Raw genomic sequence first — 129,125 nt, forward strand, 5'->3', positions numbered from 1 at the left:
CTTCCTTATGTCAGGATCCTGAACTTGACCATCGCATGGTCACTGTCTCCCAGGTTCCCATCCACTTTTGCTTCCTCTACTAATTCTTCTCTGTGAGCAGCAGGTCAAGAAGAGCTCTCCAAGACTTTCTCCAATTTGTCCACATCTTTCCTGAAATGTGGCACCCAGAACTGGACAGGATGCTCCAGTTGAGGCCTAATCAGCATAGAGTATAGTGGAAGAATTACTTCTTGTGTCTTGCTCATAACACTGCTGCTAATACATCCCAGAATATTTGCTTTTTTTGCAACAGTGTTACACTGTTAACTCATATTTTACTTGTGATCCACTAGGACCCCCAGATCCCTTTCCACAGTACTCCTTCCTATGCAGTCATTTCCCATTTTGTATGTGTGCAACTGATTGTTCCTTCCTAAGTGGAGTACTTTGCATTTGTCCCTATTGAATTTTATCCTATTTCCTTCAGACCATTTCTCCAGTTTGTCCAGATCATTTTGACTTTTAATCCTATCCTCCGAAGCACTTGCAACCCCTCCCAGCTTGCTACCATCCACAAACTTTATAAGTATACTCTCTATGCCATTATCTAAATCATTGATGAAGATATTGAACAGAACCAGACTGAAGACCAATCCCCGTGGGACCTCACTCCATATGCCTTTGCAGCTTGACTGTGAACCACTGATAACTACTCTCTGGGAACAATTTTCCAACCAGTTATGCACCCACCTTATAGTAGTTCCATGTAGGTTGTATTTTCCTAGTTTGTTTATGAGAAGGTCATGTGATTTAATAATAAAAGCCTTACTAAAGTCGAGATATACCACATCTACCCCATCCCCCCTACCACAGGGCTTGTTACCCTGTTAAAGAAAGCTATTACGTTGGTTTGATATGCTTTGTTCTTGACAAATCCATGCTGATTATTACTTATCTCCTTATTATCTTCTCAGTGATTGCAAATTGATTCCTTAATTATTTGCTCCATTATCTTTTCAGGTACTGAAGTTAAAATAGGAGACATTGGGGTTACACTTTTCTCTGAGCAAGGCTTGTACTCCACCATGTCTTCCAGAGAAGTTTGCAGCTTCATCAAATGCACAAGCAGCCATCTGTTTGGTGTCCAATTTACAAGCAATTAACTCTTCTAAGATGTGGGTGGTCACAGATGCAGCCAATGTGTCTTGTATAACCTAAACATCTAGAAATGCATCTACTCGCCTAGCTCTGACATCATGATAATGTACGCAATGACTTAATGCTTGATTCCCATTTACATGGGTGCATTTCTTCAGCCATGTATGCAAATTTTTTTAAAGTGGTGAGAGAGTTTTTCACTTTTTCAACTGTTGAGTGTTTCACAGTTGAAACCCATTCTTCTAACGAGTCAGTTGAGTTTCTTGCAGAAAGCTAGTGAGCATTTGCCAGTCTTGTTTGGAGCCAGAGTCCAACCAGGGTTAACCAGTGACAATGCACTTAACACTGGCCTCTAGTTCGTAGTGTGTGGCATCTCTTGCTTAAACAGAAAGTACACCTCTACCCCAATAAAACATGGTCCTTGGGAGACAAAAAATCTCACCGTGTTATAGGTGAGACTGCGTTATATCGAACTTGCTTTGGCCCACCCTGTTCCTTGTTCCCTGACTGTCCCCTCCAGAGACCCCCCATCCCTAATCACCCCCAGGACTCCACCCCCTAGCCAACCCCCCTGCTCCCTGTCCCCTGATTGCCCTGACCCTGATCCACACCCCCCACCCTCTGACAGGTACTCACCGGCAGCAGCGGGAAGCAGAGCAATGCGGTCCCAGCCCTCTCCACTCTGCCACCTCCCAGCCGTGGCACTCCACTTCCCGCCGCTGGTGAGTGTGGGGAGGTTCAGGAAAGGACGCCCCGCGCACTCACCTGCAGCGGGAAGCAGAGCTACGCGGCCCCACCCCACTCTGCTTTCCTTGCCCCGGCCCCAGCTGTGTCGCTGGGGGTGTGTGTTGGGGAAAGGTCCCGCACTCACCCGCAGCAGGAAGTGGAGTGCCACGGCTGGGAGCTGGAGGAGTGAGCAGGCTGGGGCCAGGCTGCTCCGCTTCCACCCTGCTGGTGAGTGCAGGAGGGAATCCCTTCCCCCAAGTCCCCTCCCATGAGGGACATGCTGGGGCCAGGGCGAGGGAAGCAGAGTGGGCTGCTCCAGGCCCCCTGCTAACCCCCCGGGCCACTCTGGGACTGTGGGGCCCCAAAAGTGCCCCCCCACAGCTCCTGCCTCCCAGACCTTGAGGGGGGGAAGCCCCTAACCGCCCCCGAGACCCTCTGCCCCTTATCCAACCACTCGCCCCAGCATGGCACCCTTAACGTGCTGCTCAGAGCAGTGTGTCGGAGCTTTACCGCGTTCTTTGCGAACCCGCGTTATATCGGGTTGCGTTATATCAGGGAAGAGGCGTATGATGCGACAGGCATGTTTATTCACATAAACTGTGTTGTGTCTCCAGCATTATTAACAGACTCATAAAGTACTTCTAAAACTGGCTTTGACACTGACTGGCTTATAAGGCTTTCTGCATGTCAATACAGTCCAGAGGCTTGCTGTTTTGTAGCCTTTTCATCTAATTTGTCAGCATTGGCTTTGCTGATCAGTCCGGCAAACCAAGCTCCTCCAGTTTTACCAATTGTAGCAGTAGGAAGCTTTCTTTCTTCATAAGCTTATTTGCAAGAGGTGTACCAGTAGCCGTCTTTTGTAATTTCAATACATGGGAAAAGTTTGACCAACAAACATCAGGAACAGAATTTAGGTTGTGGAGACACTGTTTCTTCAGTAGGTAGCTGTGTTTGTGCTTTGGACTGCTTAGATGTTGATACATCACTTGAACCTCCAGGTGACATGTTGGTATATTCTTGGTATGTTCTTCATCTTGGTTGGCTTGACCACTGAGTGGGGATGGGGGGGGGGGAATCTCTGACTTGACCCTTTGGACCTTTTTGTTTGGAATGACAATGCCCACAATTACACTTGCGCAAACCTGTTGATGGCTAGTGGGGCAGCACAGGTGTCAGTGAGGGTTGTAAATTGGAGACAGCAGTGATTGCACAGGTGCCAGTGAGGGTGTCATCTGACCTGCAGCTGGTGGTGATTTATGAGAAGAAAAGAAATCACCTTGATTGTCATATTGCAGACCTGGCAGTTAGGTTTTAAAAATTGTAAACTGAGCACATTTGATATAAAGACCATTGTTGGGTCTCAACTCCGCAGTATTGGATTCCCATTGTTGGGTCTCAACTTCCCAGTGTTGGAGAAACTGGAGCTATAGCTCTCCAAGATCTTTAGCCCTTTGTGGCGGAGATATGCCCACCTCATTCTGAGGCCAAGTGCCTCAGTGAGCTCTGGCGCATTGTGTTTCAGTTCCTTGAGTTATCTGCAGAAAGCAGAGAGCTCCTCAAACTGTTACGGAACATTTCTATGCTAGGGTGAAATCATCTGGAATAAAAAATCAGTCTGTGAAAATGTTTCCCCCAAATTCTGTAGTAGAATCCAGTTAAAAGATACCTTCAGAGAAGAAGAACTGCTGGTGTGTTATTATCCCTCCTCTAAAGTGCTTATATTGTCTGGAGTCTAAACATCCGAAGGGAAGTCTCTCCAAACCCTAATCCTAACAAGATCATGAAATTGTACAAGGCAGGATAAACTGTCTCCAAAAGAACATGGAGACTTTGTGAATTGCAACCCACAATAGGAGGTGGGTGGTTGAATGGGAATATTGAAATCATGGTGAACAGTCACAGGCAGGGTCATACGGTCCCCAAATAGAGGACAATACAAGGCTTGTACTATGAGGCAGATACACAGAAGGAAATGTATTACTTTGTATTAGCACAGATTAAAGTCTTGGATAAGACACTTGTGAAATGGTCCAGAAGCCTTAACTATATTAGACACCTAAAAAGATTTCAAGAGCTCTTAAAAATTGGCAGGAAAGGGTCAGCTTAATAAAGAAGCATCTAGAAAAGCCTGTCTGAGAAACTGACTTGGGAGTGGAAGATTCCCCAATAGCCTAGGATCATGACCTGTATCTAGTATTCAGTCAAGTTCAACGCAATTCAACAATCGGAACGTAGGTGCCATTTTGAAAAAAGCTCTGTTGCTCTCAGGGCATTGAGTTGAGAAGGGATGAGGATATAGACTACCTTCCCCCAGGTTTCTAGAAAAACTCTTCAGTGGCTGAGGTTGCTATTGATCCTATTCTATCCATAGTAATACCTAATGAACAACTCTCAGTGTTGAGTATATACCCAGTTAATACCTCTGATCTTTATGCCAGCACTGGGTGAGTTATTTTGCTTCTAGTTAAGGCCTTGTGATATCTGATGGACAGCAGATCCTAAAGATTTGTTCAGGGATGGATGTATTACCCATGAAATGAGCAAATCAGGATCAATAAATAGAGTTACAGAGATGGTCTGTTACGCTCTGTCCGCCTTTCTCCTCTGCCAGGTGTTTAGTAGAGTCATTGAAGTTGTTAGTTACGTACAACAGGCATGTTATATCTGGGGAGAGCTTTTGGGCCAAATCTGGTTCCTGCTAAGGGTGTTTTGTGCTGCTTCAGTGTGCAAGGCAGCCTTAAAAATGCTCTCGCCAGCTACTTGCAGATTCAGCTGTCATAGGGGACTCTCCGGCTGGCACAGAGAAATTGTTGCTAATTCTGCACCACTCTCCCTCTCACCCCAGCTTAGGGGATGGGCTGAGGGAGAAGAGGTTTGGCTGGAGCCTTGCTGTGCTTCATAGATTTCTCTTCTGTGAAACTGCCTCTTAGGGCCATTGCAGCCAGGTATAATTTAGACCATCTCTAAGGGCCTGATCCAAAGTGCATTGAAATAAATGGGAAAATTTGTTTGGACTTCAATGGGCTTTGGATCATGTACTAGGTTATGCTGCGGGCTGAATCAGCCCAGCAGCTGTGGCGTTGGGGATCTGGCTCATTACCTCGCTCAATAGTCTCAAGACATTGGAGATTCTGCCATGATTAGTTAGCTAGTTATTGTAGTAAAGAGAGGCCTCAAGATCACTGAGTCTCGATGTGCAATGCTAGCACCTTCAGCACGATGACAACTACTATTTGTGAAAGAGACACGTAAGGCAACTCAGGAGTCAGATTAGCTTAAAAAAAAAAAGGGAACCTCACATAACATACCCCTTAAACATGCTGCTTAAATAAGTAACCTCCAGAGGACTTGAGGAAAGTTTCACTTCAGATACTCTTCTCACTTAGGAAGCGATCACTTTCCAGGAATTTCAAACTAGAAAGACACCAAAATGGGTAAATCTTTTCTCAAGCAAGAAGGCTATTACATCAAAGATTATTCCCTAGCAGCAGCTGAAATAAGCCCATGGGAATCCTTATACCATTCTTGGAATGCAATAAATGAATGCAGTCACAAGGTCCAGGAAAAACAGCAGTTCTCCCAGGCTATCCCACAGCAGTAAAGTAGTGTAAGCAACAGCTTCATGATGTGAATCGGAAGAATATGCTGTTTACAATGAGAGTTATTTCTCAGAACACGTATCAGGAAGGTGAAACAGAAAATCATAAAGATGAATACCTGAGAAACTACACTGCACACATGTTCCAACCTTGGAGTTTGAAACATTATCTTAACTCAAAAATTATTGAACTGGAGAGAAATTCATAATCCCCTTGTGTCCATATGCATTTAGTATCATAAAAACAAGGCAAAGAGGCAACACGCCTGAAGACTTTGTAGTAAAAAAAAATGCAGGAACTGGGTTCTGCCAGTTAAGTCCTATCCAAATAACCAATATGTCAGTTAGGAATGAAAACTCAAGCACCTTCTTTGGGAATAGAAACTGTGGGATAGGCATGCACAAATCACTAGTATGCAGTGGTTGGAGGGAGTGCCACGCACAGGAGCAGGGCAAAGATGCACCCCAAACAGGAGAACTAGGGTTGGACACACCGCACATTCAAGTTACAACAGTTCACATGAATTGCTGTAAATTGCAACAATCCCATCTGCACTAGAGACAAGGATTCTCTGCTTCCTTACCTTTCTTGCACTCAGTAGCCTATCGCAAACATCAGGAAAAAAAATGCACTGTTGTTGTTGCAGTTGTGCGCTGTGTTGGTAAAGGGTGTCATGGGCCCAACAAGAGACAAGATGTTAACAAAACCCTGGTTCATTTATTACATTAAACAGTAAAATGTGGTTTGGAGTTTTGTGTCAAGTTATCACTGGCTTCCTCCCATTATGACACCCGCCACTAAAAATATTTGTAATCTTTTATTATAAAGATTCAAGAAAAGAAGGAACAACAGTTAAAACATTTGAAATGTAAAGTATTAAGTAAGGCTTTCATCTGAACAATAATAATTTCCTTTCCCTTTAGCTGTATAAAGATTTTTTTAATAGGGAAACTCTTTGTTTGACAGTCTTTTAGAGAGACAAGGTGCGTGAGGTAATATCTCTTATTGGACCAGTTTCTGTTGGTGGAAGAGACAAGTTTTTGAACTTACACAGAGCTCTTCTTCAGGTCTGGGCAACAGCAACACTGCAAACAGTCTTTTAGATGGTATTAACTCACTTTTTCAGGGAAAAGAAAAAAGTTAACATAGATGGTACGGAGCTGTTGGGAGTCCAAATCTATTTCTTTAAGACGAACCATGCACAAAAGGGAAGACAAAAAATTGCATAAAAAGAAAAAGCAGGTGCTGACTTTTATTTGCAACTTTGCTACTGGAGAAACACAGGCATGGGATAGTCTTATCAGCTATTCTGAGACCTGGGAAACTTGTACCAGTATAGGGGCTGTTTAAAATTTTGCATTTCGTTTGCCTTTCCGGGCACAGACTCAGCATTGTTGAACAAGGCATAGTTGTCTTGGCAGACCCTTCTTGGACAGAGCTGTAGGAAAGAGGAGAAGTATACTGGGGAAGAATAGTAACACATGAGGAAGGTTAGCACAGTGAAAACAAAGTCTCATATTCCAGGTGTTGGTCAGGACCTCACTGAGGCTGACTGAGGTGGTGATGTTATCTGGTTCCTTCTCCCCGGCCTGGACAGGATGCCTTTCAGGATCTGGATAATGAAGGCCCAAGGGTGTCATGACAGATTCTGTGGTTCCAGGACACAGAGGGGGTGACAGCCATGATGGTAAATCTTGCTGCTTCTGGTCCACTTATCCTGCTGCTCCAATCTAGTGACCCCCCTCACTAAACAATGTCCAACTAGAGTTGGCAACCTCATCTCATTAAAATTAACCAATCAAAACACATTTCAGTGATTTCAACTATAAACATCTTCTCCCCTTTCTAGAGTCTTTCAGTTTATTGCCAAGTCAGCCCATCACCTTACCAGCAGACTTGAAGCCACCTTAGCACAGTTCCTTTAACTTAAGCAAGCTAGTTTGTATCAGTTTATTTGTCTCCAACTTTTGCTGACTTTCATGAACAATTCTATATAACAGGCTGAGTTGGACTTTTGTTACTTTGGACAACTTTAGATTACAGTCTTTTTCACAACATCAGTTCCATAAATGGCACTGATTGTGGAAATGCTAACATAGGTGGGCACAACTGGGTCAGACCAAAGGTCCATCTAGACCAGTATCCTGTCTTCTGACAGTGGCCAATGCCAGGTACCCCAGGGGGAATGCACAGAACAAGTACTCCTCAAGTGATCCATCCCTTGTCGCCCATGTCCAGCTTCTAGCAAACAGAGGCCAGGGACGCCATTGATGGACCTATCCTCCATGAACTTATTTAGTTCTTTTTTGAAACTTGTTACAGTCTTGGCCTTCACAATATCCTCTAGCAAGGAGTTCCACAAGTTGACTGTGCATTGTGTGAAAACATACTTTCTTTTGTTTGTTTTAAACCTGCTGCCTATTAATTTAATTTGGTGACCCCTAGTTCTTGTGTTATGAGGAGTAAATAATACTTCCTTATTTACTTTCTCCACACCAGTCATGATTTCATAGACCTCTACCATATCCCCACTTAGTCGTCTCTTTTCCAAGCTGAAAAATCCCAGTCTTATTAATCTCTCTCCATATGGCACCTGTTCCATACCCTAATAATTTTTGTTGCCCTTTTCTGAACCTTTTCCAGTTCCAATATATCTTTTTTGAGATGGGCTACCAAATCTGAACACAGTATTCAAGATGTTGGCATACCTTGGATTTATATAGAGGCAATATGATATTTTCTGTCTTTTTATCTATCCCTTTCTTAATGATTCCCAAAATTCTGTTAGCTTTTTTGACTGCCGCTGCACATTGAGTGGATGTTTTCAGAGAACTATCCACAATGCCTCCAAGATCTCTTTCTTGAGTGGTAACAGTTAAGTTAGATTGTTTTCAAATGTGCATTACTTTGCATTTATCAACATTGAATTTCATCTGCCATTTTGTTGCCCAGTCATCCAGTTTTGAGAGATCCTTTTGTAGCTCTTCGCAGTCTGCCTGGGACTTAAATATCTTGAATAATTTTGTATCATCTGTAACTTTTGCCATCTCACTGATTATCCCCTTTTCCAGATCATTTAGGAATATACTGAATAGGACTGGGGCCAGTACAGACTTCTGGGGGATACCACTATTTACCTCTGTGCATTCTGAAAACTGACCATTTATTCCTACCCTTTGTTTCCTATTTTTTAATCAGTTACCAGTCCATGAGAGGACCTTCCCTCCTATCCCATGACAGCTTACTTTGCTTAAGAGCCTTTGGTGACAGACCTTGTCAGAGGCTTTCTGAAAATCTAAGTACACTATATCCACTGGGTCCCCCTTGTCCCCCTTGTTGACCCCCTGAAAGAATTATAGTAGATTAGTGAGGCATGATTTCCCTTCACAAAAATCATATTCTCGTCCCAAGAAATTATGTTAATCTATGTGTCTGACAATTTTGTTTTGTACTACAGTTTCAACCAGTTTGCCCGGTACTTAAGTCAGGCTTACTGGCCTGTAATTGCCGGGATCACCTCTGGAGCCCTTTTTGAAAAGTGGCATCACATTAGCTATCCTCCAGTCATTTGGTACAGAAGCTGATTTAAATGATAGGTTACAGACTACAGTTAGTAGTTCTGCAATTTCACACTTGAGTTCCTTCAGAACTCTTAGGTGAATACCATCTGATCCTGGTGACTTATTACTGTTTAGTTTATCAATTTGTTCCAAATCCTCCTCTAATGACACCTCAATCTGGGACAGTTCCTCAGATTTGTCACCTAAAAAGAATGTCTCAGGTTTTGGACTCTCCCTCACTTCCTCAGCTGTGAAGACCGATGCAAAGAATTAATTTAATTTCTCCGCAATGGCCTTATCATCCTTGAGTGCTCCTTTAGCATCTTGATCATCCAGTGGCCCCACTGGCTGTTTAGCAGGCTTCCTGCTTCTGATGTACTTTAAAAAAATTTTGCTATTACTTTTTGAGTCTTTGGCTAGCTGTTCTCCAAATTCTTTTTTGGCCTTCCTAATTATATTTTTACATTTCATTTTCCAAAGTTTATGCTCCTTTCTATTTTCTTCACTAGGATTTAACTTCCACTTTTTAAAGGATGCCTTTTTGCCTTTCACTGCTTCTTTTACTTTGTTGTTTACCCACAGTGGCATTTTTTTGGTTCTCTATGTTTTTTTAATTTGGGGTATACATTTAAATTGAGCCTCTAGTATGGTGTCTTTAAAGTTTCCATGCAGCTTGCAGGGATTTCATTTTTGGTGCTGTATCTTTTTAATTTCTGTTGAACTAATCTCCTCATTTTTGTGTAGTTCCCCTTTTTGAAATTAACTGCTACAGTGTTGGGCTGCTGTGGTGTTTCCCCTGCCACAGGGATGTTAAATTTAATTATATTATGGTGACTCTTACCAAGCAGGCCACCTTTTGGACCAGATCCTGTGCTCCACTTAGGACTAAATCAAAAATTGCCTCTCCTCTTGTGGGTTCCAGGACTAGCTGCTCCAAGAAGCAGTCATTTAAGGTGTCAAGAAACTTTATCTCTGCATCCCATTCTGAGGTGACATGTACCCAGTCAATATGGGGATAGTTGAAATCCCCCATTACTATTGAGTTTTTCATTTTAATTGCCTGTCTAATCTCCCTGAGCATTTCACAGTCACTATCACCATCCTGGTCAGGTGGCCGGTAATATATCCCTACTGCTATACTCTTATTATTAGAGCATGGAATTACTGTCCACTGAGATCGTATGGTACAGTTTGGTTCATTTAAGATTTTTACTTCATTTGGTTCTATGCTTTCTTTCACATATAATGCCACTCCCCCAACAGCATGACCCGTTCTGTCCTTCCGATATATTTTGTACCCTGGTATTACTCTGTCCTGTTGATTATCTGTGATGCCTATTATATCAATATCCTCATTTAAAACAAGGCACTCTAGTTCACCCATCTTATTATTTAGACTTCTAGCATTGGTATATAAGCACTTTAAAAATTTGTCACTTTTTAGCTGTCTGCCATTACGTGATGTAATTGAATGGAACTTTTTTTCATTTGACTGTTTCTCATCAGATCCTACTTGTATTTTATCATCTTCCATCCTCTCCTCCTTACTAGGGCATAGAAAATCTCCATTAATAGATCCTCCCCTAAAGGATGTCGCTGTCTGAACCACATGCTCCTCCACACCTGTTGGCTTTCCCCCAGACCTTAGTTTAAAAACTGCTCTACGACCTTTTAAATTTTAAGTGCCAGCAATCTGGTTCCATTGTGGTTTAGGTGGAGCCCATCCCTCCTGTATAGGCTCCCCCTTTCCCAAATGTTTCCCCAGTTTCTAATAAATGTAAACCCCTCCTCCCTACACCATCATCTCATCCATATATTGAGACACTGCAGTTCTGCCTGTTTAACTGGCCCTGTGCATGGAGCTAGAAGCATTTCAGAGAATGCTACCATGGAGGTCCTGGACTTCAATCTCTTACCTAGCAGCCTAAATTTGGCCTCCAGGACCTCTCTCCTATGCTTCCCATTGTCACTGGTACCTACATGTACCACAACCACCAGCTCCTCCCCAGCACTACACATAAGTCTATCTAGATGTCTCAAGAGATCCTCAACCTTTGCACTAGGCAGGAATGTCACCATGTAGTTCTCCCAGTCATCGCAAACCCAGCTATGTTTCTAATGATCAAATCCTCCATAACTATTACCTGTCTCTTCCTAATAACTGGAGTTCCTGATCCCGGAGAAGTATCCTCAGTGCGAGAGGATACCACGACATCATCTGAAATGAGAGTCCCAACTATGGGATCATTTCCCTCTACTTCAGTTGGCTGTTCTCCTTCCCTGAGACTTTCATTCTCCTCAAGAGCACAGAGGTTGTCAGACCAGGGGTGGGACTGTTCTACTGTGCCCTGGAAAGTCTCATCTATATAGCTCTCTGTCTCCCTTAGCTCCTCCAGTTCAGCCACTCTGGTCTCCAAAGCTCATACATGGTCTTTGAGGGCCAGAAGTGCCATACACTGAATGCACATGTATGTCACCTGCCCATAAGGCAGGTAATCATACATGCTGCAATGGATACAATAAACTGGATAGCCCCCACTCTGTTGCTGGATTTCTGCCTGCATTATCTTTTTACTCCTTAAGCTCATTCCTTTGTTGTTTTGTTTTTTTATCAGGGGGTGTTTGGCTTTAAGTTTAAAGAATGTTCAGTGTATCTAGCCCCCCCTCGTAAAACTTCCCTGTTAGCCACTCCTGTTCACTAGCTCCTCTGGTCACTTAGGAGCAGGCTTTTTAAAGCTCTGGTCTTCCTGAGTAGCCTCACCCCCTGGTTAAGGGTTGATGGGTGCTAAAGGGCTTAGGGATCACAGCCTCGTGAAGAAACTCTCAGCCTTGCCTAGCAGGCCGCTAGTTCAGCACACACACAGTCAGCATACGGTCCCCCAAACAAACAGACCGCATGGTATATTTCAGGCAAGCAGCAAGCACACCACAAACACACACACACACACACACTACAGACAACAAACTTACCCCAAGGATCACATAATCACTCCTCCTTCACCTGGAGAACTCCCTTGCAAAACCCTCCTGTTAGCCACTCCTGTTTGTTAGGACATCTATTTAATGTTCCATCTAATTAAGGTTCAGCAGTTCTAAATAATGTGTCAAAACCATTGGTGGCTAGTTTACAGCAATATTGCCACCATTTCTCTCGTTGGAGGGGCTGCACTGTTAGTAGTGAAACAGAGAGACAGTTCTCAGAAAAGTCTAGTGTAGACAAAGGCCACAGAACCTCTTCTCCATGGGCAGAGGAACAGCCAGTGTTGGTGCATAGGGGGCAAAGTACCTTAGCAGGCCCTGGGAGGTGTGCAAGTTTGAATCATTATTAAGGCTGCAGGTTTGTCATTACATGAAAAGTCACAGATAACATCTATCTGTGACTTTTTTCTATGTCCATGACTTGCCCCCTAGGGATGGCTCCTGTGAACTGTGGGGCTAGGCCTGGCAGCCTGTTCTATGCATTGCAACCTGATGTGTAGGGTCACAATGCTCCTGAGATTTGGCCCACCCGACCCTCCATCATATGAGGTTGGGTAGGCCAAACCTGAGTGGCACTGTGACCTTGCACAACATGTTGCAATGCATGTAGCACGGTGCCAGGCCCAGCTCCGTGGACACATGAACCACAGCAGCCATCATTGCAGGGTGAGAGCAGGTGCTGGGCTCAGCCCCACGGGACACAGGAGCTGTTGGAGCTGCTGCTGCAGGGTAAGTGTGGGGGAGGCTCGCTCTCCAGTTCTCTCTGCACCCCTGAGCTGAGTTGGGATTAGGGGTGGCATTGCTGTGGGAGGGGGTCCACAATAAAAACCTGCACTGGGCCCCAACTGTCTGTTCCTCTGCCACGCCGCCCCCCCCACTCACTTCCTCTCAGTTCAATGCTATGTTTTACTGACATGACAAACTATACAAAAGTTGTCCATGTGTAAAAGAGAATCTTCTATCTGTCACCAGTATATTCAGTACATAAAGCATGTAAAAGGGTTTAACATTTCATGTTGGGGGTTAAACCCCCTGTGTTTAGTTAACATTATCGACTGCTGATTCAGTAGCAGTTTGCTCTAAACAACGTGATATTATTGCTGCCATCTCTTTCCTTTTTCCCAGTTATGTACCGTTTCCCACCCCCACTCCCCCCCGCTGTTTAATGTGACGTCTCTTATTTCTGATAATTGAGTAAATACATTTCTCGTACTTCCTTTTCTTTTGGACACTACAGTAGAAAATATCTTTCTCTTTCAATCTGTTCTCTGTCACGGTGGTTGCACACTCTTTCTGGGTTTGCACAGCCGTGTGACTCTGTGTTGCTACCTCTAGTTTATTGTTTACTGTCTGTATTTGGTGAGAGCAGGTTTTAGTTTTGCACTTTCCACTGCACTGAAGCAATTTGCTAATTTTGTGCAGAGAACTACCAGTGAAGCTTGTTTTTATGATCTGTCCTAGTGATTCGTATACTGGTATTTTAGGGTTTGGTCTAGTCACTCTCTCCTGAAGCTCATTCAATTTTGGGTGGGGTTCTTTGGTCCATACTGGTTAGAAGTTTAGTGCAGCTGAGGACGAGTGATTTTATGTAAAAATGGATTGTATTTTCATTTGTGATAATCCATTTCCTTCCTTTCTATGCTCCCTCTTCCCATTCTAGTCCTCCCCATGATTTTCTCCCTCTTCACACTCCATCTCCTCTTTCCCTCACCCCCTCTTTTCACTTTTTCCTGGGACACCATTTCTGAGGGGATGGGAAAATGTGACAGCATACGGAACTTTATATGTGAATCTATGACATCTTGTAAAGTCAGCGAGGGAGCAAAAAGTGGAAGACCTAATGGAGCAGCCAGACTTAGGAAAAATCTAAGGGCAGGGACAAAGTAAGGTCTGGGTGTGAGGGCAACTGCACCTCTCGCTCCTTCAGCCGCGCTCTCCTTGACCGTCTACTCCTGCTCGACTCCTCCAGCCGGGGCGCATGTGCACTTGTGCGGGCGGGAGCAGCCTGCGAGGGACCCCCGCGGCAACGCCGCGCGTTACAACGCCCAGCCGTCGGCGGAGGAGCTCGTGGGGCCGGTCGATGAGCCGTGCTAGCAGCAACAGCGGCGGCGGCGGCGGCCACATTGCTCGGCGCCATCGCTGCGCCTTGCGGGGCTGCCCCCTCACCCCTCCCTGGGCTCGCTCGGGCGGCGGCGGCCCCTAGCAGCTCTTCTCGGCCGAGCCTCCCGCCCCTCCTTCCCCGGCCGGGGCCCGGCAGCGAGCTCCCCCAGGGGGGCGGCGCATCAGGTGCAGCCGGGGCGGGCTGCAGGCCTGGCCCGGCCCCCTCTCGCCTGCGCGCTCAGGCGCCCGGCTGGAGGGAGCCGCCCCTCGGTGTGCGAGGGCTCGAGGCAGGCAGAGCAGCGCGCCGCGCCGCGCCGGGGATTTCCAGCCTGGGCGGGCGGGAGAGGAAGTGCGGGGCGGGGGGAGCCGGGGCAGAGCACCAGGGACTTTCCAGCCGGGCAGCGGCCGCCTCTGCCGGGCTGTAGTGGGTCCCCCTCACACGCTGGCAGGTAGGGGCGGCGGGGGGCTCTGCGCACCCGCACGGGAAGGGGCTTCAGCGAGCCCGGCGGCGGCTGCCCGGGCTCAGGCTCGGTGTCAGGGGCAGGGCTGCGGCCACCCGCGCTGCTGCCCCTGCTCCCACCTAGGGACGCGCTGCGGCTCGGCTCCTGCTCTGGGTCGGGCTGCTGGGGGAAAGGCGGCGGCGGGACTGGGACGGGCTTAGGCGACTGCTGCTGCCTAGCTCATGTGCGGGGACACGGCTTCAGCCACCCGCCAGGGACAGACACATCAGACTCAGCCTGTTGCCCAGGATCTGGCGGCGGCGGCGGCTGCTGCCCAGGGATTGATTCAGCCTCGGGCTGCGCCTGCTGCTGCCGGGGCTCAGCTTCGTACTCAGGGCTGCAGCTCAGACCTCAGACCCTGCCCAGACACATTCATACTCCGGGCTGTTGGTTGATTTTCGTTTTTTTGAGGTGGGGGAGACGTACTTGTAAGGCTAAAACCCGCCTGACATCTCCCTGCCTGGAGGAGCCGATCAGTAAGTGTTCCATGTAAAAACCCCCTTCCACTTGTCGCTCTGCTAGGCGATGTGCTTAAGGGTTCTTGCATGCATTTGATGTGTTGTTTGAATGCAGAAAGCTCTCTCAATTTCTGGCTCTCTCATAGGCAGTGTGGGCGGGCCATATGCTTTTAAAGGGGCAGTGCCTGTGTGTGTTGAGCTGTTCTTTTCACTTGTGGCAAACGCTTATTTTGCTAACTTTGCACCCCCAAAGACCGCTTTACTTTAACAGTTAACCGTAGAATATCTGTGTTGAGCAGGTTTTTAGCAAACCATTACCATATTGGATGTGTGTGTGTGTTGTGGGCAAGGAGGGGTTCTCTAGTGAAGGATGTAAAATAAATTCAGTTTAATATGGGTTTCATCTGTCCCTCTTGGGGAATATCCTCTCTCGGTATTTAAGGAGAAATAGCTATCCATACTCACCACAAAATGAGCTGTATTTTTGTAATGCATATGTAGTAAGGCCTTATTTTATAAGATGATCTTCCTAGCGTAAACAACAACTGCTTTAATTTTACATGATTTTAATATTTAGTAAATGTGTGCACTATTTACTGTTTAGTGTTTTAATTGTTTCATTTGATAGTTTAGTGGAAAAATAACTATTGTTTAAAAGTTTATACTGAGTCACTCTTCTGCAGATGAACCTATGACTGACTCATAATCAGAGAACTGCAGTGGCTTGTAAGATAGACGGGCAAGACATTTACATCTGTGTGATTTATTTTTATCTTCAGATAATATTAAGGGTCTAAATAAACTTCAGAAAAGCCAAAAAATCTTAATTATGTCTACCATTCTAGTGTGCAGTCATGTTGTGCCACGCTATTGCTCATGTATGGTTTGGAAGACTATATAGACTCCTATATCTGGCTGCTCAGCATCTATTTGAACATTGTTGTGTCATCTCCTGTGTTTCTGTAGTAGTAAGATGTGGGTAGTGCCAAGGATATGCTTTGAAATGAGAGATCTCTTCGGGTCAGTTGTTCCTCTAGATTGTCAAGATTTATCTGAATCTTGTGTATATTGTATGTTTTAATCAAAAGAAGCTTACTGAATATAGTGCTTTGCATTTTGCATGATAGATCTGTTATTTAGAGAATGTATTTAGAATTGTTGTGTACTAATCTTAATTCACATTCATATGCCAGAAAAAGGTGTTTTATTTTTCAGTGTATGCTGTGACTGCATATGAGCAGTGCTAAACCTGGGCACATCATGTATCATAATGCTGCATATTTAGTAAAAATCCATATTTAAAATACTACTGTCTATACACAAAAGCTGTATTTTAATCACTATAACAAATCTTTTTTCAAACTACAGTATATTTGGAATGACATACAATATTTTATTTTATAAAATGAGCCATTTTTAACTTACAGGAGTCTAAAAGTGTCCAAGCGTGGCAATTTATGTGTAGTTCTATTTACAGTTTGGAATGTAAAAATGGCACTGTGTGCAGAACACATTTAATGTGTTTACAGAAAGAAGGTTCCCAGCTTGAGACAAAATATACCATGTTTCAGCCTGAGTTTTTATGGTCAGGTTGGGAAACCCCTTATAATACAGGTTGATAATGGAGACACTGACATATCATGAGCTTGGGCAGCACAAGCGGACACCAATACAATGTTATAAATGGTGTCTTGTTTTTACTTTAAAATGTAAGGTGTGTCACTGAAATGCAACCTGGTTGGGAGCTTCAGTTGTCACTGGATTTGGAACATAGAAAAGCAACTATACATGTAACAGCAAAGCAGTTAATCCTAATTGAAAGTGGGTGTTAAAGGTCTTGGTCCCTATGCTTTTCTGAAGACCTGAAATTAAGTTTGGTATTCATATTGGTTTGAAAGACAGAGTTCCAGTGCAAATAGATAGGGAAATAGACCAAAAATTTGGGTTATCTTCATAACAGTATTCTAAGCATCTCTGCTATTGTTAATATCTTGAAATAATATATAAAATTTTACTAGTTCAATTCCTGTTGCTGCTATTATATCCTTTAGTATGATTGTTGAGATTCCATAGATAGAAATAGTTGCTTTGGCTTTCAAAATGGCTTTGAAATCCTGCCGCATTTTTGATCTTCTCCTAATGGATGTGAAAATTGTGATTAAAATACTAAAAGCCAAAAATCTTTATTTCACTTATGTTATTGTTAAATTACCAGAGAAAATACATCCCTCTCCTCCTCCAAGCTTTGGAAATGTGAATTAAACCAATAAAACAGAGGAATGAGATAAGCTGATCCACTGTCCTTATTTGCCCTTTTGTGAATAGACGTTGCAGGTATATCAGGACATTGTGATCTCAAACATCCTATGTGATGCAATAGCTGAATTTCTCAGAGTTTTGTTGATTTATTAGAGCTTCATAATTCAAGGTCTTGAGTCTTATGATGTCTGAAGATGGCTCAGTTTTGGAGGTCAATATCCCTCTGGACACTCCGTCAGAAGAATTGCAAGGGTTTTAAATTCTTTTTCATGCCCAGGGATGGGTACTTTTTGAACTGGGTACTATGTTTGAAACCTCCTGGCATTTTTTTGGCCTCTGAAATATAGCAGCATCTCTGCTATAGTTAAGGTTGAGAACGCCTTTCTATTTTAAAGGTTGATTCTTCTAAGTATTCTAAAATCCATGTTTGCTCATGTTGCTTTTGAAATTTGGTATGCTTCATGGGGATGAAGAAAAGGAGTACTTGTGGCACCTTAGAGACTAACAAATTTATTTGAGCATAAGCTTTCATGAGCTACAGCTCACTTCAAGGTGCCACAAGTACTCCTTTTCTTTTTGCGAAGACAGACTAACACGGCTGCTACTCTGAAACCTGTCTTCATGGGGATGCATGTCCTGGGGGGTTGCTAGCCTGCCATGACCAACAGGACCTGTGTGGCTCAAGAGGACATGTTAAGGTCGTTGAACATGTCTGAGCAGCCCCCAGGCATTGTAGATTTCAACCCCACCCTTGGCAGAAAGCTGAAGTGTAACGTATGCATGTTGCTGCAATCTGCCTTTCTCAAAGCCTTTTTTATTTTGGAGAAGTGTAATCTGAGTATGGCAGAAAATTCAGAAGGTGTTCAGTTTATTTTCAGGAAGAAAATATATTACATGCTGGGAGGGGTTGAGGGAGAGGAATTTAGGGTTGCAGTGAGGGGAGGGGCATAAATGGAGATGGGTGATAGCATAGGGAAAAGGGTCTGGGGGAGAGGGTGGGGATTAGGGAGAGTGGGAGGGGCGGGGTGGGGCACTGAGGCATAACATGAAAGTGGGTCCCAGGCGAATGGGGAGGATTAGGGGTAGGGGTGCCTATCCTATTTTCTCCCATCCTCTGTGTTTGTTGATATCTGGGAGGTGGGGCACTGACCCTCTGGGGGGGCATCTTAACCTCTGTCCCTGTCCCCCATGTGGGAGCTCAGATCTTGGCGGGTCCTGCCCCCAGGGGTTTCTGAGCCTCCCCCCTCTGCCCCCATGTGAGAGCTGAGATTTGGAGGGCTGAGCCTCTCTCCCAGCTCCCTCATATTGGCTGGGATCTGGAGAAGCCCTGCCCTTTTGGGTGGGGAGTTGAGAACAAGCATTCTGGTAGCATGAACCAAGAACACACTGCTGAGACTGGAGGGAGTTCAGAACAGACTGTCAGTTACTGGCGGTGGGGTGAGAACACTGCCTGAGATGAACGGAGCAGTTCTCAGGCCTTAGAGCTGTTGTTTCAGGCTGTATACATCTCATTGGGGTGTTCTCATTCAGTTGAGAATGCGATGAATGGGCAACTTCACATGTCTCTGTGCCTCAGTTTCCCCATCTGTACAGTGGGAATAATGATGCTTCCTTCCTTGATGTACAGTGCTTTGAGGTCTGCTGATGAAGTGCTATGTAAGAGGTAGGTATTATTATCATTACTTGGCTACAGTAGCATCTAAGCTGCAACCCTACATAACTACAATTGCTTAAATGACCACTGTCTCCTACCAAGAATGTTTCAGTGAAAAAAAAACCTAGGAAATTCACTGGCAAAAAACTTGTAAATGTAGAATTAAGGTTGCCTGGTGGTATCTCATGGTCTTTTAGAATGCTGAATTCCACAAAACTCATCCTTAACTCAGAAGCTTCTTGTCAGTGAATATGGATAAAGAAGACGAAGAAGGAAGAGGGGAAAAATGGGGATGTCAAGAGGAGAGAGAGAGAGAGAGAACACAAAAGTTGGAGAGTGAGAGAGAAGCCAAGAGAGAAAACTAATAAGGGAAAGTGAAGGGGTAGAAAGAAAGGTGGAGACAGGAAGTGGGGAGAAGGAGTAGCAGAAAGGGTTTAACTACAAGTAATGAAGGAGAGGACCCACAAAACAGGAAGATGATGTTGTGCTGGCCTTTAGAAGTAGGGGGGAGAGGGAGAGGAAAAACATGGGAAAAAGAGGAAGAGTAGAAAAAAAAAACAGAAGGGAGAAAAAAACCGAAACAGATGACAGTATAGACAGAAAATGGAGGGAGACAAGAAAATAGAAGCAGGAAAACAAAGGGAAGAAAAGACATCTCATTATTGAGCCTGTTAATTTTTTTTTCAAGTTCCTCAATGCCTTTGTATTTTTCTGGGAATGCATTCCACTATACTGTCAACTTGGACAGATGTGGAGGGGAGCACTGATGGTAGAATATTTTTGCACTTGTGATTTGGGTTGAATTACTGCTTATTGTTGGATTTGTGACTAGGTTAGCAGGGCAAGTATCTTCATTTATATACCACAACAGTAGGTCCTTAATCCTCTCCACCCCTCCGCCAAAAATGGTACGCCTTAGATTTCCATTCTGTTGTTCTTACCTGCTGCTATACACTGTGTGTGTGCGTGTGTAGTAAAAAATGTACATTTACTAGAATCCTGTGCTCTGAAGCATAAGGATGGGAAGGAAATAATAATATCGGAAGAAATATAGTGAGTGGCAGCAAAGGAAAGGCAAAACCCTTAACATGTTTCTGGAGACCTACATTTTATATGGGAGGTATATAATTACTTTCCTCCTTTACACTGTGTCCCTGGGACATCTTCTGTGCTTTATTCTGTAACATTCATTTTACAGACCACCATACCATGAGGCTTAAAATCTTAGAAATGTAGGGCTGGAAGGGATGTCAAGAGGTCATTGAGTTCAACCCTCTGCACTAAGCCAGGATCAAGTAAACCTAATCTATCCCTGTCAAGTGTTTGTCTGACCTGTTCTTAAAAACCTCCAAAGACAGGGATTGCACAACCTCCCTTGGAAGGCTGTCCCAGCGCTTAACTACCTTTATAGTTAGAAAGTTTTTCCTAATATCTATCCTAAATCTCTCTTGCTGCAGATTACTACTTGTCCTATGTTCAGTGGACCTGGAAGAAAATTGATCACCGTTCTCTTTATAACAGCTCTTAACATATTTGAAGACTGTTATCCATCTTCTGCCCCTTCTTTTCTCAAGGCTAAACATGCCCCATTTTTTAACCTTTCTTCATAGGTCAGGTTTTGTAAACTTTTTATCACTTTTGTTGCTCTCCTCTGGACTCTCTAATTTGTTCACATCTTAAAGTGGGGTGCCCAGAGCTGGAAACAGTAATATAGGTGAGGTCTGAACAGTGCTGAATGGAGCAGAACAATTACCTCTTGTGTCTTACATATACCACTCCTGATAGTACACCCCAGAATGTTATTAACCATATTCAGTTTGTGAGCCACTACTACCCCTAGATCCTTTTCAGCGGTACTAGTGCCTAGGCATTTTCTATTTGTGCATTTGATTTTTTCCATCCTAAGTATAATACTTGGCACTTGTCTTTATTTAATTTCATCTTGTTTATGTCAGACTATTTCTCCAATTTGTCAGAGTTGTTTTGAGTTCTAATCCTGTCCTCCACAATGCTTGCAACCTCTTCAGCAGTTTGGTGTCATCCTCAAATTTTATAAGCGTACTCTCTACTCCTTTATCCAAGTCATTAATGAAGCTCTTATTTAAGTTAGAATTTTAACTTTAGTGTAATGTTTTTGTATTTAATATAAGCTCATTTAAGAAACAGATTTCTTTGTAATGTATTGGGATAACCGATCCTTTAGACCATGTGCAATGAGAACAAAACTTTGATGATCCTGTGACATAGTGTATGAATTCTAAAGTGAATGGATCCATTCACGTATAATCTGCACACCAGGTGCTCTAGACCAAATACTCATGATTGCAAGCTTTATGGTTCTTTTCACTGCTGTGATGATGGCTATACTGAGACTTCTTGTCATAACCATATAAGTTCAGCGTTCAGAATCATATTGAACATGTGTCTCTTCACAGTATCTTCATTAATATGAAAAGCAAAGCATAGTGAATACTATAAGAAAAGTAGGACATGACCAGTAGATGTGTTTAAAACTTAACATTGTTATTCTCAACAGTGTTCTTAGGCAGTTAGCAAAATAGTTGCTTTGCTTTGTTCTGTCTTAACTAACATATTGTGGGCAGTACCGTAATACAAATATGTTCGTCCACGCTGCCACTTTATGCCTACAATAATTTCCTAGTTAGCATATGCAGAACTCCTTGATAATCCATCATGAGAGAAAGGAGGATCTAGTCGTTAGGGTGCTAGCCTAAAAACCTGGGAGACCAGGATTCAATTTCCTGCTCCGTTAGACCTCTGTGTGATCTTGGGCAAGTCATTTAGGCCTAAACTACACTTAACATGTTTAGGTCCACGTAGCTACGGCACGATGGGGGTGTGAAAAATCCACATGCCTGAGAGCCGAAGCAATGCTGACCTAGCCCCAGTGTAGACTCAGCTAGGTTATTAAAAAAACGCTTCTGTTGACCTACCTTCCGTTGCTCAGGGAGGAGGTGTTCTTACATCAATGGAAAAACCATTCAGTCACTGTAGGTTGTGTCCACATTACAAGATTATGCTGACATATCCACAGTGCTGTAGCTATATCTCTGTAGTCCTCATAGTATAGATGTGGCCCGAGTGTCTGTGTTTCAGTTCCCCATCTGTAAAATGGGAATAATAGAACCTCTACTTCACAGAGGTGTTGAGGATAAATATGTTGAAGATGTGCAAGGTGCTCTGATAATACGGCGGCCATCTAAATGCCTTAGATACATACACAGAGCTGCTTTGTTATTCATTCAGTTTATAGTAACCTCCTGCCATGCTTTGTTTATGGTACTATGCCAGACTGTGCCTTGAAATGGTAAGCCCTGTGGGGCAGGAAACCTGTTCTTTGTCGCAATTCTTCTGTTGTTCTTTACAGTGAATATGCAGTGCTATATAAACAATATGTAACTGCTTGTATATGTCAAAATGCTATCTGTTTGGGCTTTTAAACTGTGATTTTCAACTTGTTTTCTGTTTTGGACTTCTAGAGTGATAATAAATTTCCATCATCCATAACAAAACAAAATTTCCTAAAATGCATTTTAACAACCTCCCCCCCCCCCCCAAAAAAAAAAAGTTGGCAGCATGAAGGGTCTTGGTTTTATGCGTGCAGTCATTTGCATGGGGAAATGGGTAGTTAAGAATGCAATTATATATGATACAATGAATATTTTAATCATCGAAATTGGGTGTACCCTGTACCAAATAGTGACCCTCTGAAAACTTAGTACTGCAGAATCTTTTCTGTCCCCTGCCATTGCAGGAGTTTCCCATACGGTAGGTTCTCTTTAATGAAGGGGCTTCTTAGACTGAGTTCTACAACTTAATAGATCTCATCATTGGTATTTTTTTCTTGCTTTTAATCCTATGTTTTCTCGTATTTCATTTAGTTATTATTATTCTCCCTTGAACCATTTTAAATAACTTCTCTCTGGTGTAATTGTTCACGCTTTTCAGAAAAATGTCATTGCATCTCCCTCATCTCCCTTAATTGTAATTTGGCCAAGCAGTATAAAGTATGTCTAATTTCTCATGTTGGTTCCTATACCCTTTTAAGCAATTTTTGCAGATTTTTCTCTGAATTTCTGCCTATTAGTCAACATCTCTTTGGTTTTGAGGTATTAATTGTTGAATGTGGTGTTATAAGAGTAGTCAGTCTCCTCTTTACTGTCTAGAAAGAGGTCTGTGTACTACAGTACCTTGGATTGTTCTTTTCTGTCTAATTGCATGGATACTGAATTAGCTGTTCTTATCCAACATTACCCATTTGGTGTCTCTTGGCATCACTGCTCTCCAAGTGTCTCCCTTCCATTTAATTTCTGTATATTGGCTTATTTCTCCCCAATATGCTTGCTTTTCCAGAATTATACTCATTTGTGTACCACCTGCTGATATTTCTAACCTCTAAATCCATTTTTCTCTAACCTCACTCGTATTCACAGTGGCTACTTATTTACTATCATTTTCAAAGTTAATTAACATACTCTGCTCTAGCCTCTTCTAGATCATTAAACATTTAACTAAAGTCTGAATCCAGCATCAGTCTCTACTCACTCCTTGGACATTGCTCTCTAAATATTGTACCCTTTCTGTCTTTCCCTCAAATACCCTTTCTTGTCTCTTTCTTCTCTTTGATGCTTATCCTAGCATCCTTAGTAGAGGAGCACTGTGCCTTTATTATGCCTGCTCTGGTTGAAATTGATTAGGGTTGCCAACGCTAGTCTCAGTAGGGGCCAAGAGCAAGGGTGGCTTTATCTGGGGTCCATGGGTGGAATTGCACCCGCAGAAATCAGGCCAGCTCCGGTCAAACTGAGTGGCACTACAAGCTGGCGATCAGGGTCACAGTGCCACTCGCTCAAATTTAGCTCGGCCATCCCTCCATCATGAGATGTGCATGTGTGTGATTGCGTGTGAATGGAGTGGTGGTTAGGCCAAATTTGAGTGATTGGTATTGTTGTCTGGTGCTCACGGTTGCAGTGACAATCAGGTTTTGTGCCTGCCATTGATTGGTCTCTTGCCCTGACAGGTGTGCACTGAGGCAGGAGTAGGGTTGGGGATGCTTCTCCCACTTGTAAAGGGGCTGGAGCTCAGGGAGAGGCAGGACTAGGCGTGGCCTGCTGGATACACACAGGGCAGAATCCCCACAGGAAGGACAGCAATCCCCTGGGCGTGGGCTGCCCCCAGCCTTGCAGGGAGGGCAGTGACATCACAGGCTTGTGTCCTCTCTGACACCTTCCTCGTTACTTCCCCTGCCTCCTGTGTCCACACCAGTTGAATTGTAAGGTTACATTTGCCCCTGCCCAAGAATAAAGAGCTTGAGTACAGGATTGCAAAATACTCTTATTCTCAAGCTGCCAGCAGTTGGATGTTAATTCAGGGCTGTAAAGATACAGTCACCTACTTAACTAGGTGAAGGCTATGGCATCTTCTAACTCGCATCTCTCTCTCTAGTAGTCTCTGAACTACTGCTGCAGTAATATCTCAACAATTTGGTGGTTTTTGCACGTCTCTGTAAGTCAAAGAATATCCACAGTGATTCGCATAAAGGTTAGTAGTAGTCTTGCCATTGGCTTCTGTGTGAACTGGATCATGCTCCACCTATCTAGAGAACCTGGTTTTGCTAAACTTCAGCACAGTGCCGTGTGATTGATAAAAATGCCCTGTTTTTCATTAAAGGTATGGATTTATAATGGAAATACCAATAGACCCTTTTCTGTAATTCTGCTAGTGGATGTTGCTACAATGCTGCTGTTACTATTTAGCGGTTCCTTTTCTCTGTGCTACATGGACACATTATGAGGTATTTTGAACTTTTCTTTTGGAACATATGTAGAAGAATGCTCTCGGCAATCTCTGTGATAAACTCTTTATTTTCCCAATCAGCTTCTTTAGTAAATTATACATGGGGATTTATGTCAACTGTTCTTTGATATCAGGGATCTGGGACTATAAACTACCTCTGTGTGGACTTTTCCTTTTTCCAAATGCATGAAACCTTCACTTTCATTTTGAAAAGCACAGTGGAATTTATGTATTTCGCTTCCAGTATTTTACATGAGGATGTTTAAGGTAGTTTCTGGGGCTTTAATTCATTTAGGGGGGCTTGAGTGTCCAAAGTTTGTTTGTTCTTCTAAATACACATACCATGTTCTTGCTGGTTTCCCTGAAGGGATTCTCTAAAATGATTAGGAAGAAAAGGAATAGGTACTCTGGGATGTGTGTGTGCCCGCACATACACGCACAACTGTGCGTACATAACCTGAGGTTATTCTGCAGTCATTTGCAGCACTATATATGATCTAATTTTTATAAGCACTCTGAAGTACATTGGTTGACTGTATTGAGAGCAAACCAGGTAAATATACTGTTTATGTTACAGTAGTACTAATCGGGCTTGATTGCCATTGTGCTAGGTACTGTATACAAAATAGCAGGACAATTCCTGCCCCAAAGATCTTACTGTCTCAAGTGCCAGTCCTTATGCTTGGGTGTGACTTCACTCACATGAGCATGTTCAGTGGGATAGGACTTGTGTGAGTAAAATTACCTAAGTATATGCTTAAATGTCTGTAGGATCAGGCTTAAATTTGTCACAACAATGGACGTAAAACAATAGGAATGAGCAGGGGGTGGGAAAAGCAATAAGAAAATGTGTGGAAGTAGGTCAGTTACACAATTATATGGCTTCAAACCAGGCTTGTTTGTTGTTATAAGATAAAAACATGTAAGGAAGATAGCTGACAGTGACTTCCAATAGTTCTCTTGCCACATGTTGCACTGCTCTTCTTGAGAGCTTGTGTGCTGCTATTTACCTTATCTGGTATGTACTGTAGCAGGAGAGCAAATTTAAGTTATATGTTTTGTTAACTTTTTGTTTTAAGTGAAAATAAGACGGTGGTTAGTGATCTGTATTGCCATGGATAAGATCCAGGTTTCTGGATCTTCTGTTCCTGGCTGGGATTGTTACAGTTTAGAAATACTTGGACTTCAGTCAGAGGTATGAATGCCCCTCTCTGGCTGCTTGTGGAGGAGGGAGTAAGCACAATTCAAGCAACTTGTTTGCTGTTCTTTTAAATTTGGCTTTTCTATATTTAAAACTTAAGAAAGCAGTTTCAGCTAAAGCCTCATTATTCATCTTTCATGCAAATAAATCCGCACATGAATGTAATGTTTATGAACTATTCATAGAGAAATGTAGACTACAATCTACCATGTAGAAAGAAGAAAAGGAGTACTTGTGGCACCTTAGAAACTAACAAATTTATTTGAGCATAAGCTTTCATGAGCTACAGCTCACTTCATCGAGCCTGCCTTGTATTAAAGAAAGATTAGCAGCAAGACATGGTGTATTGAATCAGTTATATAGAATGTTATCTGTTGCTGGTGCCTCTGCAGTAATACATTGTCACATACAGGAGAAAAAAATTGGTGAGCTCTCCATTAGATGGTGCTGCTGGGATTAAAATAGTTGCACAAGTGAATGGAAATGGGCCACTTCCTGTGACTTTATTGGTATGTATTTATAGGCAATGGCATTTTTATGACGTACTATACTTTTATTTATTAAATAGCCTTCATAGGTAGGCAGACGTGCAAGATTTTTGTGTCATGTTTGGAGAAAATGTTTAAAAAATGAATAGGTCGGATGCTAAATAGCCAGAGTTTTTAGGAGAAATAGTAAATCAGCTGTTCCACACATGGGTGATCTTAGGTCTTAGCAGCTATAGCTAGGGCCCTACCAAATTCATGGTCCATTTTGGTGAATTTCATGGTCATAGGATTTTAAAAATCATAAATTTCATGATTTCAGCTATTTAAATCTGAAATTTCATGGTGTGGTAATTGTAGGGGTCCTGACCCAAAAAGGAGGGGTGTGTGTGTGTGTGTGGGGGTGTCACAAGGTTATTGGGGCTGGGGTGTGTGTGTTGTGGTATTGACACCCTTACTTCTGCGCTATTGCTGGCAGGGCGCTGCCTTCAGTGCTGGGCAGCTGGCCAACAGCCACTGCTTTCTGGCTGCCCAGCTCTGAAGGCAGCACAGAAGTAAGGGTGGAAATATTATGCTTCACTCCCCCCCCCGCCCCCCAAATAACCTGGTGACCTTCCTGCAACTTCTTTTTGTGTCAGAACCCCCAATTCCAGAAACGCTGATCTCCCCCATGAAATCTGGTCTTGTGTGTGCTTTTACCCTGTACCATACAGATTTCATGGGGGTAGACCAGATTTCACTATCCATGACGCGTTTTTCATAGCCGTGAATTTGGTAGGGCCCTAGCTATAGCTCTTATCTAAATAACGATTTGGTGTGTTACTTGGATACAGTGCTACCGTGAACTTGGAAGAAGTACTGCAACATTGGAGGAGTTCCGCTGTGGATAAATCCTTGATTAAATGCCCTTAGGTAATGGTCAGTCTAGTTTATCTAAATACTTAATGCCCCATTAATGAGCCCTTGTCTAGACTACTGAAAAAAGGCATATTTAAAAAAAAAAGTGTTTCCTCATTTGTTTTAACTTGCATTTTTTAAATACCACTTAGTATCTAGTGTAGTCTAGGTCTAATACATTTTAAAACATATAACTGACCTAAACTGTCCCCTAGAGTGGACTGTGAAAACCTAATACTTTTTAAAACACTCTGTCTATGCTAGTTGTGAAGTGATGCTCAAAAATATATTAATACATGTTAGCAATACATTTGCTAAACACACCTGATTTTCCAATTCTAGATGTGAGCCCCTCTCTGTGTCTGAAGACAGCAAGATGGAAGTGTCTGACTAGTAGCATCCTTGAATATTCCTAAACCATAGAGGCCCTGTTTAGAAGAGGGGGGAAAAAAGGTGTTTTTAAAAGGTGTTTGTGTAGGAAGAAAGGATGAAGTTAGGTCAGGGATAACTAACCCTGACTGAACCATGATCTTTACCACAGTGCAGACGTTAACTGCCCTGTGGTAACTTGAAATAGTCATTGAAATGGTTATAGAATTTGTCTGTTTTGCTAAATGGCTTATCAACTCCCATTTTTTGGTAAGCAAACGGTTTCAATTACTTCAGATAAATTTGGATGAAGTTGTGAAAGAGAGGAGGAGTTTAAAATCATATTGTTTAACTATTTTAAAAAAGCACCTTTTCCCCTTGTTTGTAGCCATGTAACATGTTTGGCGAGAGGTCTTGTGAAAGTGAGCTGAGACTATGACTGATAGAACTCTGGATTCAGCACCAAATGAGGACACTCCTCGGAAGCCAAATCCAGAGGCTGCATTGGATGGCTGGTCTGCTAAAGTCTGTGTTTATTGTACAGGAGTGGGTGGGTGAGATTCTGTGTCCTGCAATGTACAGGAGGTCAGACGAGGTAATCACAATGGTCCCTTCTGGCTGTAAAGTATATGAGTCTACAATCTAATCAATGCCCTTTAGCGGACAAAACTTTCTGCTTAGCTGGAAATCTCTCAGCCCTTCTCAATTCTACTGACTTTGCCAGCAATAAAGCAGGGCAGTTTCACTTGGTTTAACCAGAACTCTCAGGTGACAAACTGGTTAGAAGAATTCACCAAAATTTGCTGCAGAACTAGTTTCATCTTTGATTTTGCAAAAATATGTTGCATGCAGAATAATCAGACTGAGAATTATTGAGAGATCATCCTTGTGGATGACTTTTTTTTAACTCTCCATATTGGTATGGGCACACCTCATGCAATAAGTAAAATGATAAAATCTCTCAGGAGTGGGAGCCATTTTGTTATGGCTATTGAGTAGTGTGACAAAGTCAGGCCCGACTGCTGCAAAAGGGTCCTGGAAGGCTGATATATTAGCTCTAGAATGTTAAAGGCCCTTTTTCCTACAAGTGGAGAAGGGGTTACCTCAGGTCAATTAGGGACACCTGAATCCAATTAAGGGCTGTCTGAGGCCTTTAAAAACCCCTCCTGGGGAGAGCAGGGGAGAGCGAGGGAGAAAGACAAGCTGCTGTTACGCTAGTGGCAGCAGGGAAATAGGCTGTTCCAGGCTGAGAGGCTGTGCTCCTTAGCATAGGGGAAACAGCCAAACCTGAGTTCCTGCGAGGGGAAGGACTGACACCCCAGGGCAACCAACTGGATGACACCTTGCCCCAGGGAGGGAGGCAGCGAAAGGTACCCCTTGGGGTTTTTTGTTTGAGGCTGTTTGCTTTTTGTTTGGTGGAGGATCACCCCTTAGGCCGACCCTCAGGCCTACCCTGAAAATATAACCAAGGGAGCACAGAAGTGGAAAGGCAAACCCTGCCTGTGTGGGACTGCTTACCCCAGGCCCGCCATCACTGGCGGGGGAAACGCTAAGACTGGTGAGAGAAAAGAGGTGCCTTGCCACAGTAGGAAGGAGAGGGGTTTACTCAGGTAAAACCAATGGGATTACCAATTTGTCAATATTCTCCAGAGAGCATTACCTCCTATTTCTAGAGCCATAATTATCCAGCAGATATTCAGAAACTGATACGAACAATCTTACTCTATCCCCTGATGTCTGATTTTCCATTCTTGAATAGACAAATGGAGACGCTAGCAAAAAGCCATGTACATCTAACTTCCAGTATCCTGTATCCTCCCCAACGTACTTTAGAGTGGGAATGTGGCATGGAAACAGCGGTAGCACTGTTGGAGGACCACCTCCCAGACATGGACAGCTGTGTATTCATCCTCATCCTTGATTATGCGGTGCTGCAGGTTCTCCTCTGAGCTCTAGCAGACCAAGCATTGACAAGGTACTGGGATCGTTCTTTTCCTTCCTCACAAACTTGTGTCCAAAGGAGTGTGGAAGTGCTGCTGCCTGTTGCTCTCAGATATCGCCTGTGATATTTCACGAGCTTTCATTCTCTTCCTCATTCTGTTCACATCTACATAAACCCCTGAAGGGATTAAATGCCAACAATATGCCGACAACACCCAGCTGTCTGTGAACTTGCCATTCCTCAGCTATCTGAGTTTTAATTCCTTACTGAGGTCGACTCTTGGATAACCACAAGGTGGAAGTGATGCTAGTGGAAGGAAGGAAATATTTAGGCCAGGTCTATCCAAAAAAGTTAGGTCAACCCAGCTTTGTCACTCAGGGGTTTGAAAAATCCATACCCCTAAGCTATGTAGGTAAGCCAGCCTAACCCCCAGTGTAGGCAGCTGTATGCTGATGGAAGAATTCTTCCAACCTCCTGCCTCTCATGGAGATGAATTAATTACAGTGATGGGAGAACTCCTCCCGTCTTTGTAGCGAGTGTCCACGCTGCAGTGCTTCTAGTGAAGACATAGCCTTAGAAGTAGCCAATATCTTATCACCTTGCATTGCAAGCACTGATTGTAATGTTGTCAAAGTGGTGATGAGAGGGTGGTAGGAGGTAGTGCTGTTTAACTCCCTGTTGTTGCTAGATACCCAAATAATAACAGTAGCAAAACCCACCCTTTTTCTTCCACCAGGGGACTATTTCCCATCCTGACAGACTGAGGCTTGGCCATATCATTTGTAGCTTCTAGGATTTATCGCTGCATTGCACTAGACTTGGCTTTTCGTCAGCTTTTTGTCAAGTGGTGCAACAGTTCAGTCTTCTGATCAAAATGGCAATGAAAATACATCGCTCTGGTGCCCGAGCTCGCTGGCCACCTATCTAATACTGACTTTGAACTTCAGAGCTCAATGTGTTGAGCTCTGGGCTACTTATAAGGCAGCTCCTTGCTCCAAAATGAAGACCAGGTATAACACCCGTGAGTCACAGTTGCAAGGCAAGTTGCACTTCTGTCTCCTTTCTGGTGTCTTTCAGTGCAGCCCTTTCAAGTGTCAGATATAGTGCTTTTGCCTATCCTGGGGTGGAATTCTGCAATTCTTTCCTCTTAGACTGGACCCTAGGCTACAGTACCCTGTGTATATCAATTGGGTTTACACAGCAAGTCCATCTGGGTTTGGCGCTTGTGGTTCTTCTCTTTGAGAGTGTGTGACCAGCCATGTAGACAGCCTTTTGAAACCAAAGTATTATTTATTTGAACAAAGCATTTAGAGAAAAGGATCTTAAAACAACACAATTGACATGTTTCTGTTTCACCTTAGGTTTACCATGCCTCGATGGTAAGTTAGGCAGACCTAACTCCTTCATAGACCCTAGTGGGTGCCTGTGTTTTAATGTGGCCCCTCCTGAACAGCTCCTGCTCCTCTTGAGAGAGACTTTTTAAACAGCTGTCAGCCTTTTGATCTTCTGGTTCCCAAGCCTTTTCCTGTAATGACATTGTCTCTTTACAACCCCCAAGTGTTCGTGCAGAACTGTTTAGTCTTGAAACATTCTATTTCCTTCCTGTTTGATTTCCTTATATATTATTATATTATTCCTATTATACTAAACCAGTATGTTTGTACTGTAAATATTGCAATAACCAGGTCAACAGATCATGCTCAAATTATTACAGAGCAGCTCCACTGCCATCACACTAAGATCCTCAGTAATGATGAGTAAGATTACTTTGAGCTGGAGACAGACATTTCAGTGGTTGGCCCTGGCTATCAATCTCCCTGCCACCAGTGGTAAGAATGAACATAAGCCTTGGTGCTTTCAGATGGTCTGTAAGGTTCATCAGTCATAGGCCTTGTCTACACTGAAGGGAAAAGTTGATCTAAGCTACGCAATTTGAGTTATGTGAATAATGTAACTCAAATCGACATAGCTTAGATCTACTTACTGCGGGGTCCATACTTCGCAACATCTATGGGAGACGCTCTCCCCTCGACTCCCCTTACTCTTCTCAGTCAGGTGGAGTACAGGAATTGATGGGAGAGTGATTGGCAGTTGATTTAGCGGGTCTTCACTAGACATGCTAAAATGACCGCTGATGCATTGATCGCCGCAGCATCAATCCTCCGGTGAGTGTAGACAAGTCCATAGTTTCCCATAATGGTGGCAATTGTGAATTAAAAAAACAAATCAAAATCACTTCTTTTGTTTTTCGAAATTGATGGGGGAGAGAATCTACATCAGACTGATCACGCCTTTGGATTTGTGTACATTTGTAAGACTCTTCATATGCTACCAGTAATGATAATACATAAGTTAATGCTTGGTGCATTGAGAGGAGAGCAGACCCTGGAATATGATGTCTAATGGTGGAAATTCCTGTGTCAAAAATTGTAGGGCCCCAGTCTGGCCTCAGATATGCACATTGAAGGTGAAGAGGTGAAGAGGAAGAATTCACCCAAATACAATGAATTTTGGTGCTTATTTAAGCCCCAAAGGCTGCAAGAACGTCTCCAGCTCCTTTACCCAAAAGCCGAAGTGCTATCTAGATGCGTGCTATCTGGGAATTATAGGCTAGTAGGCAGCTCCAGGCTCTCATCTGCGGCATGGAGGCTTTTGTCCATTATCTTACTCTGTCCACAGGCACAGCGGTGCATCCGGATGCTGGAAGGGGGTGGGGGAGCCTTCGTTTTAGAAGAAAAGGGAATTTTTCTTTCTCCTCCTTCCACCCTCACCCCAGAGAATTAGATCAAGTGGGTGTGTCTGCTACTCTGCTCCTTCCTTAGCCTCTGGTTTGGTTTGGTCTACACCAGTGAATAGCAGCATCTCTGTTGGCGTCTGATAGCTTTCCCAAGCAGCGGAAGAGTGAAGGTGATGTGATCCTTGTCAGTTTCACAGCGGCCCAAGCTTCTGAATAGCATCAGTGAGAACTGATTAGATTGGTGTGCTAATTTTCAAATATTACTTTACCTGCTTTTATATTAATAGCACTATTTGTCTGAACTTCTTAATTTTTCTTTTTGAAGACTAATTTAAAATAGAGCTCAATATTTCAGTCATTTTTGACTCTCCATGAGTTTCCATTTTATCACAGACCTACTTTTTTCTAGTATTCTTTTCTCCTTTTCATTTCCTGCTCTTTGTGGTGGGTTACTACTTCAAGGCCCTGTCATGGACTTAATGGAACTACTGTATTAGGCAGGAGCTACTAATAGTCATGAAATCTGTGAAACACTTAAACCCTGTTTGGGTGGGTGAAAGTTGCTTATATGGACCTATGATGTTTTACTACAGTATCTCAGATGGTTACAGTATCTCAGATGGTTCAGATCTTTGCAAGACCATCTTGCCAAGTGGGTGAATAAACTGTGCAAGTATGATTTCTGACACTGACCAGGGAAGATCTGTGCACATCTATGTGGGTTGAGGTGCAGCTCTTGCCAGTGGCAAGTGGAAAATCCAAGGCAGCCCACACACAAATCCAATATCATACTGGCTGCAGTATTTCAAAAGGAGTGCAATGTGCTGGTTCAGAGAAAAGAATAGGTCATTAGATCCTTTGGTTGATGAAGAGTTAGTACCTTCAATGAGCAAATGGAGGCACAATGAGACATTTTAGAACTAAGAGGAAGTGTGCTTTATTGCAGGTGGTAATCTAGATGTGATGGAGAGAGATGGTAACTGATTTTCCCCAGAGGATAGAGGAAAGCTCTGACACAATCTGCCTGTTACCCCAAAATGAATGACAGTTGTGTATTAAAGACCATAAAACAGTTAAAAAAGAGGCTCTCTTGGCCCTATTACCGGAGGGATGTTACACTCTGGAGATGCCACTGAGTTTGCTCAACCAGGAATGGTCCCTGGTTTCAGTCCTAAACCCCACTGCTGCGATAGAATGGCGATGCTTCCGTGAAATGCGTGATTGTAAGCATTTTTGGACTACTTCCAGCTGTAGAAGCAGGTTGTGTGTGTGTATGGTTTTTGCTGTTGTTTTTTAAAGGGCATAGACTGTTTTACAGATGGCCAGGTGGATGCTCTTCCAGAGTGGAGGAGGCTATCACTTAAAGGATCTCGTAATAGATTTAGGATTTTTATCAGAAATCGACAGTGACCATTGAAGATGGCTAAAGATGTCTTTTATCTATGGTGGTGTGGTAATCCTTAATACAAATATAATTCATGTACATAGCAATATTGGCTTTCATTGTAAAAAGTGTAGAGCTGTGTTAACATGCAACACAGTTAAGTAAGAATGTCAGGGTAAATAAGCTTTTATAAAGGGGATGTGGTGGGAGGAGTAAGGGGCAGCATGAACTTCACTATGCCCTAAAGTACCACGTGTACTGCAGAATGTAGTCCAAATAGAGGGAGATTAGGGTGACAGGATAGGTTTAACTCTGTTTTCTTGAAATTGTGAGTGGAACCTTCTGTATATGTGTATTTTAATGCTTTAAGGTATGCTAGGAACCTCAGCTAGCACGAAAATGGTGGCAGCATTGTATTTCATCCTTCAGTATGAAAATAATGTTGGCCTATGTTCTTTTGAAACTATGCATAATAGAGTGTAGTTTCATGTTGAAACTTGATCTGATTAAAAAAAATTTAGGTTTAATTTTAAAGTTGGTTTGATTTAAGGCTCACTGCTTGAGAATTAGTGACCAACAGCACTGAGACAAAATGTATCTTCATTTCCTAGAGCTGCTATTTAAAAAAAAAAAAAATCATCCAAATGAACTCAAAGCACAATAAAAATAAGTATTTATTTTAGAGGAATCATTAAAATATACACTGTATCCTTAACCATCAATATTCCTAAATCCCTGTATTTGTAGCAGAAGAAGGTAACATGAGACATATCTTCATCTGGGCAAGATTCCTGTAAAATGGGGTTGCGGGTGAGCACTGAAATAAGAACATATCTTCCATTGTTTCATTTTTTCAGTTGTCTGCTTCTCACTATAATCTTAAAGTGATAGTCAATCCTCTAAAAGAAGTGAGGACTGACTCCGTAATTGTGTCTGTCTTATTTAGTTTGAGCTACTGTTTTTTTCTCTAACTATGTATTACATTTTTTTTGGCTGAAGAAAAGAAATGCCCCATTCAATTTCTTACTAACTATCTGTAGGGATTCATGGTTCTTTTCCTTGCTGTTTCTTTCACTGTGCTTCCTGGTAATATTGAAAAATCCATTCCATATGTTTCACTCAGACTGATGTTTTGTAAGAACAGAAATGTTAATTCAGCTACTTCAGATTTCAACGTTGTCATAGGGAAATGTCCCCATCATGCTGGCCACTATGTGCTAATACCATTTCCCAAATGCTGTTAAAATTACCTGTATTTTCAAAATTAATGTTTCCTCCCTTTGGAATTTCCTACTCTGGATAAGTTGAAGTACAATAGCTAGTATAAAATTAGATCTGCTGTGCTATGAAACAGAGCTTCTATCACAAATAGTTTCTTTTCTTGGTCTTGGTTCAGGTTAACATTATGTATCTCTACATCTGCCATTTGTGGAAACTTAATAAGAACATTCTGAACCTTTTGGTCAATACAAATTTTCCCATTATGTAAAACGTCTTACAGATTGGCTTGACTCACTAAGTGGTGGCAGGCAGGAGTCTCTTCCTGCAGGAAGTAGATCTATTTTTTTTACAAGGAAGTTTTTAGTGAATTAGTAAATCTTCATGTAGCCTGTTATATTGGTACGTTGACATGATTTAGTGCAATCTCAGTTTCCTATTGATCCTTTCTGCCTTCAGGCTTGTGAGAATTATTTAAGTATATTAATAGAAGACACTTAAAACCAGCTTCATTTGTTTGTTTCCCGGCAGGGGGACTGGAGTGCTTAGACTTCAGCAGACTCAAGACCAGCTTTTAGCAGTGGGAGATAATGTATTAATCCATTGGAAGCACAGAGTGGAGTCTTGCATATCACTTTGTGGTTTGTGTTGTGAAAGATGTTTTTCATGTTAGCAGGTTCTAACAGAACTCTAAGTGTGCATGATGTTTTCACCTTGTGTGTATTTAGGAACCTCATGACAGGTATACCATGCTTTTATTATTATTATTTGTATCAGTCTTCTACTTTGATGCTGTTTTGCTTTTGCATTGTTGGAAATAATTTTCCTAATAGGTTTATTAAGGTTTACCATGACTCAGTTTCAACACAAGTGTTCCTTTATTAGTCCAAAGGCCACTTTGTGTTGGTTACATCCAAAATACGCATATTCACCCTTATATTCTATACCCAAACAATAATATAGTTATAAACATTGGCCAAATACTCACAACCAGATCAGGCCCAGGAGACACTCCCATCATGGCATTACTGCAGTGGGGCGATGAAAACCTTGCTCTTTATACACTATAACAAACAAGTGATGTCAATTCTGGTTATTGGACCTTAGCTAATATTAACTGAAATGGTTTAGGGCTGCACTCTTTCTTCAAGATTTTTCCCCTTGTCTCACTTCCCACTATTTTCCCCTAGCTATTGGACTAAACATTTTTAACCAGTTAATTACTTCACCTGGTACCCAATTAACATGATTTCTTTATTTCTATTTCTTAACCCAAGCCTTTAAATAAGATAACATGGGTATTTTCAGGATTACTACAAGTTTAATGCAAACAGTAGCTTCTCATGATCTCATTCTTCTTGGTCACATGCTTCAGGCTTATCACTCATGTCATGATTTAGACTCAATTTTAAACCAGAGTTCACTGAGGCCTAATATGGGTTTATATTCCTACAAGCATGAAGCTTGATAAAATGAGATTACATGCAACTTTCTCAATTTTCTTTCCTTGCATGTAGACTGAATTTTTTTAGGGATCGTTAACATAATGCTCTGGCTCACAGGTTACTGAAGTTTGTGGCTTCAAAGCTCTAACTGGGCCAATTTGTAGATCTGACCCTGTTTATTTTCCACCTAATCTTACCAGGGGTATTTAGCAAGTATATCGTCTTTCGCTTGCTTGCATTGGTTAGCAACCAAGGCTATTCCTTCCTGAAAGTAGATGGAGATATAATAGTTTTGTTTCTAAATAAACTCTTTGATGCCTTTTATCTGGTTTTTTTAGTTTGTTTGTCTCTTTTTAGACAGCTGAAAAGGAAAGTTAGTTTGCAGATGTGATTTTAAAGTTGGTTGTAAACATCCAAGCCATAACTAGTTTACAAAGCCATAGTGATGGCCAATTTAGAAAACTATATAATACCTCAATTAGACTGCAGGAGGAAGTACTCTGATTTTTCTGAAGGGTATGCATGGGCAGACCTGTTCATTGTAACTTCTCTCCCCTTTCTTTTCCGAGACCCTGCTTTCTTGAGTTTATTGAACAACCATTTTCTGTCTAGAGTCAGTGGTACTATTCGGCTGTTGTGAAAGTTCAAGCATAGGGTTTGACAGTGGAAGTGGAAATTTGAATCAGCATTGCTTGAGATTCCTGTCCATTTTATGCATGGCTTAGAGTCTTCAGGCCCTGTGCCTACGTGGATGGTAGCAGCAGGAGAGCAGACTAATTAACTTGAGGTTCCAAGGCATGAACCTCAGAAGCAGATAAAACTCTTACAAACCCAGCAGAGGAGCAGAAAAACCCTTGTAAAAAGTAATTAAAAATAAATTATATTAATTAAAGGTACTATAGCAAAAAAACTGAATCTTTTGAAAGTAGTGAATGTCTTAAAAATGCAAGATTTGGCCAGCACGCAGGATTCATACTTCTGTCATGGAAGAAGCCTTTCTGCAGATTCAAACACCTAATGTTATGCTAAGTCCTTTGGAGATTGCAGCCTAGGTCTGGCATTGGAAGTACGGGGCGGGGGGTGGCAAGCACCGTCATCTGTTGGAATGGTTAGTTACTATCATGCACTATATGTTTCCTGGAAAGTGTTCAGAGGATCTTGAACTCTTCCATTTTGCTAAGCATTTTCTGAGAGTGAGATTCAATCATGGTCCCACCTTCCTTTCTACGCCCTTCTGCTTCTTTCTCAAAATGTTTGTGTGCCATTGGTGGTCCATGGGCCACAGCTTGGGAACCACTAATGTCACATATTTCCACAACTATTTTTCTGAGTCATCCATCTTTAAAGTGTCTTTTTAAAAGTCAAAACCATAATTTTAAAATAGTTTCCATGAAGTATGAAGAGCATTAGAAAAAATTTTTAAAATAATTCTGTTGTGGTGTAAACATTACAGTACTGTGTTGGTGCGTGAGAACTAAGGGACCCTATTAAAAAGGAAAACACTCCAGTCCTCTAGACTTTTAACATGTTGTTATGGGATTCACTAGTCACCACTGTGGCACTTTCTTGCAGGATTAACTCTGAACCAGTCGGCTGCCCCTCCTTGTGTTTCTCACCCCATGGTCTCTCTCTCTCTGGAGTCAGGGGGCTCCCTCTTTGTAGCTTGGCCCTCCAGCTGGATCACTGCTGTCCTTGTCTGCTCCAGATGGTCTTCCAATCCAAGGCAGGTCCTGTGCCATTTTCCCAGCGGCCGATAGGGGAACTTAGGCCCACCCACTACTCCAGGTTCCTATCCAGGGACCCTGTGTCCATCAACCTGTGTCTCCTTGCTCCCAGACCCTGTTGCTATTTCCCTAGACTCCTTAGTTCTCTGCTCTATCTTCTGGCTCCCAAACTCTCTGGGGTTACCAGCTCAAACTTCCCCCTCCCAGGGAGTAATTGCAGACTACTTAACTCTGAAACCCTAAACGTGCCTTGCTTCTCCCAGGGAGTGACTGCAGACTCCTTGCCCTGCAGCCCCTTTCTGCTGTCAACTTCCTGGCTTTATACAAGCCCTGCCTGTTCCTTCTTAGCTGGATTTCATCAGCAGCCAGCCTTTCAATCCCTGGCTCTTTCCTGGGTTCAGCTTGCCAGGTTAATTGACCTCACTCAACCGTCTCTGCCTTGTGTGGAGTTATACTACCATTATATATGGTATATTATATATGGTATAAGTTATATACCATTATATATGGTAGTATATCATGTTTGTGAATAATCCGTTACCACTTTTTTTCTTGCTTGTGTGGGTCGCAAAAAACAAGTTATAACCATGTTAGAGAACCATCTTGTAATTCTGAGGCTATGTCAGTGCTGGCCTTTCTCCCCCCCCCAGCCCCCCAAACAAAACAAAAAGTCCTCATTGATGTTAGTGTAACACACTAGCGAAGTATGGTTCACGTCTCCCTCTAATCTCTGTTTAATGGGAGGATGATAGCCTACTGGCTCTGCCAACTAGAGGGGCTACTCTTTTCGCTTAGCTGGGTAGAGGTCTATGCTGAAGTGCTGGTTTTGATCCCCGCTGATGTGGTAGAGACAGGAGGCAGTTACAGTCGTATTCACTAGCTGCCAATTGACTTTTTTTACATTAGTGCTTCCAGTGTTGCTGCCACCTGTGCACCACTGTGGAATCTAAAGAAACAAGGCTAGTGTAGGTGAGGCCTGGTAGGTGCTTAAGCTAAAATATAGTTCTCTAACATTGCTTTACCATGTGCTGTTAGGGGAAAAAACAACAACAACGATGTACAGTCAAGTTATATATTTTATTGTAATATTAGGATATGAATTAGGATACAAATTCATATCCTAATATTACAATAAAATATATAACTTGACTGTAAATAAATAAATATTACAATAAAACTTGCATCACACCCATGTTTAAGCATGATATATGATCTATAATAAAATATATAACTTGACTGTAAATAAATAAATAAATATTACAATAAAATTTGCGTCACACCCATGTTTAAGCATGATTATTTCTTTAGTGTAGGTGAGGATCTAGTTACGCAACCAGTTAGTCTACATTTTTGCATCTCCTGATTCAGACAAAATAAACAAGCACGCTAAAGAAAAGTAGATTTGACCTGAAAATCTTTTATTAATCTAAATATTAGAATCAAAAAGGATACACATTTTTAAAGACTTTTAACTTGACTAATTTTTAAAGCTTTTGTTCTGACTATTGCTTGTTTTCTTTTTCAATACATGTAACTAATTTTGAAATTAGCCCCTATGCTATTTGTGATGTTAATGTTATTCCTCAGCATGCCACTTACTGCTGCTTATTGTAATTAAAAACTATTTTGCAAACTTGATTTTGCCATTCGTGTGGTAAGAATTGCTTATGTGAAGTTTCACCATGTTTTTAGCGCAAAAAAAAAAGTGGAAGTTTTGTAAAAACAAAAGACATTGCTATAAACAAATCAATGTGATTTCACATTTATTTATTTTAAAATAACCATTTTATGTTAAAACCTAAAACAAAACCAACAACTTTGAATTCAATCAACATTTCCCCTCCCCCTCCAAAAAAAACACTCTTAAACATGGGGGTGGAGACGTTGAGCCCTGGAAGGAAGAGGAGGAGGCAGAATCATGGAGATTCTACTGAACTTATGTGCAGCATTCCATTAAGTCATTTCTCTTTAGGTGGGTCTTGAACAGAAAGTTTACTGTAACCTTGTGATTCTTTCTTGAGTTCTTTCACTTACACTCTCTGTTGTATAGCCTTCAGAAAGACTGCAGTGCAGTAATTGATAAGGGCTGTTATTAGCAGAGAAAACCAAGCTGTGGTAATTCTTCCCCCCACCATTTACGCAATTGTTGACTGAGGTCTGCATTTTAGAGAAGGAGATAATGAAGTGATGCCTCCAGGTTCAAAGTTTCGAGGTTTGGCTGCTTACCAAAAAGAACCTAAATAGTTTTCTGTAAACTGTTGCTAGTGTGTGCATGTCATGTAGCATATCTGATGGTGCTGGGATATCCCCTTTATATGAAAACTCTTGCAATTTGTGCCTAATAATACTTTGTTTTTAATTCTCTGTGCTCAGATGGTGGAGAATAAGGTAAAGTACTATTTTTGTTTTGTACAATTTATAACAGGAATGGAAGTATGAATGCATCCGATGAAGTGAGCTATAGCTCACGAAAGTTTATGCTCAAAAAAATTTGTTAGTCTCTAAGGTGCCACAAGTACTCCTTTTCTTTTTGCGGATACAGACTAACACGGCTGCTACTCTGAAACCTGTCAGTAATTGAAGTAACTTTCAATATCTCATAACATGCTACAAAAACTTACCTTCAGTTGTTTTGTAATTACTAGCCAAAGTTTTATGTTACATATTTTGTTGCTAGTAGCCAATTAAAATATTGGTTTAGGGAACTTAGTAGATTGAATTTCCGCTTTGACAAATCTAGCCATTTATCTCAAATATACACCAAATGTATTTCCTTTGAGTCAGTTTCTTTAATTATCTAAGTGTATCTGAATTCCACATTTGAACGATATGTAACATTCATGTTTTGTCATTTAATAAAAACTCGATAAAGAATTCTTCTTAATGAAGAATTGGTTTGGAAACTGTAAGTTTTCTTACCGTTAATCTTTATAGCCAATGATTTTTATTGATTTTGTTTTCTAGCTAGAGTTTTCACTTAGGTTAACATGGTTATATGCATATTAAGTATACAACACTGCCACAAACTCCAGCTGTTTAGCTGTCAAAGTACAGTGATTATAGCTAGAATCAAAAGTTGGGGGGTCCAGTTTTCTGTGACTCAATGGGGTGGGGAGGGGGGAAATAAAATCCTGCATTAAATCCAGTTATATTGCTCAGAGTTTAAATGGACAGCAGTCTAGAAATTCTAAGTTATACATCCCACAGTGAACATGTATGACTCAGAGCTCATCCTTGGGTTTAAACACTTTGGAATTTGGATTTCCTGCTGAGATGCTACATTAATGTTTAGTGCAGGAAAATTCTAGTCTGGGTGAGACATTCATAAAGCTAGTGGGGTTGTTTTTGCATGTTACTGTGGGCTAGAAAAAGATTTCTGCAAACACATGTCCTCTTAATTTTTCATAAGTTTTTCATAGAACTTTCATAAGTTTTAAATCTTAGCCAGCAAGCTGGTATATCTGGCTCTTTTTAAAGATATCTCCTTCCCAGTATGAAACTGGTAATTTGCTTGCATTAGTATGTCTCTGTCTACCATACCGCATTTAAGTGAGTTTATAAACAGTTACTGGCATGACTTGTTTTAAACATGGTTCTGGTCATGGTCCACCCACTGGATTTATGGGTCTCTGTAATACAAGTGGACAAATGCCTGTCAACATAAATCCTCAAGGAATCTCCAAGTGCTACAGTAATGATTTAGTCAGACTGCTTTGAGACCTTCAGGTTTTAATGCTTTAAAATAAAAATGCATTATTAAATGCCAAATTGCCATTAATATATTAAACAAAATTGCTCTGTTCCGTATTCATTTGGCAGAAAATACCATAATCTCATTAGTTTTAGTAGAAGACCTCTGTGGCTTTAGGCACAAATAAAATAAATAAAACGTTATGCCTTCTGAGGGTGGTCTTCTAATGAGGGACAAATGATTTTTCTGGGGCCTTGTCAGAATGGCTTGCTGTGCACAGCTATTCTGAAATGGTTGTCTAATACGTTTCTCCCAGAAATGTACTTGGAAACCATTTTCCAACATGCCTGTTGCTAGCACAATTTTTCTGAGCATCTGTGGTGGAAATCCAGCAATCATGCTTAACATCCACCATTACAAATATAAGGAGTACTTGTGGCACCTTAGAGACTAACCAATTTATTTGAGCATGAGCTTTCGTGAGCTACACGAAAGCTCATGCTCAAATAAATTGGTTAGTCTCTAAGGTGCCACAAGTACTCCTTTTCTTTTTGCGAATACAGACTAACACGGCTGTTCCTCTGAAACCTGTCATTACAAATATGTTCTCTGGGCCCTAAAATGGAAGAACTTTATCCCATATGGATGAATTTTTACCCAAGCTGACATCAGCCAAGTCAACTATTTGGCTTCTCTAGACTTTACGTAATGTTTGTTTATATATTCAGATAGTTACAAGTCATCAGAGATTTCTCAGATTTGCCTTGGGTTACTTACTCTTACAACCGATCTTTTCTTTTGGACTATACAGCTCTCTCATACTTACTTTCTATGGCTGCTGCTACCACCGCCATTATGTTTGTATTTGTTTAATCCCTTATGTGGACATCTGGCTTATTAGAACCAAAGCCCCTCAGGAAACAGTATACACAGTCCTGAGGGTAAGAGCAGTATTTTACTCAGTTCCTTGTGGTAACTGAAAAGTAAAGATTCATTGTAACATCCTGAAATCTCTCTTGTCTAGGTGCACAAGATTTTTTTTATTTTTTTTATTTAATTCTATCATCATGTATGGTTACAAGACTAAGGGAGTGGAGTAAGAATGGTCTTGTGGTTATGGCACAGGACTGGGATCCAGGGATGAAAGGTTTTGCCTGTGACTTTGTGATCATATACAAGTCACTTACCCTTTCTGTGCTTTAGTTTCCTTATCTGTAAAGTGGGGATAATATTTACCTCAGGGGGATGTCGTGAGGTTGAATTAATTAACGTTTGTAAAACACTTTTGAGATTTTCAAGAAGTGCAACAGAAGCCTATGAGGAAAGATTAAAAAACTGGGCATGTTTCTTCTTAAGAAGACTGAGGAGGGTCCTGATAAGTCCTCAAATATGTTAAGGACTGGTATAAAGAGGAAAGCAATCAGTTGTCTTCATGGCCACTGAAGGTATGACAAGAAGTAATTGGCTTAATCTTGAGCAAGGGAGGTTTAGTTTAGATATTAGGAAAAACTTTCTAATGATCAGGGTAGTTAAGCTCTGGAATAGACTTCCAGAGGAAGGTTTGGAATCCCTGTCATTGGAAATTTTAAAAAGCAGATTGGACAAAAACCTGTCGGGGATGGTCTAGGTTTATGTGGTCTTGCCACAGCGCAGGGTGCTGCACTTGATGAGTTCTCAAGGTCCCTTCCAGCCCTACATTTTTGTGATTCTATAAGAATGTTGTTATTTTTACTTTAACTCTCCAAGTACAACATTGGAGATGAACCTTCATAGATACTAATCCTTTTGGTCCTTATCTGGTCCAAAACGAATTCTATGAGTGCTACTGCATCTTTGGGAACACCAACAATATCTACTGATCTAAAACCTGCAGAATGACAGTTGAGGAGATCCTGGAATTACCAAGCCTTATATAGGCAGCCCCATTTTGGTGGATGTGGAGGCAATATTAGCAAAGCTTTGCCTGCTTCAAGACCCAAAGAGAAAGTGGGCTATGAACACAGGGCAGTCAGGCAGGGAGATTCCACATAATAAAATGCCTTTACGCAGGAAAGTGGTCACATGCATGCACAATTCAGGACTAAGACTCTCTTTTTACTGAATCTTTGCTACTGGGAGTGTAAACAACAATTCTTTTCCTGCGGAATTTGTATCTATCACTTGTAAAGACCTGACAACCAACACAGTGTGTTTTCAAATGTCTAAACCAAATAAAACAAAGACTTCTCTTCTTTGTGTCAGATGCTAGCAAAGATAGCAGCCAACCCCACTCTCCCTGGGATAGTGTCTAGAATCTTCACCTTAGAAGCCATATTTTCTAATTTTAAATATAGGTTTTGGTGTTCAGGGAAGAATTTGCGGTAGAGAAAATTTAAAAGAAGAAAAGAAATGGGCAGGAGGATTTATGTTCTTGAAAGATCCACATGCAATTTAATGTTTGGATAAACCATAAGGCATTGTTTTTTCTCTTGAAAATTGCTCTTCAATAACAAAATATTATTGCTATACCAGAAAAGATGGAAAAAAAGGAGAAACTGAAACTTTATTTCAGCAAGTCTTAGGATAATAGTTTTTTTTTCTTTTCTACAGCCCAAGAATATATTTCAATTGGATTCTGCTAGAATACCCACAAAAGAAGTCGCAGGTTCTCTTAATACTAAAACTGGTGATAGTCGGCAGCACAGTATCAAAACTGAATTTTTGAAGGCAGCACAGTCAAAAGATAAATTTAAATGTAGTGGAGCTGAGACTGGAGGTTTTGCAGGCCATATTGCTAAATTAATGAATAAAAGAAGAGTGTTTACGAAACAGTAGTGAAAAAAGTCAGTTGACAGGACTGAGAGTATATCATGTTGGATGTAATTACATCTGTAGGACACCAGAAAAAGTGGAAACAATTATTGTGGGCCAAGTTGAAGACCTCTTGAAAATGATACAAAAACCTACCTGAAAGATAACATGGAAGGTTTAATTTAAATATTTCTTTTTGCTGGTCTTCTGTTTATAGTATTCAGTAACCAATTATTTCAAGTGGAAGACTAGAGCTATCTTAGATAATGTTTCCCGGGGAGAATGGGGGTCAGTCAGCATTGTTTTCTGAGCTCTGGATATAGGTTCGAGAAGCCTTTGCTGAAGTAACCCCTTGTGCAAGTCAGTGAATATGTCACTTTAGGTTTTAACATAGGTATTTCTAATACATTACTTCATCTAAATTTTAAATTTAAACAAATTCAGATATGTAGTTGAAGAATATTTGTCTCACTAATTGGCTTCCCCTACAATGTGCAATATTAAAATTTCATAGGAGGACAATTCTGTTAAACATCACCTGCATTTTTAAATTAGATTTAGTAATATTTTGGTGCACTTTGGAGGAGACAATTTTCCTGTAATTTTTCATCTCTGTAATGAGTCTGTTGTATCTCTGCAGTATTCTGTTTTTCTGTGGTCTTGCTGTATGATCTGTGGTAGTGCTGAGTTCCCTGTTTCGGATACTATATCTGGTATTTGTATTTTTAAAATATCTCTAAATTGACAAAAGAATTCCAAGATACTACAGACTGGACTGGATTGGCTCAGCTTTTGCATCCTTCTAAGAAATTGACAGTGCAGGGATGGCTCCCTATGTATGCCACCAGGCAATATAAAGAGCAAGACATTGTTCAAGGAATTAATAATAATGATTAATAATATATTATCTCAATTACTGTTCCACTAGGCAGAATGAGAAGCCAATTAAATTTTGTTTTAGAGAATGAAAACTTAAAAACCAGTTTGCTGAACAGAAAAATAATTGCACTCACTGACTCTCAGTGAAAAAGATAATCAGACTAAGAACATCAAAGCTGGGCAGGAACTTTGGGAGTTCCTTTGCTGCAGGGAGATTTCATGGAGTTTGGTGGTATTGGTTAATCTGGTTCTGAAGGCAAGGATTTCATATAAAATCCAGGTCCAAATATCTATCCTTTGTGGTACTCCAATTAATGATTTCTATGATACCTAATGAAGACAGTGATGAAAAAGTTTTAGCTTGCTGTAGGAATAGATTTATGGGATCTGACAGAGAATTCCCTTCCAACCCTGATATTCTATGATTCTATAAGTATGAATGGTAACAGATAGTTTAGAACTCAGGGAAATTGTTAATTTTTTTTCCTAAACTGGTGATTGTTACTTCAGTAATAGGAAACTTTTCAACTTGAAATGGTCATTAGGCTATTATGGTGCTTAAATACTTAAGGAATGCCTTTATAAATCTGTATAATGATGATCTTTTTATGTTTCACAATGGTTAAGTATTTTCCTTAGAGTGCAGGACCAGGAGATCAAACAGCTAAGTGCATTCATCCACTTCCTCAGTCATGACTCAATCATGGACTTTCCCCAGAAGAGCACGGGTAGAGATTAAAGTGCATCTAGTCCTGTGATAATCTGATCAGATTTAATTTCTCCAACTCTTTAGACAAACATTTCAACTAAATGTCTTCTACAGTATTCTGAATTGCACTGTGGGTTAATTTCTTAGAGACTGAGAGGCATCCTCACTCCACCTATCTGCTTTACAAACGAACACAAGTTGGAGTTCGGAACACTTAGAAAGGCAATGTCTGCCTGCTAGGACAGGATGTTTTATCCATGAGTATTTGTACCATGATCCAGACACGCAAAGCATGAGTGATCTTTGTTTGATTTTTTTTAACAATGCTTTTGATTTTTTGAATGTCAAAAAACATAGCCCATTGAGATTATGTATTTATGAAATAATGATTAATAAAGATCTGTAGTTAGCAAGGGTAGCTTGAAATAGAAAAAAATTCTTTTTACCATTGCCCTAGGCAGAATCTTAATATATTAAGGAATTCTGGCATTGCAAAAGCCACCATTTACAATAAAAATGGACAGTTTTTAAAAACTAATGTTTGAACAATATTTTAAAGTGAACTTTCCTAAATCACATTAAATTGCTTGTCCATCTACCATTGTTTTCTTCAATTCTTAAATTAAGAAAGAAACAAGAAAAAATATTTCAGTTGGCCAGGGTTACACTTAAGTTTTTGAGAGTTGTCCAGTCTTACGGTCAGTAAAGCTCTTTTATATAGTTTCTGGGTTACTGGATAATCCAGCTAGAATTAATACAAGAATTATTTATATATATTCATATTCCTACCCTTTCTTATTAACATAATTACTGGAAACGTCCATGTGAAGCTTTCTTTTATAAACAATATCAAAATGATCAGTCTTGGTTAGCATGACTGTAAGTATATTGGAAATGACAGTTTCCATGGTCAACAGAAAATCCAGTTTAATAGGCTTGCCAAGAACAGCTCTTCACAATGTGATACTGTTTTATTTAATATTGTTACAAATCATTCAGCCAATCCACATGCAGATTTGTTAGGCAATACAGAATCTCTTGTTAGCCAAGAAAATAAAATAATTCTTTGCCAAAGTTTATGTTTATAATATTTTTTTCATGTTTAAATCTCATTTCACTTTCTACATTTCAGTCACTTTGTAATCTGAAATATGGGAATCATACAAAGTTTAAGTGTCGGTGATTCTGTTTCATTGGATGGGTGTTCCCTTGCAAGAGCATTCAGGTGTCCAAACTACTTAGTTATTCTTCTGTTTTTTCAAATCATGGAAGAGCCTCTTGGGGCCTGACCCTACCCCATTCAAGGGAATAGGAGTTTTGCTGTGGATTTTAATGAGTGGATTTTAATGAGTATTTAAAAAATATCAGTATATTTTTGTCTTAAAAACTGAACTTTTGTCTTTTTCCCATTAATACTTGGAATGCAAGGGTAGAGAAAATGCTCCTTTTCATTTATTTGTATGTAGTTGTTAGTTAATGTGTAAGTACATTGTCCCAACTGACATATCTAATGCAACTGTGTTGATAGCTTTGAAAAGAACATGCACTTTCAAAACTGTATGTTTAGTATGAGATTCTGGTCCACCTGATGGACAATATTTGAGGTTCTGTAAATATTATAGCAAGATAGAACAATGATCTCAGATTGTTTAGAAGACTGTATGCCATGACATGGCAGTTGTTTGCTGCAGCTTGAATACTCTTACTGTTGTCCCTGGTTTTAATTCCTGATTCTGATTTGTGTGTGATGTTTGCTTAAAGGTTTTTTAAACAAGAATATGACCACCTAAGTGAAGGATCCTTTGGCTTTGGAACTCTTTCCCTCTGATGTGTCCATCATCAACTAGATATATTTATGCTACAAAACAAGATTCTTACATTGTTCTCTGTCTTTTTTTCCACTAAATTGTGGGATTTCCAGTTGAATGTCATTTGGTTGATGGGTAGGAATGGTGCACGGCAGAATCTTTTATTGTGTATGTTTTGTAATGGTGGTAGGATATCCTAGGAATAGTCATCTATAGTAAGAAATCTTTATAATACAAAAATTCCTCACTTGTGATTGACGATTTTAGAGGGAAAACGCTAAGCAAAACTTATGTATTCTGTTGTATGTACTGAACTGATTAGAGTGGTGGAAGCATCTCTCTGAATGAAATGTTCCTGTCACTTTGTCACTGTAATCAGTTGTCATTGATTATAATGCACATTCTGCCCTGTGAATACCTCTGTTTGTAAAATATGTAGTGTCCTATTTAGTTAGGCTTCTGAGATTGTGGGGTTCTATTTAATAAAAATGTGGATGAGGTGCCCTTAAAGCCCTGTATGACAGTGAAATACAAAACAACAAAAATAACTGATAAAATAAGGAATTCTGAAATTTAAGTTAGAAATGTCTTAGCTTGCTCACGGTAACCTGATACTAAAGCAATCTAAGAGTAATTCTTAAAGACTGATATGACTGACATCTGTCAACAAAATTAAAAGGCTAGAAACATCTAGCAGTCTATTTTTCAGAATACTCTCAGATGATTAGATAATCAAACACAGTAAACAACCTATTTTGATTTGAAGTTAAGCTGGTGTGTGTTCTGCTTATTTTGTAGATGAAGGGATCCACATCATTGTTTGAAGGGATACTGCTTCACTGCTCATTTTTCTGTTGTTGTCTTTTGCTCCCTGTCCAAGCTTAGATGTTCTTTTCCTGTTTGGATATACAGGTATGCTACTGTATTCTGTAATTTTCAAACCGGGGTACATGAGCTCTTGTCAGGGTATGCAAGAAAAATCCTGTCATGGCAGATAACGCATTTTATACATGTCAAGGTTCTTTCCCCACTCTGAACTCTAGGGTACAGATGAAATGAAAAACCCTGCATGAAAAAACATCTGCATGAAAAACCCCCTAAGCTTATTTTTACCAGCTTAAGTTAAAAATTCCTCAAGGTTCAAACTATTTTACCTTTTGTCCCTGGACTTTATTGCTGCCACCACCAAGCGTCTAACAAATATAACCGGGAAAGAGCCCACTTGGAAACGTCTTTCCCACCAAAATCCCCCCAAGCCCTACACCCCCTTTCCTGGGGAAGGCTTGATAAAAATCCTCACCAATTTGCATAGGTGAACACAGACCCAAACCCTTGGATCTTAAGAACAACGAAAAAGCAATCAGGTGCTTAAAAGAAGAATTTTAATTGAAGAAAAAGTAAAAAAAAATCACCTCTGTAAAACCAGGATGGTAAATACCTTACAGGGTAATCAGATTTAAAAAATAGAGAATCCCTCTAGGCAAAACCTTAAGTGACAAAAAGACACAAAAACAGGAATATACATTCCATTCAGCACAACTTATTTTATCGGTCATTTAAACAGAATCTAACGCATATCTAACTAGATTGCTTATTAACCCTTTACAGGAGCTCTGACCTGCATTTCTGCTCTTGTCCCAGCAAAAGCAACACAGACAGAGAGAACCCTTTGTTTTCCCCCATACTTTCCAGCTTTGAAAGTGTCTTGTCTCCTCATTGTTCATTTTGGTCAGGTGCCAGCGAGGTTATCTTTAGCTTCTTAACCGTTTACAGGTGAAAGGGTTTTTCCGCTGGCTGGGAGGGATTTAAAGGTGTTTACCCTTTACTTTATATTTATGACAATATAATACCACTTAACATCTAATCAACAACTAGAAACTTGTCTGAGGGACTATTTTTATTCAAGACGAAAGTATATATAATAAAATTGTTCATTATAATAATAGTAGTATCCAGGACAACACACTCTAGGATTTGTACGTTGTGTTGCATCATGTTATCCCTTACAGACCTTTTTATTTTTCTGTTTTCATATATATATTATGACCCTATCTCAGATGGGAGTACATAGTAGTTATTTGGAAAGGGAAACTGGAACTAATATGTTTGTGGTTTTTTTTAAAATTTCTTCTTCTTTTGTAACCATTTACAACTGATCGCAGGTTAGTTAAGAGAAACCATTCACATTTCCTTTAAATATTGGAAATATAACTCTTCATATTTAGTGCAACTAATCATGGTTTCCTTACACAGTTTAATAAGATGTTTGGGCATTGCATGTTCCTCCTGTTACAGTTTAAAAGGACATGAGTAGTAAGACCAGGACTTTTAGATCTACATGTATCTACAATATTTCTATTATTCACTGCACTCTGCAAATAACTTTATTCTTATACAGTGCCTAAAACACTGGCTCCCCAATCTTTATTGAAGCCTTCAGGAGGAACTGTAATAGGATAATATTTTTGAGAGAGATTGTCATAGGTATACACTATTACTTAAAGATTTCATGATTAAGAGGCTCTGTATATTGAGGATAAGGAAAATTATTAAAACTTAGTATTGATGTGAATGCAGAATGAATATTTTTACATTGAAAAATATTTTTAATATTGCTAGAGGTGATGCACAAACATTTTATATAGATTATTGCTGCATAGAAAGATTTCTGTTCAAAATCTATCTGTCGTCTTTGTTACCGAAGTATCCTATTCTACACTTGACCCTCTGCAGGATTTGGCCCCCCGAGAGGTCTGCATGTCTTAATCTTGTTATAATTCCCAATATAGGTGTCTTAGCTCAAATGAGAATTACAGAATTGCTCTTAGATATTGTTTTGTTCAAAGATGGAAGGTAAATTTGTTTGTAAATAACTCTGCCTCCACGTTGATCATCTCTTCTGATCTTTTAAACAGATATTACTTTTATACCTTTTTTAAAATATATATACTGTTAATATCTCTTTCGTTTTACGGGTGAGAACTGTTTTCCTTATTTTACCCATTTGTTCCTTGTTTGGGAATCCCCGTGCTTTCCAGCTCCTGGAACACACTTATGTCAGCAGATTAACTTTTGCTTCCAGTTTCTAGTCACTGATGCTAATATAGGCTTGAATTAAATTATAAAAGGATATTTCTTTTGTATGTTCAGGAAGATAGTTTTGTTCTCTCCACTCATTTTCTTTTCTTTTTTTTTATTTCAATAATCTGCAGTTCAACCCTTGCACAGATAAGCATGAAGTCAGTGCTAGATGTTTGCTAAGGCAGGTTCAATTTAAGGATTCTGAAGCTGGCCCTAGGATACACAGTATAGTTTTGAGCAATAAAATGGTATTGCTTAGCAATTAGCTTTGAGGTAGAATCCCCCAAATTAGAACATTAAATGATTAAAAGTTACAGATTGAAAGCTGCACTCTCCTTTTTTTTGTTTTGTTTTTGGAAAGCGCTGTAGTTATGGTTTTATACAATAGGAGTCAAAGTCCATTATAGCAGTGGTTCTCAACCAGGGGTCTGGGGCCTATGTGGGGCCGTGAGCAGGCTTCAGGGGGTCTGCCAAATAGGGCCAGCATTAGACTCACTGGGACCCAAGGTGGAAAGCCGAAGCCCCACCACATGGGTCTGAACCCAGGGCCCTGAACCTCATCCCTCGGGTTGAAGCCGAAGCCTGAGCAATGTGGCTTCGTGGGGGTCCCCTGTGGCGTGGGGCCCTAGGAAACTGCCCTGTTTGCTATCCCCTAATGCTGGCCCTAGCTTTTATATACAGAAAAACAGTTGTTACGGCAGGTGGGCCGGGGAGTTTTTATAGGATGTTGAGTGGGGCCTCAGAAAGAGAGAGGTTGAGAACCCCCCTGCATTATAGAATATGCCTAACTTTTGTGAGCCTTTATAGGTTGTCTACATACTTTTTAAAACCTAAGGTTAAACAACGCTAAATGTGTTAAGTTCAAGCAAGAACAGAGTCTCGTTCTTCAGCACACTGAAGACACTGTAGCCCATGTTTCATCTTCCTCCGAAGGCTTCATCTTCATGTTGAATCAGAGGAATGACAAGATAGGGCCTGGTGGAACACCACAAAGGTGAGCCCCCAAAGAGAAAGAGCAGTCTTCCATTTCTATGAGAGGAAAAAGCTGAACTATTCTAAGGCAATTACTTCCACCTCTGCCAAATCCAGCAGAGACGTACATAGCACCTTGTAGTTGATTGTGTCAAAGATTGCTGAAAAATGTAACAGAGCTAGCAGAGACATCTTGTATTGCTGTTTCCATACTTGTCCTGGTCTGAAACCTGATTGTCTGAGGTTAAAAGATTGGAAAGTTTCTCCACTACTTATCTTCTTAATTATTTTCCCCAAAAAGAGAAGTTAGAGGCTGGGTAATAGATAATGATGACACTCGTGTTAAATGGTTTATTGAACAAGAACCATAGTATTGGATCTTTGAGGTTTTATTGGCAGTTTGCCCTCCCTTTCGGAGACACTAATGATCACCTCCAAAACTGAGCCACCTGAGTCATCCAGACTAGCTCAGCTATACATGCCAGACTGAGTACTTCATCTGGCATGGTGGTGGTTTTATTAATGATTTGACCTCACAATGAGTAGCATGAGTTGAAGTCCCAGGTTATTCTGTGCTGTTGTCCTAGTCGGTAACCAACAGGTCTTGGTACAAGCTACATTCATATATAAATTTTAAAATCTAGTTTGAATTTATGTTGTCATTTAAGCTCAGCTGCTCAAAGGTTGGAGTCGTGTCTGCCCAGATCTTTAATCCTGATTTAAAATTATACTTGCCCTTGTGAGTTAAGTAAGAGCCTCCCACTCCTAAAGGTTTTACTTGTACATCACCTTTTCATGTTGATTTAGCTGATACTATCATGATACCTGCAGGTATCTGCAAAATGTAAAATCTGTGATGGGGACAAAAATGAAAATCATTAGCGTATTGAACTTGCACCAGAACTGTAGTGAGCAAAATGGGATTAGCCATAGAATGACAAGCGGCTCTGTTTTAGTTTCTGAAAAATATTGTCCACAGGCATGCTACAGGATTCCAGTTTGTTTTTTCTAATGGAGATCTGCTATTTGAGACCTTAAGGATTTGTTCCTGAAACAGCTGTCACTTCAGTTGGGTGATAAGGTGCACAGGAAAACAGAGATATCAGTTAGTCTGTTGTTGCTCTTAGTTTCAGGGGTTCTGTTTTCTGGAAGTCGGCTGCTTTGCATACTGTGGGTGCGATAGTAACTTTCCTAGATGGAACCTTGTGTCTTAAATTTAGATCTCATTTGAAAAATTTGAAATTTGCATAGTGGGTATAACTTCTGTTAAAGTTCGCCCAAATGGAAAAAGGCACCATGATCTGTAGTGGTGTATAAACAAAAATGTAGTGCCAAATTTTCAAAAGCTGAGATCTCTGTATTACCCACATTTGTGTTTACCTCTAATTGCATATGCACTTAGTTAATGCATATGCAGGTGAAAGTATCCCCATGCATGCAGTTAGTCAGTTTGAGCACCTAATGTGAAGTATTCATATGAATTCCCTGCCCTTTTGAAATATGGCCCTTACAGTATAATAAAGTGCTTGTTGATGTGCTTTTAAATCCGTTCTGTGTTGCTTTGTGGATGGTTTCGACTGTGTTTTCCTTTGTAAGAATTTTCTAGTTCGGTGTGTTAGAGAAGAGAATTCTTCACCCAGTTGGCTACCAGATGCTGTAAATTTTTTTAAAAAGAAAAGGAGTACTTGTGGCACCTTAGAGACTAACCAATTTATTTGAGCATAAGCTTTCGTGAGCTACAGCTCACTTTTTTAGCTTTTCATGTATGACAAACTTTCTTGAAAAAAATAAAACAAAAAAGATCTTGCTGTCAGGAGAGTTACCGAGGAAGACACTATTAATTTTAGAGACTAACCAATTTATTTGAGCATGAGCTTTCGTGAGCTACAGCTCACTTCATCGGATGCATGCCGTGGAAACTGCAGCAGGCTTTATTTATACACAGAGAATATGAAAAAATATGAAAAAATACACATTGTGTAAAGAGTTGTCACTTTGGATGGGCTATCACCAGCAGGAGAGTGAATTTGTGTGGAGGGTGAGAAAACCTGGATTTGTGCTGGAAATGGCCCACCTGATGATCACTTTAGATAAGCTATTTACCAGCAGGACAGTGGGGTGAGAGGACGTATTTTTTCATATTCTCTGTGTATAAATAAAGCCTGCTGCAGTTTCCATGGCATGCATCCGATGAAGTGAGCTGTAGCTCACGAAAGCTCATGCTCAAATAAATTGGTTAGTCTCTAAGGTGCCACAAGTACTCCTTTTCTTTTTGCGAATACAGACTAACACGGCTGTTACTCTGAAAACTATTAATTTTGTTTGAAGAGATGTCCAATATATGTCATTTCAGAAAGTGGAGTCCTGTGGGGCATTGTGTAGATATATCAGTATGAAGTCTCATTTGCCAGCTGACAGTCCAACCTTCAAGCAGATTCATATCTCTATGAAACTGTCTGTCACCTGCTGCTTGTTCTATGTTCAGTATGCATTTCCTGTTGAATTTTGAGTATTACCTCTTCCCCCTCTCCTCCCCCCCTTGTTGTGGCTAATTGCTCAGTTCTTTGTGAAGCAAAAGTACTATTTAGGTTTTAGAACATCTTCATTTAGTTTTAGTTCTTCCCTTCATTGGGATACCATTTTTTGTCTGTTAAAGCCTGATTGCCTGTTCCCTATTGTTTTTCTTTACCATTCTACTGCTCCTGTTTGTGGAGCTCTGTTCTCCTGGGCCTCCTAACTGGAGAACTGCTCCTTCAGTATCAACTTTAGTGGCTCCTTTTCCCAACTCCTTTGCGCATTCAGGTCCTTCTTTAAACACTCTCCGGGGTTCAACCCTCTCCTCTTTTTATCTCTTGGTGATCTCATCCTCTTGCATGGTTTCAGCAACCAGACAGATAGGTCCTCAATTCACGCTATCACCCCCCTCTGTCCAGCAGTGCATCTTCAGCTGTACTGCTCACTAATCAAAAACAGTCTCCAAAACTGAACTTCTTTCTCATCTTGAAAGCTCTTCTAACCTTCTTGTCTCAGATTCTGAACCTGTTACCTCTGACTTTCTTCTTCGTCTCATCCCCATAACCACCATCATGGAGTTCTGGCACTTTCCTTTTCAATATCACTACAGTCTGCTCATTCTTCATTATGCCTGCTGTTGAGACCCTTGTCCAGGCCTTGTTGATCTGTTGGCTTGATTACAGCTCTGTTTGCTGTCTTGGGCAATCCAGGTTTGCTCCCCACGGAGTTCTAGTGCAAGTCTTCTAGTTCTCATCCAACACACACCGTCTCTTTTTCCTCCTTGATACTTCTTCAAATCATGTTTTACCAAGACACCAGGCCCTCTGATCTCTGAAGCACACTTCAGTGCAGCAGACTTCATCTGGTTTATTTTTACTCTAGTTATTCTAGAAACTAGTATTTGAATAAGAGCTCTTTCTCCAATAAGCAATCTCCTGCTTAATTCTTCAATGAAGTTATATGTAGGTGTTTGATGCTGCACTGTTGCCATGTGAGTTGTGAGGTTGTAAATTCTAAAATGGACTACAAGGAGCCTTTGTTTAATCATAAATATAAATATCATATTTAACAAAAGGAACTAGGAAATCATAAATAGCATGTGCAGGTATAAGTGCATTTTGTTTTTATGGGGTTGTTTTCAGTGTGTGGTATATTTGGAGTTGAAGGTATATTACTGCCATTGTAGTTGGTGGAGATACACTAGTACACAAGAGAGGAGAATTGGGTTAGGAGATACCCATTTACTTTTACCAAACGCTCATTTATATTTCAGATACTAGTTACCTTCTGATTCTTCATGGTAGAAAGATTCCATGTTGATAACCGTGTATACATTATTCCTATAAATAAGCAGGTACTCTCTTATGGGTACATATTTAATTCTTACTCCCAGTTATACTGTTTCCTGTATTTGCCTAGGTTCTCCATTAACATCTCTTGATTTTTGGTGCACAAGATAGGTTGGGAAACTATTTAAAGTATTTTTAAATTGAATAAATGTCTTCTCTCTTCTGTGGTTCTGCCAATTCTTTGTATACGGTGTACTTAAAGTATCACAATCTCTGCCATAATAGATACTGTAATTCAGTCTTCAGCTGTGTTAATTCTTTCCTGAACAGGCCAATTGTGCCGAGTTCCGCTGCATTAACAGAGCAGTCATGTTATGTGGACCTGTTTCCTCTGGGGAGTGGATTTGTACCACCTGATCTCTTTCCCTGGAAATGCAGGTTGAAAAACTTGAAGGTGTTTGAGATAATAAAAATATGGGGTTTCACCTGTATTCAGACAAATTCTGGCTTGCACTGTGCCAGTGCCCCAGGCCTAAAATGCAACAGAAAAGCCAGAACAGCGGAGGAGTCAACTCCACGTCTCCTGTGCTGTGTGATGCAGAGCTCTGCTGTGATCAGGTGCTGCTCATCACAGAGGAGTAATGTTGATGGGCCAAGGGTGTGGCCAAGTGGTTCTATGCACATTGTAGACCCACTGTCCCTAAACTCTTAAACTGAGGGCACAGGCAGACTGCATCTGCCGCTTCTTGCGGCAGCCAGTAGTGGTGCTTGTGGCCTAGCAGTGCAGGTACCAGGGACCTTTCTGGCAGAGTGAAAGGAGGAGTGTGTGTTTTTCACCACTCCCTCTGCCCAAACCCCAGCGTGTTTTCCACAGGTAATTAAGGTTTTGCTCGCAGCACCCGTATTTGGCTCTTGGCCTTTTAGAGCCCTTGAAAAAAGAACAATACTTTTACAAATTTACCATATTTTAATATATGATGCAAATATGCTAACTTTGCCTATCTATGTTCATATGTGCACCTGCAGTTTTATATTTGTATATGTAAATTTGTATAGAGAAGCTAATCCCTTTTTTACAGCTATTGCAAATGTTTGTAGAAAGATGAAAGTGTGTTTATGCATATATGCACTGATGAGTTACTGTTAGAGCTGTAGAGCACTATGGCTTATGCTTTTTTCTCTTTCACAGAAATTACCTATTACAATATGGACATGAGTAAAAAGACAGAACCCCCTGTGTCTGTAGAAATGGTACAACAAAGGGCGAACCCTGATCACGCTCCTGGATCAATTTACGTTCCAGAACAAGGTGGTTACAAAGAGAAATTCGTAAATACAGTGGAGGACAAGTATAAATGTGAAAAGTGTCATCTCATATTGTGCAATCCTAAACAGACGGAATGTGGACACAGATTCTGTGAAACCTGCATTAATGCATTGTTAAGGTGTGTGTTTCTTAGTATGTTAAAAATGTTAATATGATTGAAAAATTCTGACCTTCTGAAACAGGTTAAACAAATGTCTATTTTTCCATCTTGTCTTGAATGTAAAAAATTTTTGAACAATTTGAAGATTATAGGGCCTGAGATGAAGAGTGCAAAATATCTAATTAATTTTCCATTAATTTATTTTTTCATGAGAATGCTGAGTTATGCAACTATTCATGGTAACATGAGAATAAAAATGCAGCTGTTCTCTTTAAAAAGTAAAAAAAAAAAAATAATAATAAAAATCTAGCTTTTTAGTAGTACCTGGCAATTTCAATACGTTTCATTTGAATCTCAGCTCTGATACATTGCTGCTGATAGTATTCGGTACACATTAGTTTGAGTTTTGAAATAACAATAAATGCATAGCACTTGGTATGTTCAAAATATTGCACAAACTTTAATCCAAGCTGCACACCTGTGGAGTAGATATTTAATAATATCCTCTTTTTATTGATGGGGAAACTTGCAGCAGAGGAAAGAAGTGACTTTCCCCAGACCACCTCCTTCATCAGGAACAGAGCAGAGATAAAATTTGGGAATTTTCTTCCCTCTACTTATTCTCCATAACCATTCTGGCTCTGTGTATGCAACAGACTATATTTCATTGTGGAAATATAGCATTGTTTCAGAGGTTGTGTGTGCAAGGCTAGTGGAGTTAGATATGTTTAAGTAACACATCCTTTTCTCTCTCCTATTCAGTGCATCACATTTATAATAGGAAAAATAGAGTTGTTGTGATACGTATATTATTTTCTGATAAATTGCTGTTTGTGCCAAGAAATCTAGTAATTTTTCTGAATATACATTTTTAGGAAGCAGTCGTCTGTGGTTAATAAGAGGTATTAGTTACAAATATTTCACATCCACTGTCAACATACAGCTAAGAACACACGGATTATATGCTAATGAGCTGTGCACTCTCAGGGTCATCTGAGGAGAAACTTCAGTGAAACTATCTGCTCAGTGTGCAGCAGTAGTTTAAAAGAGCAAATAGGATGCTTGAGTGAGTTCAGTAAAAGCTAGAAAATGATGACATTGTATCACACAGTATACACCCTCGTGGAATACCGACTCCAATTTTGTTCTCTTTGCCTTAAGAAAAATATTGAGGCTATTGAAGCCGTGAGGCAATGAAGATACTCTGAAGCATGTTGAGATTTACATACCATGTGCAATAACAAGGAGTAGGATTAGTTAATTGGGACGGGGTGGGATTTGATTGGAATATTCAACCTGTGAATGACAGCGACAGTTGATCAGTAATTCCTTTACAGTGACCCATAATATTAACAGCAGCAATAACTTATTTATACTGTATAAGTCACTTTATAAAAATAGAATAATTTAGCTGTTATACAAGAGATTACAATCCAAACACAAATAAAGGCAACTAAGAGAGGGAATAGGGATTAATAATCGAGGGAAAATTAGTGGGAGACGTGACGGGGGGGGGGAGGGATATGAGGTAAACTCAGGTTTCCTTGAAATAATATTTCATGGCCTATATAATCATGCTGTAGAAATCACTGACATAGGAGGTTGAGTCAAATTATGCCTGGATTTTTAAAAAGAGCTAGGTATATAATAGACACTAATAATCTTTGTGTATGCATGCTGAAATACTGAGAGGTAACCAGAGCTGCTAGATCAGGTGTGCTGTAGAAGCTAGGAACAGATGTTATTTTTTCCATGTAAAGCATTGAACAATTGGCTGGAAACATTATGGTGTGGGGTTTTTTTGTTTTTTTTTTCCCCTTCCTCTGGAATGCCAGGTACAGTCCCCAGGCTGAATGGACCAATGGTTTCATCCATTATGGCTGTTCATATTGTTCCCATAATTTATGGTGTATAAACACATCTAAATTGCTCTTTGTATTTTATGAACAAATAAGTAGATGTTTAAAATGACTATATTCAAGGCAAGAAAGTATTATTTGGTGCTTTTTAAAGATGGAAAAATCCTGGCAGAGGAAGTCTGTACTTCATTTTATGCTGCTATTAAATAAGGGTTTTTTTATTAGTTAAAAATGAATTTTCCATTGTAAGTGGAAGCTGAATTTAACTGTTTACTCAGTTTTCAAATTCTCTTGAAGGATTAAGGATCAAGTTGCAGTGGGGGAGGTTTAGATTGGATATTAGGAAAAACTTTTTCACTAAGAGGGTGGTGAAACACTGGAATGCGTTACCTAGGGAGGTGGTAGAATCTCCTTCCTTAGAGGTTTTTAAGGTCAGGCTTGACAAAGCCCTGGCTGGGATGATTTAACTGGGAATTGGTCCTGCTTTGAGCAGGGGGTTGGACTAGATGACCTTCTGGGGTCCCTTCCAACCCTGATATTCTATGATTCTATGATTACTTTATATTTTGTTTTCTTTAATGTTAGCAGCATTTGTTGTTCCATTTGATTCTATACTAACTTTCATTGAGCCATACCTTCTTAATCATTAACCTTTTTAAATACTTCGAGCAATTATAATTAAACAAGACGCCTTTGATTTACTAGCACCAATCTAAAATCTGATTAAATACAGAAGATTCAAAGTGGAATAGAAAATAATTTGTCTATTTTCTCTCTCCAGTTCTTCTAGTCCAAAATGTACAGCGTGTCAAGAGAACATAGTTAAAGATAAGGTATTGTTGTTAAAATAGTCTCTTATTCCTAATATTCAGTTGCTATGATTTATTTAAAATGTTTTTCTGCTTTACAGAATCCTTTTTAAAGTGTTTTAGTACTGTTTCTTGGGGAAAAATGTTATTGTGCAATTTGAACCTAGTATGTCTTACAGCATGACAAAGTAGTAACCATACAGGATTGGAAGCCTTTATGCCTGTCGATCACGATCGACTGGTTGATCTTGGAGGCTCTGCCATTAGATTGCTATCTCTGGGCAGCTAAGTCTCCTCCAATCCTGACCGAATGGCCCTGAGTTCCTCCAGGCTCGCCTGAGTGCCACTCCAGGTGAATCAGTCAAGGAGCTCAGTTCAGTCAGGCAGGTTGCCTGTCTGCTGTGGCCCCACTCTGCTCCCAGAAGCAGCTGGCTGCTGGCATGTCTCTCTGACCCGTGGAGGGGAAAGGGGCAGTGGGTCTCTGTGCGCTGCCCACTCTTGCAAGCACCGCCCCCGCAGCTCCCATTGTCCGGGAACCAAGCTGCAGGGACAGTGCTGGGGACAACACACAGAGCCCCCCCCCCCCCCCCCCCGCGTCCCCCAGGGCCACAGAGAAGTGCCAGCAGCCAGCCGCTTCCAGGAGCAGCATGGGGCCACGGCAAGCAAGCAGCCTGCCTGAGCCCCGCTGTGCCGCCTACCGGGAGCTGCCTGTGTTAAGTGCCTCCCCGCCGGAGCCTGCACCTCACAGCCCCTCCCACACCCCAAGGCCCTGCCCCAGCCCGGAGCCCCCTCCTGAATCCAAACTCCCTCCTTCACCCCAACACTCTGCCACAGCTCAGAGCTCCCTCTTGCACCCGAGCTACCTCCCAGAGCCCACACCCCTCACCCCCTCCTGCACCCCAAGCCCCTGAACCAGCTCAGAGCCCCCTTCTGCACCAAACTCCTTCCCAGAGCCCACCCCCCTCACCCTCTCCTGCAACCCAACACTCTGCCCCAGGCTCAGCCAATGCATACCCCACAGTTGAGAATGTTACACTGATTTGTGACAATCCCTGAAGGATTTTGGATCTGTAAATCACAAATGACACTAATAAAAAGTAAAACTCATGAAATGTCCAGTGGATTCTGTGAGATTTGGGTGCAGGGGTCATGTGGTCACACTGCACCTAACTCCCTCCCAGACCTTGTATTCCTCATTCCTGCACTCCAATTCCCTGTCCCAGGCTCAGCCCAGAGCCCCCTCCCACACCCCTGCTCCAGCCCGGTGAAAGTGAATGAGGGTGGGGGACAGTGAGTGATGGAGGGAGCGAGGAATGGAGTGAATGGGATGGGGCGGGGTAGATCCTGGGTTGATCTTAAATTCAAAAAGTGATCTTGTGCATAAAAAGGTTGGAGACCACTCCTTTACATGCATGGTTAAGAAGTTTATTTCATTAACATCCTTTTTTCCATTTTTTTCACCCACACTTTAAACAGGGTCTTGACTATGTAATGTTTCATCAGTGTAAAGAACGTTCTTTTTAGATAGTAATGACCATTTACTCAGTTCTGACACCTTGCTTATCAAAGCTTTGAGATGAGTTCTATACTGATGTAGATACTCCCTTACTCTCGAGAGAGATGTTGGGTATATCAATCTCTCCGTAGCCTTTTTCACAAAATTGTTCTCTTCCAGGAAGCAGAGAGCTCTGTGGAGTGCTGTGTTGTAGGCAGTGTAGCTAACTATACAGGGTATCTTCCTACCACTGCGACCCCTTAGTAGAAACACATCTGTTACACTTAGGTTTAGGTCTTCCTCAGTGGCTTTCCTCCTATTTAATGACATCTATATCCAATTTTCTGTATTTATAAGTTAAATCAGATTTTTATTTTTTATTTTTAAAATAGCTTTTGTGTTAGACTCTGTTCGTCTTGTTACCTCATCCCTACAGTCATTCTGTTTTGTGTATCATAGAGATTGAGGTGTCTGGGGCAGGGATTGTCATCTGTTACTTCTCTGAACAGTGCCAAGCACAGTGGGGCTGTTCTGGGGTTTCTAGTTGCTGCTGTCAGACAGATGATTTATAATAATAATAAAAATGTCCAGCCAGGTCATCACCTTAATGTAACATTCCCCATTATCTCTCCCGCCTAAAAAACCCCAGACAGACAGACACCTGGCAATATATGCCGGGAAACCTCAAATACCTTCAACTTTTCCTACAAGCACAGGAGGAGGAAACTAAGGAGAATGTGGATTATTGAACACATACCAGACTTACTGTGCAAGTCAGTTGACTATTTTCTGTAAAACTGAAATTCCACGCTAACTTCTGCTTTTCACAAAATGGAGCAGCCCAAAGGCTTTTACAAAACTGTCGAAACACCTTGTAAAATTATTCAAAAATCTCATTCCATTATCTTTATTATGATATGCAAAACTGCAGCCTCTTTAAATTGTTTGAATTATTTTGAAAAAAAAAATTACAAAAATCCATGTTACATAGATTATTTGTGTGAGGAAAAAGTGTCAGCTCATTAAACTTAACTTGGTGTCCGAAAAGCATACAAAACTCTTTCTGCTTCCTCTAACTACCGCAGTGAAGATTCTGTGATCAGAATTTTGCTTTAATTTTATTACTGTTGCAATAGGCAAAATAATTTTCATGCAACTACAGTAGAACCTCAGAGTTAGAAACACTCAGGAATGGAGGTTGTTCATAACTCTGAAATGTTCAGCACTCTGAACAAAATGTTATGGTTGCCCTTTCAAAAGTTTACAACTGAACGTTGACTTAATACAGCTTTGAAACTTTACTATGCAGAAGAAAAATGCAGCTTTGGCTTTATTTTTTTTAGTAGTTGATGTTTAACACAGCTCTGTACTGTATTTGCTGCTCTTTTTTTTTTTTTTTCGGTCTTGTCTCTGCTGCTGCTTGATTGTGTACTTCCAGTTCCAAATGAGGGGTGGGCTTGACTAATCAGTTTATAATTCTGGTGTTCATAACTTTGAAGTTCTACTGTATGTTATCTCTGCAGTGCTGACAGCATTATAAGCTTGCTTTCCCAGAAAAGTAGCCAGAGGTGTTGGCAAACTGCAACTGATTAAAAGATTGTACTCTTTTCTATTGGACTCAGAACTAGCCATAATTATCCGTGTATTCATGATCTTCAGACCTGCTTTATTGCAACTTGTATCTAGGAATGAAGCCACACCCTGTTTTCTGTTCTTTTTTAAAAATAGTCTCCATGGCATAAAGTATATCAACTTCTCTTATCAATTCAGATTGCTGTGAGCGTGTTGCTCTGATGCTTTCTTTCTGCCTTGTCTTCCAAGTGAACACAGATGTCACTTCACAGTCTCTATGGATGTTCAAAGCCCTTGATGGACTTGTTCCTGCTATCTGAGATGTCACCTCTCCCTCCATGACCCCCAACAACAGCTGTGTTCCACTGGGAATATGAAACTGTTGCCCAATAAGTAGAGGCTTGCAAGTGCAAGATACTGACCTTTCACAGGAGCCAACCTAAACTGTGGAACTCATATCTCTAAAAGACAGGAAAGACCACTGACATCGCTGTGTTAAGAACTAAATGCAAAAGTCATCTCTTTAACTTTAACAAAGCCTCATATGTTCTATATATGGAAACACTAATGAAGCTATATCTTCAATAAAATAGGAAGGAAGAAAAAATAAGATTGTTTATTTGGATACTATGGTTTGGAGACACGTAAATATCTAAATAGATAAGTACCTGCCAAAAAGTTTAGACATTGCTTCACGATTGTCTGATTATTGCTGTTCTCTCTCTCCAGTTTTCTACAACTCAGTTCAGTCCTTTGTGGTTTTTCTAACTGGGAGCTATCTGATCACTGTCTTGGCATATCTATTTTTATTGCTGGGCATGCTGTGCTCTGATGTATGCTTTGTTACTACATATAGGAGGCTCTCTTTTATTCTGTTTTAATCACTAAGTTCTTTCCTCATTTGCGAAAATTTGTTTTACCCCTAGTCTTTCCCCCAGCCTTGAGTGACTTAATTTCCCATTTAAAAAAATAGCTTCTGTGGGTGAGAGAGACAAGCTTTCAAGCTTACACAGAGCTCTTGTATCTCTCTCCAACAAAAATTGGTCCAATATGATAAATAGAAAAATATTTAAAACTCAAAAAGTGGGAGTAGAGGAAGGCTTTCAGTCCTCTTTATATACCAGAAAGAATTTAAAAAAAAAAAAAGAGAGGCAGGCCCTATTTTTTTTTCTTTGTTAGGTTGCCTCACAGTCTGTGAATTGTGTGTTTTTTTTTTTCTGGTTTACAGTGTCAGTCAGCTCCCTGCACTCCGAGCCTGAACTAATATTGCTATTGTGGAATTGTTTTTAAAAGTATTTTCACTTTATTTGAAGTTATGTTCTTAAACTGTTTTTAAATCTCTAAAGCGAAGTGGCTTCAAATTACAGGTATTTAAGGATAACTGCTGTAGGAGAGAGCTTCTTGCCCTTCAGATATATTGCAGAAATGAAAACAAAGGCTGCAATGAACTACTAACGCTGGCACAACTACTGGTAAGCACTGTGATGCCATCACAAGCTTTCTTTCAAATTAAAGAATGGGAAAATCTACAGAAGTCAACTTTAATCCACCGAGTTCCTGATTAATCAGTGATGTGAGCTAATCTGACTGTTTATAGAAGTTATCATAAATAGTGTTTTTGAAGCTCTACTTTTAATTGATCTGTCAAGAATCTTCGTCATAGACCAAAATTTTTGGTTTGGGCTGCCTAAAAATCCTTCAGCCGGAGTCCTATGTTCTTAGTATCTATGAAAATCAGGCTACTTATTTAGGTGCCTAAACTTTAGACTCTCCGTTTGGAAAAGTTTGGCTATAATGTTCAGATTTTATAAGAGCAAATCTCACATTCTCATTTGGAAAACCTGTAACATGCAGCAGCTTTGCAGACCTGGAAGGCTGATATGTATGTGGTTTTTCACTGTGCTATTTTTTTTGCTATTTCATATATTTTCTTTTTGAGTTTGAATTCCTGTTTGATATTTCATTGTTAGCAGTTTTGGGCCTCTAATATAAAGGTTATTCCACTTATACTTGAAATTGTGATGCTTCTGGTACTTCTGAATATCTAAGATAATCTGAAATTTTGGCTCTTCAAGACATAACATAGCAGTCATCTGAGGGTCAGATTCTAACTTCAGAAATACGTATCTCAGTAAATCCATTACTGTGTAGTCATGCACAACTGCGTTAGCAGATGTTCTGAGGTACAGCATGGTGCACATCTAAGATTAGACTCTGGTCCTGAGTTTATTTTGGGAGAGTTATCTTTCATGGGTATGATGAGAAGAAACATGTAAAATTTCATTAACTTGATTGTTTTATCTTACAGACGCATTTGAGAAATGACTGTCAGTTTGAAGAACTTTCATGCCACCGTGCTGATTGCAAGGAGAAAATACTGCGGAAGGACTTGCCAGACCATGTAGAAAAGACCTGTAAATATCGGGAGACTACATGTAAATACTGTAAAAGCCAAGTCCCAATGATTACATTACAGGTGCAGTGTTTTCTTCCATCACTAAAATCAGTAAATTACATGTAATGTAGAATGACCAATTTTCACGTTTCTTTTTCAGCAACCATCAGAGGTATTGGGCTTTCAGTCTTGTATAAGGCAAAATTTGCTTCAGCACTTTTCAATTCAAAAGGAAAATATTCTAACTGTGAAGATATATTTGCTGTCGAGGAAGTTGTCACAGCCCAAGTGTAAATTAAATTGAACAGGAAACATTTGAACACCAGAAATTAAAAAAAAAAACCCAAAAACTGTTTCTTTCTAAAGTACAGTCTTCACATGATGCAGGGAATAACTGCTACATTACAGTAATTTTTTGGCATACATTCTTCTATTCCATCCTATTTAAATTGGTATATTGTGCAAATCTACCATCCTAACAATATACCGTCAAGCAGGAGTATGTGTTTCAGAGGAATAGCACATTACCATTTTTCCTTTGTTTGGTGCCTGTGTCATCCAGAACAACTTTACGTCACCTTTGCAGTTGTGCCAGGGAATTAGATACTCTTGTATAAGCTGGCAAGGAAGAAGGAAGAAAATGAGCATAACATCAAATTCAATAATACCTACTGTCTCTGCATATCATGTACCATATGCAGTCATATTTAGAAAGCATTATTATTATTTTTGGCCCAAGAGTAGGGTGTCTGGTAAGCAGTGTGTTATAAGTGGGATAGAACTATAGGATAGAGATTGGGGCTACCATTATGGTCAAGTGGGGCAGAATTTGTGGTGGTTCAGTGGCTTGGATTTGTATGTATGTTATCACACTCCTGCATCTTATGATATTGAGCCCCACTCTGATATATATTCACTGTATTTATTTTTAATATATTTGTGCAACGTTTCCATGTCTACAGCTCCCTGGACCTCTTAGTGAATGGCTAGAACTTTCCACTTCCTAGTAATTATGTTCTTAGCTATTACTGTTAGATGACGACAAAGCTCACAGGGGTGTATTTGTGAAAATACAAAGCAAATATATGTATGTTAACAGGAAGCATTGGTGATTTATTTAATGTGATTTGTATAGAGGCATCTTAGCCTCTAACCCTGTAGGCATTACTATACGGAGACAAATATATAAATAAAATATGGGAGAAAGGCATCAGAATCTCTATTGTGTATATACAACATCTGCCTTTTTCCCACATGTTTGTCCAGATTTAGTAAGTGATATGAACCAGTAGATGACTTTCTAAAATACTCAGGGGTCTACCCCGCAGTGACTGCCTAGGTTCATCTTTGGTACAGCTATCTTTCCGTATCTGTCCAGTACATTTAAGGGGTTCCTGTAAGCTGTGGCAGTGCAATCTTATTTTTATACAACTGGTCATTCCTTCTGTTCACTCAGCTCTCAAAACTGTTACGGGAAAACTTGAAAGCCTGCTATCTTTAGGCTTGAATTGTTGGGGATATGGCCAAATTGAAATGTCTAAAGCCATTCTGCACTTAATTTTTAGGGGTTAAGTATTGTGTCTGTAGAGTAAATCTTAGTGATTCTTTAAATATGTTCATACCAAATCCAGACTGGGTTCCTGAATATCTCATATTTTTTATTCAGGGAGCAGAAAAATTAAAAGGTCTAGTCTTATGAAAGTGAGATTTGAATAACAGAAGCAGAAGTTTCTCAGCTTCTCTTGGTGCATTTCCTGAAACAACTTAGTTATGCATTTTTGTCTATAATTATGTTACTAGACTTTAATCTTTCAAGAACTGTATTTTTATATTTTAATTCCTATCTTTAACAAGACCCACAGTTACTTTTGATTTACTCATACTGTTTTCTGTAGTTCTAGGGGAAAAAAGGAAAAATTTTGAGCAAGTATTTTCCCAAAAACTCGATAAAATGAGAGCATTCTAAAAAGTGTAACTTCATCAGAGACCATAGTATTTTTTCAGGACCCACAAAGGGAATGCACTTCATACTAAATAAAGTTGTATACTGAGAGGTCTAATTTTACATCAGTGGTTCCCAAACTTTTATACTGGTGACCCCTTTCACATAGCAAGCCTCTGAGTGCGACCTCCCTCCCCCTTGTAAACTAAAAACACTTTTAAATATATTTAACACCATTGTAAATGCTGGAGGCAAAGCGGGGTTTGGGGTGGAGGCTGACAGCTCTCGACCCCCCCATGTAATAACCTCGTGACCTCCCCGAGGGGTCCTGACCCCCAGTTTGAGAACCCCGGTTTTACATGTAGTAAAAATCTGAGGTATTAGCCAGTCCTTTTCATATTTTGCTTCTTTATGAACTTCTTAACAAGAGCAAGTTTGTAAGTACAGTTCTTCTTATGCCTGTACCAGCTGCTACTGTCCTGGACATTGAGATATCCCTGAGAAGTGTCTTGTCCCCATGAGAGCCTATGGTCACTAAGGTTTAGTTTCCAATTTGGTCTAATCACAGATGGTAGGACAAGCTAATTGAACAAATGGGAAAAATCTTCCCTTGCTTTTCATCCAACATTTTATTTTAAAATGATCATTTTATTTTAAAACATTTTGATTTTAGTGATCAATCTGTAGATCTCAAATTAAAACTTTAAGTGCTTATCCTGGAGAATTGAAAGGCCCTGTAAGGTTAAAGGAGAGTGACAAGAGTTTTCGGATGTAGCAAGTGGTGTTATAGATGGCAAGCAAATGCTCTGTGATTAGTGTAGGGGAAGGCAAAAACGTTTCAATTCTGTTGAAAATTGTGGTTAAAATGAAGCACTGAAGCATAAAAAGGGGAGAGCAGGAACCTTTGTAGAGTTAGACCAATGCCTGCTTGTTGTAGGAGATCAGCAAATCAAAAGTGTTAGGTGTTCCTATATTCAAAATATTAATGAAACTAATAATTTGCAACATAGGACCAGCTTCCAATCATAGTGGTTTTGGTGTTTCAGGGGCGCAACAATAGCCACAGCATTAATATCCTGGAGGAGCAGAGATCAGCCACTGATCATGCCATAAAACAACAATGCCTACATTCTTTTAAAAGCCTGGAAGAATGTAGTGTGTGAGATTATACAAATGCTGATAAATTTGGGTTTATTTTGGAATATTACCTGACTATACTTGAGTACCAAGACTTAGTCTGGTTGTAACCAGACCACTCAGTTAGATGAAAGAAAGATTTGCTTTGTGTAGTCCATCTGCTCACCCTGAGCTTAAGTTCATCTCTGTTGGCCTGTGCAGACCATCAGGTTTTTAAGCACATTAATAAGTCAGGCAGGCATTTCAGGGACTTGAACAGAAAATGAAAAGCAGCACAAACATTTTTTCGAGGCTGTACAAAGAAAAAAACCAAAGGTATGCAAATGGAAACAAAAATAATTTTTCTTGTTTCATGTGTGGTTCATGTCTTCATAGAATCTGCCTGCTCTGCAGCGTAGGAAATCCCCTTTATGGCTGACAGACTATTTAGATAGTGATATGGACTTGCAATTAAAATTTTAAAAAGCACAAGTATTTGTCTAGTCTATACTGCAGTGATTTATCTCTCTAGGTGAATTCATTTCTAAATGCAATTTTATTTCATTTTATTTGAAGCAAACATAAAGCTTTTGGTATAATGCAATGTATTCCACGGTCCAGTGTGTCTTTCTGGCAGACAAAATTGCTCATTCTTCAAAGCAAAAACAGAAGTGAAAATTGTATTTTATTATTAAAGAATCAAAGTATTATACAGAAAAAGAGAATTTTTAAAATTGTTATAAAATGGGTTTGCATGCTGCGTTTGCTATTCTGAAAACCTTGTTATCCTAGCCTGATTTAAGGCAAGATTATGTGCAACCTGCATCTCACATCATATGGAAGAGTTGAGAGCAGCTTCCATGGAGAGTGGGTGCCTAGGGATGAGGAATGAGCTCTTCTGGTCAGAATGGAAGTAGTAGTATTCTACTCCTGGAATAGGGACCAAAATCAAATGCATGTTGAAGTCATTGGAAAGACTCTCATTGCTTTCAGGGAGCACAGATTTGGGCCATGAACCAGTAGCGGATTACTCACCTCCTGAAGCAAGGGGGGAAACCAGAGAATTGTCAGTGATTTACATGGTGCCCTTTACTGTGGGCTGCAAGTAAACTTTCAGTCTATCCCTTAGTCTTTCAGACCTGTCTGACATAGTGAGAAATGGATGTAAATTAGGAGATGAACACAAAAAATGCACTGTGGTTTGATCAAAAGGAGCTTTAAATAAGCTTAAGTATTTTGATGTATAGTGCAAGAATTCAGTATCAAATGGTAAAGAGACTCAAAATTAAAGGATAATCAAAAGTGAATACCAGTATATGGATTTACAGGGTTCTCTGACATTCAGAAGCATAAATAAGTATAAAGCATAAAGTATTCTTGTCAGCAAGTTAAAGAAGTATGGGCTGGATGAAAGGACTGTAAGGTGGATAGAAACCTGGCTAGATCGTCGGGCTCAATGGGTAGTGATCAATAACTCCATGTCTAGTTGGCAGCCGGTATCAAACAGAGTGCCCCAAGGGTCTGTCCTGGGGATGGTTTTGTTCAATATCTTCATTAATGATCTGGAGGATGGCGTGGGCTGCACCCTCAGCAAGTTTGCAGATGACACTAAACTGGGAGGAGAGGTGGATATGTTGGAGGGTAGGGATAGGATACAGAGGGACCTAGACAAATTAGAGGTTTGGGCCAAAAGAAATCTGATGAGGTTCAACAAGGACAAGTGCAGAGTCCTGCACTTGGGACAGAAGACTCCCATGAACTACTACAGACTAGGGACCAAATGACTAGGCAGCAGTTCTGCAGAAAAGGACCTCGGAGTTACAGTGGACAAGAAGCTGGGTATGTGTCAACAGTGTGCCCTTGTTGCCAAGAAGGCTAACGGCATTTTGCGCTGAATAAGTAGGGGAATTGCCAGCAGATCGAGGGACGTGATCATTCTCCTCTATTCGACAGTACAAGAAGGATGTGGAAAAATTGGCAAGAGTCCAGTGGAGGGCAACAAAAATGATTAGGGGGCTGAAGAACATGACTTATGAGGAGAGGCTGAGGGAACTGGGATTGTTCATTCTGCAGAAGAGAAGAATGAGGTGGGATTTGATAGCTGCTTTCAACTACCTGAAAGGGGGTTCCAAAGAGGATGGATCTAGACTGTTCTCAGTGGTAGCAGATGACAGAAGGAGTAGTAATGGTCTCAAGTTGCAGTGGGGGAGGTTTAGGTTGGATATTAGGGAAAACTTTTTCACTAGGAGGGTGGTGAAGCACTGGAATGGGTACCTAGGGAGGTGGTGGAATCTCCTTCCTTAGAAGTTTTCAAGGTCAGGCTTGACAAAGCCCTGGCTGGGATGATTTAGTTGGGGTCTGGTCCTGCTTTGAGCAGGGGGTTGGACTAGATGACCTCCTGAGGTCCCTTCCAACACTGATATTCTATGATAAACATCTGAAGAGCTTTCCAGTGCACTGTATGGTGGTATTGGAAGGAATATTGTCTTGGCAATTATCCTCTTTTTCCAATAATGTGCACTCCCCTACATGCTTCGTGGGATAGAGAACTTTGATTTTATTGAGGTTTTATTGATAAAGGATGATGTAAACTGCTCTTCTTTCCACAGGAAAATATGATAAATCCCTTATTTTTCTGAATCAAAAACAGTTGAGAAATACATATCAACTGAAAACGTAACATCTGTGTTTGTTCTTTCCAAACATTGTACAAACACGAAGTAGCCATGTTAACTGTACTGCTCACTGTATAGCACCATGTGAATATATATTTTTAATTACAGCATGGTAAGTTACTTCTTTTTTCAGGCAAGTCCTGTTATAAAATGGTTTGTAATTTTAAATATTGATAAAGTATAAATTGTAATTTGCCTTTTTTCTTTTCTTTTAGAAACATGAAGATACAGACTGTCCCTCTGTCGCGGTTTCATGTCCTCATAAATGCAGTGTTACATCACTCTTGAGAAGGGAGGTAAGAAGTCATGCCCAGAGTTGTGCTAAAAATTAAATAAATCCCTGTTCAACAGTGTTCACCTTAGAACTTTGTTGTTAGTAAGATCTCGCAAGAATTTTGCCAGAAGCCATTTCCTTATTACGATGTGAGATCTAAAGAAAAGGCTTATCTACCACTACAGTTAAGTGTGATAATTTTTTAATAATTTTTTTAGTGATTTCTTAGGAAATTATATTTCAGAAATTACTTCCTTAATTTTCTGTATTTATTACAAAAAAATTTGTCAAAAAAGATTAGCTTTTATCTCTCTTAATGAAAACTGAGTTAGAAGCACTTATTGAGGCCAGTAGAGCAGAACCTTTGGGTAGTGTTAGGCAGCATGTATTCTTCAAGTCTCAATATTGAAATAGAATGATAAATCTAAAATATAGTAGCATATACTGACATTAGACATCATATAGCATATAAGCCAGAGGTACATCCTGACCTTAAATGCTGTTTTGATTTTGGTGTCCTCATCTCAGAAAAGATCATAGCAGATATTGAACAGCTGTTGTGTGGAGTTGGTCCATGCAAGAGATTAAAAATATTGTTAAGACTGTTAAATTCACAAAGAAGGAGAATAAAGGGCCTGACACTTAGATGTCATGGTGGTATAGATGCTTTAGAAATATTTCGGTTAAGCCGATTTAGCTGATGCTTAGTCAGCTAAATGTATACTCAATACGAGGACAAGAGGGCACTTTTGATTAAATTAAGAGGCACCAAGTTTAAATAATCTAAAAGGAAACACTGTGAAACTCACTGCCACAGGATAAATGTTAAGTAAATAGTTTAATCTTATTCAAGAAAGGATTTAATATTTAGTGTCTGTATTTCATACGATTGGGATAAAATTACTGCTTTATGGTAAAATTTACCAGTAACTGAGATAAAGAAGAAATTTCCTCTTGACGTTTGCTATTGCTATAGTGTAAATGGACCATTGGTCTGTTCCAGTATGGCATGTCCTGTGATCAGGTGCAACAGGCTACTAAAGCTTCTAACATATGTAGAAAATTCAGTTAATATTTTGAGCCGATAAATTTCTTTTGTATCTTGTGGTGTTTGAATGTATTCCTTTATTTGATCCAGTATTAGTAGTATCTGTAAAGGCTGATGTGCATATTTTTCTAAAAATAAATCCTTTTGTATGATCTAGAATGGGGAGCACATATTTGTCTCCAGCACTCCTTAAAATATTGTCATTTTTTTTAAACTCATTTTTGAGGTATCTTTTTTTCACTGATAACCCAAAAAATCTAATGGAGTATGTTCTCCTGACATAGGAATACATCATTTTAGTGTTACAGTAAGTGAGTAATCCTATTTAGTGCCCAAAGTGTGCCAGGTACTTTCCAACTCTGTCTGCCCCAAGGAATGTGCAATCTAAAATGTATACTAGGCCTTGTGCATTATTAATAAACATTATGCTCTTGAGAAGATGATCTAGGCATCTGTCTAATAATATAAGTGGAGAGCCACCTTTGGGGCTCAGTTCTGCCAGTATATATTAACCAATTGAGATCCTGATTCAGGAAAGCACTCCTTCTCATAACAACACCTATACATGTTCTTAAATCCTACTGAAGTCAATAAGAAATGCTTAATTGCTGTCCTGAGTAGTGAGGGACTTAAGAATGAAGTCCTTACTACTGTGAATTGTCCCATTAAAAACAATAGGTCAACTCACATCAATAAGCACAAGTCTTGATGCGAAGGGTTGGAGGAATTGGATTCTAAAAGTTGTTGGTAGGGTTGGATTTTAACCAGCTGCCATCTTGCCCTGCATCATTTTGTTGACTATTTCATTTTTTCTGATGTTAAGAAAATGAAGCCCAGCTGGATAATTAGGGGCAGCCATTCTAAGGTGATATAGGCAAATGCCTGCCTAACAGTTTGGCACAATACACGACTTTCTCATTCTCAATAGCGTACAAAAAGTGAAAATGATATCTTATAGAATAATCGCAACTCTTAATATGTGTGAATGGTTACTGGTTGACACAGTCCTTAGTTCTGAGGAGGTGAAAGAAGCCGTGCCCCCCCCCCCCCGAAATCTTGTATAGCACATGTACTTTTTCTTACCTGATTTTTATTTTTTTTTCTGAAATGTTTCTTTTGAACTTTCATTGTGAATTTCTACAGCAAGTTGTTAAAACAAAGTAGATGTTGCATATGCCAGGGGGGGATGAGTTAAGCATCTCAAAATTAGATTTGAAAACCCTTGTTTCTTTAGCACCACAGTTTCATATGCAGGCAGGATCAGTTCAGGCCTTTTTCTGGAGGTGGATGAATTGAGGACCAGAGGGCTTACTGTGTGCAGGTCTTTTTAAATATCTTGAACTCAGTGGAGGTATAAGAGTTTACACCAGGTGAGGATCTGGCCCCTAGGTCCTCTCTGCTCTGTATGGAAATAAAGATCTTAAGGCACTTGTCAGAAGAGATGAGGTTTGTCATGGTGTCCTTTACAAAATGGCCCTTCATTCCAGCTCTTAGGCTGTTTGCATCATTCTGCTGCCCTGTCCCCTAAAAACGGCTGCATTTCATTATGGCTCTGTGTATATACTTCTGTGATTTTATTTTAAAGGACAAATTATTTTCTGTGTTTATCATTCAGAATATTGGATCTGTGCAAAATACAGGCCTTTTCCTACTTTAAAACATTGAATCCTGTGTACTGCATTATAAATGTGACTCAGCTGCACCCTGGTATAAAGTATTTGTCTGTTTCATGCAGTATTTGTTTACAGTCTTCATTGTTTAGTTTTGTTTTATTTTAAATTCTGATATTGAGAATTGCATGTCATGTTTTGACAATCTATTCCTAATGAAACTAGAGTTAGAAAAGGCGTATGTTACTACAGTGAAACTGGTCTTAAGTGACTACCCAACAGACCAGCAAAAATCATTTGTCAAGTAAAGATTGACCTTTAATTAAAGTCAAACAAAAATGTATGGAAAGCCTTGGGTTTCTTTAAAGTGGCATTTTTTTTAATGGGGTTGCCTACAGGAATGGTCTTCAGTGGATGTTTCACTGTATATTAAATGTGTCTCTGTATATTGTATTGGCATGTGCGTGTGGTTACATGTGTATATACAGTTTATGCACTCTGAGTAAGAGTGGAGATAATATGCACACATGTACTGTATGTTTTACAAATGGCACACAATACAAATCTGATAATCTGTGCCCTTTATATGTTCTGAGCATTATCATGCAAACGTTTTCTGCCAAAACTCACATTTTTTTCCTATTGCAGTTGAATGCACATTTGTCAGAATGTATTAATGCCCCAAGTACCTGTAGTTTTAAGCGTTATGGCTGCACTTTTCAGGTCAGTATATAACAATTATACTTCCCAATTGATGAAAGTCTGCAATAAGAAAATTTAACATTTTGACGTGAAAGTTCTGGACTTCTCTACTCTTGGTTAAGAAACATTCATCCAGTTGCATGAGTGATTAAGACTATGCAGCAGGTGTTCGTTTTTGCATATATTTTTATATATATAAAATTATAAAAAGCACATACACATACTGGCGATATCTTGGGATTTCAGTTAGCCAGTTACAGATGTCTGAGATCAGAAGATATTATTACATTAAAAACTTTTCTCTTCTTTGAAATAAGAGAAAAATAGTCATTTTTTTTCTCTCCACAAGCTGTCTAGTAATTTCAGCTGTTCTATGGAAGTTATTTAATTTTTTCCCAAATTAAATTTAATTTCTTCCGTTTGCGCCTGTGAATATATACGATATGATTAAAAATAGGTTGGCCCACTTAGAATGTTTGTTTTATGTACATTCATATATACATATGTATATATGTCTGTGTATGCCTATAGGTGCATGGTCAAATCACAGCATAGAATTAATAAAAATTGTAGATTAAATCCTAGAAGTCACCACAAAGTAAGAAAAAACTTTGTGTAGTTTCAACACTGTTATTTCCATATTTGCAATATCTTACTTTTCATACCATGCATCTGAGAGTGTCAGCCAATTCTGACAGTTTTACAGTAAAAATTTAAAAGCTGCTGACAGGAAAAACGGAATTTATCAAATTAAATGCCATAATTTTGAAGCTCACTGTGACCTATGAAACTAGATTTTTGTGTACATGTGCAATCTCTGTGCAACACTCCTCTAAACCTTCTTTCCCATTGATATCTCAAGGCCTGTTTTAAGTCTCATTGAAGTCAATGAGAGTCTTTTCCCATTAACGTCAAAGGACTTTTGATCAGTCCCTTAATATTCTGCCAGTGTAAAAAAGAAAGCATTCAACAATTTAAACACAAAAAGTACAGTTCCTCTCTCAACTGTAGAAATAATTAATGATGTAGCACTGCCCACTGTTATGTCTTACGTATCACTGTTCATTCTTTTTATGTATGTATATGTGTGTATATATGTACATATATCCACATATATATTTTTGAATATTTTATATAGAGTATATACATTGAAGATCATTGAAACTTTTCCAGTTGCTTGCAACATATCTAACATCTAAACAGATATAAAATGTTTTGCAAAATATTTGCTGAAGTATAGCGTGAAGTAGAAGGTAACATGATCTGCATCTTATGTACTCTGTATATTATCTATGTGTGTTTTGTAAACTTACAGTGGTTATTTGTACCAACATTTGCAGATTGTGAGGGGGCAGGAAATCTGAACATCATAAAGCAACAATGGATGTGTCTTGCTAACTTTCTATAATGGCAAATTAGCCACTGTAAACTATTTTAGTTGACAGATTCTACAAAGTTGGCAGTTTCCAGTGATGATAAATGTACCTTAACTGTTTTTCTTTCATATTCACATCAATGGAAACTTTACAGTAATTTATAAAATGGTTAAAGCTATATTTGTGGAATCAGATGTTTGAGTTATGTGACTTGTTTTCTGATTTATTTATTATAAAAGTTTCTAGAGATGGTTCTAAACAATTCATTTTGTAAATCTTTTCTCCACTTTTGTTTCCTCTGATAAATAAGTACAATGGAAATATACAGCAGTTGGATAAAACACTTGTTTTTAAATGTATCTCTCACTTCTTTCATAAGTTCCCAAGTAGATTTCCACTCTATTTATATTTTTTATAAAGTACATCTGTGTACCAAAATATATGTAGTGCTGGTTTTATAGTCTTGTGTTATATTATTGGTTTTTTTAAAAAAGTGAAATTGGCTAAAATGTATAAATTCTTTGTTGTCACAGGGAACAAATCAGCAAATTAAAGCACATGAAGCCAGCTCAGCAGTGCAGCATGTAAATTTATTGAAAGAATGGAGTAATTCTCTAGAAAATAAGGTATATCTTCTACTCACTTTAATTTTCATTAATTTTTTTAAATTCTATAAAAATAGAGGAAAACACTTTTGTTCAGAAGCTGTTTGGAAATACAGCTAAACCACTAGTAGGCTCAAAAAGCGGTAAAATGAGTGTAACATCAATTTTATTACAATAAAAGAAGAAAATTGGCTTCACGAATAAATATGTAATTTTTATTCACGTGTTGCTATGAATTTAGTATTTTAATATTTAAGTTATCAAACCAGCTGACATTAAATTTCTCCTTCAATCCCTTTTTCTTATGAAAGAGACGGTTAGGAAAAGTACTGCAATGTTAGGAGCTGCATCTACCTGTGTATTTTTCTGGAGATCAGATCCTGGAAAACTCCACATACTGAACCGGCTTCATTTTTATTTTAAATTTATCAAGAGCTCTCCAAGCTTCTTGGCCTGAAGAGACTTTTATTAATTGACATTCTGTGTTACTCTCAGGCAGGCTGGTTTCTGTTCTGATGCTGGATCTAACTAAGTTCTCATTGTGCAATGCTCCCTGGGAACTCTTGTCTTTAAAAGAGTTTTGGGGACTTAGGGGAATTTATTGGGAGACCAGATGCGGCAGATCACCTCACTAAGAGCTTCAAGTCCTTTGAATGACTTAATTTAGAGCATTTAAAGCAGGCCTTTCGTAGGCTTTGACTTCAAAATATGTGTCAATGCTGCACCCAATCAATAGTGAAATGAGGCAACCCATTTTAAAGTGACAGGTCTTAAGAGGGTCAGTGTTTTAAATAAAAACATTATTTTGATGGCTTAACCAAATACTGAATTACTTTTAATCCGATGGTTTCAGAGTAGCAGCCGTGTTAGTCTGTATCCGCAAAAAGAAAAGGAGTACTTGTGGCACCTTAGAGACTAACAAATTTATTTGAGCATAAGCTTTCGTAAGCTACAGCTCACTTCATCGGATGCATTCAGTGAAAAATATAGTGGGGAGATTTATATGCATAGAAAACATGAAGCAATGGGTGTTACCATACACACTGTAACGAGACTGATCACTTAAGGTGAGATATTACCAGCAGGAGAGCGTTGGAGAGGTTTTAGTTGGGGGCTGAAGGTGATGGCTAGTGGTGTTCTCTTATTTTCTTTGTTGGGCCTGTCCTGTAGTAGGTGACTTTTGGGTACTCTTCTGGCTCTGTCAATCTGTTTCTTCACTTCAGCAGGTGGGTATTGTGGTTGTAAGAATGCTTGATAGAGATCTTGTAGGTGTTTGTCTCTGTCTGAGGGGTTGGAGCAAATGCGGTTGTATCGCAGAGCTTGGCTGTAGACAATGGATCGTGTGGTGTGGTCTGGATAAAAGCTGGAGGCATGTAGGTAGGAATAGCCGTCGGTACGTTTCCGGTATAGGGTGGTGTTTATGTGACCATCGCTTATTAGCACCGTAGTGTCCAGGAAGTGGATCTCTTGTGTGGACTGGTCCAGGCTGAGGTTGATGGTGGGATGGAAATTGTTGAAATCGTGGTGGAATTCCTCAAGGGTTTCTTTTCCATGGGTCCAGATGATGAAGATGTCATCAATGTAGGTAACGCAAGTAGAGTAGGGGCATTAGGGGATGAGAGCTGAGGAAGCGTTGTTCTAAGTCCACCATAAAAATGTTGGCATACTGTGGGGCCGTGCGCGTACCCATAGCAGTGCCGCTGATTTGAAGGTATACATTGTCCCCAAATGTGAAATAGTTATGGGTGAGGACAAAGTCACAAAGTTCAGCCACCAGGTTTGCCGTGACATTATTGGGGATACTGTTTCTGACGGCTTGTAGTCCATCTTTGTGTGGAAAATTGGTGTAGACTGCTTCTACATCCATAGTGGCCAGGATGGTGTTTTCAGGAAGATCACCAACGGATTGTAGTTTGGAGTACCAAGAAGTCACCTACTACAGGACAGGCCCAACAAAGAAAATAAGAAAACGCCACTAGCCATCACCTTTAGCCCCCAACTAAAACCTCTCCAACGCATCATCAAGGATCTACAGCCTATCCTGAAGGACGACCCATCACTCTCACAGACCTTGGGAGACAGGCCAATCCTTGCTTACAGACAGCCCCCCAGCCTGAAGCAAATACTCACCAGCAACCATACAACAGAACCATTAACCAGGAACCTATCCTTGCAACAAAGCCCGTTGCCAGCTGTGTCCACATACCTATTCAGGGGTCACTATCATAGAGCCTAATCACATCAGCCACACTGTCAGAGGCTCGTTCACCTGCATATCTACCAATGTGATATATGCCATCATGTGCCAGCAATGCCCCTCTGCCATGGACAGTCTCTACGTAAAAGAATAAATGGACACAAATCAGACGTCAAGAATTATAACATCCAAAAACCAGTTGGAGAACACTTCAGTCTCTTTGGTCACTTGATTACAGACCTAAAAACGTCAAAAACAGACTCCAACAAGAGACTGCTGAATTGGAATTAATTTGCAAACTGGATAGAATTAACTTAGGCTTGAATACAGACTGGGAGTGGATGGGTCATTACACAAAGTAAAACTATTTCCCCATGTTTATTCCACCCTCCCACTGTTCCTCAGACGTTCTTGTCAACTGCTGGAAATGGCCCACCTTGATTATCACTGCAAAAGGCCCCCCCGCCCCTGCTCTCCTGCTGGTAATATCTCACCTTAAATGATCACTCTCGTTACAGTGTGTATGGTAACACCCATGATTTCATGTTCTCTATGTATATAAATCTCCCCACTTTATTTTCCACTGTGTGCATCCAATGAAGTGAACTGTAGCTCACGAAAGCTTATGCTCAAATAAATTTGTTAGTCTCTAAGGTGCCACAAGTACTCCTTTTTTTTTTTTTTTAAATCCGATGTTTCTGAACAAATTCTCCTAAACCTAAAAGTAGAAAAGTCCGGAGCCTCTTTAGCCTTTCTTTGAGTGGGAGTGAATTATGTGAAGGCATATATTAAAGTAAGAGAAAGGTGAAAGCAATCCAGATGAGAGCCCACTGGCAAATGGAGATGTAAGCCTGTGACTTTAGTCAGTCTACAGAAGTTTATTTGCCAGAGTTCACTGAACTATGTGGAGAGCAATTTCCCTGTTGTGCTAGCATTTTTCTTCAGAGCCCAACTAGAAAACAATTTCTTTTGCGCAGGAGGATTCTAGTGTGCTTTGATTCAGGTATATTTCTGTGTGTAAATTTTAGTTTCACTGGAGAGGAGAACATCATCTCAGTTTACCATCACCTTCAAATCTAGGAAGAAATTCCCATAATTTAGTGGTAGTGTAGGTGCTGTAAATGTTTCAGCTTTAACAAATACAGGTTCATATTCTTATTTCCTTTTTTGCTAATTTGAGTCAAGCTATAAAATTTATTTTACATAATTAAAGAGAGCCTCTTCCCTGTGACTTACAGTATATTTTTCTTATTTTCCATACTGCACTTTAAAAGAATTGCAATTGCCCTGATATGTGCTGTATCATTTAAAAACGGTTGAGCAATTCTGTATCTTTTTTTTTTTTAGTGGTAAGAAAATAAATGCTTCCGTGCAATTTTTTTTCAGTCTTAGGACATAATTGCTTATCACTATTGTCTTTTTGCACTTCCTGCTTTGTAAACTTCTTCCTATACATAATAAATGAGTTGAATCACTGGAAATCCCAGGACAGTGCCAAGTTACCAGAATAGCTAACCACATATCACATGTCAGTGATTTTATTGTCAAGAGGTGTAATAAAATGGATTGTGACTTACTTTAACTGGAAGGAGAGGACCCTAACTCATGGCACTGAATGCGTTAGGGCAGAGAAGGAACTTCTGCTGAAGAATATAGGTGAAATCCTGGCCTCATTGAAGCCAATGAAAGTTTAGCCACTGAGTTCAGAGAGGCCAAAATTTCATCCTTTGTACTTAACTGGATTTGAATGGAAGGAAATAAAAAGTTAACTGCTCCCATTCAGGATGATTCTTTGATGACACAGAACACCTAAGTGGTGTACAAACTGAAAACCTTCAGGCTTGCTGTATATAGTCCCTTCCAAAGCATTTGCTAAATGATCACCTCAGTAAGTGAATATTGCTGTTGACAAAAAGTAAAGAGATTAAACAAATTTAAATCAAAAGTTTGGTAGTAGGGAATCTGAATTTCATGATCTGAGTCTTTCTTTGTAGTGGGACAAACTAGAAGCCTGAATCAGAATACCCTGGAATTTTTGGATGCTGGGAATCGTGACTCAATTCAAATTTTGTAGCTTCTCTAATAAATCCTGCTATGTATGCTTAAATACAAAAGCCGTGTCATGTGATCTAAATGTGGAGATAACTAATCCAATCTTGTAAGGAATGAGAAATGTTTTCGTTTCTTATTTGGGAGCGTGAATTGGGTTCCCAGAATAGAATTCTGAAATAATAAAATAATACCTTAATTTATTAAATGCTTTTGCAAGACAGCAAAATGGCGTGCACTGTAGCATTGAAATATGACGAGTAAGTGAAGAAAATTCATGATTCTTGATTTCAGGTACGGTGCGTAAAATACTGATAATAGTTTTGTTTCTTTTTGTGCTCCCTTATTTTAAAATTGATATACTCAAATTCAAAAGGCACAAGCCAAATGAAATTTGAATCCTGTATATTTATTTATCTCCGTTCATGCATGAGTTACTTTCAGATTACATTTGGTGTAATGAGAGGTTTGTCTGACTAAGGACTGCAGGATATGGCCCTGTAAACTGCATGGGAAATCTCAGTACAAGACAGGGCATATCTGTAACTTACATAAAAATGGAAATATAATACCAGCAGCACAAGTGCAACAGGCTTGTGATCAGGGAGTATGGAGAGGAAATAATGAAAGAAAGGGAATGGAAATGTCACTATTAAGTAAAGAACTCTGATTCATTAAGGAAAAGTTGGATGCACAAATTAGAGTAGCTACCCAGAAGGTCTGATTTATGTGGAAGGCAAACTTTCACATGGTTAAAGTGTTCTTGAAAACTATCGCCGGTACACTGGGCATGCTTTCCTTCAGTGACTGGCAGTTTTCTCGCTCTGTAATGTAAGGAGAAAAAATCCGCTTCATGCCTTATTTCTACTAGGCCTTCTTGTGTCCTTGTAGAAATGTGGTACAGGATCTCGTTCCAACATGCATACCTTTTGGGTGGGATCTTGTCCCCTTAAGATTTCAGTGCTGTTGAGCACTGTTAATTTGTATGGGTCTTCAGCGACTGTTCCATTTTGTGGGAATGGAAATCATTTTTTCTTATCTTGCCTTGTAAAGATCTAGTTCTTGACTCTGGGCCTGGCAGTGAAGTGACATCAGTGGAAAATACTGAAACAAGGTTTTAAAACAGCAGAAGTGGTGGGGCACCAAGAGTCATGGCCACCTTATGGTTTAAGTCAAGGGTGTCTGAACCTGAGAAGCACTAGAGGTTGTCTTGGGGTTTTTTAGTTTTATTGTTTGAATGCGGTGTAAAATAATTAGTCTGAAAGAGGAACTTCCACATTTATTTAATTGGATCAAAAATGGTGTTTTGTATTGTCTGTCTGTCAGAAGCAATGCTGAGATGTAATGAGTCCAACATTGTCTAGATGTCAGATACTTTGTTGTACTGTTGAATAACATATAGATAATATATGCAGTGTAATTGTAGCCATGTTGGTCCCAGGAATTTACCTCACCCACCTTGACTGTCTCCTATAGCTCATGCATACTTCTTGACAGAAGGAAATTGTGTAAAAGTGTAACACATGCAAGCAACAAAACGAGTGATGAATAGATTGCTTACACTCTTTTATACGCTCCTTGTGGCTCCTGATAGATGTTCCACACAGTATTCCAATAACATGGCTGATGGCTTAAAATGAAAACCAGTCACAAACAAATATTATTTATGAAAAGGTGTGCCCATACAGAAAAAGAATATCATCACTAACACTCTGTGCATCCTCTTTGTCTCTTTGGGTGCTAGTAGACTCTTTTGGGTTTGCTCTGGACTGAACAGATTCTATCTACAGTAATATTAGTTAAGCTGCTTTGACCACCTTTCTTTAGTACACAGCCATCCATTGCCACACAATTACCATAGTTAGTGAGCTCATTTAAATTAGAACTTAGATTGAGAGAGTAGAATTTACTAATCTTCCTCCTTCCTACATAGGCCTTTTCAGTGCTACTTTTCTTTGGCATTTCTCTTTAAGCAATATTAGCATTGCCAACCCCAATCTGGAACTAAATAGGTTGCTTCCTCTGTATGTCTAACCACCTCCATGTCGAGGAGTGAGGCGAAAGCCTGGACGCTGACCTATTAAATAGTGACCCACATAAACAGTTGTGTTTAGAAGTAAGATTTATTGCTGCTTTTGCATATCGCCTTTTCTCATTTATTAGGCCAGGTTGTATCAGTACAACACTGTGGGAGTGGGGAAAAAATTATTAGAAACTTCCGATTTTCCTGGTAGTATTTTAGCCATAGAGAGAGATTTTGCTAGGATCTCTCTTCTGAGCTTAAGGGGAAATCTCTAGGACAGTTTTAAAAAATGAAGTTGTAGGTATTTTTCACAAGTTTTGGCAGGAGTAATTGTAGAATTTTTTCCAGGTGGCCATGCTCCAGAATGAAAGTTTGGAAAAGAACAAGAGTATACAAACTTTACATAATCAGATTTGTAGCTTTGAAATAGAAATTGAAAGACAGAAGGAAATGCTGCGGAATAATGAATCTAAAATACTTCATTTACAGGTAAGAATTTTAGACTCTCCCCATTAAAACAACAATTACAGTAGCTTCTGTTCTGTGCCTTTACGCTTGCAAAGTGAGGTGTTCTAATTAAAAAAAAAAAGTTTCACTCAAAAGGAGGCATTTACAATATTATAAAATAAAGTTTTGAAATATACCTTTTTTCCTGCTCAGTAGCTGGTTTTTCATATGTAAATCTCTTGATGGGTTTTAAAAGTTTTCACTAAAACGTTAAATTGACTACTCCACTTCAAAAAAACTGTATTGCATGAAAAGCCTAATTTTTAAAAAGAATAGTTTAAAGCTAAATAACACTTGGTCAGAGAAGCAATTGTAATCCTAAGAATTTAATTACTTTTTGCTGGTATGTAAATCAAAAATCTGCTTAACAGACCACTGCCAAACTTGAAGCAAGGCCAGTTAAATCCCTTTAAACTGTCCTGTGCTCACTCTGTATTTCCTTTCTCCTTACTGGTACTTAAGAAGATACTCATCATGGGTGAAATTCACCCCTATACAGTCAGCGCAAGTCTGTGCACTGCGTTTGAGTAGATGTTTTTCTCTCATATATCTTGTGACTTCGTCCATGATTCTTTCAGAGAAAATAGTACCTTTTTCACCCCCAAGGATCCCTTTATAAGCTATTGTACAAAGGCACTGTTGCAAACAACATTCTGACACATCCATCTCTAGAGTGGAACATAGCAGCTTTAACTGCACACTGCAGTAGTATATATCAGTTTTCAAAAGAATGTAGATAAGTGTCATATCCAGTTGATGTTCCAAGAGAAATGTAGGTATTGTAGGCAGAATGTAAATACCCAAACAAGAATATCACGGGGGTTCAGTTTTATGTCTCTTCCAAAAGTTGGCATGTCCAACAGGACAGTGTCCCTAAACCACTATGCTGGGGACATTGCTTCAGTACCATCTAGAAGTCCCGTCTATTTGAAACATCAGCACTACCTCCCACAACACCTGTATCTTGGCCTCTCCTGTTCAAGTAGTGATGCTGCCTGTCTCTGCTTAGGTGGTGGCCAAAGATATGGTGACATGCTTGCAATATTGCATTCCAACACTGTGGAAGTAATTCAGGGTAGTGGCATACTTTTTCTGTATTTTTCCTATCTTGGTATTTCCTGGTGCATTGGAAAATTATTATTGTATTTCTTTGTATTGTGTCTACGGACCCCAGTCAGAGATCAGGACCCCATTGTGCAAAGTGCTGTAAAAACATATAACAAAAATACGATGCTTGCCCCCAACAAGCTTGCAATCTAACTCTAGTGCCGTGAATAAATGTGAAGAATCGACTTATTGGTGTGCTTTAAATGTATGTGTGCCTCTGTATTCACTGCTGCATGACTGTAGCACAGTGGTTCTCAAACGGGAGTCGGGACCCCTCAGAGGGTCATGAGATTATTACATGGGGGGGGTTGTGCGCTGTCAGCCTCCACCCCAAGCCCCGCTTCACCTTCAGCATTTATAATCATGCTAAATATAAAAAAAGTGTTTTTAATTTATGGGGGGGGGGGAGGTTGCATTCAGAGGCTTGTTCTGTGAAAGGGGTCACCAATACAAAAGTTTGAGAACCACTGCTCTAGCTTGAGGTAGGTTATCTTGAAAGTGAAAGTCTTTTTACATGCAGTTCTCTCTTAATGGGTAAGGATGGGAAAGGAAATATAGGAAAAGGTATAGCAATGTTTAATGAGGTCTTGGCAACTTATTGTAATTTTTCAAACTTGCTCAAGCCATGGCACTGGTCTGGTTCTGTTTAGAAGGGGTTTGTGTTTTAAAGAAATCCATTTTAATCCAAATCAAATAGATGGCTCTTTGGAGGTAGAGGGAGATTGAAGAGTTCCCCTCCCTCCCCCCCCACACCTCGCTTTACTTGTCCTATCGCCTTCATTATTCCAAGTCAAATAGTGGCTTAATGTTACTTCAGTCTGATTTCTCCCACGTGCTGAAATCCTGGTCTCCATCAAATCTGCAAGGGCAGTCTATAAATATATCCTAGTTTGATTTCTTATGAATTCTTTGGCCAGTCTCTGTCATCCAATAGGAGCTAAAAGCATTAATTACCTGTTGTGAACTATTCTTCCAGACTGTGTTGAGCAGCCATTGAAGTACCAAAGCCACAAATACTTATAGTGTAGTACTATGCAATCTGTGTTTGGACAGGCATTAATTGTTCAGCATTTGAGTCCTACGTGTACGGATAACTTTCAGTACGATATCAGTATTAGTTGCCATTCAACTTTCCTTAGTATTGGGAACAGCTGTGTTTCATTGATTACAGTTGGTATTGTTGTCTGCTCTGCAAGTCACTTTGGCAACAGCATTCTTAACAGTTCTTCTGAGCATAAAAGCATCAAAAGGCATCTGGGTGCTGGCAGGAATCTCAGCACTTAGGACCTTTTGGTTCAGTCTAATTTTCTCTGTACTGTTCTCCAAGGTAAATTTTAATACTTTCTTTGATTTGGTTTCATCAGCTTGCAAAGGAGTCACAAACTATTTTCTCAGCCACCATTTCATGGAAGCAGCCTGTGTTTTAAATCTCCATGATCAATGGATGGTAATGCTCTAGAAAAGCCAAGTCTTTCTAGATCTTTAAACTACTTCCAGTAGTGTCCATATGGGTGTTCCACTGTAGGTGTGTTTGCGTCCCTGCACCTTTGGTCACAGATTTTAGATAGCAGTGTTTGTTTGGCCCATACATGCACTCTCACTCCCTCGTGTTCTGCCTCAAGGCTAACTCGTGCTGGAGGGGCGAACTGTCCTCGGTTCCTTCTCAACCGCCCATGGTCAGAGACAGAGCACATAGCAGTCCACTTTCTCTTTCCTCAGAGTTTGAGTTCACTTTCCTAGCTCCTACTAGAGTTTCCATTTTTTTTTCCCTTAGCTTTTAGGGTTTCTGTTAGGTTCTCTTCCCCCTCCCGCCCCGCCCCCATTAAAAAAAATAAAATTTCCTTATCCCTGTTTTCCCCCTTTTTCCCCTGTCTGGGAATTGCCCTCAGTAAGGGGCATGCCCAGTTCTCCTGTGTTTAAGCAATGCCTCTCCTGTAGGGAGCAGTACCAGTTACAGATGGACACTATTGCGGCGTTCGGAGCCTCAGAAAGGCTCACATTCCGTAGAAGTGCACCTTCTACCAACAATTGAAGGTTATATCCCAAAAGAACTGGGAATTAAAGTTGAAACCCCTCCTCATGGACGGTGCTCTTAAATTGACATCTGACCCCAGTCCTGAATCTCCTCCATGGTAAAGGTCGTCCCCGGACTCTTCAACTTCTGAGAGAGAGACGAGGAGGAAATCTTCTGACTACCCTCGCAAAGTCTCCAGAAAGAGGGCTGCAAGCCTTCAAACTGAGCTCTTGACCAGCCAGAGGAGATCCATGGCATGATTGGTCACCTCTGCACTGGTGGCACAAACAGCTCTGAAACACGGTACCATAGGTCAGATGGGTCCTTTGGTGCAGACACTGCCTATAAGCCTAAAGACCTGAAGGGCACAGGCTCTGAAGCAGCAGTATTGCCAGTCAAAGGCAAGAGCAAAGACCATACCATCTCTGTGACGATGGTACTAAAGTGGAAAAACCTACGGTGCCAACTACTTTCAAATAACCCCTGCTGGGCCGATCATCTCGCTCAAGATCTCTACCAATTTTCTCTGTACCGGCAAGTCGGCACCAGTGAGTCAACACAGATGAGCCCTGTCAGTACCAATCACACTGCGGTGCCATGGGAGTTTCCTTTTTCTAGTGATGTCATGGTGGCCGAGACTCCAGAGTCCCTGCTGCTTGGTCCCAGGGCCCTGGTAGCAAGCCCATCTTGATCCCTGCAGTCACCACCAGTGATGGGGTGTTCAATTCCAGTCTCCTTGTCTACTCCGCTGCTATACAGCGAGGATTCAGATAGTGACCAAGGTGATATTCTCTCACAGCCTTCACACTGTGGGCCATCTCTGCATCAACCAGGGCACTCCCCATTATACCCTTGTTCTGAGCCTCAATTCTCCTTGTATGGCTGCCCCTGGGAACCACCACCCATGCCCTTTCCATCACCCCAGTGGCCATACTGGGACCCATGGGCAGCCCACAGGCATCCTACTTCTTGGACATTTGGTGTTTCCTACCAAGAATTGATAAGACTGTCTTCTTCAGCTTCTGTATCTAGAGCCCCAGAACCTCAAGAAACTTTTGAGGAGCAAGAGGCCAGGCTAGAGGAGGAGGTTACACCACCAATGAATATCTCCTCCTTCTCCCCAAACGAGGTGGTGATGCCTCCTCCACCATCCATGGTGGATAATTTTAAACTATTTCAAGATCCCACAAAAAGAGTGGTAGACACACTACAGATTCATAGATATTAAGGTCAGAAGGGACCATTATGATCATCTAGTCCGACCTCCTGCACAACGCAGGCCACAGAATCTCACCCGCCCACTTCTGCGATAAACCTCTCACCTATGTCTGAGCTATTGAAGTCCTCAAATCCTGGTTTAAAGACTTCAAGGAGCAGAGAATCCTCCAGCGAGATTCCGCTGGTGGAAGTGAAAGATACCCACTATAAGTTAGTGGATATACTGCACACCTCCTTTTCCTCCTGAAGACTTGCCCTCCCAGTCAATGAGGCACTTCTAGATCCTGCAAAGGTCATTTGCCAAATGCCAACCTCTACCGCACAAACATGTAAAAGGGCTAATAAAAAGTGCTGTGTGTCCTCCAAGGATGCAGAATTCCTTTTTTCACACCCTCCACCTAACTCCATCATTGTGGATATTGTGAATTCCCATGGCCAACAGCATCATACTAAATCCACTCATTATGACAGAGACTGGAAAAGAGTTGATTTATTTGGTAGGAAGGGATACTCCTCAGCAACTTTGCAATTCAGGATTGCAAATTATCAAGCCTTAATGGGGAAGTACAACCACATCAACTATGCTAAGTTTAATACATTTATTGACCATTTGCTAGAAGCACAATGGAAACAGTTTCAAGCAATCATACATGAGGGTCAGTTAGTAACTAGAACAGTGCTCCAGACCACACTAGATGCTGCAGAAACAGCAGTCCGCTTGGTATCGACGGTGGTGGCGATGTGATGGGCGTCGTGATTACGCTCTCAAGACTGCCGAAAGAGGTACAAATGATGGTCAAGGACCTCCCCTTTGTGGGCTCCAAACGTTTTAAAGACTAGACCAATGCCTCACTCCATACTCTTAAGGACTCTAGGCCACACTGCGCTCACTAGGGATCTACACACCAGGACAGAAATAGAAATTCAGTCCTCCATCATCCTATAGATCCCGACCGCCCCAATACCTGCCACCACAGCGTTACTATGAGCCACAGCAATATAGAAGCCTAGGATTCAAAGGCATAAACCATCACCACTCAATCCTTAGCATCTCAGCCCTAGACCTCAAAACACCAGTTTGAATGCCCTGGTTGAGGGCCTTAGAGACCACTCCCCACAACTTCAGCTGCAGCCTACCAAGCTTTCACATCCCTTTTGATGTCACCTCGCTCTTTTCCTCCAACACTGGGAATACTAACTTCCAACAGATGGGTCGTGGAGATCATTTCCAAGGTTACTCTATCCACATCACCACCCTCCCTCATCATCCCTCTTCAGGGACCTTTTTCACGAGACTGTAAAGAGAGGAAATAGATCACCTACTATGCTTAGGAGTCATAGAACCCATTCCTGTATGCTTCAGAGACAAAGGCTTTTATTTCCAATATTTCCTAATTCCCAAGAGAAAAGGAGGTTGGAGAGCCATACTAGATCTAAGAACACTAAACTAGTTACCTAAAGGCACAAAAATTCAAGATGGTCACACTTGCAGTAATTATTCCATCTCTAGAGCAGGAAGACTGGTTCTTGACCCTCGACCTCTAGGACATCTACTTCCATATATTGATCCAGCCATCCATAGACGATTCCTCAGGTTTACCCTTGGTCAGGACCATTACCAGTACAGAGTACTTCCCTTCGGCCTCTCATCCACACCTAGAGTATTCTCCAAGGTCCTTTCTGTAGTAGTGGTTCATCTATGCACCGTGGGGATCGTGATTTACCCTTACTTGGACAACTGTCCCCTCAGAGCCCGCTCCTTCAGCGTCCTATGGGCCACCTATAGGATCGTGGATATATTCACACAATTGGGTTTGCAAATCTATGCAAAAGATTGATCTTGATTCCAGTACAGCGGTTGGCGTTTGTAGGGACCAATCTTGATGCAGTACAAGCGAGAGCATTCCTCCTGTGACACAGATTTCACACCCTAACCACTCTCATAGAGACAGTTCAAGCCAGCCCACAAATGCAACATTGCTTTTGACAATGGACACATCCATAATAGATAGCCCATCTGAACAACCACAAGCTTCAGGGCAAATGGTCCCCCATTGAATGGACTCTCCATATCAACCTCTTAGAACTAAGAGCGGTCAGAAATGCTCATGCACACTTTCTTCCACTGATAAAGGACACTTACATGAAAATCATGACAGACAACATAGCGTGCATGTTTTATATATATAAATCAACAAGGGGGCACCAGATCATCCTCCCTGTTCATGGAAACACTAAAGCTATGAAATTGGTGGATTTATCACAATATTTTCATTTCAGCCACTTACCTGTCAGGAGTACAAAATATAACAGCAGATAGTCTCAGCTGCAAGTTCTCACGTGACCACAAGTGGGAAATGAACCCAACAGTACTCCACTGCATATTTCATCACTAGGGAACCCCAACAGTTGACCTGATTGCCACTTACCTGAACAGGAAATTCCCACTCTATTGCTCCAAGCCCGGTCTCGGAAAACACTCCTTAGGAGACGCTCTTCTTCTCCCATGGCTCAGAGACCTTCTATACACTTTTCTTCCATTTCCTCTGATGCTGAAAATCTTGTTTAAAAAATAGAGAGTAAAAGCAAAAGTTATACTGATTGCTCCCACCTGGCTGAGACAGATGTGGTACCAATACCTGGCACAGCTAACAATATGTCCACCAATCCCTCTTCAGCCCACTCCTTACCTCCTCTCACAGAATGATGGACAAATCCTCCGTCCCAGCCTACGGTTTCTGTGGCTCAAGTCTTGGCTTCATCATGATTCCAACACACGCACAATTGCTGCTCTAAAAAGGTGCAAGAAGTGTTATTACGCGGGAGAAAGTCAGCTACCTGCCGCACTTACCTACAAAAATGGGGGAAAATTCCAGGTTTGGTGTAATTCCAAACAAATCATCCCAGTATCTTCCTCCCTCCCCTTTGTGCTGGACTACATACTAGGCCTCAAGAGGATGGGGCTATCTCTAAGCTACCTCAAGACAGAGACAGACTAGACCTGCCACCAGCCTGCCGCCAACATATAGATGGATCCTTCATTTTCGCCCATCCAGTGACAGAGATTTCTCAATGGCATAGGAAACCTATTCCCATAAACCAGGCACCCCACATGGGACCTAAATCAAAATCTAAAGAGCCTAACTAGACAGCCCTTTGAACCTGTGATCATTTGTTCTCCTCCGCATCTATCAATTAAGACAGCGTTCCTGGTAACCGTCACAGAGAACAGTGCAAATAGCGGCATTAATGGCATACCGCCACGTCACAATTTTCTTTAAAGATAACTAGAGCCCTGGAAGTCTGTGGATATCTGCATCCGCGGATGTGGATATCCGCAGACCGTGTTTGCGGATCATGGATTGGATGCACATAAAAATTTTGTTTCCGCGCAGGGTTCTAAAGACAATGTCAAGCTGAGGCCGCACCCAAAGTTCCTCCCCAAGTTTACCTCCTCTTTCCACGTGAACCAGTTCATTCACCTTCCCACATTTTACCCAAAGCCTCACCGTGACAACAGGTAGGCTCTCCTGTATACGCGTGATATTAGAAGAGCCTTGGCCTTTTATTTGGACAGGACAAAGGCCTTCAAGAAATCTATTGAGCTCTTCCTCTCAATTGTGGACAGGTCAAAAGGTGCAGTGATATCACTGAGACTTTCCAAATGGGTCTCATACTGTATTAATTCTTGCTATCGTGCTTGTAATTCGATACCTCCATCCGGAATCCATACACATTCTGTGAGATCGGTTTTCACCTCTATCACCTTCCTTAAGAATGTTCCCATCCCAGAAATCTGCCAGGCAGTGACTTGGGCATTTCCTCCATACTGTGGCAGAACAATATGCAATTACTAGAGACTTAGCTTCCAATGCTATCTTCGGCTCCACAGTATTGTTATCTATAACAGTCTCGACTCCAAAACCGCAGCCTTCCATCGGGAATACTGCTCGGGATTCACCTACAGTGGAGCACCCATCGGGACACTTCTTGAAGAAGAAGAAGAATTTATTCACTTTGAGCAGTAACGATGGATCCTAGTTGTTCAGTACACAGGCACTACTTTATTGATTTACACCTTTCTTCTATGAGGGAATTGCTGTAGTATCTTTTAGCATAGTATGGTAGAACTGAGAAGGAAAAGAAGAATTACCATGAAGGAACCAATTATTGCTCCTTGATATGATTGACTGGGAGCTTAAATTCAGAACTTTGCTAGACACTAAAAATCATGGTCTTAATACAGACGCTGGATTTATGGCTTATTACAACAGTCCGTAACCCACTAATCCCACTTTTTGTCCTGTAATTACCGGGGTGTTAACACGCCATTTCACCTTGAATGGTCCCTCAGAATATGTGCTAATTACTTATGCTAAACAATATGTTGGACCTTGTAGTTAGCTGTGACACTCTCAGTAAGGAGGGTTCCCAGACCAGAGGAAGAGCTCTGTGTAGCTTGAAAGCTTCTCTCTCTTGCCAACCGAAGTTGGTCCAATAAAAGATATTACCTCACCCACCTTGTCTGACTGAAAACATGTCTCTTTCCTCCTTCATGAAATCTGTTAAGATCCTTTTGGAGTCCTACTGTTTGAGTTCTGAAGGATGCTTAGTTTTAGTAGCCAGGACTGGTCCAGAAATAATGTGTAAGATTTTTATAAATGGATAAAATATCTATAACAAATGATCTACCTACAGAAAATTAAAAATCATCAACTTCAGTATTTAGAAAAGGCATGTGTGGCTTAATGAAGGCATAGAGCTGTGTGTGCTAATAATTTGGAGAAGTTAGTGGTTGAAATAGAAAGTCATATATAGAAAATTCATATCTGCTTGAAAATTTTTGAGTACAATGTGAGACATCTACATGCTGACTAATGACATAATTAGAGAAAATACAATTCTCCACTGCTGCATTAAATTCAGGTTTAGTTTGTCAGTATTCCAAGTGTGAAAATCCTCTGCCTGTCTGCAGGGGGAGAGGCAAAAGATACCAGAGCCTCCTTTTCAATAGATTACAGACCTATTTCCATGTACTGTATTTGGAATTATCCTGAACAATTGTGAGGGATAAAATATAACACACTGGCAATAAACAAAACTCTCTTTGTAAACTTGGATGCATTGTGGTCAAGAATAGCATATTAAATATGGCTTGGTAGAGAAAAAGTTGTTCCCAAAAAAGCAATAGTTGGATCATTTTCTCCCATATTGGCACCATTGTTCCCAGGAAAAACCTTGCCTATACTTTTTTCTGTATTTTTCCCATAGTGGCACTTCCTGGTTCATCTGAAAATTATTTTTCTTTGTATTGTGCCTATTGGTGCCAGTCAGAGATCAGGGCCCCATTGTGTGAGGCACTGTACAACATACAACAAAAAGATGGCCGCTGCCCCAGTGAGCTTGCAGTCTAACTCTAGTGCCATGAATACAAGTCAAGAGTCAACTTATGGGTATACTTTAAATTTGTGTGTGCTTCTGAATCTGTGAACTCCTGGTCTGTTTGTTGATATCCTCTTATACAATTGGGTTAGGTCATCTCATGGTGTGCTCCCTTTTAGAGATACATCTCAAGGCTGTTCTCTGTTTTATTCCCCTCTGTGGTCTTTTGCCCCAGAACAGAAGGTGAAATAATTTTTTTTGTATTTGTAGTTTATGATTAGTATCACTACGCACAGTAACATTAATCTATTTGATGGGAGCACAGATCCACACATTTGATTTAGTACAGAGCTTTGCTTCACATAGTCATCATTTCAAGATTCATACATACTTATTTTGAAGCATCAGTGTAAAAAAAAAAAAGTTACGGTTATTCTTGAAACGTACTACATAGCTTAGTATTTCTTAGCTATAGCAGGATAAAACACACCTATAGAATATAATAATTCTACTAGCTGACTGTCAAATTCGAAGCATTCATTTAATCATTACAGATTTCCAGTATGTATTGAAACTGAGTGGTTAAAATAAACTTCCAAAAGGGGAAGTGAATGAAGTGTGGGACATTAAGGTTATCACCACAAAGAACATTGAATGCTTGGTTATCTGCCCAGAAGGTAGACACAAAATAAACTGAACTTGTCTTTATATTTAAAGTGCAAAAAAAAAAAAAGTAGAAGTGAAACGTTTTGAAATTTGCTGGGGATTTTTAATAAACTCTGATAGATTATATGAAACCGTCAAGTCAGATCTGGAATTTAACTGTAGCTGGTAGCCAAAGCAGTTTCTTGTTTCAAATACTTTCAGTATCATTTGAACTCTATAATTGAATACATGGTTCTGGCTAAAATTCCTGCTGTTCTAAATTAGCCGTGACAGTATAAAACATTCCATATTTTTTGTATTAGATTTGAAGCAATCTGGTGGGTGTGCTCTTCTTTCCTTGCTTAATTTTTTTATTAAAATAGAGTATTGAGAAATGAGATGAGTGTGCCTGCTTCAGAGATGAGAAGATTTTCTGCACTTCTCTTGAACAAAAACCTCATGGCTTTTTAAAATTATGAATAACTGTACAAAATCTGAACCAAGGAGCACCTTCAGGATTCATGGCCTGTTTAAATTTAGGAGCAAAGGGTGCTTGAGTGACCAGAAGCATGAGTTTTACTGACTTTTGGCTCTTAAATCACTTAGATGCTTTTGAAAATCCCACCCAAATTAAACTCAACAATGAATAAAATCTTCATTATAAGACCTTATATTGAAACAAGCTTCTGTAATCAAAGACCAAAATACTAATTTTCTAACTTTTTCCTAAATCTTATTTTTACTGGAGATCCTGACAGTGCTCTAAAAATAATAATAGCACATCCAGAGGACTTTCTCATTTCAAAGTGCTGTTCAGACATTCATTTGTCACAACACCCTGGTGAATTAGTTATCTCTGTTCACGCTTGGTGGAAACTGAGAGGTTGTGTCATAACCAAAGCTACCCAGAAGATCAGTGGGGCAGAGCCAGTAGTAAAACTGTTCCTATTTTAGTCCCGTCCTTGTTTCTCTAGATTATGCTACCACTAAGGTTCATTTAAGTGATGTGAGTTTATTTTAAATGTTTTTTGTCACAGACCACAATCGTTGTATAGCCTTCATTATTTCCAGCTTTTCCTGGTAGTTGTGTTTTCTTTTAACTAAATTTTACTGTTTCATAAAGCGAGTGATAGACAATCAAGCAGAGAAATTGAAAGAACTGGATAAAGAGATCCGCCCCTTCCGACAGAATTGGGAGGAGGCGGACATCATGAAGAGCAGTGTGGAGTCCCTCCAGAATAGAGTGAGTGAACTGGAAAGCGTTGATAAAACTGCAGGACAAGGAGCTCGAAATACAGGTGAGTGTAAGCACAATGAAGTAAAGTATTGCCCAGCAGCTACTGTAAAAAAGCCAAATGAGCTATTTTGAATGTAACTCCCTTTGTGATTTTCCTTTGAAAACATTGGTAACGCTGATCCTTCAGTTTCTTGAAAAGGAAATTAGGTGTGTAATCTTTTTGTTAATGACATGACACTTTCCCTCCTAGCTATACCTTAGACTTCTTTCCTATCTTACTTTGTTCTCTTGAACATAGTATTGATTACACTGAAAGTTAATTGCAAATATTTCCTCAGCTGGTCTTAGAAAGCTAATAGATTCCAGTAGCTTCTTAATAAAATATTTTCAGTGTATTGACAAGTCTTTCTGGGGTAATATTGTCCCAGTGAACAGATCAGTTATTTTTATTCACTTGAAAATATGCTTCCAGATGTCAGTGTACAGTCTTTTATGTCTAGTACAGAGGAATGTTTGATGTAAAGAAAACAGTGAGATCTATTTGAATAATAAGGTCATTGCCTCACACATTGAACAAGGTGATGAAAACCACAAGTTAGCAGTACAGTGTAGACCATTCTTAAGGGTTCAGGCAATATTGTTTGGTTTAAAGACAAATTACTATGTAAAGATAATTTTAGCAAAAAACTCCCTCATGTAAGTACCTCTACTAATCCATACTACCTATTTTTGTTATCGTTGCCAGAGAGTAAAATACAAAGGAATAGTGATGACTATTATGTTCCATGAGAGGGGAAGAAAGGACACATTAAAAAATGAACAAACAACAAAACCTTGGGGAGGAGGGAGTACTTAGTACCATGTAATGCAGAAAACTGTTTATCCATAATAGGACATAGCTTGAATTTTCAGCTTTTACTCATAATACATTTGCTGCTGATCCCTGATGAAGGATCAGGCAAAGATGAAGATTCTGAAACAACCCAAGGTTCTTCTACATTTAAATGGAATCACATGAGTTCAGTCATCATTTTCAAAGGTTTCCACAGTGATAAATCTACAGTTAATATTATTAGATGCTTGGTAAACGGCTGATTAGGCAAAAATGTCAGATTTTGTTTTTTAGCTTTGGCTGTATCGCATTGTGATTTGAACAATATTTATGCTGGATGTTTTGAGTGCTTGACATTTCTATCAAGTGTAGTGCAGTTCCCAACTTCCTCTATAATACAGTAAAATATCAGCTTTATAAAAGAGCCAATTAATATCACTGCTTGCTGGCAGTGGAAATTATTGTATGTGGCTAAATGTCAGTTGATTCTTAACTTTATACTGTTTTACCCTATACTATTATAGTATTGTGAGACTTATTTATTTTGTGCTATTGATTATTAATTCTCTATATTTTTTTTAAAAAAGTTAAATTATTCTTTTCTTCTCACAAACCCCCTCTCCATTTTCTACTAGCCGTACTAGAGACGCAGCTAAGTAGACACGATCAAATGCTGAGTGTTCATGATATTCGGTTGGCTGACATGGACCTCCGATTCCAAGTGTTAGAAACGGCCAGTTACAATGGAGTATTAATTTGGAAAATTCGAGATTATAAACGTCGGAAACAAGAGGCTGTCATGGGGAAGACTCTGTCCTTATACAGCCAGCCTTTTTATACTGGATACTTTGGCTATAAGATGTGTGCCAGAGTTTACCTTAATGGAGATGGCATGGGAAAAGGGACGCACTTGTCATTGTTTTTCGTCATAATGCGTGGAGAATATGATGCCTTACTTCCTTGGCCATTTAAACAGAAAGTGACTCTGATGCTAATGGATCAGGGACCTTCTCGACGTCACTTAGGAGATGCTTTCAAGCCAGACCCAAACAGCAGTAGTTTCAAGAAGCCTACTGGAGAAATGAACATTGCATCTGGCTGCCCAGTCTTTGTGGCTCAAACAGTTCTAGAAAATGGAACGTATATTAAAGATGATACTATTTTTATTAAAGTCATAGTGGATACTTCGGATCTACCAGACCCCTGACACACAAATGGGGAGGCAGATTAAACAGAAGACAACTCCATTTGGGGGTTTTCTATCAGTTTGTCTTCAATCAGAGGTCCTAAAGCACAAAGGACCACCTTGTGGAACAGAAGGAAGAGTTTGAAGGCATAACTTCTTAGGGTCCAATGGCGAAAGTAGCAACACATTAAGAAATCATACCATGGTATATTTTCTAATAGAACTCATAACACTTAAACTCTGAAGAATTATTAATCCCTCATGAGGATAATTATTACAGTCGGAGAGGCTTTTTTATTTAACTTATTCATCTAGTCAATTGGAGGTGAAAAGACATGTAAAGTATGTGCTGAATAAATTACCTGACTTTTCTTCATTTAGACTAGAATACAAAAAAATTCACATGTGGATTAGCTGGAAACTGTCAGCATGTTAAGTAAAAGAAGAAATGATGAAGTAATGTTGCAACTATGATATAATTACTTTGAAAAACTAAGTGCAATCGTGTCTGAAATACAGTATATTGTCTTTTTAAGGCCTCATCTGGTCTCTGTTTTAATAATTACTTTGTCAGAAGACCTTGGAAAATATCCAGGTCTTCTTGAAAGTATCTAAATCAGAATCATATTTTTATTTAAAGTTATATTAATAATTGTTACAGAAAACATTTTATTTTAAAGCAGTTGATAGACTGATATTTCTTGGAAGAAAAATAGAAGATATCAAACACTGGTTATCACTTGTGATAAAAAAAGAAATTATTCAACTATTGATGTTATTTCTCTTTAGAAATGTAAACCTACAATATATGTCGTAGTTAATGACACTATTTCAAAATTAAGGAAAAATCACTCATGGATGCTGTGCATCATTATCAGATTTATAATTGTTTTCACCCTAAAATAGGGCATTTGTTGAACTTTGGAGTTCTAAACGGAATCCTGTACGCTTTTAAAGTTCTGCCTCATGCTTTCCAATCAAGCTATATATATTGCTGACAGCATAAATGTGCAACACCTAATATTTTCAGTGTGGGGGAAGAGGATTAGTGCAGAAAAACAGCCAGTCATGATCCTCTAAGTTCATTCTATACTAGCGATCATTGCATCTTATTAAGGATATATGATCAGAAAGCAACGGAAAGATGATGGTGGCTTGCATGCATACATGTGCCTTAAATGTGATGTGCTGCTTATAACCCATAGCTTTGTATTTAGATTAATTATAATACCCAAAATGGTGGTTTTAACTGGACTTCAGGCAAAATGTGTAGCCTTGTCTTCAGAGCCCTTAGATAATTTGCAACATGCAGAATAGAAGCCAAAGTCCAGGTTTGGCTGCGAGAGCTTCTATGGAATCCATCATGTTCAGGTCCCAAATTTGTATGCACACTGCTCCTATGGAGCTTGGACTTTGACAATGCCCCTAGGCTAACATGAAGGAAGAAGTCATGCTTCCTCCCAATCCTGCGTATGGAAGGTGGCAGCACTTTAAATTGACTAATCTGAGAATTCTGAATGGATATTAATGTATACGCTAATTGTTGTCTGTTCACGGCAGACTGACAAACATCCTAACCGGGAAATACACAGGTTTCTTTGTTATCACTGCCTGAACTTCAGCAGCAAGCATTTCCCAACCCTGAAACATGCTGATTGCAACCCACTGCGTTTATCTACTTCTGCTTGTTAGTCTGGAAGTAGAGAGTCCAGTGGCATAGCTTAACTATATACCAGTCATCTGGGTGCTACTTTAAAATCTGAGTGCTGCTTAGAACTAATGTGAGAAGCAAATTAGTACACCTTTGTGCATATGAGAAGGAATTGTGCTGGTCCTCTTGACTGTCAGGGTTGTACCCATTCAGTTTTCCACTTTTGGGGGAGTAGACACAATATTTACCTAGGGCTCAGTTGAATTCATGCCTTTGTAGTTCAGCTTGTCTCTGTTGCCATTGTCTTTTATGGCTGTGCCTTCACAAACTGTGCCTGCAAGAAGTACTTTCCTGTTACAAATATACAGTGCATGCTAAGTGGTCTTCATGGGTTTTCCAGGCACCTGCTAGAATACTGCCTGCTTCTTGGCATCCAAAACATTCCATAGCAATCAGTCTTCCTGTTCTTGCCTTCTACTGTCTAGGTACTATATTCCTTGTATGGTACATAGGTGACAACAGGTGCAGGCTATTGTAAGGAGGCATGTGCTAATGTTTTACTTGTGGCACAGAAGGAGGACTTCCTGCAGAAGATCTATATGGCACTTGCAGTTTTATGCAGGCAGCCTAAGTAAACCCATCACTTATGCTTTAGATCAAAGGTTCACTCAACTTGCATACCATTCTAATAGTCATGAATGTAGGCAGCTGAGCTTTTGTGTATGTGCATCACAGAATTTTACTGAAAACAGGATTCCCAAGTGGAAATGTCCAAAGGGCTCTGCTCCCATTGCTAATATATGTATTGTGAAATTTAAATGAAAATGTGTGGTCACATAAGAACAGTTTCTATCCTGTTTGACTCTGAGACTGATTTAGGTGAGAGTTGTATTATAATCAGGCCCCTGTGTGTTTTGCAATTTTCTAGTTACAGACTCCAGGTCTTGCAGCAGAATTATGCTCCTGAATTCAAGATCGTAAACAAAAAATGAAATAAGAACAAGTGTAAATTTATAGTGTAATCTTCTTGAGTCTGCATACAGCTTATAATAATTCTAGGATGTCTGAATCACCAATTCATTTCAGTATGATGTTAACTCTGAAACCTCTTGATGAAAATTTAAATGTCAACAATAATTGTTTGCTGGTTATTTTACCAGAAACATCAACTAATGAATTTAATCCATAGTTCTCCAAACTTCATTCCATGCTTACTCAGATGCCAGAAGTCCCAGCTGCCAAAACCTCCAGCTTCATTCTGACAGCTTCTGTAATGCAGTAATGTATTGTCAATACAAAAATCTTTTGGCATTGATTTTAATATCAAGATAATCAACATGGAAGCTGATACTGACTGTATTTTCATTTTTAAAAATGATGTGAAGCTGCCACAGAATTTCCAGTTTGCTCCCCTTAATTCTGCAAAATTTAACTATATCCTGCTGTGGAGTACATCAATTACAATATCCCCATATCTGCAGAACTCGCCAGATATCCCTGGACTGAGAGATTTTTGCTGTATATGCAAGTGGGTTCCCTCAGCTTCCCAGCAGTGAAAGTATGTAGCACTTAGAGAAATAAGGTCATGAAATGTCATCCAAATTTTGGGCAAAGATTCCTTGTGCTTTACTGCCCTGTGAGTCTGGTAAATTTATTAAACATTTTTTTTCCCCTGAACATTCAGGTTTTTTTTCCTCCCAGATATTTCAGAACTTTTCTGGGGACTATCTATAAAAATGACTCATAGGGCTATATTCTGCCCACAGATCACACCTTTGAAACCCCATGAGCCTCAGTAGAGTTGCATGAACGCAGTGGAGGGTCCATGGTATTTGAGTTACAGTGCTAATCATTACCATCAACAGCATTTAGCAAAAAGATTTAAGTCTACCAGAAATTGGCTGTTGTATGCTATACATAGAGTATGCATGCATTTGTTGTTTAAAAAAAAAAAAGTCTCATTCCAAACAGGATGAAACTATTTCAGCGTTTAAAGACCAATCTGTGATCCTTATACATGACCGCGTTTGCATTACTTCTCCGTTGATCTTAAAGGGATCTTGTTTAGCTGTTGTCTACATGTACGCCTTCACAACTTAAGTCAACTGCTGACTTTTTATATGCAATGTTGATTTCAGCCTTTTACTGTAAATTTGTTCTTCTCAAAGAGAATGTGCAATAGGAAAACAGAAAAGGGTAGCTTAACTTCAGTGATAATGAAATGTAATGGGTAACATGCTAGTTATCTTTTTAAAAAAAAAAAAGAAAGAAAGAAAGATAAAATGCAGTTTAATTCCTCTTCCAAATTGGTTTTCCAATTTGGAAAAGGAAAGTTGAAGATATGAAATGTGCCTGATGAATCTCTCAAATGCAAGGTAATGGAGATCTGTGTGTGTTGTAGTTGTAAAATACTGAACCCATGAATGTTAGGGTACGATTGTACTGCTCAAGTTGCTACCAACTTGCCCTGGTTATGGCATGTTGCGACTGAGTTTAAAACCCACCTATTTGTTAACTATAGTCCATCATGCTGAATAGGCATTTCACCAACAATGCAGTTTCTAATAACATTGGTGCTCTGTGGTGCAAGACAGAAAAGCCTGTAGGCAATGGTAGAGAAGTATTCTGCACCTCCTGACTATATCAAATGTTACTGCAGTCTTGATGCCTTGATGTTTAACTATGCAAATATATTAATAGGTGGAGGGACAAAAATAATCTTAGCTAATTTTAGTTACAAACCTAGTATCTTAGTTTTCACTGTTACAATGTTATATATATTCCGGGTTTGTCATCAGGCAAAGAATTGTTTGACCATATAGAAGTGGTCAAAATAACCCCAGCCCCCAAATCAGTCTTGGTCGACTGGTGCAAATATTTTTTGCTGCTGTTAAGGGAGACTCATGGATAGTAGCAAGCCCTGGATTCCCACACTCCAGGTATGAAGACTCAGCACACTGCACACAAAATCTGCTTTGTCTCGTGGGAAGTGGGTAGCTTGCTGGATCCTTCTGAAAACTTTATATGGATGCTCCAGGGAGTGGCGTCTAGTTCACACACCCTTCCTTTTACTCAGCTAATCAGGAGATTCAGGGTTTTTTTTAAAAAAAGAAATAGTTGGTGCTGGGCAGCTCAGACGGAAGAGGTGGGGCAAAAGATTGTTTATTTTTTATTCGTGAAGGTAAGAACATGGAAAAACAGCTAGTCCTCTGCCCACCTCTTCCTGGGATTCCTGCGGTTTACTTCAATCAATACCTCTCAACTTCTGTTGACCTAGAAATCATGGAAACTTCAAAAAAAAAAAATCTACCCTGGACTTTGGTCTATTTGATCATGATTCTTAGTGCTTACTGTATAATACATAGTGCTTTTCATTTACAAAGCATTTTACAAACAAGAACTAATCCTCACAAGAAGCATTCACATATTATAGGCAGGAAAACTGAGTTAGAGAGGTGGAATGACTTGCCCAGAGCCACAAAAGGAACTTGTGTTGGAGCCAAGATTAGATTAGAGGTTCCTGTCTCCTAGTACTATGTTCAGACCACTGGACCTCACCTTTTCATGTGTTTATCCCTTAAAGAAACTGAAAAACAAAGTGACTTATTTTAAAGACCCACAGTCAAGACTGTAAGGGCTAGAATTAAACATACGAGCTGTCATGATTTGGGGGCATGCACGTGACAGCCCACGTGTTACCAAACACAGTACTTTTCAATTGTTCTTTTTATGGTGCCCTCATTTTGGGGAATAGATTTTAAGGGCTCAAGTAGGCAGGGGGACCAAAAACCGTTTAAGTGGATTTATTGTGGTATGTCAACCTTTACTGTGACCCTTTCTCAATCAGTTAGCTGAGCAACGAAATTGAGGGTTTCACTGTTACTTCCTGCCTTTTAATCTGAGTCTCAAGACAGTGCCAAATGGAGGAAGGTCAAGGAGAAATTTTGGGTGCAAATTCAGAGGCATCCCTTAAATTCTGTTAGAGTTAAGAGAGACAGCACACAAGGGATCTGTTTAATCCTATTTCTCTTCTAATTTATTGGCAAGACTGTAGCGTTTGTCTTCCATCTCATGATTTTAGTGTCTATATTAGGCCACGTTTTCTCCAAGTTAGGATTAGTTCCTTAGGGTTCAAATAACATCTAAATTTCACAGAGCTACACCTGATCCAATATCCCAGGATTTATGTAAATTCAGATCTGGATTCCAACTCTGTGGTTTTGGTTCATCAACCCACTTAAGCAAGGGTTGTTTGTTCGTGGTGTTTTTTTTACCTTTTGGTCCTTTGGAACTAAACTGTTAATTTGGTTGCCAGTTCCACGAGGACTTTTTAACTTCTTAGCAATGCCAGTGTCCACTCGCACCATTGCTAGCAGTGGGATGCGCAGTGAGAAAATTTGACTCTGTCTAAGGGTTACTGAGATAAACCAGCATTGCCATACGTAAAGGTCATTCTCCTGCATAGAGTGTTCTGAGCTTTAAATTCAGTTATAGCTCATTTTTGAAAGGATACATTTTCCAACTATGACCTGTCTCACTGGCAGCGAGTTGTATAATCTGCACTTGTGGAATGGAAAAGTTCAGGCTTCTATCATTGCTGATGCACCATATGATCCACACATTTATTTTCCTTGTAGCTGTTGTGTTAGGGGTTATATAACTTTTCAGTTTTATAGGGGAATAAAGTTCAGGATTTCTTATGAGATATAAAACTCCAATAATTTATTAGTGATTAGGGGATGTTAATATCCCATTCAGAAGCGATGGGTTGTAGGTAGGTCCATTCCTCTCAGACAAGTAGGATAACCTTTAAAACACACGAAACAACATACAAATTAGAAAAGCTAAAAGCTGACATTTCCAAGAAATTCTCTTAAGAAATATCTGTGGAAAATACATGAGTAATCAAGAATAGTGTACAAATTAATGTTTATAAAACTTGTGTAATTTACATTTTATCTCATACTCTTCAGTGAATGGTACACCTGTTATGTTCAGTTTTACAATCCAAAAACAAAGACCAAAGAAGGCCAACCTCATTTGATTGTGTATATTCTGCCTGTCTTAATTATCAATAGCTGTAAGGATACAGTGCAAGTGATCTGGTAACCAGTGGTATTCGTACTTTTTTTTTAAGGGGGCGGGGGGTGGGGACAGACTTTAAAAATGTATAATTTATTGCTCAGCAATAACCATGTTGTTAATAATAATAATAATAATAATAATGAAGCAACATGTCTTAATTTTCCAATAGCATTATTCGATGTTGTACTTCAGTTTGTTGTATACTGTGTTTTTTGGTATTTATTTGTGTTTGGAGGTCTTGCTATGTCTTTTGTGTTTTAATGCTAATACAAGGACAGTGTGTATAAGAGTGTAGAATGCAAAACTATGAAATGCTAAACTATCTGTTATTAAAGGAAAAATAAATCTAAGTAGGAAATCGTATTTTTTTAAAACGAGATGGTGTATTGGAATTTGAATGGCTTGAGCTTACTTACAGAGTAAAAATGTAACCTTTCACCTTCTTTGTATTCATTTATATGATGACTACTTAGGGCTCCATGCATACATATAGCTAATAGACCTGTATCACATTATTGTTACAACATTTACCACCTTCTCCCACAAGATCCTTTGCTTTGGATTTTTATAACATACTAACTTCCACCTGATGAGTCATAAGTAAAATAAAGTAGGAAATTAGTGTTCAGTCTGACATCAAAACAACGGCATTGTCACCAGTAGAGTAGAAGCAATTAAGATGGGTTTTCATGCATTCATATGAAACTGCCTCCCCAGGAGAATAGTGAAAGGAGAGAGTGTGGCTTGAATTTCCAAAAACTGTAAATTATTTTTCCTCCAATAAAGTTACTGCATTTTTTGAGTTCTAAAGTTGAAACCAAAAGAAAAACAGAGAGACCTCCTACAGGCATGTTGGAAATATTGTAACACATTTAGATAGTCTACACAAAGTTACATGCACTCTCAAAATCATGCAAGTTATGTTGTTGTTCGTTTACATTTGAGTTTCAGTTGAATGATAAAGGGAATTATTGTGATTACCAACAGTGAGGGGTAAAGCATGTTGTTGTTTTTTTGTCAACCATGCAAACTTCTCAAACTGCAATTAGCTCTTTCTCCTTCTATCCTCCTCCTTCTCTTTCTCTTTCTATCTCCTGACCTCCAGATTTCTCCGTTCCCCTCATTCTCTGTCTTCCTCTCTTTTCCTTTTTGCTTTCTTTGGCCTATTGTATAGTCCCCATCTTGCCTCTGTGTGTAGAGATATGGGAAGAACTGTACCCTACATCAGTGGTTTTCAAATTCTGGGTTGTGGAATGTAAGGCACTGGGTTACAGCAGCTCTGGTCAGCACCACTGACCAGGCTCTTGAAAGTCCCATCTGCGGTGCTGCCCGGCTAAGGCAGGCTAGCCCCAACCTGTTCCGAGACAGCACTGCGCCCCGCAAGCAGCCAGCAGCAGGTCCGGCTCCTAGGCAGAGGGACCACAGGGCTCTGTGTGCTGCCCCCACCCCGAGCACTAGCTCCACACTCCCATTGGCTGCAGCGTAGCATGGTCTACAGTGCCAGCACAGGAAGTCTGCCTTAGCACCCCCACTGTGTCACTGACCGGGAGCTGCCCAAGGTAAGCCCACACCCCAATCCCCTGCCGCAGCCTGGAGCCCCCTGGAGACCCTGCACCCCAAACCCCTCAACCCTGGCCCCAGCCCTAAGCCCCCCCAAACCTGGTGCCCCCTCCTGCACCCTAAACTCCTTATCTGCGGCCCCAGCCTAGAGCCCTGACTCCCCTTGCATCCCAACCCCATTCTCCAGCCCAGAGCCCCCTCCCACATCCTGAACCCCTCATTTCTGGCCCCACCTCACAGCCTTCATCCCTCTACTCCAACCTTCTGTCCCAGCCCTGAGCTCCTCCCAAACCCCTCATCCCCAGCTCCGTTGTCGTGGGCATCAACAATTTTCTTCAACTGGGTTGCCAGAAAAAATGTTTGAAAACCACTGCCCTACGTCACACTCTCCAGTGTCTCTCTAATTACAGCTCTGGTGGCAAGGCTATGCTCTTGGCAGCATCTCTCTCTCTCTCTGATTAATCCTCCTGTCCTATGAAGTGACTAGAGGTGCAGCCTGGAGAGCTTCCCCCATGACTCTAGCTCTTCCAATCGAGGAGTATGAAGTGGATGCTCAGGATCCAAACAAGTGTCACCTGAAATTGAGAGTGACCCATGCCAATCCAGCAGGCTTAATAGATCAGCATGGTTCCCCGCACGGAATGTAAGGGTGATCAGCTTCATTATCAGCATGAAGGGTATGGCTAAGTGCAGGGCGCAGTCCTGTGGACCTAGTGGGGGAAGAGTCCTTTATCAGCATAGTCTTAATCAAAACATGGTTAAAGGAAAAAGAGACACTGTTTGGGTGGATGGATGTGGGTGTAAGTGGTGACTCTTTCTGCATGCTCGCAATATGCTTAGCTAGACCGACCCTCCTTTGCTGTGAGGGCTGTAGCTTTGGCATCCATGGGGCAGTGCACTTGATAATGCCACTTCAGGTACTCCGACATTCCCTGTCCTGCACATCACATTTTCCCCTCGGACTCATACTCCCAGTGCTCTCTGCATGTGCTGCACAGGATTAAGCCCTTGGTGTGTTATCGTCTAACAAGTGTGAAGCAATTGAACACTTATATTTTACGTTCCTCGTTCACTGATGGAGCAGATCACTCTGAAGTCGAGTCCTCAACGGCTGTCCTCAAACCTCTGGGCTCTGTCTAGAAGTGACCCTTCTGAATGTTTTCTGTTTAGTGCAGCTTAGAAGTCACCTTCCAAATATTCTTGGTTTGAGTGGAGAAAAGAAAAATTACTTTCACCATGATCCCCTAACATTACTTCCTTACTTCCTTCCCTCCCCCTCACTCCTCCCCCTCTCCCCCCCCACACAGTGAATCCCATTGGGAATTATGTATAAAACTCATTCTTTCTTTGAATAGCATAATACAAGAAGATACTTTCTGCAAAACAGGTCACAGGAGGTAACTTACGTTTATATATGGTTTCTTTCCCCAGAAGAGTATAGATTATTTCATTTGATAGAAATACAGTCCTGTCTCAGAGAGAACATGGCAGGTGTTTAACAAACGTTAAACACGATAGTTCAGAACAGGAAATGAAGAGTGCCTCTCCATTTTTATGTACAGGGTCCACATTGTAGTTACTCCACTTGGAATTGGGCCAGGATACCATGCCCTTCTCTTGCAAGAGTTGTAGGGGAATTGTTGTTAACCTAGTCAGTGGTCTTGTCCAAAAGATCTTGGGCAACATTTTCAAAAGCACTTAAATCCCTAAATCTCATCGACTTTCAGTGGGACTTGGGGCTTGACTACGTGGGGTTTTAAACCTGATCAAATTGAGTTAATCCAGTTTGAAAACAGGTACACATGGCACAAATTCATTACTGCCCATTAGCTCCACATTTATCATGAACTCTGGCGTCCTCTTGCAAAGTGGACCAGGTTTGCTTCAAATTGAATGAGACTGGTCTACTCGTGTGGACGCAATTGCTGACTAGGTTATTAAAAATTCCCCTACAATTCTTACAAGAGAAGGGCATGGTATCCTGGCCCAATTCCAAGTGGAGTAACTACACCATGCACCCTGTATGTAAAAATGGAGAAGGTACTCTTCATTTCCTGTTCTGAACTGTAGCGTTTAATGTTTGTTAAACAGCTGCTACGTTCTCCCTGAGAGAGAGAGGATTGTATTTCTGTCAGATGATATAATCTATACTCTTCTGGGGAAAGAAACCATACATAAATGTAAATTTACCTCCTGTGACCTGTTTTGCAGAAAGTATCTTCTTGTATAAAACTCATTCTCGCCTTCTTGCAGGCTTCTACTGGCTATCCCACAGTGTTTTGCAGTTTGACCATTACTGACTTGTCCATTTACATGTCTGCCCTCCCATGCTTTGGTGTCAAGTTCCCAAGATGACCCCTCCACCTTTAAAAGCTGGCATGGGGCCAGATTTTGCCCATTTGCTCTTGGATCACTGTGCATCATTTTTGTAATACAACCACAATAGCACTCTAGAAGCCAGGCACCATACCTTGCACAGCCATTTGGTGATGTGCTGAGACCCTGGATCTCATCACCATCTGGGGAGAAGTGTCAGTGCAAGAAGCTCTTGTGGCCAGCCTCTGGAATAAAGTGCTTCTTGTGGGCATTACAAAGCAGATGTTTGTGAGGAACATGGAGCAGTGCCAGACAAAGAGCAAGTTGCTCAGGAAAAAGTACATTGTCTCCTTTTGTCCTTCATTTCAATCTGGCAGGGGACATGTGACATGCCCATTTTTTTGATGAACCAGATAGGGTTCTACACAATTATAGTACCACCTGTCCCAGGCACCATTTGGATCCTGCGGCCCACACTTCTCCCCACCATCTCTCCACCCCCCTGAGGATGATCTTTTGGAAGATGAACAGAAGGCTGCCTCAGAGGAACTGTCCCCCTGAGAGACAGGATCTTTTGGGGACACAGGATCCTGATGCCGATCAGCTGGAAAGCTAGCTGCAGTCCTGCTCTGCATCAGCTGATCCTGAGTTCCAGCCAGGAACCCTGGCCAGGACTGATAAGGCAGATTCCTGGAGGCTTTGGTATGTATGTACCTAGACTTACCATTTGTGGTGATGATGATTACTGTACAGTACAGTACAGGGAAATGGGATTATTTAGTCTGCTGAAGAGAAGAATGAGGGGGGATTTGATAGCTGCTTTCAACTACCTGAAAGGGAATTGCAAAAAGGATGGATCTAGATTGTTCTCAGTGGTACCAGATGACAGAACGAGGAGTAATGGTCTCAAGTTGCAGTGGGGGAGGTTTAGGTTGGATATTAGGAAAAAAATTTTCACTAGGAGGGTGGTGAAGCACTGGAATGGGTTACCTAGGGAAGTGGTGGAATCTTCTTCCTTAGAGGTTTTTAAGGTCAGGCTTCACAAAGCCCTGGCTGGGATGATTTAGTGGGGGACTAATTCTGCTTTGGGCAGGGGGTTGGACTAGATGACCTCCTGAGGTCCCTTCCAACCCTGATATTCTATGATTCTACTGTGGCCCTAGCTTTAGGAGTAGCTCACATCCACCTGCAATGGCTGAGGCCAGGTGCACTATGGCCCTCCTGAGTTTCCAGTCCCCATCTCAGCCAACACTGTCCATTCAGTCCTCCCAAACCTGTGTCCAAAACGGCAGCGACTCTGCCCAGGCAAGCGGCCTCTGTGATGTGCTAAATCCACAACACTCAACTGCTTTCAGAATCACCGCATAGAGGGCCCTTACCTATCCGTTTGTTTTCCTTTCCCATTCTCTGGAACGATTTGTACAGTGGGGTTGCTGAGAGCCAGTGAGCCAAACTGTAAACCCTGCACATAATGGAAACTACTTCAACCCAGGGGGTACGGCAGCACGCTTAGTTCCAGCACTTGTGCCATTCTCTCATCTCACCTAACTGGCAAACCCACCCATCCCTTTTTTTGCTGTCTCAAAACTGGCAACCAGCAGTGTGGCACAGCTGCAATCTCTATGCTGCCCAACGTGCTCCCCCACCCAGCGGATCAGAATAATGAAAACATTCACTTGTGCAAAATTCAACAGTTTATTGCACCAGGGGATACAGGAAAAGAAGTGTGGTTAGTGTTCATTGTTGAAGTGTGGTATAAATTAGGGCTGTCAATTAATTGCAGTTAACTCACACTATTAACTCAAAAAAAGTAAGTGCGATTAAAAGAATTAATTGTGATTAGTAGTAGTTTTAATCACACTGTTAAACAATAATAGAATACCAATTGAAATGTATTAAGTATTTTTGAATGTTTTTCTACATTTTCAAATATTCCAGGGGTCATGCTTCCTGCCGATGATGCTTGTTAAAAGAAATAATGTGTTAATTAAATTGGTGTCTGAGCTCCTCAGGGGAGAATTGTATGTCTCCTGCTCTGTTTTACCCGCATTCTGCCATATATTTCATGTTATAGCAGTCTCGGATGATGACCCAGGACATGTTTGTGTTAAGAACACGTTCACTGCAGATTTGACAAAATGCAAAGAAGGTACCGATGTGAGATTCTAAAGGTAGCTACAGCACTCGACCCAAGGTTTAAGAATCTGAAGTGCCTTCCCAGATCTGAGAGGGATGAGGTGTGGAGCATGCTTTCAGAAGTCAGAGCAACACTCCAGTGAGGAAACTACAGAACCTGAACCATCAAAACAGAAAATCAACCTTCTGCTGGTGGCATCTGACTCAGATGATGAAAATGAACACGTCGGTCCACACTGCTTTCGATTGTTATTGAGCAGAACCTGTCCTCACCATGGATGTGTGTCTCTGGAATGGTGGTTGAAGCATGAAGGGACATATGAATCTTTAGCACATCTGGCAAGTAAATATCTTGGGACACTGGCTACAATAGTGCCATGCAAATGTCTGTTCTCACTTTCAGGTGATGTAAACAAGAAGTGGGCAGCATTATCCCCCGCAAATGTAAACAAACTTGTTTGTCTGAGTGACTGGCTGAACAAGAAGTAGGACTGATTGGACTTGTAGGCACTAAAGTCTTACATTATTTTTTTTTGAGTGCAGTTATTTTTGTACATAATTCTACATTTTGTACATAATTCTACAATTTAACTTTCATGATAAAGAAATTGCACTACAGTACTTGTATTAGGTGAATTGAAAAATACTATTTCTTTTGTTTTTTACAGTGCAAATATTTGTAATAAAAATAAATATAAAGTGAGCATTGTACACTTCATATTCTGTGTTGTAATTAAGTCAATATATTTGAAAATGTAGAAAACATCCAGAAATATTTAAATAAATGGTATTCTATTATTGTTTAACGGTGTGATTAATAGCGAGTAAAATTTTTAATTGCTTGACAGCCCTAGTATAAATGTGCACTGCATGCCCCATTAAGGCACAGACAGCACTGCTCTCTGCTGAGGTACAAATGCCCTGTAACACATGTTGTAGGTCACAATCACTACACGACCCTATATATTTGTCTCTGCATGTCTGCAGGGGAGATACAGCAGAAGTTAAGACTGAGAAATCACTTGATTTTGTTTCTGACATTACAGAGAATAGCAACATGCCTCTCCACCCCCTGGCTATAGGTTGCAAGCCCCTTCCATTCCTGCTGCATTTCTGGGGTACCATCCTCTTGAATAACTTGTCTCACTGGGCTACCCTTCACCTTTATCAATAAGACCATTCTCTGCCGCCTAGTCACCTGCCTCACCATAATGCCGTCGAGAGTCAGGACAACCTAAAGGAGATTATTATCCAGCTCGCCTCCCCCCTTCACCTCTCTGACCCCGCAGAAACACCTCCAGCACACAAATAGAACTGCAAAAACAAACCTGAAACATAATTCCATACCCCCACCTTATTAACAGTGTAGTCAGCAGATAGACATTCTAATGCCTGCAGCACACTTCTCACACACAGACCACTTGCCATCTCTGAGGTGCCACCAAGGCTGGGAAGAGGTAGAGTCCCACATATGTAATAAAAAATGCTGATGGCCAGTCTGGAATATGAACAATAAGTGACTGTTTTTCTTCCCACCTGCAATGGCCAGGCCTGCAAGGACAGGGCTTCTATCTACTGCTGAGAGGCTGGCCAACCAGAGGTGGTAAAAAAGAAAGACGCAGGATAAGATGTTTACAGAACTCATAGCAGAGTCCCAGAGGAAAGCGAGGCTGGCTGAGAGATGGAGGCAGAACCTTATGACCCAGAGGGAAAAAGAAATGCAGCTCTCCCAGCAGCTTGTGGCAGTGGCCAAGGACAGCATCACCATGGCCATGGAGAGCATGGGAAAAGACAAGGTGATTCAGAGGCAACTCATGGATGCTATCCTGAGCCAGAATGCTCTCCTCCAAAATATACTACTGAGAGGCCAGGAGTCCCATCATTTAGGGCTCAGCCATTTCCTTCTGCCCCTGGACAATATTGGCTACTGGGCCAGCAGCAGCTCCTCCCTGCCATACCCCTGTAGTAGTGCTATGAGCAGCCATTCCCCTCTCAGAACCAACCTCCAGGCACCAAGAACATGGGCTGCTGGGAGCCCAGCAGTTCCGAGTCCTTCAGCGCCTCTGACAATTTTGAGCTGTGGCACTTAACCCTAGAGACCATATGGGCAAGAGGAGGCAGAGAGAAGGTGCATACCTGCCTATCACTGCCACCCCTCCCCCAAAAATAATTGTTCTCTTTCCACTGTTAGTACTGTTGCACTTCCAGTTGTGTTTGCATGGTTTTAATGACAGGTTTGTTTACCATCCATCAGGAGTAGATTGTTTAGTTCAATGTACTTTCAAATACAAAAATATTTTTGTATTTTTTCCATTGGTTCATTTACAATTTTGGTTTTTGTTATTGTTCTTTATTAATAAAAACCATGTTAACTCCATCAATTATGAGGCAGCACTGCATTTAACTCAGGAAATCCTTTACATAAATCTGCAATAATTCATAGGGTTTTATAGAATTACAGAGAGAATGTTCCACCATCCAGACACGAAACCCCAGTGTTTGCAATGTCTGTCCCAACGTGCCCTCACAAGCTAACAACTGCACACGTTCAGACATGAGACTCAAAATAGGACCAATAGGTAGCCTGACAATATCCCCACAGGTGTTAGCATTTTCTATGGGATGCCTTGCTGGCTGCTTGATTCACAGAAGACTCCCACCCATCGTTATGGCTTTCTGCCTCTCATAAACATTGTGCAGAACACAACGTGCAGAAACTTTTTTTTCTGCTACTTCCAACCTCTTCCATAAGCAGCGCCAACTGCCTTTCAAACAACCAAACACAAGCTCGACTACTACTACCAGTTAAAATGTTCCTTCCATGTGTCCAAGTGGCCTGTATATGGCTTCTTTAACCAGGGCATCAGAGGATAAGATGGGTCTACCAGAATAACTGGGCCAACCTCCATGACATTAATATCCACATTGGTCCTGGGGCAAAAAGTCCTTCCTCCATTAATTTAAATAAAACTGAGTTCCGAAAGGTCCTAGCATGGTAGATACGTCCAAACCACCCTGCATTTATATCTGTAAATCTGCTGCAGGGGTCAACCAGTCCTAGAAGCACCAGCAAGAAATACTCCTTTTCTGTTTATAAATTCTGCACCCTGATGAGGGAGCGCAAATGATAGGCACGTGGGTTCCATCAGTTATCTCAATACAGTTTGGGGACCCAATGCGTGCAAAGCCATCAATTGTCTCCTGAGCATTCCACAGCTTCAGGATCTGGTTAGACAGTACTTCGTCACTGGATAGCTGATCTGAATGAGCATGGCCCTAACAGTTGATCTCTCAGTGCTGAATTGGTTGGCACATTGATCTGTCGCCATTGGTCTGTGGCCGGATTCCAGATTGCAATGCCGATCCATTTCTCCATGGATATGGGGAACTGCATGTTGGTAGGTTCTGCCTAAAGCTCCGGGGTCAGTTCTGCAGAGATCTCAAGAACGGTAGCCCTCCCCATCCTGAAGTCCTCTTGCTACAGCAGTCGTCCCATGTCTGCAGAACAACCCTCTCCCACCACTCCACGCTGGTTTCACAGCCCAGAAATGGCCCTGAATGCTATGTAGCTGATCCAGGAACTGGTTCTCTAGTTAAGGGGTTCTCAAACCTTTTCTTTCTGAGCTGTCCACCGCCCCCCCCCAACATGATATAAAAACTCCACAGCCCACCTGTGCCACAGCAACTGCTTTCCTGTTTATAAAAGCCAGAGCCGGTGCTAGGGAGTAGCAAGCAGGGCAATTGCCCAGGGCCCCATGCCACAAGGGGCCCTGCCAAGCTAAGTTGCTCAGGCTTCGGCTTCAGCCCTGGGTGACAGGACTTGGCGTCCTGGGCCTCAGCTCCATGTGGTGGGGCTTTGGCTTTCTACCCTGGGCCCCAGCAGGTCTATTGCTAGCCCTACTTGGAGGATCCCCTGAAACCTGTTTGCAGCCCCCCAGTGGGCCCTGGACCCCAGGTTGAGAACCACTGTTCTAGTTCCAACAGTTCAGTGTCATCCTCTACCTGGTCGGCCTGCTGCCGCCTCTTCCACGTGTTCTCCTGCTGCTGGGGGGAGCTGCTGTTGCTGTAGAATATTCGCCTGCTCCCACATCATCTGCTCGGTAGCGCAATGGGCAAAGTCCAGGGCCAAATTCATCCAGTTTTGATTGCTGTAGAATTATAGGACTGGAAAGGACCTTGAAAGGTCTTCTAATCCTGTCCCCTGCACTCAGGGCAGGACTAAGTATTATGTAGGCCATCCCCGACAGGTGTTTGTCTCACCCACTCTTAAAAATCTCCAATGAAGGAACTTCCCTAGATAATTTATTCCAGTGCTTAACCACCCTGACAATTAGGAAGTTTTTCCTAATGTTCAGCCTAAACCTTCCTTGCTGCAATTTAAGCCCATTGCTTCTTGTCCTAACCTCAGAGGTTAAGGAGAAGAATTTGTCTCCCTCCTCCTTGTAACAATCTTTTATGTACTTGAAAACTGTTATCGTGTTCCCCCCCACCCCAGTCTTCTCCTTTCCAGCCTAAACAAACCCAGTTTTTTTCAATCCTCCCTCATTGGTCATGTCTTCTAAACCTTCAGTAATTTTTGTTGCCTTTCTCTGGACTTTCTCCAATTTGTCCACATCTTTCCTGAATGTGGCACCCAGACCTGGACACAATACTCCAGTTGAGGCCTAATCAGCATGGAGTAGAGTGGAAGAATTACTTCTCGTATCTTGCTTACAACACTTCTGCTAATACATCCCAGAATGATGTTTGCTTTTTTTGCAATAGTGTTACACTGTTGCCTCATATTTAGCTTGTGAGCCACTATAACCCCCCAGATCATACAGCTCAAGCAGTATGGTGTATTTGTGCGTGTCACAATAGCAGCACAGAGCAAGGTTGGCTCCATGCTGGCTGACAGCAATATGAAAATGGCATAAGCCCACTCAGAAAGAAGTATGGTGTTGAGACAGTGGAAGCATAGAATTTAAAAAAAAAAAAATTGAACCAACATGGCTTCTCACAGTCACTGTGAAAATAATTGCAGGATGCAGCTGCTAAACAGCAAAGCAAAAGACCATGGAGTATCCCCAAGAATGCTTCTCCATCAGTTTGCAGCAAACCGGTGTCATGTATCCACACAATGCAAATTGAAAATGGAACAGATGTGCTGTGAGCACGCTATTGATTGTATCATGCGAGATACCTGACCGGCATCAAAAAGCATCAGATTAACACCTCCCCCACCCTACCCCCAAGGTGTAAATGTACTTTTAGCTCCCAAGTCACTAAAGTGTTTTTGAAAAATTCAGGATCTCATCACCACAACACAGTTCCCCTTTAGCTCTGATGAAGTCTCAGCACAGTTATATGGTAAGCAAGGGTAATCTCTGCTGGTCAAAAGAGAGCGAGAAGCGACACACCGATGGTTTTTCAAAAAATGTTTGTTTTCAACTTGAGTCAATTGTGCATTTCATTTCTGCCCCACTGGGTGGTGCTCTGATGGCTGTCATTGAACTCAGCCGTGTCCAGTTCATTCTTGCACATATGTGGAACTTCGTCTGTTTGACTGAATAAGCTAAGATAGCCTACAAGGACACGGGTGGGGGAGACCAGCTTTTCCTTTTTCCTAACTTCTGGTCTTTGAAAAGCTTGCTTTGATTGCAAGAGCAGGAATGGTTTGGAGACTTGTTCTGTACAATTTGCTATTTTGAATGATACCTCGCCAGTCACCTTTTAAAAAATTGTACATGGAAAAAAAAAATCAGAGCAGTTTAGCAGGTTTACAAATCCCCTTAATCAAGAAGGCTATCGGCCCTGAAAAAACAGCCATGCTAGTGCCCCCAAAGGCGAACCTTTCTCCTGGAGAGATACGAAACATCAAAGCTCATACGAGCTGTTGTATCTGAGGAGGGCCCCAATAGCCAGCTTCTACTGCTCCAACTCCATCCGCAGCTCGAGCAATTTCTAACGCCTGCTGTGAGATGTCTGATGAGCTGCCAGCCATCCCACAAGAATGAGGTGGAAGCGTAAATGCTTGTGTGGTGCTCTTGGGAATTGTGACTGCAGTGTGTCCAGGCACAGCCCTGAAGACTGAAGGGAGACCGAGTGAAACTGGGCAGTTGTTTGAGTTTTGTTCTTTTTTTTTTTTTCTTTCCCCCCCCCCCCCTTCAAGGTGGCCACCAGAGTCTTGGGACTGTTCGTGCTGGTGCCTCAGTTAATCTCTATGGTCTGGGGATCTCTGGCCCAAACCATATATGACGTTATAGATCAACATAGACTTTTTTGGTGGGGGCAGACAAAGGGCTAAATTTGGAGGTAATATGACAGTTAGATTCCCCTAGGTCATATTTACCTAGTTACCAAAGGGTGAGAGGGTCGAAGGCAATAACATATACCCTGTGGTGCTGAAGGAGGTGTACATTTCAGTAGGAGATGGCTTGCTTCAACTGACATCGTCCTACACCTCATGTTAGGACTGGTTGACACATACATTTTGCCAGCAGAGCTATGTCGGTCAGGGCTCTGATTTTTTCACCAAGGGAGCTGGGCCAGCAAAAGCTCTAGTGTTTATATGGCAAAAAGTGCTTACGGAAAAAAAACTTATTTCACTCAGAGGCACAAAACGTGTTCAGTCTCCACTTCCCACCCGACAACAAGGGAACTAACCAACTGCCATAAGCCCCACTGGCCAAAGGACTTCTTTGTGGGGGTGCTGATTTAACTTCATCTTCACAAGGAGGGTTTGCCAGTGTCGCTTTACTGGTATAGCTATACCAGCAAACCCTTTCAAGTGCAGACAAGGCCTTAGTTGCTTTTCTTGCTTGCTCTCTGCTGGTCCTTTGGGAATGTGAATTAAACCACCTTATGCTCCTTTGCTCAGTGGGCAAAATTCAGAGGGGAAGCTTAAGGGAAGGGTGTAAGTTACAAGCTGGTGAGGGGCTGTCAGTCATACGTTAACAGAAAGGAGTCCAATCCAAATGGGGGTGCCTAAATAAGTGGGAAGATTTTTAATTAGGACAAGCACTCAACAGTTCCCACGGATGTCAGGGCTCAGCACTTGACAATCAGGCCACTGTTTTAGGCACCTAAATTTGGATTTAGGATCTAACTTTAGTTGCCCTGTTTTGAAAATATTGGCCAAACGAATCTAAGTTGTGAAGGGGAGACAGGAGAAGGGAAAAGTCTGAGACTTTTCTCTGAATAGTCATAGATTCAAGGAATGTGAGGCCAGAAGGAACCATTAGAGCATCTAATCTGATCTCCTGTATAACACAGGCCCTAAAATTTACCCCTGCCTTGAGCCCAGTAATTTGTGTTTGGCTAATGCATATCTTCCAGAAAGGCACCCAGTCTTGGTTTGGAGACATCAAGAGATGTCGAATCCATCACTACCGTTGGTAGTTTATTCCAGTGGTTAATCACTTCCACTGTTAAAAATGTGCCTTATTTCTCATTTGAATTGGTCTGACTTCATCTTCCACCCACTGGGTCTTGTTATGCTATTTCCCACTAGCTTAAAGAGCCCTTTAGTAGTGAAGGGAGGGAGTGTTGTACTGTTATCTGGTCAACTGTCAATGTTCTAATTTGTTCCAAAATAATCTACTTTTAAGTGCTCACCCTGTCCACATGGGTTTCATGATCCCGCTGAAGTCCATGGAAGTGCTGCACTCCTGGAAATACGTATTGAGCCAGGGGCGTGCCTGACAGTCAAATTACTGAGTCCCTCTGTCTCTTCCAAAGTGCCTCAGCTGTGGCTCCCAGTGCCTTTCTTACAGGTGAGTCATCCTCGGAGCTGAAGAAATATCTTGTCCACCTCCAGTTTAATGGTTTTCAGACTGTAGTCCATGGAGCTACTCACATGTTGCTGGCTCTTTCTTGTTTCCAGCTGCTAAATGTCATTAAAGGAAGCTGAAAACACACAAATCCCTTTCTAGTGTTACTCCCCCATCTACGTGACTGCTGTAGTTGCCACAGGCACATTCTCTCATACAATTTCTAAGAAGTGAGCCAAGTCATTGAGGGAGCATGTTTTCAGTACTGCCTGGGGGAAAACCCCCTCTGATTGGCTACTTTCCCCCCTTGCCTGCCTCCTGGCATAGAGCAGCCAATCAGAGCTGCTGCAGGAAGCAGGCAGAGCTCTTTTCTTGAGAGCTGACACCATTCTCCAAGGAGGGAGTAGAAAGTGCCCAGCAGCTCAAGGCATCTCTGCTCCTTCCCCTCTCCTGTGAGGAACAGGACAGCTCCTCTCCCCTCCCTCCCTGCAACACCCAGCCTGGGAAAGGAGATCGCAGTGCAGCCCCCACCCTGGCCTGAGATAGGGTCACAAGCCTCTGGAGGTGAGGCTAAGGTGTGTGGGAGGGAGGGCAGTTAGGGGGATTAATGGGGGGGGGGTAAAATTGGTTGCTGAGTAGGGGAATGGGCAGACACAGGGGGAATGGACCCCCCCCACACACACACTGTTTTTTAGGTCACTTTAAGTACTGCCACACAGGAGTAGCTTTAGCAAGAGCTAGAGGGGAACTCCACCAGAGACAGGGAAACCTCCCCTTCTTATCTCTCCACAAATGAGGCAGAGACTTATCATAGAATCATAGACTATTAGGGTTGGAAGAGACCTCAGAAGGTCATCTAGTCCTCAAAGCTCAAAGCAGGACCAACACCAACTAAATCATCCCAGCCAGGGCTTTGTCAAGCCGGGCCTTAAAAACCTCTAAGGAAGGAGATTCCACCTCCTCCCTAGGTAACCTATTCCAGTGCTTCACCACCCTCCTAGTGGTACCTCTTTACCATTGGAAAAGGTTGTTTATAGAGTAAGCTGGGACTTTTGAGAAAATATAGAAGTCCTTCTTGGGGCTTTAATTACCCTGAGGCTTCAACCTGCGAGGGGCTGAACAGGTCTACACTACAGACCTATATCGGGATAACTACATCGCTCAGGGGTGTGAAAACTGACCAGGTGACAACAACCTACCCCCCTCGTAGACAGGGCTGTGTCCATGGGAGCGTGTCTCCCGCTGACACAGCTACCGCTGTGACGGGAGAGATCGGTGCAGCTGTGCTGCTGCAGTGCCATACGTGAAGACAAGCCCCTACTCTTTTTTCATTTGGGTTAAGCTTGAGAGAACGGGGCTGGAACTCCCCAGTAACACCCGTCAGCTATCAACACTAGCTTGGGAAAAGCAGAATCTTTAACCCTGAAGGGACAGGTCAGACTAATGTTTGCTTCCAAGAAGAATGTCGAGCTTTTAAACTCAACGTTGGGGCAAGCCGGGGACTTAATAGCAGCAGCCTTTGAGCTGAGAAAATAATTCCCAGGGAATAGTTCACTCAATGAGCTTAGCCTCTGTGAGCAGAGGGGCGAGTCCTTCAAATAGACTCATCATTAGACAAATCCCTTAGAATGTTTTACACCCCTGATTGACGGCAAATTCTTGAAATTCATGCTTCCAGGATCGAGGCTTGAACATGCAAATATAACATTTGTTATTACGCCCGTAACTTCAACATTCACTTAAACATAGGAATTTCCATACTGGACCAAACCAGGGGTCTATCTAGTCCAGGACCCTATCACTGTGCTAGTGGCCAGTATCAGCGGCTTCAGAGGAAGGTGCAAGAAACCCTGCGGGCGGCATTTATTAGATACCTGCCCCAAAGCTCAATCAGTTAGGTCTTGGGGAATGAGTTTCATGGGCTAATAGTAGGGGCGGGGGAGAGAGGAGGGAGGAGTAGTTGAAGAGGAGAATAGTTTTACTAGTTTTGAACTTGCTACCTTTGAATGTCCCTGGGTATTTTGTATTTCTGAGACAAGTTGACTAATTCTACCTTCCCTGTGCCTGTCAGTCTTGTGTATGCCTTTACTGTGACCCTCTGCTCTTGGGTAAGCTGCCCCAGACCTTTCATCCTCTCACTATAGACAAATTTTTCTGTGCCCTTAACCACTCTCCACCAATATCCTTAGTAGGGAAACACGTTTGCTTGAATGTTCCCAGAGAGGGACTGCAAACCGGCATGAACATGCCTGAAATGAACTTGAAGTGCTAACTGACAGTCACAACCTTGTTTTCGTAACTGACCCAGCTCTAGTCGGAGTGCTCTGTACTGCCGTCCACAGGACCTGGTTTTATTCCCAGTCTGGTGGTGCCAAGAGGACTGTGGAGGCAGCTTCAGAGCTGAGGGCATGATATAGAGGAGGGGAGACCTTTTGTGCTGCTCAGCAGTGATCCTTGTGATGAGCTCTGAAGGGAGCTCCAGGCCCTTCTTTTTTGCTAGAAGGACAGGTTTGATTCTGTAGGGTCTCAGAGAGGGGAAGTGGGGAAATTTTTGCGGCAGTTTTAAGATGATTTCCAGCTCAAGTCATCCTACTGTAAATGCTTTGAATCAGTCACTTTATTACCATCTATCAGGGCAATTGATCATCCTTGGTACGTTTCCTCTTCAGAGATGGCTGTATCACCTGCAGGTATAGTATAGCACTAGCCAGACACAGCGAAGCACTTCCATCTGGTAGCATCCAGCTAACCAATCTCTCTCCAATAAGTGTGGCATTTAAGTATCAGAAGGGTAGCCGTGTTAGTCTGTATCCACAAAAACAATGAGGAGTCCAGTGGCACCTTAAAGACTAACAGATTTATTTGGGCATGAGCTTTTGTGCGCAAAAAACCCACTTCTTCAGATGCATGGAGTTAAAATTACAGGTGCAGGCATAAATATACTGACACATCGGGTATGTTTTCACTACCTACCGGATTGGCGGGCAGCGATCGATCCAGCGGGGATCGATTTATCGCGTCTAGTCTAGATGCGATAAATTGACTCCCAAGCGCTCTCCCGTCGACTCTTGTACTCCAGCGCTGCGAGAGGCGCTGGGGGAGCAGCAGCAGTCGACTCACCATGGTGGAGACACCAGGGTAAGTCGATCTAAGTACGTCGACTTCAGCTATGTTATTCATGTAGCTGAAGTTGTTTAACTTAGATCGATTCCCCACCCCCACCCCTCCACACCCAGTGTAGACCAGGGCGAAGAGAAGGGAGTTACCTTACAAGTGGAGAACCAGTGTTGACAGGGCCAATTCAATTAGGATGTGTCCCAGGTTCTGAAGCAACTTTAGAAAAAACCCACATAAAAACAGTTCCTTTCCCCCACTGACTCCTGGGGGTCACCAGCTCTCTGTTGCAAGCTTGTGTAAACCTTCCCCTCTTGCCAAAAAAAAAAAAAAAAAAGCTTATGCCCAAATAAATCTGTTTTAAGGTACCACCGGACTCCTCGTTGTTTTTGTGGCATTTAAATACATGCTACACCCTCTGCTGACCAATCCCAGTTCAGCAGTTAATTTCTGGGTGTGTGATTGTTTTAAATAGAGAGAATACTAATAGCCACACGTATGGACAGAAAAGCACAGTCAGTCATTGGATTCGCTTGCTGGACGTTCTAACAGGCAGCTGTGTTTAATAGCTAATGCCAATGGTATTTTTGGTTCTGCCCCTGATTTGTAACGTGACCTTTGGCATGTCAAGTGATTCTCTGGGTGTGTGATTCACAGTTCTGTAATATGGGGATGTTGTGAAGATTAGTTAGTCAAAATTCATACCGTATGTTGAAGACATGAAGGGCACCATGTTAGTACTTGGCATGGGGCTGCTTGCTTTCATTTCTGTGCATTGATTTTTAGTTCCTTAATCTATTTTTCTCTCTTTCTGTGCCATGTTCCATCCTGACCCATGTGTCTGTCTATCTAAGTCACATTTCTCATTCATCCATCTATTTCTCAGTAGTGTCAAGTGTTACATACATAAGTGAGAGCAGCTTCATTTCTGTCAAAGGAAGGACGTGAATCTCCAGGAGTCCAAGCATGTGCTCCTTCCCTAGGTGAGATCCCTGTGTAAGCAGTGTCAGGATGAGCTCCACCCTGACATCTGGTGGTGAGGTGTGGCAAGTTGTGGAAAAGAACTTCAGGGGCAGATCTCATTTGCATAGGCACACCCACCACGCCTAGAATGAGACCATAGCTGCCCAAATGGTCACTTTGGCCGCTGTGGGATCCCCAGTGTCTCTGTTATTGGGGCAGGAAGAATAAATTGTTATTACCCTGATTATGGGAACTGTGCTTGGAACTGTACGTGGCCTTTTGTTACGATGGAGGGATTCACCATCATCTAAGTAGCACTCGCTAGGCAAGGGTCATGGGTTCCAAAACTGTGTGAATGGAGAGAGGCTGGGGACAAGTATTAATACTTGGTGGCATGGGCCCCTTGGTGAGGGCCTTACATGCTGATTGTAAATTAGCTCTGATATTCCACAGTGGAGAGAGGAGGAAGTACAATCAGCATGTAAGGCCCTCACCAAGGGGCCCATGCCACCAAGTATTAATACTTGTCCCCAGCCTCTCTCCATTCACACAGTTTTGGAACCCATGACCCTTGCCTAGCGAGTGCTACTTAGATGATGGTGAATCCCTCCATCGTAACAAAAGGCCACGTACAGTTCCAAGCACAGTTCCCATAATCAGGGTAATAACAATTTATTCTTCCTGCCCCAATAACAGAGACACTGGGGATCCCACAGCGGCCAAAGTGACCATTTGGGCAGCTATGGTCTCATTCTAGGCGTGGTGGGTGTGCCTATGCAAATGAGATCTGCCCCTGAAGTTCTTTTCCACAACTTGCCACACCTCACCACCAGATGTCAGGGTGGAGCTCATCCTGACACTGCTTACACCTGTGAGTGGTTTTGTTGCAAGAGAAACAATAACCATGCTCAAAGTGCTCTCTGCCCTTCAGCCTGCACAGAGGTGGGTAAGTTTCATTACCTCCATTTTTACCTAAGGGGAAAGATTTGTCCAAGGTCAGAGGCAGGAATTGAACCTAGCTTTCCTTACTCCCAGTCCGGTAGCCTGCCCCCTAGCAGGCTGCCTCCCCATCTCTTCCACAGCCCCCTTTATTGGGGAAAGGCTTGCATGGGTGAGGAGGGCCTTTCATCGTGCCCTCATCCTCATCTGTGGTAATGAGGAATTGCACAGCTGAGGGCCCTCTGCCCAGAACACCCATCCCCTGATTCCAGACCCTGGGCCCAAAGGAGGGGGACCATCCACCGCAACATCCCCAGGGAGGGCAGTGGCTTGCGGGAGGAGAGGTCGTCTCTGAACTCATGAGGCCCCAGCCTATTGTGGTACTTTAGAATCAGGAGCTAGGACCCTGGAATGATGCTGAATGCATCCCCCTGCATGAAGGGTTTGATTGCAGCACCCCGAGGAGATCTTTGGCAAAGCGGTGGGATATTACAGTATATGTTTGATGTTCTAGATCACTCCCTGTTTGGGAGTGAAACCCTGGCCCTGCCGAAATCAGTGGAAAAACTCCAGCGGGGCATGTCTCTGGACCCTCACTGCTGCTGAAGGGTGACCAAACCAACAGCTGCTCATTAACTGGATTACAAAAATGATCTCAGTCGGTGTCTGTAACTATTGCTCTGAGTAGTAGACACTGGGGAGTGGGGCAGCAGCCATTAAAGTATAGAGCCTGTGGGCAGCACATGACCTGGGTTCATACTCCTCTTCTGGTTCACATTAACAGGGAACAGGCTGAGTCTGAGCCAGCTGGGAGGCAGCAGCTCTGCTGTGTTTTTCGCTGCCTTGGAGCAGACGGCTGTGTGCATTCCAGCCCAGTGAATGGCGCTGGGCAGGAAGTTGATCCTCCTGGCTTTTGTGTGCTTTGTGTGCGCACTGCTCCGCCCTCCTGCCCCAGGGCGCACACGCAACCTGCCAGCTTGTTTCCAGAGGGATTTGTTTGGTTTCTGATGACGCACTGGGCAGAATGGTTAGAAAAACGCAGTGTCGCATGGCAGCCAAATTAAGGTGCCGAAACCAAGAGCAAGCTTGTACCCCTGTGCGACCAGGGTTTTCTTGCCTTTGTCCTAAGCAGTCCTCCTTTCCTGAAGCTTCTATGGCTGAACATTCCCTTCCTTCCATCCTGCCCACTTCTGAGGGCCTATGAAAATACAGGGGATTTTACTGCAGGCCAGCATTAATCTAAAGAGTCCACAGGGCCAGATTTGTGATTGGTAATGAGAGAGGGAACCGTTCACCTCTTTACAGCCTGTTCCCACCTCGTGGAAAACACTGATATGGGTTTGGCCAGCATCCAACCAGACGGCTATTGTCTTGCAAGGTTTTTGGCTAGACAAGTTTGCAGGCCATGTTCCTCTTCTTTCTCTCTGACTCAGGAGAGGTGGCGTCGTGTGTAGATTGTCATCTTTCCTTCCTGTTCACTGGAAGGTCTCTGGGGGAAGAAGAGTAGGGAGTGGGGAGGGCAGGGGGTGTTAGTTGACATACCATGCTTAGGTAAGGTTAGCTCAGCTGTCTGGGGCAGGGAAAAGGTCTCTGAAGAGTGACTGCAGTGGAACTCCCTGATAAATCCCAGTTGAGGACCAGGACCTTTGAGAAAGTCCCTTTCTAGTGTGTTTCCACAATGGCTTTGAATGACCTGGTTATGTGTGCGTGTGTGGTTTTTCTTTAAAACTGCTTCAGCCCCTAAAACAATTTCTGCAGAATTAGCTAGACCTGTCTCTGACCCCAGATGCCACCACTTTCTCCAGCACTGCTCTGGCTCTGTTTGAAATGGCCTGACGGTCTCAGTCCAGCTGCTAGCAGACAAGTGCCCACAACACAGAGCCACTGCTGGAAGCAGACGCGGTTGGAAGCCTCTGGGTCATCTGCAGAGGGGGTGGTCTCTCCACCTCCGAGCCAAGGCAGGTTGGCACAGGGCTGTGCGGGGAAGATTGTGCTGCTGCTATCTGTGTTGTGCTTATTGTGTGGATAAAGGCAGGACACTCGGCAGGTCAGCTCCCTGCTTTTCACCAGCACTGACGTCATTAAAAACTTGTGCAGAAATGTTTGCACAATGTGCTGATTATGAGATCAGACTTCACCCACCGAGCACATCTCTGATCTACCTATCTAGGTGCTTCCATGACCCCCAGCCACATAGTGTTTGAGCATCTCAAAGCTAGCAACAGATCGTATCCCCATGAGACCCCTGGCACGTAGGGAAGTATTGTCCCATTTCGCAGATAGGGAACTGAGACATTGGATAGGTTAAGTGCTTTGCCCAAGGTCCCACCAGGAGTTTGTGGCTGAGCTGAGAACCAAACCCAGGCCTCCTGAGTCCAAATCCCTACTCACTTGATCAAACCTTGCTCCCCTAATCAGGCAGAGAGACTATCAGTCTTACTTCCAATGGGAGAGATTTCCAGTTGGCTGAGAAGGTAGGAGAAATACCCCCGCTCCCTTCTCAGAACACCTCCTAGACTGCCTGACATGGCACCAGTGTACAGAGACAGGTGCTTACATGCATCACACATCTGGCCTTCTGTGTTGATCATGTAGGGCTGATAAAACTCCACCTGCTCATGTTGAGTGCCCAGAACTGTCATTGTCTCTGAACCCGGAGTGAAGAGGCCACCCTGAGCTGCAGGGTTGACGAGTAAAAAATGGTCTGGTTGTTGCATGTGAGACCTCCAGCCTAGTCTTCTCTGCTGCAGAGACTCCCTGAGACAGTGAGCACCAGGGGCCCATGTAACTTAAGCACCACACCCCACTTGACATACCTGTCGCACTGGATGAAAGTGGCCTGAATTTCCATGCTGCTGAGCAGGCAACTCCCTGTGAAATCAATGGCAACTGCTGGTGGCAGACATCACACAGCAACACAGATGCCAAAACATTGATTTAGATGCCTAACTCGGGCACCTGTCTGAAAATGTTGGCTACAGGGCAGAGAGAACATAAGAGCAGCCATACTGGGTCAGACCAATGGTCCATCTAGCCCAGTATCATGTCTTCTGACAGTGGCCAATGCCAGGTGCTTCAGAAGGAATGAATAGAATAGGTAATCGTCAAGTGATCCGTCCCCTGTCGCCCATTCTCAGCTTCTGGCAAAGAGAGGCTAGGGATACTTCAGTGCATAGTTTTGCATCCTTGCCCATCCTGGCTAATAGCCACTGATGGACCTATCCTCCGTGAACTTATCTAGTTCTTTTTTGAACCCTGTTATACTCTTGGCCTTCACAACATCCCTTGGCAAAGAGCTCCATGGGTTGACTGTGTGTTGGGTGAATAAATACTTCCTTTTGTTTGTTTTAAACCTGCTTCCTATTAATTTTATTGGGTGATCCCTAGTTTCTGGTGTTATGAGAAGGAATAAATAACACTTCCTTATTTACATTCTCCACACCAATCATGATTTTATAGACCTCTGTCATTCCACCCTTAGACATCTCTTTTCCAAGCTGAAAAGTTCCAGTCTTATTAATCTCTCCTTATACAAAAACTGTTCCATACCCCTAATCATTTTTGTTACCCTTGTCTGTACCTTTTCCAGTTCCAATATATCTTTTTTGAGATGGGGTGACCAGCTCTGCACATAGTATTTAAGGTGTGGGCGTACCATGGATTTATATAGAGGCAATCTATTTTCTGTCTTATAGATTCATAGCTATTAAGGTTAGAAGGGACCATTATGATCATCTAGTCTGACCTCCCTTTCCTAATGATTCCCAACATCCTATTAGCTTTTTTGACTGCCACTGCACATTGAGCGGATGTTTTCAGAGAACTCTCCACAATGACGCCAAGATCTCTTTCTTGAGTGGTGACAGCTCATTTAGATCCCATCATTTTATATGTATAGTTGGGATTACAGGTTTACCAATGTGCATTACTTTGCATTTATCAACAATGAATTTCGTCTGCCATTTTGTTGTCCAGTCACCCAGTTTTATGAGATCCCTTTGTAATTCTTCACAGTCTGCTTTGGACTTAACAATCTTGAGTAGTTTTGTATCATCTGCAAATTTTGCCCCCTCACTGTTTACCCCCTTTTCCAGATCATTTATGAATATGTTGAACAGTACTGGTCCAGTACAAACCCCTGGAGGACACCACTATTTCCCTCTCTCCATTCTGAAAACTGACAATTTATTCCTACCCTTTGTTTCCTATCTTTTAACCAGTTACTAATTCATGAGAGGACTTTCCCTCTTATCCCATGGCAGATTATTTTGCTTAAGAGCCTCTGGTGTGGGACCTTGTCAAAGGCTCTGAAAATCTACGTAGAATATATCCACTGGATCACCCTTGTCCACATGCTTGTTGATCCCCTCAAAGAATTCTAGTAGATTGGTGAGGCATGATTTCCCTTTACAAAAACATGTTAACTCTTCCCCAACAAATCGTGTTCATCTATGCGTCTGATAATTCTGTGCTTTTTCAACTAATTTGTGTCGTACTGAAATTAGGTTTACCAGCCTGTAATGATCTCTTCTCAGAAAGCCTACTGCCTGGGGTCATCTGGTAGCATGGACAGAGTAAGCAGAGGCCTGGAGTACCATGTGGCCAGGTAAGCTCTGAAGTTCCTGGGCCAGCTCTTTTCCCCTCTCCAGCACTGGGAAGGGATAGGAAACAATTGGATGTAACTGGCTGCTTCCTTAGATCCATAGATTTCAAGGTCAGAAAAGACCAGTGTGAACATCTCATCTGACCTCTTGTATAACACAGGCCACAGAACTTCCTTGACTTAATTCCTGTTTAAACTAGAGGAGATTTTTTAGAAAAATATCCAATTTTGATTTAAAATGTTCCAGTGGTAAACCATTCCAATGGTTAATCACTCTCACTGTTAAAAATTTGCACCTTGTTTCTGGTCTGAAGTTGTCTAGCTTCAACTTCTTCCAGCCATTGGATCACGTTATACCTTTCTCTGCTAGAATGAAGAGAACTCTGTTAACACATTTCTGTTCCAGTCTAGGTGCTTCCAGTTTGGCCAATTAAGAGGCTGGGGCAGCACCTGAAGGCTATCGAACCTCCATCAGGAGTCAGAGCAGACTGAATCACAGTGTTTCACAGTGTATCTGCTGCACACAGAAGGTGATTCCTGGGAGAGGGCTGAAGACGGGAGAAGTTTGCTGGCTGGCATCCCCGAGCCAGGGCTGGAGAGGGCTTGAAGACAGGAGGAGCAGCAGAGGAGATGCCAACTGGCTCTAAGCCAAGAGCTAAAGCCAAGGACCAGAGAGGGCTGAAGGCAGGGGGAGAGGTGGAGGGGCTTACCTCCTGACTTCTACTTGCTGGAGAGCTAGACCCCGAGGAACAGTGAGAGGGTCAGGGGAAATGAGGATGCCCTTTGGCAAGGCTGCTCCCAGCAGAGAGGCTGTGGGTGTTCCTGCTGAGAAGAGCAGGGTTGCACCCCAGAAGAAAAGGCTGGAGTGGCTGTCCCAGCAGAGGGCAGAAGAGGACAGACAGAAGCCTATCTGTGATGGAAGACACCAAGGTGTGGTGAGAACAAGGACTTTAAGCACTGGGGTGGTATTGGACTATATCTTGGTACTTTTGTTATGTTTTGTTAATAAACCATGTTGATGGAGTAGAGGACAAGCTTGCATGGAGTTGCCAGGGCCCCAAGAAGGAAACTAAGGTGCGGGGCCACTTGCAGGGCTGCTCCAAGGCCACAAGGGGGCATCAAGGAGGAGGCCATTCCTTTACATCCACCATGAATCCCAAGATTTTTTCAGAGTCACTGCTTCCCAGAGGGTGTCCGCCATTTTGTAAGTATGGCCTACGTTCTTTGTTCTTAGATGTGCACAAGCACATCCTCCTCTTCCAACCACTGAGCTGACCTGCCATAGGGGAATGGAGGGCATGAGCCCTGTGCTTCCCCCATCCCCAAATTTCTTATATGCTTTTTCTTGGTAAGGCATGTGTCCCTTTTAAGTGGCTAGTAAAGGGTTTGCCAAGGATCCGGGGGATGTTGTCCAGAGTTGCTAGGAAGTGGGACCATGGAAATGCTTCCAAGTGTAGTAGTGGTGGAATGTGCCCAAAATTAGCTGCTCTTAGCTGCCAAAGCTGTGGGCCCACATCTCGTGGGCTGCCACAGCTGGTGCTTGCAAGAGGGAGCAGTGAGTGCCCCCCACACCTGTTTCATATCACGGCAGTTATATGAAGCCCTCATGCTTCTGAGTCAAGATGAAGACGAGGGAGGTAGAGGTGAGAGAGGCAGGTTTCCTACAGATCTTCTCCCACTAGAGGAAAGAAAGCAGCAAACTGGGGTAGTCAGCACCAGTGCAAGTCTTGGACACAGCCACTGTGGTATGTCCACTAGTGAAGACAAGGCCTTTGAGTGGGTTG

General features: G+C 41.3%; 1 protein-coding gene across 5 annotated transcripts; it reads left to right on the plus strand.

Annotated features, from left to right (window-relative positions):
* The first annotated feature begins 14,088 nt into the window (after positions 1 to 14,088).
* On the plus strand, positions 14,089 to 104,659 carry TRAF3 (TNF receptor associated factor 3). Of its 5 annotated transcripts, none has more exons than XM_073349709.2 (11): positions 14,089 to 14,550; positions 57,111 to 57,366; positions 59,989 to 60,040; positions 64,451 to 64,555; positions 65,392 to 65,559; positions 71,427 to 71,507; positions 74,792 to 74,866; positions 76,755 to 76,847; positions 83,444 to 83,584; positions 95,092 to 95,266; positions 96,673 to 104,659. In XM_073349709.2, the coding sequence occupies exons 2-11, from the start codon at positions 57,128 to 57,130 to the stop codon at positions 97,242 to 97,244; spliced, it is 1,701 nt and encodes a 566-aa protein (XP_073205810.1). In that variant the 5' UTR covers positions 14,089 to 14,550; positions 57,111 to 57,127; the 3' UTR covers positions 97,245 to 104,659. The 5 variants fall into 5 exon arrangements, with proteins under 5 accessions (XP_073205810.1, XP_073205809.1, XP_078709517.1 ...); XM_073349708.2 differs by lacking the exon at positions 14,089 to 14,550 and adding an exon at positions 14,557 to 15,077; XM_073349711.2 differs by lacking the exon at positions 14,089 to 14,550 and adding an exon at positions 48,906 to 48,977.
* The last annotated feature ends 24,466 nt before the right edge of the window (positions 104,660 to 129,125 follow it).

The sequence above is a fragment of the Lepidochelys kempii genome, chromosome 6 (genome assembly GCF_965140285.1).
Source record: "Lepidochelys kempii isolate rLepKem1 chromosome 6, rLepKem1.hap1, whole genome shotgun sequence".
Classification (NCBI taxonomy): domain Eukaryota; kingdom Metazoa; phylum Chordata; order Testudines; family Cheloniidae; genus Lepidochelys; species Lepidochelys kempii.

Excerpts from the sequence above, each read along its gene's own strand:
- TRAF3 (XM_073349709.2), top strand. The coding sequence starts at position 57,128 with ATGGACATGAGTAAAAAGACAGAACCCCCTGTGTCTGTAGAAATGGTA. Across the intron at positions 71,508-74,791 it reads CATCACTCTTGAGAAGGGAG|TTGAATGCACATTTGTCAGA; the intron begins GTAAGAAGTCAT and ends TTCCTATTGCAG. Across the intron at positions 95,267-96,672 it reads ACAAGGAGCTCGAAATACAG|CCGTACTAGAGACGCAGCTA; the intron begins GTGAGTGTAAGC and ends ATTTTCTACTAG.